Source organism: Perna viridis, chromosome 13 (genome assembly GCF_037379345.1).
Source record: "Perna viridis isolate PV_CMFRI_1.1 ecotype Kerala chromosome 13, ASM3737934v1, whole genome shotgun sequence".
Taxonomy (NCBI): Eukaryota; Metazoa; Mollusca; class Bivalvia; order Mytilida; family Mytilidae; genus Perna; species Perna viridis.
Window position 1 is genome coordinate 2,671,005 of NC_142457.1, and position 144,179 is coordinate 2,815,183.

General features: G+C 32.3%; 10 protein-coding genes and 1 long non-coding RNA gene across 17 annotated transcripts in view; 6 read left to right on the forward strand and 5 right to left on the reverse strand.

Annotated features, from left to right (window-relative positions):
- Positions 1-3,606, forward strand: part of LOC148599224 (uncharacterized) — a 9,572-nt gene extending 5,966 nt beyond the window's left edge. Inside the window, exons 9-12 of the mRNA XM_088558681.1 lie at positions 1,863-2,042; positions 2,309-2,476; positions 3,073-3,234; positions 3,506-3,606. Coding sequence (XP_088414807.1) covers positions 1,863-2,042; positions 2,309-2,476; positions 3,073-3,234; positions 3,506-3,549 — 554 coding nt within the window. The 3' untranslated portion in view covers positions 3,550-3,606. The remainder of the gene's footprint in view (positions 1-1,862; positions 2,043-2,308; positions 2,477-3,072; positions 3,235-3,505) is intronic.
- A 9,654-nt stretch (positions 3,607-13,260) lies between these two features.
- LOC148599225 (uncharacterized) lies at positions 13,261-16,921 on the forward strand. Its single transcript, XM_088557177.1, has 4 exons — positions 13,261-13,291; positions 14,205-14,353; positions 15,605-15,718; positions 16,562-16,921. Exons 1-4 carry the CDS (start codon positions 13,261-13,263, stop codon positions 16,919-16,921), a joined length of 654 nt encoding a protein of 217 aa, XP_088413303.1.
- A 3,290-nt stretch (positions 16,922-20,211) lies between these two features.
- On the reverse strand, positions 20,212-21,346 carry LOC148599226 (uncharacterized). The gene is made up of 2 exons (XR_015917986.1): positions 20,970-21,346; positions 20,212-20,721 (listed from the first exon to the last, which is right to left on the reverse strand). It is a non-coding gene; the product is annotated as an uncharacterized LOC148599226 (long non-coding RNA).
- Positions 21,347-22,791: 1,445 nt separating this feature from the next.
- LOC148599227 (uncharacterized) lies at positions 22,792-25,736 on the forward strand. The gene is made up of 4 exons (XM_088558569.1): positions 22,792-22,841; positions 23,632-23,807; positions 24,434-24,526; positions 24,943-25,736. Exons 1-4 carry the CDS (start codon positions 22,814-22,816, stop codon positions 25,291-25,293), a joined length of 648 nt encoding a protein of 215 aa, XP_088414695.1. The 5' UTR covers positions 22,792-22,813; the 3' UTR covers positions 25,294-25,736.
- Positions 25,737-27,924: 2,188 nt separating this feature from the next.
- LOC148599228 (neurotrypsin-like) lies at positions 27,925-36,004 on the reverse strand. 2 transcript variants are annotated; one of them, XM_088558843.1, is made up of 10 exons: positions 35,915-36,004; positions 35,653-35,757; positions 34,398-34,539; positions 33,961-34,151; positions 32,767-32,905; positions 32,225-32,391; positions 32,014-32,040; positions 31,400-31,544; positions 29,763-29,929; positions 27,925-27,971 (listed from the first exon to the last, which is right to left on the reverse strand). In XM_088558843.1, exons 2-9 carry the CDS (start codon positions 35,729-35,731, stop codon positions 29,785-29,787), a joined length of 1,035 nt encoding a protein of 344 aa, XP_088414969.1. In that variant the 5' UTR covers positions 35,732-35,757; positions 35,915-36,004; the 3' UTR covers positions 27,925-27,971; positions 29,763-29,784. The 2 variants fall into 2 exon arrangements, with proteins under 2 accessions (XP_088414969.1, XP_088414970.1); XM_088558844.1 differs by lacking the exons at positions 35,653-35,757; positions 35,915-36,004 and adding an exon at positions 35,500-35,613 and having other exon boundaries at positions 34,398-35,141.
- A 1,364-nt stretch (positions 36,005-37,368) lies between these two features.
- LOC148599229 (uncharacterized) lies at positions 37,369-68,976 on the reverse strand. 4 transcript variants are annotated; one of them, XM_088557511.1, is made up of 17 exons: positions 68,842-68,976; positions 65,455-65,642; positions 64,782-64,898; positions 62,681-62,809; positions 61,236-61,367; positions 59,735-59,795; positions 58,600-58,721; positions 57,623-57,742; positions 56,506-56,637; positions 48,743-48,874; positions 48,259-48,384; positions 47,344-47,422; positions 43,640-45,609; positions 42,899-43,024; positions 41,783-42,009; positions 41,168-41,263; positions 37,369-38,451 (listed from the first exon to the last, which is right to left on the reverse strand). In XM_088557511.1, the coding sequence occupies exons 2-17, from the start codon at positions 65,468-65,470 to the stop codon at positions 38,248-38,250; spliced, it is 3,789 nt and encodes a 1,262-aa protein (XP_088413637.1). In that variant the 5' UTR covers positions 65,471-65,642; positions 68,842-68,976; the 3' UTR covers positions 37,369-38,247. The 4 variants fall into 4 exon arrangements, with proteins under 4 accessions (XP_088413637.1, XP_088413635.1, XP_088413636.1 ...); XM_088557509.1 differs by having other exon boundaries at positions 41,039-41,263; XM_088557510.1 differs by lacking the exon at positions 68,842-68,976 and adding an exon at positions 67,529-67,900 and having other exon boundaries at positions 41,039-41,263.
- A 6,102-nt stretch (positions 68,977-75,078) lies between these two features.
- On the forward strand, positions 75,079-83,179 carry LOC148599230 (prohibitin 1-like). The gene is made up of 6 exons (XM_088558431.1): positions 75,079-75,303; positions 76,731-76,892; positions 78,364-78,506; positions 80,676-80,792; positions 81,673-81,768; positions 82,878-83,179. The coding sequence occupies exons 1-6, from the start codon at positions 75,222-75,224 to the stop codon at positions 83,088-83,090; spliced, it is 813 nt and encodes a 270-aa protein (XP_088414557.1). The 5' UTR covers positions 75,079-75,221; the 3' UTR covers positions 83,091-83,179.
- Positions 83,180-86,229: 3,050 nt separating this feature from the next.
- On the reverse strand, positions 86,230-94,666 carry LOC148599231 (uncharacterized). Its single transcript, XM_088558927.1, has 4 exons — positions 94,304-94,666; positions 90,498-90,589; positions 89,586-89,749; positions 86,230-86,967 (listed from the first exon to the last, which is right to left on the reverse strand). The coding sequence occupies exons 1-4, from the start codon at positions 94,544-94,546 to the stop codon at positions 86,720-86,722; spliced, it is 747 nt and encodes a 248-aa protein (XP_088415053.1). The 5' UTR covers positions 94,547-94,666; the 3' UTR covers positions 86,230-86,719.
- On the forward strand, positions 94,659-105,737 carry LOC148599232 (uncharacterized). The gene is made up of 4 exons (XM_088558928.1): positions 94,659-94,777; positions 96,990-97,130; positions 99,012-99,104; positions 100,980-105,737. Exons 1-4 carry the CDS (start codon positions 94,705-94,707, stop codon positions 101,306-101,308), a joined length of 636 nt encoding a protein of 211 aa, XP_088415054.1. The 5' UTR covers positions 94,659-94,704; the 3' UTR covers positions 101,309-105,737.
- Positions 105,738-118,557: 12,820 nt separating this feature from the next.
- On the forward strand, positions 118,558-130,556 carry LOC148599233 (uncharacterized). 3 transcript variants are annotated; one of them, XM_088558929.1, is made up of 12 exons: positions 118,558-118,697; positions 119,447-119,539; positions 120,048-120,308; positions 121,084-121,344; positions 121,562-121,849; positions 122,726-123,070; positions 123,506-123,604; positions 125,214-125,241; positions 125,958-125,992; positions 127,049-127,165; positions 127,345-127,379; positions 128,320-130,556. In XM_088558929.1, the coding sequence occupies exons 2-12, from the start codon at positions 119,452-119,454 to the stop codon at positions 128,458-128,460; spliced, it is 1,698 nt and encodes a 565-aa protein (XP_088415055.1). In that variant the 5' UTR covers positions 118,558-118,697; positions 119,447-119,451; the 3' UTR covers positions 128,461-130,556. The 3 variants fall into 3 exon arrangements, with proteins under 3 accessions (XP_088415055.1, XP_088415056.1, XP_088415057.1); XM_088558930.1 differs by lacking the exon at positions 127,049-127,165; XM_088558931.1 differs by lacking the exons at positions 127,345-127,379; positions 128,320-130,556 and having other exon boundaries at positions 125,958-126,058.
- An 8-nt stretch (positions 130,557-130,564) lies between these two features.
- Positions 130,565-137,720, reverse strand: LOC148599234 (uncharacterized). The gene is made up of 10 exons (XM_088557185.1): positions 137,471-137,720; positions 136,857-137,123; positions 136,427-136,696; positions 135,897-136,226; positions 133,716-133,823; positions 133,479-133,506; positions 132,457-132,497; positions 131,801-131,881; positions 131,257-131,306; positions 130,565-131,025 (listed from the first exon to the last, which is right to left on the reverse strand). Exons 1-10 carry the CDS (start codon positions 137,718-137,720, stop codon positions 130,801-130,803), a joined length of 1,650 nt encoding a protein of 549 aa, XP_088413311.1. The 3' UTR covers positions 130,565-130,800.
- Positions 137,721-144,179: the final 6,459 nt, after the last annotated feature.

The window sequence follows — 144,179 nt, forward strand, 5'->3', positions numbered from 1 at the left end:
AGTAACAAAAGTAAATGAGCAACTCGGACTCCATTAAAAACTGGGAGCATGGACCAGGTGCACCGGTAGGGTAAGCGTCCTCTGCATGAAGTAAAGGTTTGGAAAAAGAAGTAAATGAACTACACATACTTTGACGACGAAGCCCGATGGACAAGGAGTCAACAATGAACATAAAAGAAAATAACGAAGATTTATTCCATTGTTCAAACATTCCTTTTGTATCTTCTTTGAACAAAATTATTTACTTTTGCATCTTATTTTGTAAGAACGACACATTATATTTAACTTTAAAATGGTAATTTTATGACTGTCAATCTTATGACGAAAAATCTGTTAGAAACAAAATATTTTTAAACATAATTCCTTTAGTCTGGAAAAACAATGCTTGAATATACTTATTCCTAATCTTCAACGTACCATTATTAAATATTTTAAAAATGTTTTACTGGTTTTTTGTCTACCCCGGACTTGACGTTTTATGAGCAACTCGGCGGGTTTTTCTAGAAAAGCAGAGGACGCTTACCCTATGGTGCACCTGGTCCATGCTCCCAGTTTTTATTAGAGTCCGAGTTACTTATCTGGTTTTGTTACTTTGTATGTATGATTTTTCTTACTGTATGTTGTTTGTTGTGTATGTCTGTTTTCCATGTCTGGTCTTTATTCCTGGATTACATTCTTTTGATTACTGCTATAACCTTGGTTCCATTGATTACTCTTTGATTACCGCTATAACCTTGGTTCCATTGATTACTCTTTGATTACCGCTATAACCTTGGTTCCCTTGATTACTCTTTGATTACCGTTATAACCTTGGTCCACTTGATTAATATACCATTGACTCTTTTGTTGATAAATTCAATAAATACTAACTCTATCGCGTTTCGTCCTACCTCCTGCCATTACTTTTTATCTTGGAATTTGCACCTTGTTTTACTTGATATTTTATGATATATTTCCATTAAACCCCATCGGACGTATTTTTATTGATATTTTTGTCTTGAGAAGGTATGCTTATCAATTGGTTTTGGATTTTGAACTTACAGAAAAAGCGAGTATCATTTTAAGTTAGATATAGCTTTTTTTTGTCCTATAAGCTAAAGTGATAGTATTCTAAATTGATCTCAATAGTTAAATTCGAATTCAACATATTTTTATAGTTCTTTTTAATGTTATATTTTCCCATCACTGTCCAAGGTTAGTGGAGGGTTGAGCGCTCAAGTTTAACCCCGCTACATACTTATGTGCCTGTCACAAGCCAAGAGCCTGTAGTCCAGTGGTTGTCGTTTAAATTCACTATTATTCGTTTTATTTTGTTTTTAAGATAAGGTCAATTTTCGTTTTTCATGAATACATTTCCCCATTTAGTTTACAGCTTGCTTTATAGTATCGGTTTTGTCCATCATTCATTGAAGACCATGTGGTGACCTGTAGAAGTTAAAGTGTTTGTTGCATGACTCTTGATGGACGAGTGTCTCATTGGCAATCACACCACATCTCATATTTTTGTTTTTATATTCTATTCTCTGTCTTACGTTTCTTAGCCTTAATACAAAATTGCTTCCTCTTATCTTGGACCTGACCGTCAACAATCACCAGGTCTAATGTCATGGAAAAAGTAGGAATTGCTTATGCTCTTAGAGCATGTGAGTTTTGAGTTGGTGAATATTTTAGTTTGTAGCACGATTTACCATACATTTTTATTATTTTTGGTTTTCCCGGTAGTGTTTTGTTCATTGATTTTTGTTTTGTTTTTTTATCCTTAGCATTGCTTTCTCTATCAATAATGTGTAGGTGTAACAAAATTAGATAGGCTTAACTTTTAAATGCTTCAAAATCACCAACACGTGCATTTTAATTTGTAGATATAACGCCAATTGAAAATCACTGCGCAAGCTTACCATGTCAACATAACGGAGAATGTGTTAACACTGACGATGGTTTTACGTGTTTCTGTGAAAATTCTGCATTGTTTAATAGTACAGACTACATTTTCTACGCAGGGAGTACATGCGAACTGAAATTCCACTACAAATTTGGCAAGAGTAAACATCTCTTATTCGTTTCCAGTTGATATTGTGCTTTCTGCTTCTCTTGAATACCATTTTCTTCATTTTAATTTCTTCAATTTTGACAATACATATATATGGTGTTCGATTTTTGATTGATGTTTGTAGAAATTAAAAGAAAGCGATCTGTAATCTTAAACAAACCATCTTAAGATACATTTAAATTTCCGAAAACCATATGTTGTGCAAGTTCATACCATCTGAAATTGTTAATGTTCAATTTCTCACATTTCCTGTTAAAGATAGTGAAAGTATCACAACCATATCATCTTCTGTAACACCGACGACTGGTGTCACAACCAATTCGCCTAAGATTGTAAGATCGACGACAGAAACCAAAACCAATTCGTCGATGTCTATGTCACATACGTCAGCGTTAAAACCTTCCACAACACAGGACCCCTCTACGGGTATAGTGCATATACTGTGTAAACTTCTCATTCCTTGGTATATTTGGAGAGGAAAATTGTTATAATAGTTTGAAGGTTATATGCGGTTCTATTAGACAACGTTTCTTGTTTCCATTAGAAATTGGAAATGATTAATGGTGTAAATAGGACGTTTATACCATTCTTGAGATATAAAATTAGGTTTAAACAGGTTACGAAACTATCATGTTGACTTTTTATTAGTTTGTTTTTCAGTTTTCTGGTTTTATGTCATTTCGTTTTATATTTTTCCATATCTTTAGTCATCTATAAAGCGTTTGGATTTTTAGCATAGATTTTATCAAGATTACCCGGTAGTTCTTTGGCGATGTTTGTTTTATTTGTTATAGACGATGTTCAATTTTCAATTGCTGTTTGCAAAAATTCAAAAAAGGGATCTGTAATCTATACTATACTTCGGACATAATATGTTTGTGTCAAGCCTCAATACTATACTGGTTAAATAATACTTAATTGTAGCGATGAGATAGATTAGTGATTTCCTTTTAGGCGGATTTTACATAAATTCTCCTTTAAAACAGGATACACTGTTGTAAAGTATTGCATTCTATTTGTAGTTACACAAAATAATCCCTGTAGTAGTTCACCATGTTTAAATGGCGGACTGTGTGCAGTGAAGGACCAATCGTATGCCTGTTACTGTCCGAGTACTCCAGTGGGATCCTTAATTTTTGCCGGAAAGAGATGTGAATACCAAATTGATCTGTCAAAATCCCGAAGTAATGTTTTGCAGTTATTTGGCTCAGATCTGTATTGACTAGACTCAGTCTTGTTTCTTAAGAAATTCTTTGATTGTAACTTTTCATTATCGTTTATAATTTCCTTCTCTAATTTTAGGGAATGAAGCGAGATATTAATTAATGTTTAGATTCTAAATAAGTATTTTTATTGTTTGCCTTACTGACAAACTCAAGCGCGTGTACATGTTGTTGTTAAATAAAGTTTAAAAAAGGGATTTTGCTGTGAATATTTATCTTCGTTTTTTTTCAGCTTCAACATCGTCGCCTATCCACTGGATACAGATACACAATTGATATCGATCCAAAGATATTTTTAGAATTCTTTGAAAACAATAAAATTTAGAACTCGGATAGTGTTTTCACATTTTGTGCCCATATTCTGTAAAGAAAATAACAAAGATGTTTCTTAATTTATTAAAATTATCTAGACAAATAGCTTTAATTGTTACATAAATCGATACTTAGATAAAGTGGGTTTTTCTTTAATATTAAGCTTTCATTTTTGCTTGTACTCTAGAAAGTAAGCTACGGGTAAACTTACATGAATTTGGGAATTTTGAATTCTGAAAAATAATATACAACAATTAACTATAAATTGACATTGTCAATCTTCTGTATCCTTGTCATAATAAGTGGTTAAGTCAAGTGTGTGAACATTGTCCGTAAGTTATCGTAGTAATTCAACAATTTGAAGATGCTATTGACCCGTCTCGTAGAACTTCACAAGTACATGTTTGATAAGTTAGATAGCGTTAAACACATGGATGATGAACTTTCCACATTGATCATAGTTGATTTGTGGTGGAGTTAATTATGTCATTACTTATGTCTCAAATTCAAAATTTAAATTTACATTTTGTAACGGACACCTATGAGAACAAATGAAAAAAAGCGCAAAAATTGAGAGTATACATAAACACATTAAATAATTAGAAAAACATAGAAACACAACCTTTCCGGCCAATGTATACACTCGAAGAACAAGCTCAGTTACGATGCTATAGCTTTGTTATTTTTTAAGACATATTAAAACCTGTTTCAATCGTGGATGCACAGTAACAATATAAGACGAATTAAAATATAACAAATAACGAGTTAAACTTGTTGAAACATATGATTTGAATTAGTCATTACTTTTAAACGCTTTTTAGTTTAAGTTCATGTTCATGTATGTTATAATATGTTATGAAAAATTAAATCACTGACAAGGACAAAGAATTGATACAGTTCACCATTAAATATATCTTACAACCTCACATAACAGATAAACAAATAATCAAGTACGTTAAATTTAGTAAGAAAGTCCACTGTAATGTTAACAAAAATCTGTTAGTAGAAAGGAGTGCTGAAATCTGAATTAACAGACAGGTTTAATCTGAAATCATGAATAAAAACAAATTCTAATATGACGTGCTAAAAACTCCTTGGACCATTGCCATGGAACAAAAAAGTTATAAACACATGGCCAACATTTCGTGCAATACAAAGGCTGTATATATTAAAATATAAGAAGAAGCTAGTCATATCAGAATCGCAATAAATCACGGAAACTCCATTTTACCGTTGTTTTACCAATTGTGCTGTTACTTAACTCATCGCTATCGCTCGGGGTAAAACAATGCAACATAAATAGCCAGCCCGTGGTGAAACAATGATAAAATCTTTCGTGATTTATTTTCTTAATATTGTGAACAAAACAAATTTCAATAATAATTTTCGATGCACTTAGACCGTTTTTTACGGCAAGTTTTGACTTATCTCCTAGACAAATTGGCCTTTTTTGTGATAAATATTAGCATTTCAAAATAACGTCACAAAGCATTGTTCTGTACAAGTTTCATTATTTTTTTTCACGAAATCAGGATGTTTGCAGTTCCCGTTTATTAAGTCTGCTTCAGCAAATTAAAGTGTCAAACGTTGTCTTGATATAATGTACTAAGGATGAAAAATTTCAGTTGTTGATGCTTATGGCAAACTTCTCCACCGACAAAAATAATGAAAGAGTAATCAAAGGAACCAAGGTTATAGGGTAACCAAAAGAATGTAATCCAGGGACAAAGACCAGACATGGAAAACAGACATACACAACCAAGAACATAAAGTAATTAAAATCATACATACAAAGTAACAAAAGTAAATGAGCAACTCGGACTCCACTAAAAACTGGGAGCATGGACCAGGTGCACCGGTAGGGTAAGCGTCCTCTACTTTTCTAGAAACACCCGCCGAGTTGCTCATAAAAAGTCAAGTCCGGGGTAGAAAAACGAGGGAAGGAAAACTATGACCCGTTGAATAAATCAGTTTTCATGGTGCTGATGGATACACCATAACGATCCACGAGTTCATGATAACGGCCATAAAACTTCTGTAGTGATGTTTCCTTTATTGGCATTATTTCTGTGTCATAGTTTTTTAATCCTCTTTATTCCACCATGGACATATCATGAACAACCCGGTGGATTATTCTTGAACAACAGAGGTCGTTTCTTATACCGATGTACAAAGTCCTTGTTTCCAGTTTTTAGTGGAGTCTGAGTTTTGTTTCTTTTTACGTATCATATTGCTTATTTCATATTCTTTGTTTACTTTATTTTATTCCTTGTTATGTGTTTATGTTTTCCATGCGTAGTCGTTATTCCTGAGTAGCATCCTTTTAATATCCGCTAGAATCTTGATACCCTTGAATTCTTTTTGATCCATTTTGGGTCCATTTTGCAATCAGGTATTCTTGTTATGCAACAAAGGTTTTGTTGGAAAAGTAACATGAATTTTCACATAGCATTAAGCATAGTAAATAAATAAAGGAGAATATTATGTTAATATAACACAACCAAAGGCTTCACTCATACATTATTACCAAAATAACAAACCCATATACACCCCTTTAGAAAAGTACAGATTTAAATGGACAAGTAAACCTTGACAAATTTACTTTTTCATACGTAAGCAAATTTCAAATATATTTTTCACATAAATAATGTTTCGTAAAATGCAATAAAACACCATAAATATCTCACATTACTGAAAGAATACGCACAGAAAAAGTTGGTAAATGATAAGCAAGTGCTTTACTAAAACTTAGATTATTGTTTATCTATCCTAGAAACATCCCTTGATCAAATTCTATCAAAGTTGTTATAAAAATGCAATTCTAACATTAAAAGGATGCAAAGAACTATTTGAAATTGACCAAGATTCAGTTATTCTAATTTTGGAATTTTCGTTTTTTTCTCGGGCAACGGAAATGGTGACCTCACCCTAGAAACAACTTCTTTTTCAGCGAAAACATTTTTTAACATACTTTATCACAAATAAAAAAAATATGTCCTTTCTTAGCTGTAGACATAGTTTTCTGGAGTCAAACAACAAAAATTGAAATACTTTGCAGTTTAAATAAATGATGTATATTTGTAACATAATTGTGACGTCATTACAATTACCTAAAGCCACAAAATATCCTTTCTCCTTATTGCCATGTTTTGGGCAATTTTTCTGTTATTACAGCAAAGTAAATATTTTTAGACCATACACGTAGCCTAATGCTCACACATCGTCAATGTGGGAATGGTTAATTATAGAATTATATCTGATTTTTCATGTTTCGTCTAAAAAAAAAAACCAAATATAGTATAAATTTATCATGAAATTATTTGATTTATGACAACCTATTTTTTAGGAAGGCTAAATAAACTCACAAAATTAGGAAGTCATTCGCGTTTGCCACTTTCTTGTTTCTTTTGTGTGTGCATCGAAACAATATTTTATGCAATTATTTTGGCTGTATTTTTTTCTACTACATATATCTGCATCGTGCAATTTAAACTGCATTTATACATTAAACATTTCGCAAGATTTCTCCATACTAACCAAGTATTAAAATGTATCCTTAAAAACCGTCAAATAATGTATTAGAAGTTAAGGGAAAAATAAGGAAAAAAATGTTTTATGTATCTTTGTATAATTCTCTTGTCATTTTTCATTCCATTTAAACGTTTCCGGGTCAGATGATTGACCTTATAGCGCGTGCCATGTATCATTTTATGACGTACTTCCCATTTTGTAAGTTTTCTTGACCTATCAGGTTTATACACATTAGTAATCCAATCATCCATGTACCAGTATTGAAATTCCGGTGGATAGTAATACCCAAATATGTCCATATGTGTTCTGTGAACCATATCGTGAGTTAGGATGTGAGTATTTCCCTGATTACACTTTGGTCCAACCACGCCTATATTTGGAGGATTAAATTTGTTAAGAGCTGAAATACCGACTGTTGTCCAGTTTTTAGAGACAAACAGTGTATCATCATTTACACGAACAAAATACGTCATGTTGTCCTGATACGCCTGTTTAGCGATATTATTTACTGCTGAATTAAACGAACCATGTTTGACGATTACCACTTTGATAATTGTAGAAATTTCTCTTAAATTTGTCTGATGAGCTTCTAAAAAGTCTCCTTGGTCGATTCCTACGTACACTGTATAGTCATATGCTTCTTCCATTGTTTTGAAAAAGGATTTAATAAAAACTGAAAATAAAGATAAATTTTCAATTTTCGGGTTCTTCAAACTCCGCGTTGTTGATGGAACTAAAACTGCAATTTTAATTTTATTTTTCAGCATGTTGTTTTCAGTCATTTGGTTGATGGACACAAAGTTTGTTGATTTGTCTTCTTTATTTTCTACGACTGAAATGCCTTTCACTAAAATTTTAGACAGCCCGTCATTTATCAAACTTCGATTCGATTTATGAAACTCACTTAGCAAATTGTTATATAAATGTTTGTTCATTAACATATTTCTGGTCAGCGAGTTTATTTTCTGGTTTCCCTGCAACATTTTATTCACTACATTTTTCGTCGCTTCTTTGTTCAGAGTGTTTTCTGTTTGTGTATTATTCACTGAATTAAACGTTGAATTCTTTTCTACAAGAATATTTGATGAAATCACAATTGTTCGTACTCCACTAAGGCTGTTATTCTGATTTTTGATACGAAAATGAGTTTTGTAAAATAAAGTATACAGTGTTGTTACCAGATAAATTGTTGAAAATAAGAACATCGCTAATAAAGACGCTTTTTTGATAAATTTGATACCTCGTAACATTTTCAAAAGTCGTGAATTTGGCAATTGTATTAACTATGTCTAGTTCATCCTAAACTTTTATGAATCATTTAATTATTCATGCTACACTCATTACGACTTGATTTAAACGCAGTTGAATCCTAAGGATATATTTTAATTAAGTGATAGTAGCAATGGTTGTACTGAGGACAAATTTATACACATTCCCATTATCTAGCACTAAGATGCTTAAAATTTACATTATGTATATGTGATGAAACAAATTAGCACGACACTTACATCTATACAAACATGGTATCGTACACGATTCCATATAAACAGGCTATGACTATTTATTGAAATTCATTTCTTGTTTAAATTACCCTGAAGGTAAACTAATATATCCTGGCTTTATTTCCTTAAAGATTTTATGTAATAGGCATAGCCACTGAGTTCTTTGCTCCTGAATGAATCGATTTAATGGCGATTTAAACTAGTCCCGATCACGTGATCATTTATACTACAAGAAGATTTCATACTCAAATGGGTAAAAAGAACTTCAAGGCATCTTCTAATTTACTTTATTTGATAGAATGTCATCTCAAGTATGCAAGTTAAACTAACAATTTATGAACCGTATTTATTGTACACAGTTTATTTTTGTTGGAAACTTAAATCTCTGAAGAATTTATTAACAATATTTCAAACAATGACAGTAGTATTAAACATTCAAATTGGTAGATAAATCAAATTATATTTTACCAAAAAATTACAATAATAATAATAATAATATTAATATCTAAAATCTTTTGATATCCTTCAAAACACGTCCTCTTGCGTTAATTTAATACTTTCAGATATTTTTATGCTACTTTGTCCGTAAATAATTCAAATTATGAAAACCATTTCAAAATATGAACCCAAAAGAACTTTAGTTCACCACGCATAACAATAATAGTACTCGTACGGCTTTACTTGATTTAGGTATTACACTGACAAATGGCAGCCTTCATATTAAAATTGATGACAAATGGGATGGTAATGATTTTCGTATTGACAATTTTTCATTTCTAGATGATAATATACCTGAAGAACATTTCACAACTCATCTGTTTTGCTTATATTTTTTATAAAGTGTCAGATTTTAATGAATGCAACGGATTTTTCACCAAAAAGCTCTTGCTCCAGGGGTATCCGTATTGCAAACTTCGAAAATCATTTACTAAGTCTTATAACAGTTACAAACATTCGATATACAATATAATAGCACTTGCAAGTCCTTAATATATATGGTGTTGCCAACTCAGTTTTTGTAATATGGTTTAGAAATATGGTCTAAAAGCATATTAAAAACCCAATAGATTTGGCAACTGCTCTTAAAAGATTAATTTGTAAAGAATACGATTTTCAAATGATTGTCTATTCAATGACCCTTGTTTTCACAAATACAGATATTACACCCCTAATTACATTACTCCATACAAACTAAGTATTTATTTGGTATTGTACAATATTAAGTACTTGACTTTACTACTCCCAATACAGTAATTGTAAGCGTTATTTAAGTGGATATTTCATTTTATCTATACAGTTCATGTTAAGGTTTTCCATTGAGAGCATCAAAAGCATTATTTTAAAATTACTCCTAAATAAAAAAGCTATAACAAAGCAACGTGACATTTGTGTACTCCAAAAGTAAAAGAACGGTTGTAAACTACTTTTTTCGGAGAACTATTTTAAAGGTGTAAAGGGTAAGGAAACATGACAGGTCAAAGGTCAAAAGGATACATTTGTCTTTAGGTTGATAATCTTCGGCAAAATATGATATACACCTGGTCTTTTTTTTCACCTTATGCAGAATTGTTTTTATTGATTACCATTTAGTACTTTTGATTTCTTATTTCATTTGGATAGTGTTGACATTTTTACCGAGAGGAAAACTATATCGTTATTTTGAAGAAAAATTGCGTCGCCCATTTGGAAACGAACGGAAAATTGTTACCGATATTGTGGACGTTTTACAATTCATAGTCAACATTAGTAGGACAACAGCGATTAAATATGCAAGTTTAATTACATTTTATATGACTTTACAGACCTTTACTTTATTGCGATAGATATATAAGAAATTGGTCAATATTTAAGTGGATATCTCATTTTGTCTATATAGTTTATGTTAAGGTATTCCATTGAGATAACTAGGTCTGTTATTTATTGAATTTTATGATATGTTTGCTTGTTGATTCAGTTAAGTATTGACCTTACATGGGAAAGGTTATGGCCTTTCAAAAATTGTTAAACCCCACTGCATTCATTTGCATGTCTACGGAGATGTTTGTCATTAATAAGTCTTTATGTCGTTATTTCATTTTTTAGTTTTTTTTTGGAAGACGTGTTATCGCTTCGTTGTTTGTTACCCAGCGGTCCTTTTCACACAAAAAATCGTAAGTGTAAAATTAGTAAGTTATGATGTCATAATAGAGTTAAGTATTGTGACGTCACAACTGACGACTAAGTTTACTCTTACGATTTGTTTGTGAAAAGGGCTGCTGAATTGTATTACTTTTGTTGCCGAGCCCCCCAGCGCTTACTTATACTTGCTGACGACCTTTGGCGATCTCTAGAAGTATTTACCTTTGGTATTTAGGTTATACGCTGGTGTTTTTGTTGCGTTTCACCATATCCGTTTTTTTTTTCTAATGTTGTATAAACAAAGGAAATCCAATTGTGTTTGCATCAATAAAATTAAGTTTACAGGTATCATAAGAGGTAGCGACAAATCACTTGTTATTCTACTTATTGTGATCTTCCGGTTGTTTAAAAATCATCATGGGTTTCTTAAAGCGGAGTAATATGCATTAATAACCATTCTTTTTTATTGTGATGGTATCAAACATCAGCAATGCATAGAATTCCATAAATTGGACATTACAATAAATATCATTGAATGAAATCATCAAATATATAATCAAGCTTTAAGTTGCGCAAATTTCGCTTTTGTTCCTTTATATGTATGATTTTAGTTCCTTTATGTTCTTTGTTGTGTATGTCTGTTTTCCATGTCTTGTCTTTGTCCCTGAATTACATTCTTTTGATTACCGCTATAACCTTGGTTCTCTTGATTACTCTTTCAAAGACAGGTTTTGTGAATTTCAATTAAAACAAAAGCTTTGATACCTCTATATAAATGGGTAATGACCACTTTATCAATATTTAATTACCTCTATATCAATGGATAATAGATCGATCATAATTTATCTACATAAGTTGACCATATCTTAATTATTTAAACAAATATGCCCAAAGTGATATACAAACTTAGGTTATAGAATATTGATAACATGAATGAAATCTTTAATTTGTCAATATGATAAAGGATCTGTACAAAATTACATCATGTGAAAATTTTAGGGGTTTTGAACTTTTTCGCGAGAAATTACCACGAATTTTACGATAAGTGATTATCAGGAGAACAAGTATCCGAAAATATGAATATAAACGTTAAATATATACGATAGGTTGAATTATCCGACAATCTGAAAAAAAAATCCGCGAAAATACTTACAATTACATAAATTAATGCACACGCATAAATTGCTTATTGATGATGAATCCTTTTACCCTTCATATTTACGAAAAATTGTTTTACTAGTGTAGCAGTGGGATTGATGAGTTTTGGTCTCGTAATGTATAGATATTGCCACTGCTTAAAGTTTAGCCGTGCAAGGAAATATAATTTTATTCTGAAAGCACATATTATGATGCTGCATTTACAATACTGAAATGCAAATACATTCGAGCAAATTAGTAAACTTAAAAACATAGTTCGTAACCTGGGATATTCAATAACATGCAATGCGCGTAACATGCATAATCTATATAAAGTATTTCCTGTAAAATAAACTAAATTGGTAATTATGATTTATGCAAATGTTCGAATCACAGTTAAATTCAAGTTCCAAAGTTTAAAGCTTTCTATACATTTAGATTGTAGACGTTCTCGTCTCAATATACTAGAACCCAATCTATTAATTATCTCTCTAAATCAAAAACTTATTAACCAAAATGAAGTCAACACTAAATATACACACTAATGCGTTTGTGTTTTGTCCAAACCACTTATCCACACCACTTCAATAAATCTAAGGATTAAAATGGTATAATCAATCTGACATATAAACCCTTTAAATAATGTCTAAATTTAACTTTATATTTTCCATTACGTTGAAAATTCACCGGAAAGAAATTATTGTAATAATTTTGAAAAGTGATTTAACCAATGGCTTATCGAAGGCAGTTTTTTTACTATCAATTGAAAGATGTTAATAACTGACAGAACTTATTGAAAAAGTCCAAGCTTAATTGTTCGAGTATATAAAACTCGACAAAAGGTCAACTTTGTATTTATGAGGAACAATAGAATATATTAATCATGAGATTTATATCTATAATGATTGTCCCTGTGTTAGTTACGGGTTGGTATTGTATATGTTGTTGTGTTTTGGAAAGGCTATTGTGTTAACATTAAGCAATAACGGGCTATTTTATCAAGAAATAAATCACGGAAATTCCAATTTATCATTGTTTTACCACGAGCTGGCATTTATGTCGCATTGGTTTACCTCGGCCGATAGCTTGTGGTTAAATAACGACAAAAATGTCAACTCGTGATAGAACAATAACAAAATGCACTTTCCGTGATTTATTTCGACCCTAATACAACAAATTTCTTCATACATTTCAATAGACGCACCCTTTGTGTTGCACGAAATTTTAATCATGGTTTATCACTTTTTACAGTGGCTGTGGTCTAAAGAGCTTTAAAGCACATCATATTAATAAATATTTTTTTAAACTATAAATAGCCTCTCCATTTAATGCGCATGCAAGCTTCAACAGTGTTCCGGTTTATGCTCCATGGAGATTGATTAAGAATATGTATGGTATCGGATTTGATAGTTTCAAATGTTAGTTATTGCTCCAGTTTTATAGGAGAACTTTTACAGAGTAATGTTGAGTATAGTTTTCAAAATTATTTCATGCCAATCGCACTGTTCAAATAAATGGAATTTTGCAATAAATGATATTTCCAAATTGTTTTCCTTCGAAATCTTCCCAATGTCAAAACAGTTGTTACGTACGAATACTCGTGCTTTCAGATATATATATATATATATATATATATATATTACAGTTTAAAATGAAAATCATCAATAAAACAATAACTGAAAGGTAGACAAATTTAAAGATTAAAACTTGAATAAAACAGGTTAAAAATAACACGTTTATAATCACATTTAATATTTTTTTTCAATTGTTTTTATTTAGAATTTATCGGATTAAAGGGATCAAAATATAAATATAAAAAAAATATCCTAATGTTTGCATAGAAGATAGGGAATAGTTTAACCAAGTACGACACATTTCAAGTAATTAAGTTATAAAGTAATGATGACACTCATTCGAAATGAGAGCTTGTTTTCCGGATCAAGCTGACATAGAACTTATTTCTTGCTCTATGAATTATGACTATAAAATTTACGATTGGCGCCTCAAAAACATAATTTTAAAATTACGTCCAAATAAAAAAGCTATAACAAAGCAACGAGTAGAGATATTTATGTACTCCAAAAGTCAAAGAACGGTTGTAAACTACTTTTTAGGAGAATGTTGTTAAAGGTGGAAAGGGTGAAGAAACATGAAAGGACAAAGATCAAAAGGATACATTTGTACTTAGTGTATGAATAATGTACTAAATGTGCTTAGGTACAAAATCTTCGGCAAAATATGATATACACCTGGTCTTTTTGTCACCTTATGCAGAATTGTTTTTTATTGATTACCATTTAGTACTTTTGATTTTTTATTTCAATTGGATAGTGTTGACATTTTTACCGAGAGGTAAACTATATCGTTATGTTGAAGAAAAATGGCGTCGCCCATTTGGAGACGATCGAAAAATTGTTACCGATATTGTGGACATTTTAGAATTAACAGTTAACATTAGTAGGACAACAGCGATTAAATACGTAAGTTTAATTACATTTTATTTGACTTTACTGCCCTTAACTTTATTGCGATAGATAACATAACAACTTATTCAATACATAAGAGAATGCATAACATGAGAATATTATGATGACGCGTGTTCAGTTCAATGATACTATATCTCCACAGTTTTCTCGCAAAATAACCCCGGGTCACCAGTGACTTCTTCCGCCTTTTGATTGGCCGAGAACTTGTAAAGTTCTGTTTTTAAAATTTAATAAAAAAAACACGTTTCTGTTTAAAGTTACTTATATTGTCTTTCGATACAAATGTAACACAATCAAGTGTTTTTAGATAATTTCATTTTTTTTTGCTTTTTTACTTCATATTAATATGCAGTAAATTACACATATTGTTCTACAAATCCATTGATTGGAAACTTAATTGTCATGATCTTTAATATGAATTCATAGTGTTTCATATTACATCGACTAGATTTTGTCGAAAACTGACGAAATGTTTCCAATTCAAAGTGGTCGAATAAGACACAAAAATAACTCCAGTTCCAAAATATGCATTTAAAACAAGCTTCCGTGCATCTTAGTCAGACGTTATGACGTAAAAATGTCACAACGGGAACGATATGACAATTCAAATACATCAAAATACAAATACATATACGTGATCAGAATGTGACAACAGGAAACAGAGACGATCTACATACACAATGTGTAGCGAAACGAATAATCTAGATTACCCATAAAACTAAACGAAAAAAAGACGTAACACAAAATAATAATAATAATAATAATAATAATAATAAAAATAGAAATAAATAAATAAATAAATAAATAACGCACTGTCAATGTGCAATCTCTGGGAGTGACGTCCGGTGGTCTGGCGGGATAAACAAGTAAGCACAATCTGTTCCGCCAGTGGTGGCATCCGTCATATTGCAAGTAAAGGTAAACCGGTAATATTCTGGCAACAATAATGCAGTTCCCCAACTGGAGTCACAAAGGAGTCATATCGAAAGCAATAGCAATATCATTCAATTCAACAAAGTATCATTATGTTAATGAAGTAAATAAAAAAATCGCCATAAAACATGGGATAATATTGTTATGTTGAAATCAAAATTAACCAGGTCGTTTTCTCCTTTTTTGGTAATCCGAACCACGACCATTTCCGCCATTTCTATTCGAACCTCATGTGTACGGATTAAAGGATTATGTTTCTGCAAGACATTGTTAAGCACATATTTCAGCAGTTCTTTTACTTATTTTTTACAGGGACAAGGAAGGGTGAAAGATTTATTTTCTACGATTTGGCACCATAAATATCATTTAGACGGATTTCCCGATCCTGCCAGTGCCATATCTTCATCTCTTCGTGATTCAAATAATGTAAGTTATCTTCAGAGTTATCCAAAGTATGATCAAATGTATACAAACCGTATGACAAATTTTCTCTCATCTGCAGTCCTAGCAAGTATATGATAGCACAAGAGGTAAATGGTATGGAGGTTCATAAATATTAAAATATGCATAAAAACCTCTAATGTTGTAAGAATCATAAATAATATTTTGACAGTCGTTGATTTTCGTTTTTCATTTTATTTCGGTTTCCTGTTTTCTCACTTTATTGAATAAAATCGCACAGAAAGAGTAATACAAACATTACTTAACTTACCAATAGCTTACTTGACAGAGTTATGTTGCTACAATATTGAAGTCATATCATAAGACATCATCATAAGAGTCGATTTGTTCACTGTATTATGTTTTTCCTTTCCTATTTCGTCTAACCAAGACTTGACTTCTTAATGACAATTCGGCAGGTGTTTCTAGAATATAAATAAATATTATATTCACATATGTTTTTGACAGTTTGATCCACCGTATTGTATTTGAATATTTATCGTCGTCAATTTAGATTTAAATGTTGCAAATACTGGTTAACTGGATCCCCTTTTTGCCACTGTAAACTTAGTTTGCCATTGTTAGATAAATTGTATATGATAAACGCCTCCAAATCTTCAAAAACAATTCAGTTATCTCCTTATTCTATCTGCATTTCCAATACTCGTAAAGTAGGTTTTTAATGTTAAGATATTTTATTCTTATCATTCCTTTGCTTAAGTCTATGAAACAATAAACAATACAGGTATACAACCCATCATGAAATAAACATGTCTTCGTGGTTTTCCCTGTTAGTTTGACATAATTTGTTTTTTTGTTATCTTGCAGGTGTTAGCATGGCATTCAGAAGCATATGAGAGGCTGTCAATTGCGACTATTTTTCTAGAACAAGTAATAATCAACGAAACAATGTATTCCATAAATAACTCTGAACCTTTTGTTGAGGAATTTATCAAGATTGAAGAAAATATCCTATATGTTTTAAGGAATATTCTAGCATATCTAGCACAATCGCATCATTTACTTAATCCAAGTAAAATACCATCACGTGAAATAATGTCACCAACTTATAGATCAATGTCAAACATGGCGGATTCAGCTTTCCGCGATTTGGTTATTTTAAAAGGTGTGTACTCGTCTGTTAGATATTTTTTGTGTGTTTATAGACAGATTTTGTCAACATTGTAAACCATCCAAGCGTATGGAAATATATTACAGTAGGTTATATTAACCATAACGGCTTGACTCCTAATAAAAGTCTTTTGGTATCATAAAATTTATTTCTAAAAATTGGGTTTCTACTGTCACGTCTTTCGCCAAAAAATTTGCGGGTGCTTACTTGCTAATGTTTCTTGTGCTACTGTGTCAACACTATTCTACTTTGGTATGTATTATAAGGGTCAAACTATCCTTTCAATATAAGCATGTCCTACCATAGTTAGTGATACAAGAAAGGCAAAACAAAAGACTAAATAATAAAATAAGTAAAATGAAATAAAAAGAAATAAAAGATTAGTTGATAAATAAATTAATTAATAAACAAATAAATAAAATAGAACAATAAAAAAAGATGTAAAATTCCAAATTTTATGTTCTTCTGCAATAAGCTTGCAGTTTGAGATTTGAATTCCTATCTGAATTTCTTTCCAATACTAAAATCACCACTACAGACTCTTTAAACAAGTTTGTGTAAAAGTTCAAGATGAAGAAAAACGACCATTTTTTTCACTACCGTTTGTTAACAAAGGTATAGATGCAGTTAATTTGGCTAACATCCTCCATCACAAAAATGTCACGATCGAAGTTTCCACGTATTTCAATGACAAATCAATAACGATTATTTCGTATTCCTATACTTCACCTATTACATCCAAAATGTTCATTTATAAAAAGCTATTGCAGGACATCTAGATTGAGGACTTCAAGGCTAAACCTCCTGACCGTTCTTACAAAAACTCTCCATTCAGACACACACAACAAAGAAAACAAAGTAACTAAAATCATACATACAAAGTAAAAAAGCAAATGAGCAACTCGGACTCCACTAAAAACTGGGAGCATGGACCAGGTGCACCGGTAGGATAAGCGTCCTCCGCTTTTCTAGAAACACCCGCCGAGTTGCTCATAAAAAGTCAAGTCCGGGGTAAAACCTATGATTTTTCAACTCTTTATACTTTTATTCCCCATACTCAATTAAAATCCCGATTCAAAAACATTATACATCGTAGTTACTCCAAAAAGACGGTACACCTAGATACAAATATGTAGTTCTTGGTAGAGAATTCCTCATACGTTTTCATAAAATATTCCAAATCATCTTCCAAATATACCAAAGATGTTTTCAAAATGCTCGAATGTTGACAACATATTTTGCTTTTGTTATCCTCTATTTTATTTATATATGGATTACATTATTTTGATTTTCACATGAATGCTTGTTTCCATTGTTACTGTATCTTAAGTTTTACAATCGATATCAGGAACTCTTTCTTTGATCCTTGAGGCGAGTCCATCCCCATCATGAGAACATTTTTGTTTACTATGTCGTTGTTTTATTTTTAATTTTAATCTTTGTCATCGTGTCTATTTTTGATTATCCCTGATTTGATATAATATGACTATTATGGCGGGTAACCCTGAAAAAGCAGAGGCGCATACACTAACGATGCACCAGGACAATTTTCTGAATTTTGCAAATTCATTCTTCAAAGTTTTTGCATGTATCCTTTTACAATTACTTGTCTTGTTTATCCTTCGAAAAACTTTCGGCCATAATTCCTCTTCAGTTTCTTCAGTTATTTTTTGTCTTTCAAGTTGTGTTTCTGCAGTCAGTTGTTTTCAAATATATATATATATATTTTTCGTTCTGAATTTATGTTTGTTCAAAAATGTTTCATTAAGTTTATACGTTTTTTTTCTATCTTCCTTATATTGTTTTTGTTCTTAGATCATGAATATACTTTTTTTTAACTTTTATAGTTAAAATCCCGACTTAAAAAAATTATACGTCTTTGTTTCTTAAAAAAAGATGGTACACCTTGATACAAATATATGGTTTTGGTAGAAATTCCTGCGTATAGAGTTTTCATACCACAACTCATACGTTATGCCAGAGCTAGCCGTAACTACGCAGGCTTTTTGTATCGTGCTAGACTTCTTACAATTAGGCTTCTGGAACAGGGTTATGATGCTACAAGATTGAAGTCATCAATACAGAAGTTTTATGGTCGTCATCATGAACTCGTGGATCGTTATGGTGAATCCATCTGTACCATGAAAACTAATTTGTTCAACATGTCATAGTTTTTCTTTCCTCTTTCATCTACCCCGGACTTGATTTTTTATGAGCAACTCGGTGGGTGTTTCTAGAAAAGCAGAGGAGGCTTACCCTACCGTTGCACCTGTTCATGCTCCCAGTTTTTAGTAGACTCCGAGTTGCTCATTTGCTTTTGTTACTTTGTATGTATGATTTTAGTTACTTTGTGTTCTTTGTTGTGTGTGTCTGTTTTCCATGTCTGGTCTTTGTCCCTGGATTACATTCTTTTGATTATCACTATAACCTTGGTTCCCTTGATTACTCTTTCAATTTGATTAGTTGGAATATTACAACGGATATTAATAATGGTAAATCAAGGGTATTTAACTGAACCAAGATTCAAACAGAAATAAAAAGAATGTAATCCAGGAACAAAGACCAGGAAAAACAGGCACACACAACAAAGAATATAAAATTACCAAAATAATACGGACAAAACAAAAAAAAATAATTATCTTGAACTGCAATAAAAACTGGGAGCATGGACCAGATGCACTGGAATACCCGCCGTGATACGGGAGGGGGGCAATCTTAAAATACCTTTCAAATTAAACCAAACGGAAATCTACCAATTATTGTGACTATTCATTAAGTGCGTGACCTTAAAATGTCCCATAACTTTCATCGATAAAATTGTCTCCCAATCCAAACAACAAGAAGATGATTTTATTCCGAAAAATGTGTTGAAGTAAGAGTATGATTTAAACAGTGTAATCGAGGGAACCAATATTCTACCGGAAATCAAATGAATGTAATCCAGGGAAAAAGACAGACAATCACAACATAAGGGAACTAAAATGATAAATACAAAGTAACAAAAACTGAGAATAAGGTAAGAAAACTTGATTTTGATTTGGCATATCATTCAAATACAATCACAAGCTCTAAGGAGCTTCAGACCAAATATACAAACATACATTATGTAACAGAAATCAGACAAACTAGAATCAAAGGATGTGCACATAGAAAACACACAAAAAAGGAATCCAACATAACTATGCAAACCAATAATTTATTACACCTAGCAACCCTATTGTAATGCCTAAAACAAAAGAGCAGAATATAATTTCAATTGCACATTTTTATATCTGAAATGTGCTTTCAAAATTGTGTTATTTCAGGAACTTTGATCACCAGGACTAAAAGCTGCAGAAACACAAAACAAAATCTTCCATTTTATTCAAAAAGGATATTTAAGACTGATTAATGCAAATAAACCTACATGTTCTTGGTAAATCACAAAAACAACTGTTCTACAAGTCATCTAGTTGAATTGGTTAATAAAATTGTCAGTAAATATGTAATTTCATATTGGCCCTGTTATAGGTTTCGGGCAATCATATTGGCTTCGACACCCGTATTGGCATATAATAATTAAAATTTGTTGTCGACAATGCACCACTGTTCGCCAATTCCTGCCAATTCTACTGACTCACAGAAGTGGTTAAACTGGAAAGCTGTGGTCACGGAGAACCGGTGATAACTAGTTCTTACTCGTAATGGATGAAATTCACTTTCATGTGCTGTGATTAATCATTATCATATATAAGTAGGAATTGTACCAATACTATTTAAAAGCGATTTTACTTTTCTGCTTTGTCGCAACCGGAAAGAACGATAATAGTTCTCCTTTTGTTAGATTGACATAGCTAGCCTGTCACTGTTTTCTGCCCTTCAAAAACAAAAATAAACAGACAAATAAACAAAAGCAAAAAAACAAACAAAAACATTTTTTTTTACAGATTAGGGTGACTTGGAACAGAATGATTTCATTTGAAAGGTTATTTTTAAAATATTTTTTTTTCAAAATGGCCTTCTATTTATTCTATTTATTTTTGTCTTCAAAGACATAGACCAATCACAAAAAGGGCCACTTACATTAGTTGGGATGTACTGAAAAATGAAAAGAAATGTTCTTACCATCGATACTTAACTGCTGTCTTGTTACCAGAGTCATCACAATTGTATTTCTCTGATGTTAGTAATACAATATAATCTTAGACAAATCGCCTGTCAAAAGGAACAGTAAAAAGGTACATATAACAAACAGCTATATCAACACAAAAGCCGAAAAGTTGGAAACAACCAATATGGTCCTCGCTTTGATATAAATTTATGGATGGCGTTGGTGGGTTAGGCCAGTTTAATAGAGCCGTAAATCTCCCCCACCATCACAGTTAATTGTTACCTGTATAACGCAGCCGTAAACAGGGAGGGCAATAAACCTTTTGTTTATGTCTATCTACATTTCGTTGTTATGTAAACAATGTCATTTGATATTTCTCTTTATCAAATATGTTAAGATGACTTCCTGTTTGACAAGCATATTATATACTATCTGCGTACAGATAAATAAGATATGCCTCGGACATTAATATTGAATATGTTCTCTTATTTCGCTTGTCCACCATCTGTTCGTGCTAAACAATCATCGGACTTTCTTTAGATTCCTTTGATAGTATATATATTCAACATGAAAATCGATATTGATATTTTATCAAAATATAACAATTACAACAAGACACAATTTTTGAATTTTCATGAAATAAAGATACATTAACTTTGTAAATCTCACATTTCGATATCAATTCATGATACGAAAACAATTCAATAATATAAAACCAACAATAACATTAAGGATTTTTTTTTAACAAACCACTCGCTATCTTTTTAAAGGGATACATATTGTGTTAATGTTGATATATAAGGCATACCGTATCCTTCCAGATTTCAAAATCTCCTTCAAAATGAAATTATGTAAACACTCTTTTTGTGAAGGTGTAATTACGGATTTATTCGGAGCACCTCATAATTTCCGCCCACTACGAAGATGATATATGAATATGTTGTCTTATTATCTTGGTATAAAGACTTAACTTGTCAGCATTGACAAATGTATCCTTTACACGATTGTTGTCAAAATCCACGGTTTTACTTTTTATAAACAATCAACAATATCGACTCGTCATGTCGAGTCATAAACAGGACCATAATGTACTTTTATAATAAAATTATCAGTTCTAATAAATACCTGTGTAAAAATCCCCAAATATTATAGACTTCCACATTTAAAGGGACATTCTATGCCAGCAATGGTAACATCTACATGCATGGATAAATTTGGAATTATTTCATTAATGTTTAAAAATTGTGCATATTGATTGAGTTGTCTGCCTTGAGTCGTTCAATGATAAATACAGTAAATTCGAATGAAATTATCATTCACTTTGTTATTGGGGGTTCCATGCCTTGTGTTAAGTAAAGGGCTACAATATTGTAACTCCTATGGCATACTTTAGTATGAATACTGTGTAATCTATCTTACAGTTGTTATCAATTGGATTCCAACAAAAAGGATAAAGAAAAAATAGTGTGACTGAAGAAGTCCTAGATAATGGCCACATAAATACTGTAAAAGGGAAATTATATGCTTAAGGACAGACGTATATCACTTCCGACCGGAAAAAATCTTCCTGTGAAGAGTCAAATTTAGATTATATACAACTATTGCTTGATCAATGAAAATCACTTGTACTTATTTTTTCCTGGATTACTTGTCTTCCTGATTTTTTCTTACCTAAAGTTAAGCACCTTTACAAGATTGCACAACTTCTTTTACTTAAAACCACTGACCTAACATATACGGATTCGTCCACTTTGTAACTTTTCGCAGTAAAAAAGTTTTCTCAAGTAGATATATATATGCTGCATTGTCTTAACAGATATTTCATTCCATGAATAATACTTCAAGATACTTTGATAACATGCAGGTGTATAGTCTTGTGTCTATCGGTAAGAATAAAATGACGAAATAACCAAGTTTATATAGGTAATACACAGTGAATAGGCCGAAATTGCAAATAATGGAAACGGACCAACATGGCAATTCAATACATTGGATTTCAAGGCGCATGGAAACAATTGATTTCCAAAATCGTATGAAAACCGTGCTATTTTTATACATGGAGTCCTATGAAAAATATATAACTACCCCATTCTTCCTATTCAATTGCTTTTTTCAAAATACATTCATTTGTTTTCTGTGTACAGAATTGTCAAGCATTTCCATTAGGGGTGGGGTGGTGTAGGCGAAGAAAAATCTCAAACCTTGAATTAGGAGATATGCAATAAAAACAAAATTAAAAGATTAAATAATTGGTTTTGCACGCTCCGTGGTTATATGTATTTTTTTTAAAATAAACATAAGTGAATTAATGCAAATTCATTTTGATGATTAGTAGATTCGTGGTTATATGTAGTATTTTGAAATAAAAATAAAGTGAGCTAATGCAAATTCATTTCGATTACACAGAACAATAGCCGATTATTTCTGTTAAGAATTTCGTATTTCGCGTAATTGCAGTAAATAGCCTATTTGCCCACATCAATTTTATTGAAGTAAAATCAAACTTCGGTCATTCACCCCACTTACAGAGAAAAATAGCTAGATTTATATAATAGTTTTCTACTTGTTTAAGTGCTATTAAAAGCTATCGAGAGAATAACGGAAAACGTACTCATTCTTTAATCTGTATTGTCAATTAGGTAAATATATGATGTAGAATCCTTGTTTTGTTTTTAGCAATCATTTTGCACGTGACAATGGGAAACCCAATTACACAGGAAAGATGGAATGTTCCATGTGGGCCACGTGGTTCTGTTCGTCCACCTATGCCTCCACAGGGAGAAATTGTTAATGATCTGGTAATGAGACTCTTAGAACTCGAGGAGAACGTGGAGTATCTTAAACATAGATATGTGAGTTACCTTTCTATAAAATAAAAATCTAAAATCTAATGATATTCACATACCATGATAACATAAGCTTTTTGTAATTGCTGTTTATTTTTTTATTTTGTTTTTATGTTATATATTTTTATATTTTATATTGTTCTTGATTAGATTAGTGGTTATGACTATTACAATATGGATCAGCATGGTACATGTTATACTTACTTCTATAATTTGCAGGAAATTTAACCATTTCTCGACCGGTTGCGTTAATACTGATATTCTAACATATTGGGTTTTCGTTCTAGGCAGATGGTTGATTTGAATTACATTGTAATCTCACAAAAACAGTTTACTTTGCTTTATTATGTCATAGGCAAAAAGGTTACGGAAAGTTTAACTCAAACTGTAAATTTCTTTGTTATGTGAAAATGAAAAACAGTTTTTCACATAATTACTCGTTCCTTATCTGATTTTTCCAATTGTAAAATGACGGTATATCGATTCGAGATATCCGGTTGTCCATTTGTTACAACGTAATAAGCTTTATGTAATTAATTTATTGTAATTAATATATAATTTTATACGTTTAAATGGTAAGAAGGTAATTATCACTATGCTTGCAAATAATTACTTCATTTCTGTCTCTTCAGGAGGTAGAAAGGGTTCAAAGTGCTGCTTTAATATCTTTTCTTGATAAAACACATTTGGAGGGATTGAACGATGAAGTTCAGAATTCAACACTAGTTAGTATACATAACTACAAAACATTCTGTTTAAATGAATTCCATTTTTTCCTGCACAATGTATGTGCGATTAAAAATCTGTTTTGTTATCGTAAACGATGGGTGTAAAAGTTTAATAACAAATAAATGTATTTCACTTGAAACCAAATATTTGAAGATTTTGGCATCATTTGTTTTTTTGTCGTTCTATTTTTATCCGTCTGTATTCTTTTTATATGACACAATATCTTTTAATTAATTAGAAGGCGATTATTTCCTTTTCAATAGTTTATGTTTTGGGTACTTCTTGTATGCAATTATTATTTTGATTACGATCTTCTGATGTATTTAATTCAAATGTTGCTGATGAAAGTTTACTCTTTGAAAAATACGTGTACATCATGTTGCAATAAAATGATTGGTATTTTTATATTTAGATCGATGATATAAACGACGAATCCATCAGAACCCTCAGAGTGGTAGCAGTATTCTTAAGTCAGATGAAGACGGACGAACAACTCAAAGAACACGGGTTGTTTCTAAAGGATATTGATAATGTACAAAATAAACTTTATGATGTTTTATGTCATATTGAAATGTTAATTGAACAATCAGAAAATGTTTTACCACTAAATGTATCAAGTGACATTTTGCCAGCAGAAATCCGGCAACTAAAAGATAGGTCAACTCGACACCATAGAGACTACATAATTGTAAAAGACTTTGATAGATTATTACAGGAATACATTACATTATATAGATCAGCTAACAGAAATGTAGATCAGTAATATTTTGAGGTGCTGTCGAAAGATAATCCTTTCGAGTAACGAAACCCTATAGTAGATTATATTAATCATTTTGCGTCCGGTCTATTTAAATGATATATTGTAATGCTTTCTTCAACATGTTTTAATGCGGAAGTAATTTAATATAGTTTTGTATTATGTATGTACATAAATTGTGTATTTAATGTTTTTTTTTCAATTATGATTGATATCATAACTAGATCACTAATTGTATTTAACAAATGTTTTTCAAAGTTACAATAGATGATAAAACTTGAATTTTACACTTTGTATTAAACAAGAGGGAACTTACACATGAAAAGGAACATATTATCAATGTATTCGGCGATTTTACCTTTCTGATACCAAACAGTTGAAACCTTAAAGAAAACTAGTTTGATTTTCATATTAATGTTAATGTGGCATTGATGCTTGTCAAAATATGAGTACTGACATGACAATATATACTATGATCCTTTTAGTTGTCGTTTCTCCTGGATTATATATGAACAGAACTAATGTTCACAATGTGTAAGTCAGTCAGTTTAAAGAGAGTTCAGTAGTTGTTTGATTTACACAAAAGTGGCTAAATCTTTGAAGTTCTAAATCTTACTTACCTGGCAACAATTTCACAAAAAGTCGTAAGTGTAAAGTTGATCGTAAATGTGTCGTCATAACAGAAAATAGTATTGTTACGTCACAACTTACGGTCAATTTTGCACTTACGACTTTTTGTAAAATTGCTTCAATAGTAAAGACGAAAACCAAATACAATTATAATTACTACCTATTTCACAAGGCAGGATTGAATTTACGCTTCCAAAACTTTACAAGAAAGATTCAAACACCGTGACATACAATGTAAAAGTTAAGGTTGGGCAGATTTGCATAGACTATATACCCAGGCTATGGGGTGTTTGGCATCATCTATGTAAGAGTAGAACATTTTACTTTTCACCTGGCTGACAGCTGGTCAATTAACAGCCAGAAAAATGATCATAAAAGTGGCTTAAAGTGATGAGCTTAAAACAATAAATCATTTGTAAGTTATTTCATGTACCCAGGCTATGGAGTGTTTGGCATCATCTAAAATATTCACAGTGAACTAAATGCTAATTATACTTACTTATTTTAATTTGAAATGAGCATTCAAAGTAATTAATCATGAATTATAAAGCGTAATATTTCAATTTTAGTAAAAAACATCATGCAAAATAATTATGTTGCATCAAAGGTGTCAGTGTTTAAACAGCTGGACTAGGGAATGGTGAAAAGGCGTGCGATAATTTTATGATACAACATATCTTGGTTAAAATATCTTTGGAGAAATCTATTCTCCTACATGAAGTTGTCCATGGACTGGTTTTACTTATCAACTTTGATTATGAGATACTTTTATAACTCCCATTTACGATTTCAATTTGGTCTCGGAACGAGTGATTATATTTTAGTTATTCACGAAAACCAGTTGATCATCCTATTTATCACATAAATTTTCCCCTATAATGTTTTGCAATTTTCGACATAAAATTTACATTTCGTGATGAGCACATTGATATTCGTGTTGTAACAATTTGGCAGAAGAAAGTCCGTGACTGAAATTACCGAATTTTTGTCACCGTGTGAATTATTGACATTTTTACACAAAGAACATTAGCTAATCACTGCTTTCTATATAATAATCTATTTTACTCGATTTTCAGTTATGTCTCCACTCTCTCTGAATAATATTAAAATTCTAACATGCCAGCCGATGCCCGATTTCTTTAAAATGAGAAACTTTTCCATCTCAGATGATCTCTGAACTCCTACCTTGAGAACAATGTTGATTAGGATGACAATTGACTTTGTACTTTCTCTTTTTCATGTGTCTCATCACTACTCATACGTTTGACAGAGCTTGCCGAAACTTGTTGTTGTACTGCTTACAATTAGGCTTCTGGAACAAGGTTATGTTGCTACAAGTTTGAAGTCATCACTGCAGAAGTTTTATGGTCATCAACATGAGCTCGTGCATCGTTATGGTGTATCCATCTACACCATGAGAACCGATTTGTTCACCATATAATAATTTTTATTTTCTCGGCTGTCTACCCATGACTTGACATTTTATTAGCAACTTGGCAGGTTGTTTTAGAAAAGCAAAGGACATTTACCTGGTCATTGCTCCCTGTTCTTAATTGAGTCCGAGTTGTTCATTTACTTTTGTATTTTTGTACATGTTATTTTTATTATTTCATTTTTTTTTTGTTGTGTCTGTTTCCACTGTCTAGTCTTTATCTTTTGATCATATTATTTTGATTTCCGCTCGAATATTGGTTCTATTGGTTATTCCACAGTTTTTTAGTGGAGTCCGACTTGCTCATTTGATTTTGTTACTTTGTATGTATGATTTTAGTTACTTTATGTCCTTTGTTGTGTATGTCTGTTTTCCATGCCTAGTTTTTGTCCTTGGATTACATTCTTTTGATTACCGCTATAACCTTGGTTCCCTTGATTACTCTTTCAAAATAGATCGCTAGCTTGTATCAAAATTATACATGAATCTATATGTATTATCTACATGAAGATTTAGTATTCTTTTCTTCTGGTGTTGTTTAAACATTAAAATACAGTAAAAAGAGAAATACAAAATTATGTCACTTTTTTATATTATTCACTTTAGCCTACAATAACGTTCTCTGAAAATATATATATAAAAAAAATCATCTTGTTAGAACTAAAACTGTTCAAATGATGTTTTAAGAACACATTATATATCCATGTGGTTCCGTAATAGACTTATCCAGTAAAGTTAAAACAACAAATGGATTGCTTTTCAACTTACGAAAGTCCTCTCCTTTAGACACATTATATATGTACAATGACGTTACTACAAATATGCAGTAACGAAGTAATTTTAATGACTATAAATTCGTTCGAAAACGTTGTGAAACATTGGATTACTGTAATTAATACTGTAATTTAACCATATTTTCTTCAATTTTTTTAATAGAACTTCAGTATTCATAATCGTTAATGTTTTTTATATAAATACATAGAATGTCAATTTGAAACCTTTATCAATAATATGCATGTTCTGAATGGAATAAGCATATGATTCAAGAAATTAAATTGATTTCTTGAATCTTGATGTGTGATTCTTTTCTTTTCTGACTTAATTGGATTACAAGCAGAACGTTTCCATACATTGCGTTGATAAATGTTACAGTACATGTATGGGATGAACTTCCCATTTTAAGGGGCATGGGCTATGAGGAATGGCAATGGCGAAATGGGAATGGGGAATGGTGGATGGGGCAGTTGGGCATGGAATAGGGGGAATGGGCCTTGGGGAATTGGAAATGGGGCGAGGGAATAATTTTGATTGGCCTATCAAAATAAAAATGTATAATAATAATAGTAATAATAATGACAATAATGATAAATGTTCTGTGTTTTTCGGCAAGCAACGTACTTATCATAACTATATGACAGGAAATGAAAGAGTTTCAATTGGCGGAAATATATTTAATTTGTTGAGATAATAGTGTCCACACCACAAGCAAGATAGTAATATCGCCATTTTTGATATTTTAAACATTTATTTTGGACCATTATTGAAATTATAAATGTTTGCACCCATACAATTTGCAGAAATATGAATTTCTGTTGTTGCAAAAGTGGACTGAAATAAATGTATCACAGCCACATATATGATGCTTATTTTGACAATTTGTACATTTTAAACAATAATATCAGACCAATAAGGAAATTTCAAGTGTTCGTACACATTCAGTTTGAAAAAAAAATCTCATTTTTTAAACATTTTATCTGAAATATATTTATCACAGCTATCTACATAATACTGTATTGACAATTTTTAGATTTTAAACAAAAGGTTTAGGGATATAGGTGTATTAAAAGTGTTAACGCACATACACTGTCATTTTGAAGATTTTGGACTGAAATATGAGTTTTGCAACCACCAACTGGATACTAAAATTAACTGCCATTTTTTAATATTTTAAACAATAGATTTGGACCATTATTGAAATTAAAGCTGTTCGCATCCATACAATTTGCAGAAATATGTTAATTTGTAGATTTTGCATGATTATTTTCAGCCCGGAGTAGAATAATGCACAATGCAAGTATTGCGTCGTACTTTCGGTTATTCCCGAACCCGGCTGTGAGATTCTAAAATCGATATTGATTGCATAGAATTTTGCGCATCTCGTAATGCACCATAATGTTTATGATGAAACGTTTACTTTATTTTTTCTTTAGGGAATGGGGAAGGAGCATTGGACAACGGGAAATAAAGCCATGCAGTGGGGATTAGACAATGGGGAAAGGGACTTTGGGTAATGGAGTATAGGACAATCGGAAAAGGGATATGGGGTATGGAGCAAGTGGGAAGTTTATCCCATTCAAAGACAGTACTTATCATAATTTGGTCATGAGAACTGTTGATGCAAAATATCACTAACCCCCACAAGAAACTCCTACGTCTTAATTGTGATTACAGCTATGTGAAAACCAATGAACTGACGGACAATCGTCTAAATCCTGTTCACTTCCACTACAGTGTAGGTTGCTCACAAGAATCGGCCCTGTACCATGTCCAAAGTAGCTTGATGGTCTAACATGAATATTTCTGTAATACGAATGGTACTTTTTTGTTTTGTTTTATATGACTTATTGTCTACCTTCTTTAACTCCTTTCAATAGCTTGATCACAGCTAAGAGATATCAAAGGAACCAGGATGTCTCAAATGGAAATAAAAGAAATAGGAATAACAATCAATGATGATAGACACATACTACTAAGAATATGAAATAACCAAATTAAAAGCACATTGAATCAAACATATATTAGCAACCCAGGCTCCACTACAACTTCAAGCATTGATCAGGTGCTTCGGTAGGGTAAGCATCCTCTGTTTACTATAAATACCCGCCGACTTAAAATATAGCGTCCGTAGTAGATAAAAGAGGAAAACTATGACACGGCGACTTAATTGGTTGTTATTGTGCAAATTAAAACGCCATAGCGATCCACGAGTCTACGACCACAAAACTTCCCTAGTGAAAACTTGTATTAACATAACTTACATATGCCTAATCGTAAGAAATATATTAGGTTTAAAACGTCCGCTTTTTCCTGGAAAGCTGCCATAACGTATGAACAGTGATATAAAAACTCTGCACGAAGGTGGTAATGTGATGATTAAACCGATAGAAAGGATAGTTGATGGTACGAAAACACAAGTCATCGTATTTGTTATCATGAGTTTTATTCCCCTTTCCTTTCCATCGATCTCCTGACTTTATATTGGCTGTACCAGGACTGATTACAGGTACAACATTACCTATATAGCGGAAAAAGAGCTAGATCAAAAGATCTGGCTATACGACGTCCTTTTACTTGGATGAACTTACCCCGTGAAGGACCTGATCGCTTGGCGACACAGAGGAAATTAATTATAACCCAGTAAACTAAAATTAAAAAAAAAATCAATGGGGATTTTTTTTCATATTGATTTATTCGTTCTTGATTTCTGTAATCATGATTCAGAGATTAATAGAACTATACAGCAAGTACTTACAAGTGGATGATAAATATCACACGGCTAATAACACATAGATAACAAGAGAGTTACTAAGTAATGAAGTACCAGTCCACATCAAATTAAGACACTTCTAATGGTAAAGTGATTCATGGAGAAGAAAACCCCACCAAACAAAAGATGCTTTTTCAGTCTACATATGATGTACGTTCACATAACGATAATCGTTTCTGGATTAGAAAATTATACATTTATCTCCCACAACCAAATCAAATCAATTCAAGAACAATAACTCTTGCAAAATGCAAATTTCATGTGCAATCTATATAATTGTTATCTCAAATGCGCAACAAAATGAAAATTTAACACTGGTTATGTGATTAATAACTGTTTCTGAACATGAAATAAAACTGAGTTCGGTGGTTTTTTTTTTACATGCATGAATCGCCTTTTGTCTGATTTTAAGAAAGACTGTTACTTACTGTCTTAAAGGATGGGTTATGACCCCCCGCAGCAATTTTTTCATCGCAGTCATTTAAAAATTATCAAACAATTACCCTTGGGAGAAATATCCTGCCATTCGACAAATTACACTTGCGTCTCCTGAACCAAAATCGTCATCACAAACAGTACCCCAATGGTCGTTAACCTTCAGCTCTATTCGGCCTTCCCATGGACCAGCTCCACCGACCAATCGAATGTCTATTGTACATTAAAACGAAATATTTTTTACAATTCTTTTAGAATTTGTTTTTTCAAATACGTAATCCTTTAAAATATTTGAAAGCTTCAATAGATGAATCAGTATCTAGAAAACTTGTTTAGCACTTAAATAACCATAAAAACAAAACAAACACAAAAACAGAACAGAACAATGATAACAAATAATTGAAAGGTACATCACAATAGTTTCGTAATATTTACTCACATTTTCGTACTTGCACAAACTATTACTGTCATATCTTTAAGTGTAAAACAACGTTTAATGGGGAAATGTAACGAATGAATAATTTAAAAAATCCATCGAAATATGATATTTCATTCAATATCCAGACATTTGTTCATTGTTCCCGAATCATGAGTATCCTTTTCCTTATTTTAACTGTTTTTTCTTTGGCTTTACTGATAAAGATGCCATTTAAAGAGTTTTTTATTGAATCTATTAACGAACCTTGAACCGTCCTGCTTCTATTTGAATCTACAAAAAAGTTAATATAAACAGATTGAGCATTTAATTGATGCAGTTTTTAAAAGAAAAAATAAAGTGTTTTCTTAAGTTGTAATAAATAATTCTTGATACTTAATTCTTTTACTTTCACCAGAATGTAAGCATACTTTAACTGTATGTGCATTTATAACTGCCATGGAAATTTATATATTACTTAAGCAGATAATGCCAGCATCTTCTCCATGATTGCAGTCATGTCTGAACCATTGGCTACCACTGCAACTGTCAATATTTTTCTCATGCCCACTACAACCAAGGTCATCCTTCAAAATACGACCAGACCCTACTCCAAAAAATGACGACTTATACGAATGCAATGCCCTGTAAAAATTACAATGAATTAATTCTAAAAAGCATTTCATCGCGTTGAATGTGTGCAATTCAATTTATGAATTAACCACTCATTTTCCTCGTTCAGATATAATAAATATCAACATTTTCCTATGGTCTTCAAATTAGGAATGAATTTAGAACGACTCTTGAAACTTGTCAAATGAACGTTTGAATAAATTTGTATACTGAAAAAGAAATTTGTCGCAATTATTATCAAACAAAAATTTTATATTAAGCGGCATTTCCATTATATAAAGTCATTACGACATGCTTATCACATTATAGTATCCTGAAGGGGGTCTAACTATGAAGATGCACTTCTGACACATTTTGGTTACACCATACTCTACTGTTTACAGATACCTTTTATACCCAGCCATTCGACATAGTACATGAGCGTCATTTAGATCAAAGCTGTCATCGCAGATTGATCCCCATTGCCCATTTATGCTAAGTTCCACGGTTCCTTCAAAGGGGCCATTGCCTCCAATTAATCGTATGCCTAAACAAATCAGAATTGTTTTTGTAAGAACAGCTAGTGCCGTGAATATCAAAATGCAAGTCTATTAAGGAGGTAGACCTAGGGTAAGGGACACAACTCTTACAGATTATTGGAATGTTTGTATTCAGCAATTTACATCAAAGTCATGTCAGCATCAAAGAAACTTGGATTGATTTCATTTTGTGTCAAATGAAAGCTTAATAGGCTTTGGTGAAATTGAAAATGATACAAGCATATCACTGATTTCATGAGGTTTGTCCCTTACCCTAGGTCTACCTCCATAGAAATTACTCCAGATATAGTCCATCGGACGCAATTCCTGGTTGTATTGTGGATATTTGAAGCAGCTAAAATAATTTAAAATGTCGATTTAAGACAAAAGGAAGGACAGTGGACATTCAAAAAGGCTTCTAGTTTTCGGGTGTTGGGTTATAGTATTTCACACGACAGTTTCTAACCTAATCCGAATGGAAACTATGACAGTTATTTTTTTTATCTTCTCGTGTCGTTGTTTTCTACCGTGATCACTTTTTTTTTAATTATTAGATTTATAAGCTTCATTCTAATTTTACGTTTTAGCCAATTTGACTGAAATGATATTTTTCTAAAGTTTTACGGCCGACATCATGACCTTGATCATTAAGGCTTGACCATATCCACAGGAATAGTAGATTTGTTTTTCGTTAAGTGGTGATTTTTGTATTTCGTTTTGACCAGATATCAGCGCAGCGAGTGTATCTTAAAAAGAAAACAAGGTTAACCCTAACGGTGCACCTGGGACTTTTTCCAAACGTTTAGTAAAGTCAGGATTGCTGATTAATTCTTTAGTTTCTTCGTATTTAATTTAAATGTTTAGTTTATTTGTATTATTACGGACCCATAGCAATATCAGATAACGACCGTCCAATAAGGCGTCTTCAGCTCTTTCCAAAAGTGAATAATAAAAACAGATGATATACGACTACGGCTAATAGATCATACCCATACCCTTCAATTTTTTTTATATGACATAGTTGTTTCTCTTGAAGAGAGACATCAGTTATCCTATCACAAACCTTCCACAGGATCTGTACCATTACGAACACATGACAATCCAATATCTTCAGAATGACTGCAATCATTACTATACCATGGATTTGACGCACAGTGGGTTATGTCATCTTCATGCCCGGTGCAAACTACGTTATCAAGAACTATATAACCATTTCCTTCTCCGTATTCATTAGTAGAAAACACAGCTATTTCTCTATAGAAATTATAATATTTGTCTATAGACAGCAACAAACCAAACAAATGAAAGTTGCATCTTAGCCTTTTACAAAAATATATGTAATGATAATTTCGAATTTTTCATTTCTAAAGATAATATTCATTTAACAAAAAAAAAAACAAAAAACAAAAAAACAAAAAAAAAAAAAAAAAAAAAGGAAAGAAAAAAAGGGGGCTTTCAACAAAACATTAATATTGTATTGCTATTAAAGTCACTATATACCTTTTATATCCAAGCATCCGACAAACAACTTTGGCATCATTTAAACCAAAGCCATCATTGCAGACTGTACCCCAAGCACCGTCATGAAAAATCTCTAATCGCCCTTCCCATGGTCCTTGCCCCCCGGCAAGTCTCACGGTGTCTGAAATGTGCGATTACAGTAACAGAAAGTATCTGTTTTGTGATATAAAGTATTGTTATGAAATATCTGAGAGTATAATGAGAAAAAAGGTGAATCAAAATATTGATGATACTTAATTGAAATTTTGTGAGTGATGTATAATATGGTATAAAAATCGAAACCATTAAATACATTGAACTACTATAAGTATACAATACCTTAAACATCAGACAATGACTTAAACCATTTGATTAACCAATAAATTGACTCCAAGCAGCTTGGTATTGATAATACAAACATAGAAGTCGACGAAAAAGTCAAAGCTGCTGCATGTACAATACAAATATAAAAGTCGACGAAAAAGTACTGTTTTACATTTGCATATGAACACCATCGTCTGGTATTACAAATGACTTCTAGAAATGGAAGCTTTCATCTACAAACAATGTATGTCAAGTTGACGAACTATAATATTATTTTTTTAAAGAATTTTTCTTTGTAGCATAAATAGTATTCATTGTCAATAGGGTATGGAAGTCCCGTCCTAGTTTCATTTTCTTTACCGGAATTTCCGATGTACAACGTATCGAAAACCGAACACCGATCTGTATTTTATTGTTTACCTCCGGGTAATCGAAACGATGTATAACAATGCAAAATCTTCTAGTTTTCTGTTTTTTCTTACTACATTTATCATGTAGAAATAGTTATTTGTCATTTTTATCGGGATTTTTGCCCTTAAAACTGAACTCAACCCTCTTTAACGACAAATCTCCATGATTTTGAATGGTAGACTTGGACCCGTTCTCGTGAAATCACAGAGTCACATGACGAGACTTACATACCCTATGGCTAGTCATTATGTCAAATATGTATGCGCATTTAAGGTCTCTGTGCTTTTTAATGTATGTATCTGAAATCTTAAATCCCGCCATAAAAAAACCTGAAAGTAAACGGGAGAAACTAAAGAATGAATTTTACTTTAAGCTCTTTCTTGTTCACAAAGTAAATAAATTCCATCCTTTCAAGATTCATTTACGTCTGAAAGTCTAGATGTGACACGTTTTGGGTGTAAAAAGTAACATCTAATATTTAAATATTTCGACTAGGTGTATAGACATATAGGTGACTAGCCTTTGCCCATCGTTCCAAATGAAAAACTAAACAGGAGCGTCACACATGTTTGAGTATCCACTAATTTGGTCATTTGCATGTTCAGATGATGTGAAAGTTGGTTTCCTGTCGATGATATAAATAGTGAATTAGTATTGCAGTGTCAATAGTGCGTGCAAAATCAGGAACTGTTCTCTTTTAACTCGATACGTTTTTTTTTTTAAATTGATATTAGACTTTACCAGCCCAAGCTTTGTTTTACGTATACTTTACAAGCACTTACTTTATCTAGGGTTTGATTTCTTCTCAATAATGTGCGTAGGCAAACCCAACGCTTCCTGATAGATTAAATATGTGGGTTGAGTTCATTCCTGATAATAACTATAATAATGTCGTGGTTCACTTGAAACATTGCTGCAGTATCTGTTAGCTTATTAAAATGCTTAGAATTTATCTTTCATGGGGTATTGTCATATAACTATTGCAATAATCATGTGAATTAAATAGTAATAATGTTGACTAATTGTTTGCATTTACATTTCATTTAGCCAGTCAGTAATTCATTGAAAAAAAGGTAAAGAAGTTGATATCGATTTTTGCTGTCAATTGATGTCCTTATCGAAGACCTTACTGAAGACCATGCTTGGTTTTGATAATGAATTAACTTTGATGTACAATCTTGAATCTTTCTCGTTTTACTACATGCATGGTAGGACTGGCTATAAGAGCGAAAATGCAAAAATAATTCGGTGAAAAATAGGAAACGCGATAGTGCGATGAAAGGTTGACTTTGATTTTACTTACCTACCCACCCTATTTCTCCATCCAATGTAACCTTAAACAGACATATTATTTCTTGGCCTTACAATTTTTATCATTGAGAAGTGTAGATATTCTTTTCTGCCTTTTAATGTGTAATGAGGTTGCAATAAATTATATTTTACATTTATGCTATCAAAGGAACCACGATTCGAGCAGAAATCAAAAGAATATAATCCAGGGATAAAGGCCAAACAGGTAAAACAGACATACACAACAAAGAACATGAAATTACCAAAATAATACATACAAAGAAACAGAAGCAAATGAGCAACTCACATCCCCCCCCAAACTGAGAGCTTGGGCCAGGTGCACTGGTAGGGTAAGCATCCTCTGCTTTTCTAGAAACATATAAAATGTCAAGTCTGGGGCAGACGAAAGAGGAAAGGAAAACTTTGACAAAGAGAAGAAATCGTTCTCATGGTTGGACATACACGAGTTCTAGATCACGACTTTAAAACTTCTGTAGTGATTATTTTAATCTTGTAGTAACATAACCCTGTTGTAAAAGCCTAATTGTAAGAAGTCTAGCAGACTAGCACGGTTCAAAAAGTGTGTAGTTTCAGTAAGATCTGGTGTAACATATGAGCTGTGATATTGCCACAGATGAAAGTTCAACAAATTATGCAAAAAAGTGTGTACTGTACTATATTTAATTATCATAATACTGTGACCAATACAGTAGATATCTATGGATGATTGAAATTGTATTAATATATTTAAACATGTAACATATATTTGGTATGTAAAATTAAACTGACTTTATAAAACTGTCTAACAATAGAAAAAGCAGCTTCCTGTCTTTTTTATGAGCATGTTATCTAAATAAATCCAGCAGTATGTTGTAATAATGTCTGATAAATGAACAACAAAAAATATCAAGCCACAAGATGGATATATAAAAACAATAGTGAACTGTTTTAATATATCATTTAATAACCAAATCAAAGTAACAACTGATAACATGTGTAAATAAGTAATCTTAATATCACAAAAAGTTTTGCTGGCCTGAAGGTCTAATGCAACAAAGATATATAACAAATAAAACAACATTATATATATCATTACATTAAATGCACCAATAATGTCTTTCTCCAAACTGAAAACAGCGTCTAGTAATTCCTTTTTTTTTACAGATTTTACTCCTGTGACAAAAAAGAGAAGGAAAAATGCACAATTAGAAGTGTTGAATTATAGAATAAATTGTTGTAATGGTAAAATCCAGAATGGAAAAAAAATAAATAAAAAAATGGAATTCTGGTTTATAATAAAATGTCCCAATTATGAATTCGATAAAAATGTTAGCTTTATTTGGACAGATGTCTTACACAGGAAAAATGGCAACATGTTTCTCATATATTTAGGACCACCATGAAAAACATGTGTTTCTGATTGACTAATTTATTTGTGAACAAGGAAACAAAAACAATGTGGTAATTATATTCAATTAGACTCCATATATAAAGAGTTTGTTTTCATATAATTTTCAAAAGCATATAATTTCATGTATTTTATAATGATCAAAAACACACTGGTTCTTAACATATGTTGCACTTTTCATGTGTATTGCTCCTACTCTACTTTAATTTTTTTTATTTCGCTTCAGCTGTTTCAACATAGCCAGAAAAAAAACAAGTAGTCGAATTGTCTCATCTCATTCAAATGGCTGAAAAATGGTTAATGAAGCACACTCATGAGAGTCAAGGGGATCATAGAACAAATTGGAATTGCCTTGCAGAGATGTTCCTGTTTTGGTTTCCAGTTTGATTTTATATAAATGGCAGAATTATGTCCCCATTATTCTGTCTTTTTATGTAAAGTTCTCCATCTATTCCTAAGATCTTCTCTAGATCTCTCTCTAGAGAAGGTGAACATTTTCAAAATCATTTTCCAATTATATCCATGCTGTTTGACACCTCGTAGAAGTCTACGATCCTCACACATTGAAAAAGGTTTTCCTCTTGATACCTTTCTTGTGATGTGGGTCACTTTGGATAATTTCTGAAATGTAAAATAATATAGTTAGATAAATACAAACAACAAGCTAGTAATATTGTAAGCAAGCTCAAGTGTAAAGTCTTCAGATCAATTATCTCTCTTAGGAGTCCACTGGCAGTATTTCCATTCCCTCATGCATATCTACATTCCTAACAATTTCATTGAAAACACTTACGGGGTAAAGGAGGTGCTGGCAGTATTTCTATTTCCTCATGCATATACCCACATTTCCTAACAAAGGGATTTAGGAGGTGTTGCACTGACTTAGATTTTTAATATCTGAAACATTTAAGTTGGATTATCTCCCTTTAGAGTCCTCTTATATTCATGCATATTTACATATGATGCCAACTCTTCCCATAAAATTTTACGAGACTAGTTGTGCTGACAAGGTTTTAACATGTAAAACCCTTGAGTTGGTTATCTCCTTATGGATTCCAACCTAAGTTTCTTTTAATTCCTTGTGTGGTTTGGGAAGAGATGCGATAACAAACAAGAGACTCCCAGGAGCATGAATCACTCATCTGCTTAAATTTTTGCCTTTCAAGGGCAATAACCCTAACAAGGAGTTATATGACAATTTTGACTCAAAGAAAACTTTGGTAGGATTTATCATAAGGATCATTTCATCAATCAAAAGTTTCTTTTTATCTATTATAGTTTTCAAGATATTGACTAAAAACATCATTTTTGGCCTTTCAAGGGCAATAACTCTAACAAAGAGTTGTCTGACAATTTTGACTCAAAGAAGACTTCTGTAGGACTTGTCATAAGGATCATTTCATCAACTGAAAGTTTTTTTTTTTATCTATATCAGAGTTTTCAAGATATCTGCTGAAAACAGCTAAAAACATCATTTTTGGCCTTTCAAGGGCAATTACTCTAACAAGAAGTCATACAACAACTTTGATTTCCCCACACTTTTGTAGGTCTTATACATCGTAAGTATCATTTCAGCAATTGAAAGTTTCTTTCTATCTATCATAGTTTTCAAGATATTGGTTGAAAACTGTAAAAACGAACTTGTATTTTCTTCAGAGAAGAGTTTTGAAAAATTAATACTGACAACGACGACGGATGCCAAGTGATGCCAATAGATCACATGGCCTATGGCCAGGCGAGCTAAAAATGGGGATGGATTGGCAAAAAGACTGGCTGATTTCTATAACACTACATACCTCTACTTTGTTTACAGGGGATATGGTAGCTGATAAAGTTCCAAAGGGTCATTAAAATGAGATTTGTCTTCATTAATACATTGTACCTCCAAAGCTAGCCATTTCGAAAGTCATCTGCATTTATGAGTGGTTAAATACTCATTGGAAACATAAGTACACTATCATGAAACTAAATTTTAATTTCTCCACCCTTTACAGTGGAGTCATTATTTTTTTTCCCATTGTGACTCCATCATGTCTCCACTAAAGTAAAAAATGTAAAAAAAAACTACTTCATTTCAATACTTATCAACAACTTTTTTTCTGCAAATAACTGAAATGATATTAATGTGTGATTTTTCTATGTAGACATATTAAAGAAGTAAACTACAGACAAATTTTGAAATAGCAACTCCAGGGTGTTGGATGGTGACACTAAAACTCCGCTCAAAACATCTCCACATGTGGAGAGAGGCAAAAATAAAATTAATGTTGACAGTACTGTGGTAGTTTACAAAGATATTAGTGAGCCAAGGGGACCATTGATACAAATGACAAGCCATGTCCCCTTAGTGTATCGACAAAATATGAGAAAAGTCATCAGGGAAGTTACTGTTGCCCAGCCTAAGATTCAAATCTCAAGATGTAGTACACCTATATGGTTTGTCTTTTCAAGTGACCCTGAAAATTAATGGGAATGGGTCCCAAACTTCTATCTTTATACCCTACCAGTGCATCTGGTCCATGCTCCCAGTTTTTAGTGGAGTCCGAGTTGCTTATTTACTTTTGTTACTTTGTATGTATGATTTTAGTTACTTTATGTTCTTTGTTGTGTATGTCTGTTTTCCATGTCTGGTCTTTGTCCCTGGATTACATTCTTTTGATTACCGCTATAACCTTGGTTCCCTTGATTACTCTTAAACATTGGAAGTGTTTAGAGTTAACACTATGATAAACAAGTATATATAGAACAATAAAATAATGATGCTTAAATGTTTTTTTTTTTCACTACAATAAATTTTGTAATAACACAAAAAAGAAAATTCTGATAACAATACACCAGGACTGCCATAGGATGTTAAACCACAATCAATGTACATTGATAGTACCACATTGGTCATAGGTTTTAATGTAAATAAGTGACTTAAGGCACTCTGATGGGAGGTGCACAATGGCAAAATGTACCAAAGAATTTGTGAAAGTTTCATCAAATTCTATTACACATTTTCAGAGAAGTTGCAGATTAGAAGAGGGTCCCTACTTGGTCAACAAATAACTAAGTCCGTATTTTGCATCAGAAAACCCAAAAAATCATTCAGATGGAAAAAGAAAACAGGAGGTTCACAATGACATCAGGTAATAAAGAACCTTTGAAAGTTTCATCAAATTCTATTGAATGGGTTCCATTAAAGTGAAAATAAACAGCAATACACCTGAATTCCTCTGTATTTATCTTTAAGATCAACTGCTGTCCTTGTCTCATGGAATTTCAGGTTGGCCAGAATCAGGCTCCAACTTTTCCCAAATTTTTCTACACCAAACAATAGATTCTGTTTCTCTACCTCTGTAAATGGTACTCTCTTTCTCCGTTCCTTGGTTCCATTTGACTGGAGGATTCTAGTCAAGGTAAGACTCTCACTTCTATTTGGTGGAGTTATCTGCAGAAAAACAAGAAATCTGTGAGCAACGACTCACTAGTAATAACCCTGCTATTAATCAGGATATAAGGAAATAAAAGCATCCTTGGTAATCAGGAAGTTGAACAATTTTTCCAAAAATAGAACCCAACATATGGCATACCAACAGGATGAACTGTATCAAAATTTCAAGTCGATGTGATGAGTACTTGCTGACAAAACTGTGACAGAAAGAATTGTTAGGGATGAAAACACAGATACACTGACAAGGGTAAAACCTTTCTTCCGGATCGGTGGCATAACTAAAGTGTTAACCTCCTTCTTTGTAGGAATCAAGCACCATTAATTTGTTGCTAGAACTTGACTTGCATGTATTTCTGGTTCAAAGGTTTTTTTCTCTAAATGAACCTAAGAAATTATTTACAAATCAAATACAGCATCTCAAATAAACACAAGAATGAAGTTTAAAATAATGATAAAAAAAAATTTTACTAGTCCATACTTTCAGAATCCTATTGGAAAAGACAGATTCCATTTTACCTCTCCATTATCCGATTCACTGGTGAAATCGTAAACATCAGTCCCTGCACTGTTCCCACTTGCTGGCACAGGTTGTAGAAGTGGTTTCTTTGTTGATACTGTAGTTGGTAAGCTCTTTATAAACTGTCTCTCTAGTTCTCTGATGGTTCTGTGATGCTGACAGGTAAAAGCGTCACTCTCCAAGACTATGTTGTATGTACGACTATTTAGATTGGTGCCGTTGCAACCTGGTAATAAAATAAACAGATGACAGAAGGCGGCTGTTGGGTAACGATCCATTGGTGTATCCATGCATCACAATCTTCTAAGTTAAGATCCAAAAAATGATACCAGGACTGCAGTTTAAGATAATTCAAAAGTAAATTTGTAGGTTCTCAAACTGTTGTTTATAAAAACTAAGAGTTAATTATTTTTTTCTTCCACTCTAATACGGTGATTCAAAATGCACATGAGTATTAACAATATTAACTATTAACTATGTAATTTCTGTGACTTTTCTCACCATTTTACATTTTCCAAGGTGTCTATAGATTTCACGGAAGAAACCATTTCTATTTCAGCATATTCTTCATTTAAATTAGTTCTCCACTTTCTATGGTAAAACTATAATTTTCACTTGCTTGATAAAGCTGGCATGTTGAAAATCTTAAATTTACCATCTCAAGTGGAGAAATATTTTGTTTTATCACAGAATCAATGTAACATTATTTTTTTAGTTCACTGCATATAATGTGCCATAAAATTCCCAAACGCCTGCTGAATGATCTGAAAATTTTGTTTGCTTCTCTTCACTTAGCATTATATCAATATTTTGTGAACCTTGCCCTATCAAGCAAGTTGAAAATTCAACTTACCCAATTAAAAAAATAGTCTGTCCTTAGTTAATGAAAGTTTAAAAATACACAAAATTTGGTTGTCCTTTCGGCAAGTATAATTTAACTTTTCTAAATGTTAATTTTACTTGTTCCAGGCTATAGGACAGCCTTTGATGTCCAATCCTATTTATAGTACTTAACATCACCATCTTCTTGTGAATAGCGTATGTAAAAAAAGAGCAAAATCAGAGATTCGAAAAATTAATTGATATTTAGCCACGAGAGAACAACAGAATTTTACCAGCACATTTTCTCTTGGGAGGAGTTTCAGAAGACAAGCTGTCAGTATGGGTGACATCAGATCCTGGAGAGAAACAGACTGAAGATACACTACTACATGGCTTCACACTGTACTCACTTTTTTCACCTGTGAAAATTTTAATAAAAAACATTAAATAGAACAATAATCTAACAAAACAAACAAAACAGTACATACAATAAAATTGAGCATGAATGGCTTTTCACAAAAGTGATCATATTAAAGGGGAAATACTAACTAAATGTCAATCCAGTTAAAACTCAATTTTTTGCTAGTAGAAATTATCTGCCCTTTCCAAAATTTGCTTATATGGAATTTAATAGTACATAAATTATACATTAAGTTCAGAAAATTTATTAAGAAACATTTCTTAAATTCAATCTGAATCACAAAACAATTTAAATCTGAAGACAATTTAGTTACAGGTTAAGAAACTTGCAAAATTAAAATGTAGTTAATGGAGGTTCCGAACAGAAAAATGGAGTATTTCTTTAAAACAACATTGTCCTGTACATTTATGAAAGACAGATCTTAGGTTGTAATTTTTTGTACAAAAAGATGTATGATTTCAACATTTCTTACTGGTTTCAATATACATGCATAAAAAGATATCCTGGGCAGCATATGAAACTTTTATTGTTTTTGTTGATCAAAACTGAAATTATAATATGGTTGATGATGGTAGACAAGAAAACAGTCCCTAAAACATATCGTACAACATACTATAATTTCTGTATCTTTTTACTGGAGTAAGAGGAACAAAGTCTGACAGTCTGTTCTTGGCATTTAGCATTAGAGCCTGGTCAAACACTGATCCCTCGTCACAGGAACTCGTATCATCAAAATCAGAGTTATATATTGTAAAACAATGCTGCTTCCAGTATGGCTCTGCACGTCTCACTGAAGATCTTCTTGCAGAATAACGCAGTGGCACTCCTACAGGTCTTTTGAATTTACCTGAATTAGTGCATCCATCTCCTCCTTGAGGTTTGCAAGGAGCTATCTGGTTTTCTTTTTTTCTTTTATCTAGAATTCTGCAAGGAGATACAGATTTACCAACAAGATCTAACTTATCAGATGTCAAATCATTTTGTATTTTCCCTGAAAATGCTTTTTCAACTTCATTGCATAAGTCTGAATCAGAATTTTTTGGATCATTTTCATTAGAAAGAACATTTTTTCCATTCGAATATTTTGTCTTGCTTTCTACATGTCTTGTATTTCCATTATAAGTCATCATATCTCTCTTAGACTTATTACATAATTGCTTCTCTTTGGTTTCCTCTGTTGACTGTTTCTTATTTTTCTTGGTAGTCTCAATATTCTGCGTAGACTCTGTAGCAGGATATTGATCTTCACCACCAACAGGAATAAGTTTAATTTCATACTTTTTTGTTTTTAACTGAGGTTTACAATTTTCAATTTCACCACACAGAAAAAGAGAGTCATATGAATCATCCACATTCTGCTTATTACCATTCATATTCTCTCTACAGTTATCCATATTCTCCCTACAAGCAGCCAAAGTCTCCCTACAATCAGTAGGCACCTCAACATTGTTATTCCAATCAACCAGACATTTAGGTTCTTTGTCAACACATTCTGTCTTTGATTCATGAAGGTTTGTTAATACTTCAGCAATATAAGTCTTAGAATTATTCAAAGGTCTTGAACAATGTTTATCAGCGGGGCAATCTTCTTTGCATTCAAGAGCACTTTTTCCCAAGTTACTACACATATAATCATGTTCCTTGAACTTATCTATATGGTAATTACTGCCATTTTCATCAACCCAACTAAAACAAGACTGAGGTACATGTTGCACATCATTTTTAGAGTCCTTTACTGCATGCACTGGTTGGGGCACGGCATGATGTTGGTGGTCATAATCAAACACCTCTTTTGAATTACTATCCCCAATTGAGTTTTTGTCTTCCTCAATAAAACTTCTTCCCTTATCACATTGCCTAGATTGATAAACTTCGCAGTTCTCATTCATTTCAAATCTTCTGCAAACACCTACTTTTTCATCAACAGGACAAGATGTTCTAAAATGTTGGTTTTTACAATCATATACCAAGTATTTGTTGAAATCAGAAGGCTCCAAATGACCACCTATAGAAATTGTAGGGTTTATTTGATTCAATTCAACATCATTTAAATATGCTTCTTTGATATAAGCATTTTGGTTACATAAGGCTGTACACGCTGGATTTTGATAATTCAAACCCATGAGCCTTCCACCAGAGTTGAGATTTCTGTCTTGGTATATATCTACTGGTCCTGAGTATAAATCATTAAGACATGACGGTTTTCGTAACAATTCTTTTTCATTAAAACCTTGAGAAGTTTTAGGAAGATATTTGTTATTCATTGTGGAAAATTTTGACGGAGTTCCACTTTTTATCTGCTGAACTGGATGAGAATTATTATTGGGGGTTAGCAGACTTCTTGGAACATAATTCATCATTTCAAAACTCCTTTCTTTCATTGGGGTTGAAGATGGTATGAAGGACTCCCTACATACCGGATAACTATGATGGTTGGGGCAGTCAGAGTGACTCCTAGGTTCAAATGTCATACACTCTGACATGAATGATAAAGGTGACCATATTCTGGCACTGTCTTCTTCAAACTGCTTCAGTCTATCAGACAACTGGTTGATCTTATTCAGTAGGACAAATCCATTGCTCCTGAAAACACATAAATAACATATTCTTATAGTTTGAATGCAAACCATACTTAACAGAGATAGAGTTTAAGAAATTTTTCCACAAGTTAAATTAAGCTAGTACTGACTTTCCAAGTTTTTTGGGTTGTTTCTGAACCAAACTTACTATACACAGAGATAATTTTACGAGGTCAACAAACAGAGTGGAAATTGGCAAAATCAGAAGTAAATATACAATTAAAAAAAAAAATTGTAACGGTAAAATCCGGATTTGTAATAGCAGAATTCCACTAAAAAGCAGAAAAAAATCATGTCTGTATACATATAGAATTCCAAAAGCAAATTTTATTTAGTGGAAATAATTTCTACTTAAGTAGCTGTCTTTGTAAGTATCATGCAAAATCTGAAAAATGTGATACACCCCAAAAAAGGCTACATATTTTTATTTTTGTAATTAAGTTGTTTTATGGGTCTATACTATGAAATGTGTAATTATTCATTCAAATCTGCCTGCTCTTAGGTGATAATCGATATTGAACATACAGTAGATTCTATTATATTTGAGCGCCATTTACAGAGTTATCTCTCTTAATTTTGAAACCTACAGTGCATTCTATATAATTTTTATCTCCTAAGAGCACAGGTTACATGAAAAACCACATGTTTATTTCTGTTTACTATGACATTTCAAACAAAATATCAAAAATAAAAATATGTAGGCTTTTTACCCATGAATCACATTTTGCATGATCCTTAGCTGGAGTACTACTTAAATAGCAAAATTAAATATTAACTTTTATCAATAATAGTAATTTAAAGGTTACAGAGCCTGCTGTTCTGAAATGTGTGTAATATCAGGGTGATTATGTTTGCTCAAGCATTTAATGGAAATGATATCTCAGTAATTGAAAAACATAGTGTATTTAGTCTGATAGTATTTTCAACACCTCTGTTGTCTCTATTACTTCAGTATTGATCTAAGGCTCCATCCAAAACAATTTGAATAAAATAATCTAAGGTTATGAAGGGGATTTGTTATTTTACTTCAATAAAAGTAGCGAGCAGTTAATCTGTATTAAAAAAAAAAATGTGTCAAAGAAAGAAATGGTCGAATTTCGTTAAACAGGAAGTAGATGTCTGACAGGCCTGGTGTAAAATCGGACAATGACTTCACAAAACATTGTTTTCAATACTTTCTCAGTTTTTTGTTCATTCTCACGCTGTCTCACTCCTCAGTTTACATGATGGATGAAACTAACTCCTAATGGATAAAAAGGATCCAGACATTCACACAACTTCGAAATGTCATGACACAGAAATGAAGATGTCTGTTATAGGCAGGTTTCTGTGCTCCATTTTACAAAAATTCATCAGATTAAAATTAATTGTAATTTATATATTCATTATGGTGAATATTATTGTTATGTTGTAACTTATGACTATTTTTAACTTAGGAATTCATGTGAAGTCAAACACTGATATATTTAATCAAAACAAACTTCACCATATTTCTTAAACTTTATTGGCCCTATCCTTTCACATGTTTCTGAATATTCTTCAAAGAAGAGTATCTAATGAGCATTGTTAAGCACAAAATTTTCACACAAAAAATGAAAATAACAAAAATGGGGGGGGGGGGAATCATCTACTGCATTAAAACCACTTCCTGGTAAGGACCGGTATAAGGGTATCACAAAGTAATAATAGCCATATAGATTAATGTTAAAAACCTGTTGCCAAATGGATGTACACGTACCTGTGCATTTCTTCAGTTTTCTTTAAAATATCCAACATTTCATTTGTCTCATTTCTATGTTCATCTGGAGGGTTCTCTTCTGAAAGGTTAACCACATTAAACATTAAGTCGTTAATATGAATAAAAATTGAATGTAATACTTGTCTTCAATAAAAAAAAAACATAAATCATCTTATCTGTAAAGTTTGAACCAAGCCAAAAGCATTGAATGCAGTTTATAATGAATGAATATTCAGAGGTAATCCTTGAAATATAATGATAAAATTTTAGTCTGTTTTGTATAAATGTCCTGCCCATTTCCAAAATTCAAAGGCGTATAATTTCCACAAAATCCAGTGGATCATAAATTTCTGGTAATATGCATAACTACATAGTATGCATCATGTCTTAACTACCTACAAAGTTTAAGGAAATTTGATGCAGTAGTTTCTGAGGAGTTACACTTACAAAGTGTGTCAGACTAACAGACGGACAGAGCAAACAAAAAATGTCTTCCTACCAAAAAGATTGCAGGAGACATAATAATAATAATATAATAAACTATGATTATGTCACTGTCACATGGTATTGTTTGCACTATCAAAATTTGTCATTGAAGTTCTGGCTAAAGTTTTGATGAAAATTTTGTCAATGCTGTCTGTTTAAAATTTAATCAAATTTAAATAATTACACAACTGCTATACATATACATGTTTTATTTGCATATCAAAGACGCATTCAGATTTGTCATTTCCATCAAAGTCTGGCAGTCAAGTGAAAAAAAAGGTCTGCCAAAGTTTTTTATTATACAGATTTACATGGTAAGTTTTTTTGACAGGGATTTTGATAGTATACTTTTGAAGTTGTCATTGGACAGGGCTGTAAGCAAAATTTCCATCTAGAGGACTACCTATAAACCTTAAATAGAATACCTACTGGTACACAGCTGTAAGAGATACTTGACTGCTTTAAAGAGTTCATCATCACCAGATTCTATATCATTCAAACTCTTCATCAGGGCTAAAACACCTGATTCCCCCAACACTTGCTTCTTGTTTTCTTCTGAAAAAAAAAAAAAAAAAAAAAAAAAAAAAAAAAAAAAAAAAAAAAAAAAAAAGGCCATTTTTTTCAATTTATTTATTTTCTTTTTACATGGATGCTATAATAAATAAATTTCTTGTTCAAGGTCTGATGTTAAAGGTTGTCATATCATACCAACCTGGACAAGTAAGATTACCATTTAGAAAAGTAAAAGATAAATTATATGTGCTAATAAATGACAACCATATATATATTTTGTAAACGTGCAGAACTTTCTGAAGGGCAACAAAATTTACAATTTGGGCAAGTACATCTCCATAAACTTCCCTGATAGGAAAAGGTTCATAAACATCATACCATGCAGATTTTGGTAACTTACCAGACATTTCCACAGCATGAACTAAAGTTAATACAATCTGTAACTTATGTGGTTGTGTTGTATTTTCATCGTTCAGTAAACTCATAATTGTTTTAACTGTTTCCAGCTCTCCTATTTCTTCAGCATTATAGGCTGCAAATAGACAACTTTAGTCATATTGAAATCCTATACATGTATTACTAAGTATAAATACTGTGAGCAAGCTCACTCAGAGATTAACCCTTGCTACAAATGTTGTTTGATGTTATATAATGGAGGTGGGATTATCTCCCTTTGGTGACCTTTAGCAATAACTATAAAATTTCATAAAATCCCATGAATGATTGGGGAGAAGATATGCTTAAAAGAAATGTAAACAGCAGAACAGAGAGAGACAGAGTAATTTCTATATACATGTACCAGCAGGAGTTGTGCTAACGAGGTTTAAGCATGTAAAACCCCTGAGTAGGATTATCTCTACTTTGGAGACCTCCAACAATAATTTTATTTCTTCGTGTACATCTATATATATGATGTTCAGCCTCTTTATAAAATTGCATCCAATTCCCTTGAGCAGTTCAGGTGTGCATAAAAGTAAGGTAGACAGACGAACAGATGGATAGACAAACATTAACAAACAGACAGGGTGATTCCTACATATCCCGCCCCTCCCCCTCCCCCCCCAAAAAAACCCCCCAAAAAACAAACAAAAAACAAAAAAAAACAATTTTTGTGGAGGCATATTAAACAGCTTTGGTAAAGCGTAATTTCAACACTGTGTAAGTAAGCAAATTTCACAACCTGGGTTCTATTAATGCAAGTATTTTACTAATTTATCAGACAAGAAGAAAAATTTTAACTTGATCTGTAACTTCCCATGGTAAAGCCATGTACAGCATTTTCAAACGAGTATCTGCAAGCATGAAAAAACTTGGAGAACTGATTTGCAGGACTGACTGACTGATGGATAGAGTGTAAACCTAAAGTCTCCATCTAAAGTCACAGGTAAAGGACTAATAAACTTGACTAAATCAGAATAACAAAACAATGATAGAACATACATATGGTATATTTCATCACAAGGATTAGAGCAGGTACGAATCATTCAATATCAATTTCTTTAGTCAATTCATTTGTGCTCAGTGCTTTATTTTACACTTACCATTGACATACCAGTGCAAGGAATCTCATGGTGAGTCTCAACTTTACAGTGGCAGCCTCTAATAAGAAACAGTTCCGAACAGAGTAAACTCAATCAGACATCATTGCACAAATATGTTTTTTAATCAACTGACAGAAAATACATTGTAACACTTTAGCTCCACCAGTTTTCCTACCCTTGCATGAACTACCTGCTTATTGTATCATCACTAATAGGGGGCACTAATGGGAAAGAAATGTAATAATTGTGTCGTATAAAATTAAACTGGAGTTAAAAAAATTATTGGGATTGTGGTATAAAGAAAATAACCATATATTGACTAGAAATAAAAGCAATTAACTCATTTTCCATAAATCAGAAAAAATTATTTGATACACCTCATGTTTTTTCCCTATTCAGAACCTCATCCTCATATTGTTTAGTTCAAATCAATACACTGTTGTTGTGTACATATACATTGTATGTTTAGTTACCATGGAGAACCACTGTATAAAATCCAAATAAGGGACTCATCTGTAAAATGGCAGACTCAAAAAGAAAATTAATCTGAATCAAGCAGACATCATTGCACAATGTTTTTCTCACTATTTCTATTCATGAACTTAAATACCTGGTACATGAAGACCAATCTACGAGCTCATGAAAAGATGATATCAACATATCAGCTTAACTCTTAATATTTTTACTCTGTAAGAGATTTCTCCCTAAACATAAGCATCAACCAATTATTAGAGGCATAAATATGCACAAACAATGATCTATCTCAATAAAAGCCTCAGTATCTATGATTATTAGAGGCATAAATATGCACAAACAATGATCTATCTCAATAAAAGCCTCAGTATCTATGAAGTACATGTTTGTAGTCAGACTAAAAAAAAAATGACAGCTAGACAAAATGGTTCATATATCTTAATTACCCTTATATACCTATTATTTACTTAATTTCGATTGTATTTAGTTCCTTTTATTTTCACATCTTTTATACTGATTTTGACAGATCACAATTTTTTTCTGCCTGTTTGTGTTGAAATATACCTGGAATAAAGATTCATAATGGAAGTAAAAGGTTTTGCACATATGTACAATGTATTATGATTCAAGATATGGAACATTTCAAATGATTTCTATCAAAAAATGCCTGTACAAAGTCAGGACCATTGCAGTGGTTTCCAATTTTCCTGTTTTTACTAAGATATTGCCTTTTGTTCTACACTTCCCTTTGGACTATTCCTTTTCACTATTGCTTAAATTTTTAAAGTTTGGTAATTTTGTATTACCCTTCATATACCCTCCTAAAAGGACAGGGGCAAGTCAAAGCTTTCTTAAGTAATTAAGGTCTTTCTCCACAGGGGAAGGTCCTTACTGTAATTCTTATGATTATTATCATTTTTCTTCTGTAAATTCTTATATTTGATTTTGCAAGAAAAGTATGTGATACATTGTTACAACACTTTAGCATATAAAATGTAGTTCTGAATCACTAGGACTTGCGTGGAATTGACATGTTAACAGGCTTTGAGTTATCTCCCCTAAGACGGATTTGTCATTCTGGTTTCAATAGGAAAAGCCATAACAGATAAAGACAATCTGGAAAGTGCATAATGTCTGTCTTGTACTTAGGAAAAAAAATGTCCCGTCAGTCAATTCGGGTTAATAATTCCTTGCATGAATTATCTAACTTTAAATGAAATCAGTTTCCGCCAAATTTTTATTTAAAAAAAACTGTAAGGTGTAAAATATAAAACCTTCACCATTCATCCTAGATGACATATGGTGTTTTCAAAAATTTAACACTTGATGACCTACCTTTACCTTTATCAGTGACCTTGAGCCTTATAACCCTAACTCCTCAAAAACCGTAATTCATAGAAGCAAATGTAAATAGGGAAAATACTCACCTTATCAAGATCTACAATCATTTTATTGATCCCAAAACACTACAACTAACAACACATGAGATATTCCCCATTAATTGATTTTTTTTATTATAAAATCCATGTACAAAGCAAAAAACATACGAGATAGAGGTGTAATGTAAATGACAAAATTGTGCATAATAAAAAAGTTTACAACAAAAATATAGGGTGCCATTCAGTATTTTCAATGATGTAGGAGTTATTGTCTAAAAATTTAGTGTTTTTTCCATAGCAACGGCCAATTTTTAAGATGAAAAGTACCTAGCAACCATATATATTATTGCTAAGTACATGTATATTAATTGCTTCTTACAGATACCAAGGTCATTCCATAATTCAACCACAAAAATTTAGGCGAAAAACAGTGTGTAGAGATTTCTGCAAAAGTGGTAGAAGAAAGGTAATTCTAACTGCTCCCAATCGATTTGTCAGCCTTTTACGTATCATTTGATATGTCAATATGTATACTTATCTTGACAAATGGTTAATTGGTGAAAAAACACCAACTCACAACAATTCACAAATATTGCAAAATTACCTCCTATTTGGACATAGATAAAAAATTCTAAAACTTTATGACAGCAAAAGGAAATGGACAACAGTAGTAAGGAAAGACCTTCAAAATCATTTGTGACCAATTGCCTTTTAATATACTTTATAATTCTACACAAATAAGACAAGATTATAATAATATCAATATGAAGTTGAAAATCATGCTCAGTATACCATTAGAATGACCATTGACATATACAATGGCAAGAAATCTCCCAGAGAGACTCAACTGTACCAGTAATAGTCTTATCACCTGAATCACTCGACAGAATACCATGTTAGTCATCACTGCATGATTACTTTAGTAAAAGATACCAATTCTTTATGTGAGGATTTCCAATGAATGGTTTAGAAGGAGTTGAGCATTCACCATACATGGATGGACAGACAGAAGGGAATGATGATTCTTACATTTGTATAATTTATATTACACATATATAATTTAATTTGATTTGTAACAAACTTTCTGATTGGTAGGTTCCCCTTGAGCAAACTAGGTTATTTTGTATAACCTGGCTGGTAATATGATGTCATTAACATCAATTGGTCCGCACTCCCCTATTCAAATAATAATCAAGGAAAGCAAGGTTATAGCGGTAATCAAAAGAATGTAATCCAGGGACAAAGACCAGACATGGAAAACAGACACACACAACAAAGAACATGAAGTAACTAAAATCATACATACAAAGTAACAAAAGCAAATGAGCAACTCGGACTCCACTATAAACTGGGAGCATGGACCAGGTGCACCAGTAGGGTAAGTGATTCTTACAAACAAAATAACGTTCTGATTACGAATCAATTCTTAATATTTGGTCTGTCATACATCAGAAAATTAAATTAAAAGGAATATTTCGAATTTTTGAACAGGTTATATTCAATAACCTGGTTTGGACCAGTTTACACTTTTTTATAAACCGTGAAGTAAACTGATGCAAACCAGGTTATTGAATATAACCTGTTAAAAATTTGAACCATTCCTTAAGTATCCTCTAAACATTGTAAACAACCAGTAAGTATAATAACTGGAAAAGAAACATCTCATATTGCAGTCTACATTGTAAACTTTTTGATCCACAGCCCCAAACCAAACCAGAAAATTCAAAATTTTTTTAAGTAACCATCACTGGCATGTAGGTGGAACTTTTTACAGCATGTGTACAGGTCTACAAGAATTTTTTAACGAGCTTCTGGCTATTAATTCTGAATTTTTTCACGCTTAAAACACAGCCTTTTGAACTGATCATAGACAGACCTATTCAGAGTTATGAAATCTCACATAGAGACTCAACATAACAGACAGGTAACAGACTCAGAATGGAATGTAGCGCATCATTGCCCTACTTAAATTGGCACTACAGACTTGTGATATGTCAACACCTAACACAGGAAAAGTTTTACTTCTTTACTTATGGAATATGCCATATAAATGCATGTATCTAATTATGACATACATACATTAATGGCTTTAATTATAAAAAAAATTTACACAATACAATTCAATACAGCATACAAAACAAAAAAGAACACCAAACAAGAAAAATAGTATTAAATCTAAATTCAAATTGAAGCATCTGGAATAAATGAAAATTTGGAAAGACAGCCCTAGACTGACAACTTACTTTTACATCCAGTTTTATAAAATATGCAAAAATACATGTACTAAGATTTAATATGTGATAATCAAGCCATATATCATCCTGCTCGGCACAGTGTGCTCATTTACTCATTAACTTTATATTCTTTCTTGCTACCTAATATTGTCCTGCATCTAAAATCAGATTCTCAATCTGTTATGTGTTATTTGTAGTGATAAAATCCATGGAAGTTACCGAGAACCCTTAGAAGTAATACATGTACCTAAAAGAAAGATTAACTTATAAAAAAGCTGCATTGTAGGCTCAGAGATCATTGTTCCTGAGAAACCACTGACTGGCCTATTGTGGAATCTCACAAAGAAACTCGACACAGTATACAGGGAACAGAATCAGATCCGTATACAGCTCATCATTGCCTTACACTTTCTTGAATACAGAACAAGCAGAATTGTAGGCTCAGAGGACATTTTAAATGATCACTGACTGACTCTTCAAGGCTAAGGAATCTCACAAAGCGACTCGACATAGCTGAAAAGTACCTCAAAACGGATGCTGCTCATCACTGTCCTACACTTTAATGAATACAGAATAAGTAGGAAATACTACAAATGATTGATTGATTGTTGGGGGTTTAATGCCCGTGCAGCAATATTTCAGCTATATTCAGGCCATTACTACATATGAAAGATAAAATGACATAATGATACACAAACCAACACGTGAGAGACTGAATGATTGGAGAATATAACTGATGCTTTTGTAGGCTCAGAGGACTTTTTAAGTAATCACTGATTGACCTTTTCAAAGCTATGGAATCTCACAAAGAGACTCAACATAGCAGACAGGCAACAGACTCAAAACGGACAGATTTCATCATAGCCTAATATCCAAACATTTTTTTTTAATTCAAATAAAAAAGGGGCAAATAAATCACACATAGGAAAAGGAGAAATACACCTGCTGGTAAACAAGAACAGCTTTTAAATTCCTCCTCCAACCAGGTTTATTTTATTATTACAGCTAGAATAAGTGTATGGGAATTAAAATTCAAACTTGGCTTGTAAATAATAAATTTTAAGATCACTTTCAAGGAAAAATAAAAAAAAAAAAAATTCCCTTCATTTTCAATTTCTAGAAAAATATATTTGTAAAAAAAAATAATTCAGTACGTAACAAAAATATTGGACACATTTTATCATGTATGATCTACACCAATTTATTGTTATCAAAATAACAAGAGAACTTGCCCTTATTACAACTACATAGAACTACATGTAACCATGGCAACCATAGAGCCTAATGTTTGGCTAACTGCAAAATATGGATTAACCTACATGTATATTTCACTTTGAAATGCCTTTACCAAGTCAGGAACAAAGTGGTTAAAACCGTTCTTTCAGTTTATTCAAAATTTTGCTACTTTATTATCTACTAAATATTATGAATATGTATTTGATAATTTTATCCTTTCCTTTATTAACGCAAAGCTAAAAAAGTCACAAGGTTGAATGCTACATACATGACATATTCATGGTATCTCATTCAAAAGTCAAGTATTATAGTTTTGTCCATGCTCAGTGAATTTAATCAATACAAAGACTGCTACATTTTGAGTGGAATCTCACACAGAGACTCAACACAACAATACTTGTAATAGTCTCATCGACAAACAGCCATCATCACTGCATGGTTTAACTATAAAAAAAGTGTGAGCAAAGAATAACCCCCTCTCAACCCAAAAACCACATGGTCAAGATTGAAGATAACTGAAAGCATTGCCATATTCAACTTTTTATATCAATATGTATTTATAATCAAAATATTAAGGATACAAATTCAGCAACTTTAGTTGTCTGGATAAGAGGAAAACCTGGAAAAATTGTTAAAAATATCATGAATTTCTGTTTTATTCATTGTTGTTCCCTATATTTATGACTTTAATTTGGGTCATTAGTTGTACCAAAATTAGAATGAAAGAAAAAATGGCCATATAAAAACAATGCACATGGCTTGTCAAGAATTTAATTACTTACTACTATAAAAACAACTCTGCAGCCTTTGCACAAAAAATTGTGAGAGTAATATTAGTTGTAAGTTGTGACGTTACAGTACTTTGATCTATACTGACATCATAACTTAGGACTAGTTTGACACTTAAGATTTTTTGTGAAAAGAACCGCTGGCTTGTAATTATTTATGTCAATATTTATTGAAGTTATCAATGCAGCTATTATAAATCAGTCTGACTTATAAGTGGGTAAGGACTAGGTTCCAGAAATTTTGGACTGAAAAAGTCGGTCCCACTTATCATCAAGTATATACGAGTTACTGTCCATTGAGTGATTTCAGAGAAGATTTTTAAAGACAAGTCAACAATGGACAACAGACGACAATGACGCAGATAATGTACACCAAGTAATGACAAAACCTCACATGGCCTTTTAGGCCGGGTGAGCTAAAAAAGGACTTATACTGCATAAAATGAACTGACCAATCAAATTGTAGGTATATTTTACCTCAGTAGAGCATTAGTTGACCCACAGTACCTACCACTGTCAGCAATACAAGCATCAAGAGTACTTATAATAGGTATAGCAATGTCTGGATTACTGGAACAATTCTTCAGTTTATCTGATAGAACACCCAAACCTCCACATCTCTTCACTTGTTTCTGATTTTCCTCTACAAAAAAGAACAGACTGTTATTTTTACTAGATTAAATGACAATGTAATTCTTAATTATATATACATTATTCCAATATTGAACCCCTCAATCTTTTTGTCCAAAATCAAACCGGAGCAGCAGAGCACATTTGAATTTGTTCTTTTACTCATATATATATATGACATGTTTCCAAAGAAATTCAGTTTAAATTTGGTGTTTAAATAAATTAAACAGACATCATAAAAGTAATGAAAAGAAAACAAAATCAGCACCTGATTTATACTTAAAACAGTGGTAGTGATAAAAATTGTTCAACATATCATATTCTACATTATAAATGAAAATGTCCCATAAAAAAAAACAAAAAAAAACAAACAAAACAAAAAATGCAAAAGAATGATACTGTGATTTCATTTATTTTCATGGGTATCAATTTTCTTGGTTCAAGGATTGTTGTATAGTTCTTGGGTTGATAAATACAAAAAATAGAGGAATATTTCTGTACTCATCAGTAAATTATCACCGAAGCAGTGCTATTTTTGATCAACATTTGAAACAAGAATTGTGGACACATTTTTCACAACGATGACATTTTACCGGCTTTCATTCAAGTTATTTTAATTACAAATTAACTATGTATGATACATCAGTCAGAGAATTGAGACTCCCAGTTTTCATTTTCCGCATTATGAATAAAAGGCCCAGTAATTTAAAATTCTTGCAAATTAAGAATAAGATATAAGGCAGCATTGCTGGTTGTACTGTAAACTACAGGAGTCTAATTTTGATGTTCAACACTAACCACGAAAATCATGAAAACTACTACTCTATCTATATAAATGAAGTCACAGTACATTGAAATTCTGAAGAAGAAAAAAAATGCCTAGATGTCATAATTCTAATCCCAATTACAACTCCACCCTTTACTAAGTTAATTGCAGTTCACTTTTTATACATATTTTTTAACACGGGGAAAGAACAAATAAGACAATATCCCCTCACCATTATTAACAACAGTAAACCTGATAAAAGACAGGAGAGGTTTGACAACACTGTCTTCATGGTTATGTACAATGGAGAAAACAAATGGCAGGATGAATCCACAAACTTTCTGGTTCTCCTCTGAAATAGACAAAACAAAAGATAGGACAGTTCACAGACACTCTGCTTCTTTTCTGAAGTAAGAAAAACACAGGGTGGGCCAAATCTACAAGCTCTTTGGTTCTTCTCTGAAACATAGAAGGCACAAGGCAGGACAAATTAACAAACTTTCTGGTTACCTGAAATAGAGAAAAAATACAGAAAATCAAATCATTCCCCTTTCTGGTTTTCTGAAATAGAGAAGGACAGGGTAGGACAGAAAAATCCTATAAACTTTCTGGTTCTCCTCTGAAATACAATAAAAACCACAAAAAAAGGGGCAGGACTCTTGGATTCTACTCTGAAATAAAGAACAGATGAGGCAGGACAAATCCATAAATTCTCCGGTTCTCTTCTGTGATAAGCAACAGGATAAATCCATTAACTTTCTGGTTCTGAAATAGGGAAAAAGAACAATTGGACAACATTTAAACATACTGTCATAATGTCCAGATTTATCAGTCATGTTTTAAGGTTCTAAGGCCATAACAAAATATATGCTTGTTACTTTTTACAAAGACACCTCCAGGTAGGTAAGTACATTTATTATTAATGACAAACACGTAAATCAAGTGTACTAGTCTAGTTCCTGTGTTCATGCTACCACAACTAGAAGCAGCCATTATGTTGAAGAAGCTTACTATGATCAGAACTGAATATAAGCTTAACTAATTTTTGGAAGAAAGTCCAAACTGGAAACAATTTTTTTCCAGAATTTTGATCCGACCATTTCCTGATTGGTGATATTGATTCAAGGACTGTTGATAACAAAAAACTATGAAAGCTATCTTTTTGGCCATAAATTGTTTAGAGTTTTACAGTACTGGTGTTTTGTTTACCATTCTGTGGATTATTAACACACATACAGAGTGTGGCAGCTACACTGGACCATAGTTCTAGACCTGTAGTCCCAGCATCATCAAACCAACAGTCCTTAGTATTCACACTTGGTAATGAGATCCTGAAATATAGATAACATCTGGGTAAAACATACCATGGAAATATAAACCATTTAAAAATTTGGTTGGAAGATTTATTTTGCCTTGTCTACTTGTAAATATCATGTGGGAAAAAGTGTCTGAACATTTTATTATGCACCTAGGAAGCCTTAACTGACAGCACATATACATTATTCACATGTTAAGGACCACCATGAAAGGCATATGTTTCTAACTATTCATGAAAAATCATACGGTAATTAAATGTTTTCAATAGGATTTCACACAATAATACTTTCTCAGATATATGTTTTCATGTATTTCTATAAATGCAAAAAAGATTTCTACCATACTGGTTCTAAACATGTGTCGCCATATGTTTGGAAACAGTAAGTGGTACTTCGCCACGTACACTTGTATAGTGAAAAAAAAAAAAGGGATGATGTTCAAAATGGCTTAACTTGAAAACTACATTTTGGATTTTGCTGAAATTGAATGGGACCTGTACTTATGGTACAAAACAACCGTGCAAAGTTTATAACAAAATTCATTGATCAGTTCTCAAGTTATCCTCCGGAGCCATTAGAGGACAGAGAGACAGACACAGGATATTACATAATACCTTGCCACCTTGTGTGGTGGGGTACAAAACCTGCAAATAACATTATGTTATCCTGTTTGCTACCTGTGAGATATTGACTGACACAATTTATGCATCACAGTGTGTTGTACATCTCCCACAAATATTCATGTTCTCAGAAATTTGGACAAACAAATCAGCACTGATCCCAAGTCTGGCACCCCCATTTCTGAAGCAGGACCTTTGAAATATCATTTACATAGGTCCTGAACCTACCATATTTACATTTACTCTTACTGGCTTCCAGAAGATCTTTCATTCAAGATGAAAAAAAAAGTCCCAAGATCTAGCTTTTTCTCATAGAAGTAAATCTGAATCCCTGAACAACTATTTAAGCAGTTTATTGATAAAACATGTACGTTAGCTAAATATTGGATACTACTTGAATCAAAATACCTCAGTAAACTAAGCAAATCAGATAAACACAGGGTTTTCTTGGCCAAACACTGCCCTGTACCTTAAAAAAAAAAGAAAATGTATATTATCTTTCATAATTGATCACATCTAAAAAGTCCCATCAATTGTACAATGTGTGGAATTGGGCTGACATTTTCGTCCTGTTTTTTTTTTGTCTCTTTGATGTATTCACCATACCAATTCTCAATACATTTGTCTTTTGTACAAGGGTAATTAGGTGACTGTTAAAATATTGTTACAGTCTAACAATAAACTTCTAGTAAAGTGCTACTCTGTGTTGAAGACAAAAAAAAAGAAGCTCTTTTGTAAAGTGCTACTTAATGTTGTAGGCCAAACAAAAAAGCTCTTTTGTAATTCAGATAACGCATGAGCTCATGGGATATTACAACTATATTAGTCCCTTGGACATTTTCCAAACACCTTTGTTTTACTAGAAGTATTATCACTTTTAAAAATATGAAAAACTTTTCGTTTTTTATTTCCAACAAGCAAGATGCTTTAATGAGCTATTTGCCAAATGATGCAAATTGAGAAAGTATGATTTTTTTAAACTCAAATAGTGGGAAGGGGGAACAATTTATTACCTCAGTCTTTATTTGTCATTGTCCTCATGAATTCGATCAGTATGAATTAAATCTGTTACATTTGTATCAATAATCCTAATTATAGTCGTCATCATGAACTCGTGGATCGTTATGGTGTATCCATCAACACCATGAAAACTGATTTATTCAACCGGTCATAGTTTTCCTTTCCTCGTTTATCTACCCCGACTTGACTTTTTATGAGCAACTCGGCGGGTGTTTCTAGAAAAGCAGAGGACGCTTACCCTACCGGTGCACCTGGTTTTTAGTGGAGTCCGAGTTGCTCATTTACTTTTGTTACTTGTATGTATGATTTTAGTTACTTTATGTTCTTTGTTGTGTATGTCTGTTTTCCATGTCTGGTCTTTGTCCCTGGATTACATTCTTTTGATTACCGCTATAACCTTGGTTCCCTTGATTACTCTTCCATCTCCTGGAAAATGAATAAAGAATCCTTCACAATGTACATATGCAGAAGTTTTAAGAAACATTTGATATGGTGGGTCACCATTTCAATGTGGCTATGAGCCATTCTGTACATTTGTCATTTGTATATTTGAAGCATTAAGCTTCAAGTCCAGGTCACAGTGCCACAAAACTTAAAAAAAGTACTTAAGTCTGAGAATATTCTTAACATCCATAGTAACTCCAATCAAAGTATTTGAAATTGATGACATCACAAACAGTTAAGAATTTTCTCAGACTTAAATAATTTTTTCAAATTTTGTGATGCTGGCGCCTGGTAAAAATCAGAATTCTATTCAACTTAACTCTTATTAGAGATGGGAATAAAAGAAAATGAATTGCTTTGTATCATACTACATGTATATAAGAAAATAAACACAACAGTTATTTGTCTTTCTGGCTTATAACTTGCCTTATATTAATTTACTTACTATTTTTAGATACTAATGTTAACAATAAAAAGGATGCAGCATGTTTCAGTCTTGTTGTAGACTTTCCATCAGACAGGATTTTATGTATACTGGTGAACTGACCTACAGTTGTCAACTCTTTCTGTGAATACACTACAAAATTTTATTAACCTAAATGTTTTGCAAACAAATCAAAGATTTGTTTTAATCAATAACCTGAATTAGATTATGCTTATATCTAGCAGTAAATGATGTAAATTTATTAGCCAGCGTATATTGTACTCATCATTTTAATTTCTCCAATCTACATGGTGGAGGAAAATGGTGACTCAACCAAAAATAAAACAGGGGTAAAAATATTTCAATTAAACTTTTTGTCATTCTTATCTCTGTACATAATTGAAATCCCGATTAACACACAGAATTATTAAATTTGCCAAAGAAGAAAGTTAGATAGATTCATATGGAGACTCCTCTGTGTTGGGTGGAGACACCTAGACTCCGATCAATTTTAACACCACAGTGAAAAGTAGAGAAATTAAAATTTATGCTGACAGAAGCATACCCGTGGTACTTCAGTTTTTATTTTCTGACATTATAAAGAACTACATTTGATGTATGCGTCTGTTTCGCACCTTCAGTTGTCAAATTAAGACAAATTTCAAGTATCATGAACTTGAAATAGTTACAGTTTCAAAAAATTAGAGATTACTTTCACATAAGAAATAGTGTGATTTTTACTTCAATGTAACATTTCACTAAGTGCTTTTTGTGAAACATTTCTATTATTCTCCTCGTCACACTGGCGATGAACTTTCCTTTTAAACTCACCCAGATAAAATTTCACTACCAGATTGATTGAAGTATCAAACATAAACTTTGAACATGAAGTAGTAAATTTATCAAACATTTCACAAAGTCACCAACCTGAAGACATTTCTGTTGAAGAGAACATAATACAAACTTCATTGAAAATTTGTTAACAAAAATGTCTAGAAAACTTCAAGTCTGAATCAATTTTTTAAATCCAAAGGATCGCCTGAATTAGCTGAAATATTGCTGCTCGGGTGCTAACCCCAACAATCATTAAATCCAAGGGAAATAACTAAGCAAACAAAAAAATCAATGGACCAGAACAAAATTTGAACTCAAATTGTAACTTGACATGGTAAAGTGATATACCAAATAAAAAATAAATATATGCTAAAATGATTTGCTAGACTGACTGATGACTGGACAGGGTGCAAACCTAAATTACTGTTAGGGGACTAATATAACTGTATTCCATGGGGTCATTAATTTACTAGTCATTTGTTAGGTCTGAATATCTACCTGTTGCACTAGCTAAATGCAATTGTTATTTGCCATTGGCATGTTGGACAGTGGGGAGTTTCACACACTATGTAGTCATAGACAGCCTGAAGCTATTGAGATTAGGTTCTGATGAAAATACAAGTATACCTTACCATTATTTTCAACAGCACAGCCAAGACAATATAATGCAGACTCTATCACCTCGACATTTGTCACATTCTTGTTCAGTGTAGTGATGAAATCTAACCCTCCTTGGTCACGAAAAAAATCCTTAATTTCATCTAAAAAAAAAAAAAAACATAACAAGCTACTACATGTATCTTATTTAATACCAAATTAGTTTATATAAATATATATAAAATACCATATTGGAATGGAGAGGCTGAAATTAACAAGAGGATTGCTGATATTGAACAATTTAACCCTATGTCAGAATTGGACTAAACCTAACAGTTTTGGAGATGTATGCGAAAAGACTGCCATTCTTAAGGGAGGATTATACCTACTAAGATGTATTTGTGAATAGATTGTTTGTTTGTTCGGGTTTTATGTCCAAGCAGCAATATTTCAGCTATATTTAGGCGATGAACATGAACTGGATGATAAATTGAACATGAAATGATGATGAAATGAAAAATGGGATGGGACACAAGGACAATGGGGTCGAGAAATTTTGATTGTCACTGGAAATAGGGAGAGGTGGGTAGGGTCCGGCAATTTATGCTCCTGTGACGGAGCCCTATGGTTCCTACTCCGGGAGAATACCACAGTAGGATTTTACAACGTGCGAGGAATGTGGCATCTTTCCCAACACGGTGCACCACTATGGTTTGTGGTCAGGTTATCCGTATTATAGCCGGACAACCCCAGCATGTAACACACCAGGGGTACACCATTCCACCACCTGGGGCACACAATCCAGTTGCTCTGTGGGCAGAGCGCCCTAGCCCCTGGCTAGGGTTCTGAGCACTATTTAGTCACCTTTTACGACGAGCTTAGCACCGCTGCAGGCCTATTCTTTTGACAACCGGACCTGCATGGGGCATTTGTTAATAGATACATTCAGTACTAAATAATTGAATATAAAGACCCAGTCTAAACTCTTCAATAACCAGCTGAAGACTCTGGAGGCTTCACCTTAAGTTTCAGCTTCAACATGTGCTGTATGCACATTTGTACATGTGACTTTTGATTTCCAATGATATAATTGTATTTAAATCTTTTTTCTGATCTCACAGGATAGAGCTCAGCCTAAGCACCCTTATTCTGACAAACCAGGGTAGAAGCTTTGCTTGGAATTATACAGCTGCCAATTTTAACATGCCACAAAAAACAAGGAAATTCTTATAGTCCGATTTTATAGTTGATATACAATGTAACTATAAAAGGTTCTTGAATCTAAATATAGCAATGAATTTTTAATTTAACAAGTTAAATAAATGTAAAAAAAAAAACAAACAATCATTTCAGTGGTTTCTTTCTTATAGACAGTAATCTTCTTTCCAAAAAGTAATGAAAAGAAAAATAAACAGATTTAGAACATATCAGTAATCTGTACTTTTTTCCTTTGATCTTTCTCTATCTCTCATACATGACAAGATATTCGAAAACATTGGGAGTGATTGTTAAGTTAGTTCCTTAAGAGTTTTGAATGAAAATGACTTCACTCACCAACAGTGTATGATGTACTACTAGATTTTTTGCTAAAAGTATAAAATGATCAACAATGTAATCATTAGGTTACTGATAAACAGAATATTAGTTCCTTGTGCTTGTTAGATATTCCACAAGATATTGTCAGAATCATAATCAAAAGTAACTATTATTTATATAGCCTACAACTCGGTCATTATAGCTGTCGCAATAAATACCGCTGTCCTACGGGCAGTCTAAATATCACAATATTGACCAGTTTATCGACAACTATTATGTTTATTTCTAGAGGAACCATATGCAGGATTTATTTCAGAAAGCCATTCAAATCGTGTTTCTGCATATTTATATTGACAACTGATTGATCATGAATGCGTTTTAAGGGGGTGTAACTCTAAATTCGTAACCAGGCATTATCACATTATGGTATTGACAGGTAGAACTTTATACATTTACTGCAGGTTGATTTAATACCACGTGTAAAGGTTTTATCCTATTGAAATTACTGAATTTTTACTGATATGAAATAATCTTTATTTCTACATGTCTATGTAGTCTGGAAGCATTTTTATAATTTCTCATTCAACATGCAAAATTTACCTGGGGCTACAGTTGTAAAAATAGTTGCTAAGGTATGGAAGGCCTGTTTCATAGCATCAGGATTATCTATCTGACACTTCAGACAATCTAACAGCAAATGGACATCAGTCTTTACTTCTGATATATACAAATAAAATGTTTTAAGACACTACTTGCAGATTAAGACTTAATATGTTCCACAAATGTATATACTTTTTGTTCACGTTAATTCATAAATTGTGCAGAGTGTACATTTTGATATTTTCTGATTTTTTATATTTTTTTTTTTGGTTTTATTAACACTGTTGATTAAATCTTCAGCTTATCTATTTGTTAATTACAATAGATACTAAATTTACACACAAAAAAATGCAGTTTGTCCAATTTTGTAGATCACTATAAACACATATACATGTACATGCACATCTTAACTGAAACTAAACATAATTCCTATCCTGGCTACTATAAAAATCATAGCAGCAGGTGTTAAAATTAGCTTTCAAGAGTAAAAAGTTCTAAAACTTTTCTTCCATTTTCAAATCAAAGATCCACTGAGGCAAATGAAATGCCTTAAAATGATGTAAGAGATTGAATGTCTGGGATAAAAAAATATCAAAGATGTTGGTTCAGAAATAATGGGCCCCTAAACCACTAACTTGAACCCCTTGATGCAGTTATTGTAGACTGTTCCTACCACTAATTTTGTGCATCCTGACTGTATCTTTTACACCACCACAGGTTCATGTACAAATGTACGTTGTTATTTGTTGAATGACATTTATATCATGAAGTAATGTTTGGTTGTGAAATTAGACGGATCTTTTACAATATACTAATAAGCATCCTCCGTGTCTTGTAAGGTGTCAATTGTTGACTTTAAATCTGTAAAGAAAATATATAAATCCAACCTCATTTCTGCTCATGGGACCAGTGAATATCCCATACATCACACTGACAGAATGCAACCAATCAAAATCAGTGTACAGTATATATCTTTAAACTTTCTGATTTTTTAAGTATAATGTAGGCAGCTCTTTCACATTATTTTGTTTGTTTTGATCAATATTTTTGTGACTCTTCATACTTTACACACAGTACTTTATAATCATAATAATAATGCATTATTTGAAGTGAAAATCAATCAGATTTTGTTAATTAGGAAACTACATGGAGAAGGTATATCTAAGTTGTGAAACTTGTACCTCAACCATCCTTGTTTATGAACAATAAAATATGTTTCAACTTCATGCACTGACTCAACAAAAACATGTTTTGTCAATTCAAAATAATCTTCAGCTTTCAATATAAGAATGCAGTCAAAATATGATTTTGTTAAGGAGGAAAGTTGGGACAAAAACAGATTATACCTCAAGTATCTCATTTAAACAAATTGGAGATACATGTTTGTTTCCATGGTTTTCATTTTGTGTTTAAACAACAGATGGCAGGGGGTTAATTATATGTATCAACTACATTTAGGGGCAAATATATCTAAGGATTGTTTTTTTAATTGTTTCCAAGCTTGTCTGTGACATTTAATAGCATTTGAAGTATTTATATGAACACTTCCTTGAAAGAATTTCAAGTTATATGATGAAAAGTTGATATATCATATGTGCATGCGACACATCTCAGGTTGCCATTACATAGGGAAATAAAACATTTTTCCCTTTCTAAATTTTCAATTAAGTTACACTAAACAAAAACATCCATTTAAGTACATTACTTATCATCTAACACTTGAATTTGTTTACATTTCTTGTATGACATTTTTCAAAAAAGTGATAAATATTAGATCTTCTTTTCCATGATGTCATAGATATATTTTACTATTAGATTATTTAATGTTTTTTTCAATGAGAAAATATTTAATTATCTGTTAATCGCTGTTTTGATGAATTGTAAGGTATTAGTTTTCTTTTATTTTCAGTTTTCTTGACCTAAATATGAAAGTTTTATAAGCATTGCAAAATTTCCTTTCCGCACTTTTTTTCAGCGACGTGCTTTGTGACGTCACTTTAATATGTTGTGCAGCTGTGATACGCATTTTTTTAAAATAATCGTTAACTATGACGATCGCTTTTGAAATTTGTTACATAATTTTGGGTTTTATTCATTCTAATCAGGTAAGTTACTGTATTTAATCATTTTCCATTGTAGACTAGAAAATATTGCCACAAATTAGCTATTATTTCATACCCAGTAAACAAATAGATGGTTATTTGGGTCATCAAATATTCCTACGCTGTTGTTCGACTGGTGTGAAATTAAAAATTATCGTATAGCAAGATCAAAGGGTTTTTAAACACAATAGCAATAATCCATTTTATCATAGCAAGCACTCAGAAGCAGTGTGAGCTCTATGGTTATTACATGTACTATCTAAACTTCCCTTAAGGTTCCCAAATATACTAACGAATAAAAAGTCATGTCCCGGAAGTAACAAAAAGCGATTGTCCTTAGAGAAAAAATTCATCACTTCCTTAAACAAAACAAATAAAAATACATAGGTTAAGATTACGTTTCAGTAAAAATAAATTCATCTTTTCTGATGGTTTTCCAGTCTTTCTCTATTTTTTTTTACTTATTAAAAGAAGTGAATATAATGTTTTTAAAAAGTTTGGGAAAAATGTGGATGTACGTACGTGTATTTCCGCTGTTCCACTGTCGCTTTGTCAAGATCCTAACCCGCATTGGAAAAAAAATATAACTCCGATTATATTATCAAAATTGAAGCATAGCTTATCTTTGAGAGGAAAGGCAATTACTTTCTTGTTTGGAATTTGCAGCTGTCATCTGAATTTTGTTTACGTCGCATGATCTGTGTAAAATATCCCCAGCATCCGTGGAGAATTGTAATATTTCCGGTATCTGTACAGATTGATCTGACCGGCTAAAACTGAAATGGATGTTGCTAGCCTAGATATGCCCTTAAGGGATAAAAAATGTTAAGTATTGCAAAGTGCTATAAAATTATCGACCATTTTGAGAGCGAAATGAAAGAGGGGTATGGGGTTTGAATTTTGGAAAAAAAAAAATTCAAGTAACTCATTTATTGAAAAAAACTCTCCCATTAAATAACAATACAGATTTTCAAATAGAAATGTTGATTTTGCTTGCTGCTTAAATATAAATATACTGCACTTGTGAAGCAAAATTTTCATCTAGGTCGACCCCCCCCCCCCACCCACCTTTGTAATGTCCATTATTATTTTTACGAGTCTCCTACAGACCGTACATGTATGATTAAGCTCATGGTGCTCTCTGATTTAGGCAATGCCTACCCCATATTAATTTAACAGGCTGGCCAATTATGTTGTTTTTTAACCACTGGTTAATGCCCAGGATAAAATAATGTGATGTAAATGGCCAGCTGAGCCCGTGATAAAACAATGATAAAAATAGAGTTTCTGTGATTCTTTATTTATACATATAAATCGATAATTTCAAAGAATATTGCTTATTATCTACAGCTGACAATAATATACTACATATGTATTGTGTGATTACTGGAATTCACAAACTGCTGCGAGATTTCAAAATCAATTGATTGTTAAACTTTACAATAAATACTATAATGCGACCTCCTGTTCCATTCTTTATCCGTTTCATATCACAAATCTCAAACATTTGTGTGTTGAAAGCAAAATCTATGACATGACATGACAATGAAACTGTGACCGTCAGATCGATACATAGTTGCGAAACGTAGCTCAAACTATTTTTTTGTATTTTCTTAACGTTAGAGATCGCAAATCAAAAAAAAAAGATCAAGAGCTACGATTTCGCAGCTAATCGACACACGACATCGATGAAGTTGATGAGTTAAGAAGGTCTTTCTTCATTTCTAACACAAACGCTTGTTTCTGTCTATGTGGGGGAAATACTAGCAAACAGGGGTCGACTACCCATGCTACTTAGGCATTGGTAGTCGACCCCTGTTTGATAGTATTTCCACATAGACAGAAACAAGTGCTTGTGACTTCTAAACGACAGCAACCAGACCTACAATAAATTGTAGTATTATGGGTTCACTATCACTATCAGAATGAGCTTTTGTCGTAGAAAACGCATTCACAACCTGCAGTATGTGTAAACAGGACAGGGATTAGCCAAGGGGGTTTATGCACACTGTATTATGACACCATTCGAGTTAACTCCAGAGTTACAAGTGAAAACAGCCATGGTGTTTTGATTTTGCCGCCATGTTTTTCAAGCAGACGTGAGTAGATTGACCAAGAACCAACAAAAAAATAATATCGCAATGATAAACAACGTACAGAATTGGGCTATTTCCACGTATATATGTAGAAATGTGTTTTGTAGGAGTATCTCTCCTAAATGATAGCATAGACCCAGTAATTCATGGGATCTGGAGACAGTTACATTTGCAGATCAGTGTGGTTGTGTTGAGTTATACCTATTGATATTTAACTTTTTCACCATTAAAACTATTCTCATATGACTTAATTACCTTTCAATTGAATAATTAAAGTTTAGATATGATTAGTTAACGCTGTATTCCAATGAATTATTGTTCTACCCTACATAAGTCATTGTGGTTGTTCCGCGCTATAATTTCTGTTCATTGAAATCAATATATTTCATTTAATATATGTTATTAACTAATCGAATTCGAATAAATTAGGTCAGTGTGTATGTTCCGCGCTTTACCTATTGTTTCCCGTAATTCTTCTTAGATATCAGTCCTTGGTTGAAAAAGACTCAATTTCTTCTAAATTAATGAGTAACGATTGTTTTTGTTTTTGTTTTTTTTTTGTTTTTGTTTTGTTTTGTTTTGTTTTTTGTTTTTGTTTTTGTTTTTTGTTTTGTGTGTGTGAATTGTTCTTTGTGTTGATGAGTATGACCGCTGATTTCCCGATAATGACTCAATAACATGCAAATGTTAATTAATCATCATCAGTATATCCTACTCCAGCAATGCTAGAAGTTGTCTGGCAAGCCATTTTCTGACTTGGTGCCATCCTAACCTCTAGCATCTGACATGTTGAAAGCCACCGCAAATGTTAATTAGCTAAACATGTGTTTTAAAATACTTTATGTCTTCTATTTACATTAAAGAAGTTTAAAGAAGCAGTGAGGGAAAGAGAAATTATTCAGGATTCTAGTTGTATAAGTTATAAAATTGACAAATTGATAATGACAAAGTTATGATGAAATGAGGAAGGGTGTGTTTTTAAAGCACTAAAATATCGTGAAAATGTCAAAATTTACCTGTAAAAATCAATAATTAATTTCGTCGAATTCTAACTGTTAATTTAGTATTTCAAACTCATAATTATGTAATAAAAATATAGCATTTTAAAGAAGTTTCTTATTTTTTTTTAATTGGTAGTAAATTCGCATGTTTAAACAAGCAGAAAGATACAACGATGAACAGTTCACTAGGGCATAGTTTATGAAAACTATAAACTTTAAGACTGACTACTAGTTGGCCTTTCCCAGTTAATACATTTTCAAGTCGAAACTCATTTTATCGACCTCTAGGTCGAATCTGTCAGTCAAAGAGTAATCAAGAGAACAAAGATTCTAGCGGAAATCAAAATAATGCTATCCAAGGACAAATACCAGAAATGGAAAACAGACACACCAAAACAATACATACGAAGTTACAAAAGTAAAAGCGCAACTAGGACTCCACTAAAAACAGGGAGGATGGACCAGATGAACCGGTAGGGTAAGCGTCCACTGCTTTTCTAGAGACAACCGCCGATGTCACGAGGCGGTAACCGTAATAAAAATATAACGATACAATGGGAAATACATCAGGATAGTTTTGGGGCTTATACGACCCTTTTGTTAAAAGATTGGCAAAAAATGAGCGCCACATAATAGCCTGGAACAGGACGTGTATTCCCTGCCTGGAACCTCTTTCTTTATACGAGTTTCTTGATAGGAACCACTACCACATTTTTGTAAATACTTAGTGTATGGATCCACCAGAGCCTGCGTGAAACATCTGAAAACAGTTCTTCCAATTGGTACTCAGCATACCTCTTTATATTACATTTCTATGAACGATGACTATTTATAATCTCGCAGGGTTTCCATTTCTAGTTAAACATCAAAAGCTTTATTGGGCGTCTACTGGGATTTATATATTTAATACCTTGGCGTCTTTAACTAAGAATAAAGCATTTATAGGCAATTTGAATATATCGGCAGTGAACGATTGGTTTATTCGGGTAAACGCATAGAAATAAACAGGTACTAAGAGGTTAGATGTCAACTACTTTTAATTGAATCATTGTCAATTCAACCAAATTAGATTAGCATATTTAGTTCGCAGTAAAAGTTGTTTATTCGGTTTGTTTATTGGCGTAAATAACATCGAATTAATTATGATGTATTATAAATACCTATAAAGTGGACCTAACTATCTGCACTTGAACCTTAATGAGGTAAGCCAATGGGACTATTTTCCTGCGGTAGTGCAAGATAACTGCAGATGCTAACAGGCTTTACAAATCTAAAGGCTCTGGCGACTGCTATATCAATTCTGATCTTTGATCTAAATTGATAAAAAGAGAAAACTGAAAAAAGGAGAAAACAAACAAAAACAAACAAACAAACAAACAAACAAAATAGACAAAAGTGAAAAAGAATTAAAAAGAAAACAATCTTACCGAAAATTTGTGAAAGAAACTTCCGTAACTGAGCAAACTAAGTTCCAAAAACCGTTCCCAAATAAAATGAAAAGATGTCGCTATTTGAAAAAAAAAAATAAGGCAATCTTTGACATTAACGCCTAAAAGAAGAACCAATGTTTTGGCTTTTTAGTTGAGCAACAAAAAACACCGACAGTTTTTAATTTGAAAGAAAGCAATTAATTTTGTTGTAACGTACAACAAAGGATTAAAACGACAAACAAGTTGGAAAGGTCGTCATACATGATTTACTCGAAGTTGTGGACAAAACTAAATCATTAAAACAGATGATACAAGAACTGTAATCATCATTATCACTGCGTCAGCAAATGGACCAAATATTCAAAGTGGAAAGAAAAAAATCTTATTAGCAAAAAAAGGCCTTTTTGTAAAAAGAATATCTGCCGGATGATATGTAAGAGCAAAACAATTAAGTTCAGAAGAGTCTTGTTGGAAATACATTAAAAGGAAAACCAGAAAAGACGCAATATCCAATGAGAAAAAACAAACTTGCATATGACTTCTGGTTAGACCTCGATCAACAATTTCCGGCCGTTCTGGTTAGACCTCGATCGACAATTCTCGGCCGTCCCCAAATAAACATGATATTAAACGCGTAGGAATCGCACCAAAACAATTTTAAAACATACTGTACATATTAAGGAAATAAAGAAACACCAAGACTATCATCCACACAGACATTTAACTTGACGGCAAATGGACACAGACATTTAATTGCAATTGAAAGATTTCTTATAGTTGACGATAGCAACGCAAATAAAATACTCACACTTTCTACTACACGGAACCTCGCCAAACTTTTTTCTGCAGACATCATTTATGGAGACGAAACCTTATACACTTCAACAAACCCAGTAAAATATACTACAGTTGACGACATGATGTACCCACTTGTATTATCCCTTCTTCCTAGAAAGAGCGAACAGACATACGGCCGACTATTTACGTACTCAAGAGTGTATGCCCACAAAAAGGAATACCGAAATATCAATTGCTCAACCCACAGACGACAGTCCAAGATAATGCAGATCAAGAATCATTTTGTATATAAGCTCATTGTTTTAAATTAAATTGACTCTGTGCGATGCTTATATATGAAAGTGCTTCATATTTTTATTAATATTGCATTGTATTTTTTTTATCTCGTGTTCAATGCAATAACTGCGATATTTTTGTTATAAAATGTAAAACACAAAGAGAGAAAATATTCCATGGAGTTAAAATACTAACAAGAACAACAACACACCATCAATTATTTTATATTTATTCTTAAAAGAATTATATCTAGAACATTAGATATTGTGCAAAAGTGCATTTTGCAGATCCAGCAGAAAAGAGTGGTTTGTGTGAATTCTTGTGGAGTTTTGGCACCCAATACAATAACGGTAGATCACAATCATCGTCTTTAGTAGAGAGACCATAAAGAGAATATGACGGATTTATGGTCTTCCACTACCTCTTCTTTGTAAAGTGTGGTAGATGTATAGGTCTTAGTGCTATCATTTTCTACGTCTGCCTCCGATAATAAGCGGATGTAATGCGTCTTGCAAACAAAAAAAAAAAAAAAAAAAAAAATAAATAAAAATAAAAAAAAAAAAATAAAAAAAAAAACAATGTTGTTTTGGCTTTGTCTGCTGGTAAGGCAATTTATTTGTCAGATATACTTAGACAATGTCTTTGGTACACGGGGTCTTTCAAAACTGATGCAGCATAATTGACACTCATTGACCTACTTAAAACTTCCATACGTTTCAAAATTAAAGACCTCATGTACAGTCTTTACCCACTCTCACAGGGAATCAATTTTCTTTTACTTCTCATTTTATCCTTTCATTTTCTTACACAGTCCTCCACTGCATCTACAAGAATATTAAAAGTTATACATGTAATTCCAATTTATTGAGCGTGGTTCGCGGTACTTGATACGTTTGGAAAGGACCTTACTAATATTTTCGTTTTCTATGCTGTTTAATCTCCCATATGACGTGACAGGAAGGACCATATTTAATTGGAGACTTCTTACAAGAACAGTCAGGAGGGTTGGCTTTAAAGTCTTGAATATCGAGGTCCTGCAATAACTTTTTACAACTGAATTTTTTTAATGGGTTAGGAGTATAATTACTAGTATATGAAATAATCGGTATTGAGGTGTCTTTGAAATACGGCGGAATTTCTTTTTTTTTCGTTTTAGTATTGGAGGACATTATGCAAATTAATTGCATCTATACCTTAGTTGACAAACGGTATTGAAAAAAAACGAACGTTTTTCTTCATCTTGAAATTCAACACAAACTGGTTTAAAGAGTCTGTGGAAACTAATATCCAAAGCGATGGCCACAAACAGGGGCGTAGCTAGGCCTGTTTTATTTGTACGTAAAATTACGACGAGGGGTCTTTGGGAGGGGGTCGCTCAAGGGCCCCAGTGAGTCATTGCATAAAACCTTTATTTCATCTTTAAAATGTGTGTTTTTATTTTTGTTATTTTTTCCAAAAGTACGCAACTGCGTATTTGCGTATAGGCAGCTACGCCCCTGACAAATCTGTATAATGTTTAGTTAGGCTCAGATGCTATAAAGTATTAGGTATAGAGTAGAGTTCAACTATGATAACTTACAGCGGCAAATTAACTGCCCAAAAAGAAAATTGTCATGAATTGAACATATTGACGATCGAAATTTTAATTTTGGCTTAAGATGTAATTTGATGGTATAATGTCGCTTTAACGCTAATAGCTGATTTTATTCAAACTTCCAACAAAATATCTTGATATACCATTGATTTCCTTACTAAGTTTAATATAAAAAAATACGAACCCCACCCCCCCCCCCCCAAAAAAAAAGAACAATAACAACAATTAATGCTTCAGTCATGTGAGTGTTATCTATACAAAACATTGCCAATTATATTGTTTAAAGCCCATCCGTTCGAGACCCCAAAGGGTAGCCAAACGTTAAAAAAATCCATCAGTCAATTATATTATACCCATATATTTATATTGTTCTTATAAAACTGATTTGTGATTTTGTAAATCAAAAATTGTTTAGATCCGAATTTTTAACGATAAAGTCAAGGGTTAGATCAAGTGTTTATAAGTATCTTAGTTACTTTTATTGAGTTTTTTTTTCAGTTTTCATAGGATTATATGCCCTTTTCAATCCAGAAATTTTTTACGAAACCCTTATATATCGAACACTCTTTTTTATCAGAAAATTCAAAATAATAATTTGAATATTCAGAATAATAAGTTGAAAATTCAAGATAATTAATTGAATATTCAAGATAATACTCAACATGAAAATTAATTAACAATACAGATTTTCAAATAGAAATATTGATTTTGCTTGCTGCTTAAATATAAATAAAAATATTGCACTTGCGAAGCAAAAATTTTCATCCGGGTCGACCCCCTCTTTGTAATGTCCTTTATTATTTTTACGAGTCGTGCACAGACGGTACATGTATGGTAAAGCTCATGGTGCTCGCTGATATAGGCAATGCCTACCCCATATTACTTAGGCAAAATTAACAAGTGGGCACAACTGACTTTTTTATACGTCTCAGGAGCTATAGCTTCACCAACATTTCCCGGAACTTATATAGAAACGGGGATCGGTCAAGATATTACCTTGTATTTGAAATATCCGGTTGGATTGGACGCATGCCGCATGACCTTCTGAGCAAAATATTATTTTACCCAGTAATCTCTGTGCATGATTGTCAAAAGACGAACCGTATTTAAAAATTGTCTGCAAGCAAACTGTTAAGAAAACAAATGGCTTGGCTAAGTAGACTCGGTTATCTCGGTCTAGGTGTAGCGGTCACCGGCGGTGTGGTTCAAACAGCTTTATATAATGGTAATTTGTTATTTTTTACATCGTTTCATTGCGTTCTTTGTGAAAAATCTATGCTATAAGTTAAAACTTTATTTTTCTCTTATGTGACAATATTTTTCAACATGATAATGGGCAATATATCGGGCTTGGAATGATGTCTATAAGTATAGTGAATATTGCAATTTGATATTAATGTGATTGCATAAGCCATAATATTTTCTGATTCTTTTTGGGATTTGGCACTGGAGATATGTTTTGGGCTGTGGCTGTGCCCTAATACAATTTTTTTTGTGATTTCTTCATTATAACATATTATTTCCAGATGCAAATTAGTACACAGTTACAATATAAGATGGCTAGTATCAGTGATTTTAAAATGTTTTCTGTCATCAAAATATGGAATGATTTTACCTTATACTTTGTATTTAATATGAGGACAGCATTTGCTTAAGTGCAAGGGAAGCATTGCAGTCTTTCCGAAGGTTTGTCAAACCATTAGATTACACCGGTAAAAATTTGACAGGACTGGTAAGAAAAATCCACCAGACCGGAAGTCTGGAAATTTTCTGATATTAGTTGTTCTCGATTCAGGTCAAAAAGGATGTAAAAACTTGGTTCGGTCCTGAAAATAGTATGTCATCACAGGTCCGAATGTCCTTAAAAAAAAAAATGAACCTTTGGAAAGACTGGCATTGGGAAGGTTCCCTTTTTAATCAACCCTTGTGCAAGTACAGTTGAAAAAAAATAGGGCCACAGCTGAGTGAGAGCTAAGCTTGTTGTAAAAGACAATTTAATAGTATTCAGAACCCTGGCCAGGGCTAGGGCGCTCTGCCTACAGAAGAACTGGGTTGTGTGCCCTAGGTGATGGAATTGGGTACCCCTGGCATGCTACATGCTGGGGTCGTCATGCCGTTTTGCAGAAAACCTGACTGCAAACCATAGTGGTGCAATGTGTTTGAAATGATGGTACTTGAACACACTTAAAATAATCCTGCTGTAGTATTTGTTAGTAGGAAACTTTGCACTCTGCCACAGGAGACTAAATCGCCCAACGCTACCCCCCTCTTCCTATTTCAAGTGGAAATCAAAATTTGTCGACGCTATTATACTTGTGTCCCATCCCATTTTTCATTTCATTATCAAAAATTATGAAAAAAAATTTAGACGAATTTCAATATATTTATGAGTGAGCTTTGCTTACTTATAACCTACCTCCTTTTAGATTTAATCATGAAATGTGTGCTTATCTAATTTTTGTTTAAAACAAAGTATTATGAGCATTTTCTAAAGATACATTGTACTAATATTTATGTTTTATACTTAATTTTTTTTTTTGTAATAAACATGTATTTTGTATTCATTTATTTTATGAGGGCCTCAATGAAAATTAGACCTTTTCTGATTTATGAACTTACTTTGAAAAGTGACGTGTGTGTATTTATTTTTAGTTGATGGTGGACACAGAGCAGTAATATTTGACAGATTTCAAGGGGTACAACAGAAAGTCATTGGTGAAGGCACACACTTCTTAATTCCATGGGTACAGAAACCAGTTATCTTTGATATAAGATCAAGACCAAGAAGTGTTCCAGTCATTACAGGAAGCAAAGGTTTGTTATTTGGAGGATTTTATTGTTTTACAAACCTTAACTAAAAGTCCCAGGATGGAAATGAAGTATTGAAAATTGTGTAGGCAGCTGATAATTATATGCATTTATAAACACATAGCATTACATTACAGGTTTGTTATGAAATGTATTAATGGTTGAGTGAACAGGATTAACTTATTTTATTTCACATCCTCACAAAACCAAAATTTCTGAGAAATCACCCTGTCTGTATTTCTGTTTATCCACATTTCTTGTGAGTGCAATTCTTTTAAGTTTTACTGCTCTGTAGAATTTATTGAAACTTTGTTGAAAGATTATCTAAACATTATATGTAGATGTTATTTCAAGGGTGTATTATCAAACTTAAGGCTTTGACATGATTTTTGACTATTTCACCTTCTCTTTAGTTCCTTCTTTCTGTGTCTGGTGTTTCCTGTTGTATGTTAACTTTTTACCTTGAAATGAATGTTAAAACCGGGTGAGAAATTCTGGCTTGTTCAGTTTTTCATTTTTTTTTTGTGATGTAACATTCTTTCAATTTTTGTAAAGGTGAAAGGAGTTCTGACTGTTTTTCCAAAGGTATGAAATCACAATGAATTTCAAGCTTAAACTCTATTTCATGTATTCTCATTTTAATAATGAAACTAAGGGAAGTTCTGAGGTATTTTGAAAATTGTAAATATAATTTCCCATGTACATGATGTAAGTAAGGCATGAAATCTAGCACAAAAAGAAACATTCATTGTTTTCAGTGGTTTGATTGCATGCATTGGCACATGGATACACTATAGGGTTTTCACTTAAATTATTTGTATTTTAGTCCACTGTTTAAATTTGAGTAGTCTGGTGATAACTTAATAATGATACAGAACTCAGACAAATTTAAGGAGCGTTTAACTAGCATGGCTAGAGGGAGACTGAAACAACACCCTCCCCCCCCCCCCACAAAGTTTCAGGGGCATTTGGCTAATGGGAGACAATTTCATACCCTGCACAGCTGAGCAGTACATTTTGTACATGCTTGTTTTCAGTAAAAAATCATTGCATTAAATGGTCATCCAATCTATTTGTATCACTTTTACCTACATGTACATGAATGTATACATAGTAGGCTTACACGTTTCAATCTGTCAAACACATTTTCATGCTTTTCTCAGAAGGCTTGCCAATATTTAGAAACAGTAATTTATGGTATGTGTAATTTTTGGTGTGTCTTTGTGAGAAAACATTTATCCAAGTGAATACACAATTTGTGCCAAAACATTGGAGCCTTACACTTGATTAATTTCATAGTAATAATATCTTTACATACTATATAGAAAGCTTAAATATATTGACATGAATCTTCTCCTGATTGTATCATTGTTACTCTTTAAGTAATCTTGTCCTTTGAGTTGTATCTAGTATACTCTCACAATAATCTCATAATTAAGGTAACGATAGCTAATAAATATCTATCATTTTTTTTTAGATTTACAGAATGTCAATGTGACACTCAGAGTTTTGTTCAGACCTAAAGCAGATCAGTTACCTAACATTTATACCAACATTGGTTTAGATTATGATGAGAGAATTCTTCCTTCCATTACAAATGAAGTATTAAAAGCTGTAGTGGTAAGTATACCGTATTCTTCATTACATGCATCTGTGTATTCCGTGCACCCCCTTCTTGGCAAGGGAGATCAGCGAAAAAAGTTAGTTTCCGTGTAAAATGTGCACTGGGATTAGAGGAAAAATCACCAGCAGAAGACCACATTGAGATGAAAGGATTCCGGTAAATTCCCCAAAATGCGTATCCTTTCTTCATTAATCTTTCAAATAAAAGTATTTTCTATGTTTCCCTGCATTTGCAAGCCATTTATTAATTAAAATAGTCTATAAATAGCGATGTATTGGATCTGAGTCAGCTGAAATGATTACATTTCCTGTCAGGTAATTCACTAAAACAATGGCGTCAAGTCCGACCGTTTATAAAAAGATGTTTTAATTTGCCAAGATGTGTATTAATATCTGACATCTGGAAACAGTTCATCAAGCGGATTAAAGGATTAGTAATAATTGTTTCACCTTTTAAATTGATCTTTTGTTATTTGATAATTAAAAATTAAATGACAATGGGCCCGAGGACAGGTTGGCACTCCTGTATTGTGTAATTAAAGCTCCACTGCACACAGGTGAAGAAGTTATAATTAGACGACTTGATTTGAGAGAACAATAAGAAGCTAGTTGTGGTTTTTCGTACAAACTATGAAATTCAAGGAAACGGCATTGATGGATAAAACAACTATTAAATAGCAGTAAAACTTTATTGTTTATTTCACATAAAACTGTTCTCAAAAATACAATGGCTCAATGTTGTCTTTAGTTGACGACTTTGGTTCTGATTCCCGAAAATTACGGACCTGAAAACTATGTCTCTAGAAAAAAAAATCTAGAAACTCATTGTTTTGGTGTATACCACACATGCCTCTTTTGGAGCAAAGAAAAAAATTGAAAAAAAAATGCGCAGTATACACAGAAGAATACGGTAATGAATATGATGAAAAAATTTTTTTTCCTCCATCACAAATATTACATTTTTGTATTTTATTTTTCCATTTGAACAATGTATTTTTGACACATCCATATTTTGTGATAATGCATGCTTGGAAATTTGATTACAAGTGATATTGCACGGCTGACGTCATTCAATGTAAATTTGTTTTCTGGGGCATAATTGTCAGAATCAGGGTCACAGTTAATTTGCTAAGTATAGATATTTGCCTAAAATTTGTGTTTCAAAGACATCCAAAACATGCATATTAAAAAAAATGGTTTGTATGTACCTGACCTGACCAAATTAAATGTTTACCAAATATTAGTTCAAAACATCAAGATGAAAAGAAGTTCACCTGAACTGAGTGGGAAATTCTTAAAATTTCTTTAGAGCAATGTAATAAAACAATTATGGCAGCTGACTGCTTGCAATATCATGTTTTATAGAACACTTAAAAGAGATATAGACCTCGGCCATCAGCCTCAGGCGGTATCTCGTTTATGTTTTCCATTAAAAAGTTATATTACATGCACTGAGCTGCCATATTTGTATAAAGTCATAATGGCTGTAATGGTACAATGTAAATGTAATGATTTTGATGAGAGAATTCTTCTCACCTTAACAAAAAATCTTTAAGGCTGTACAATGAAAGTATAATGAGTTTGATGAGAGGATTCTTTCCGCCATAACAAAAAAAAGTCAGTACGGCTGTAGCTGTATTGAAGTTGAAATATTATGATAATTAGAATCCTTCAGTCCATCACAAACAAACTTGTTAAGGCTGTTGTAGTAAGTTTAAATATTATGATAACTAGAATCCTTCCTTCCATGATAAATGAAGTCGTTAAGGCTGTAGTGCCTGTGTTAAGTTGCCTTAAAATTAAAAGAAAATGGTATTATAAAAAAAGCAGGAAATATATATGTATTCAATTTTCCCTCTTATATCGGTATTATAATCATTGTTTTCAAAACTTAAGGCAATTGTGCTTTTATTGTAAGAGTATTCTTCCCTCTATTATGAATGAAGTCTTGAAGGATTAAGGTGGTAAGAAATGTCAGTAATTCATGTACAGTCCAATACTCTTTAGAATACCAACCAAATGTACAAGTAGCATTCCCTGTTCCAAATAAACATGTGATTTCCACTTTACAGTAGTTTTTGTATATGGATGAGGAATTTGGTCTGAAGAAATTGTTGCTATAAATAATGTCAGTATTAATGTGAGTTGCAACTTTGTGTATTTAAGGCTCAGTTTGATGCAGGAGAAATGATTACACAGAGAGAAATAGTATCACAGAGGGTCAACGAAGAATTAACAGAAAGAGCCGCTACATTTGGTATAATTCTGGATGATATTTCATTGGTAAGATAACAATAGGTTTAGTTTCTGCTTATTTGATCTGTTTATCTATGTCTACTGACAAAAAAATGGGTCTTTTTATAATGTTAGGCAACACCCAGTGTGTGAAATTTGCCTTTATTCTTCTGACCAAATCAGCAAGTAACTTTCCATTTTAATTCACCTCAGACATTGTCAATTTCACTAGCCAGCCTGGTTGAAGCTTTGGACATGAAGTGACAGGTTTGCAGAAATGCTTTGGGATGTCAAATTTGAATAATACCGAATTGTTAAGGACATACAAAATATTAAGTCTGGAAATTATCACTTGCCATAGCGAATGCTCAAAGATTAGCATGAGCCAAATGCAATTTTTATTTGCCTTCAGTGAGTTTGGCTAGTGGAGGTTTCACTTGTCATTTTGTTATGAATTACCTCAGAATTTTCACTGAGTGACCTTTTGACATAGACAAAAAATGCAATTTTGCTTTGTGACTACATCATTGATCTGTCAGTTGAAGGAGATCTCTGTTTGAAAATAATGAGAAATTATAATATTTTCTACAGTGATGCCCACAATTGTGATTCCCAATATAATTAATGAGTACTACACCTGTATGTAATTATAAGCTTATCGTTCCTAACCACTAAAGAAAGTTTAGGATTGATTATGGAAGTTGTGGATTTGAAATGAATTTTCAAAGGGCAAATGTGCATGCAAAAAATATGATTGTATGTTAGACTAATTTAGTGGGGTTGGTTTAATGTCTTTTTCACAGATCTGGATTTGAAATGTTCCCTGTAAATACTTAAGATTGTGTTTACAACTAGCAATTTAAGGGGCAGTAATTTGTTTTTCACCTCCTAGAACATTTTTAATGGTTCAAATGTTGTTTTTTTTCAGACACATTTAACTTTTGGAAAAGAGTTCACACAAGCTGTTGAAATGAAGCAAGTAGCACAGCAGGAGGCAGAGAGAGCTCGATATCTTGTAGAAAAGGTATGAATTTGTACATGAAAGTTTTAGTAACAGTCATATATCTTGTAAAGGTTGAATATTCTCATTAATTGAAATTTGATGAAAGGTAAGAGAAATTTATTTTATTCTATTTTTCTTACAAACTACTGAGGTTTCATTTTCATTCTTTGGGTACTTATTTTCATGGTTTGTGGGTGGAGTTGAACTCCAACGATTTCCATGAATGAATGTTTACTAAGTTTAAGATCTGTATCTGTCAGATGACACAAGGAAGAAGCCATAACAAGCAGTCAACATCCTGTCACCATTATATGTTTAATTAAACGGAATGTCAATTGTTTTATTCCCCCATAAGGCCTGTCTTATGTAATGTCAGTTAACCTAAAATAAATCGTGAAAGTGTTGTTTGATATTCTTGGTTTTTCTCTTCTTTCCACCAAGCTGTTGTTGTAAAACAGGGATAAATAAGCTACCAGCTTGCATTTACTAATTCTTACCCCTGTAAAAGTGTCATTGGGTAAACTAGGGGTTTAAACACTTTCTGTTTATCATACAACAAGCCTCAAGTTACATTCCCAAGAGTTTAATGCAGGAACTTTTACTCGTAATCTACAAAATTAAATCGTGAGTCTCAATTCCGTGACGGATGTTTCATCCATATTTCATTTGTAATTAAAATAACACAAAATAATTAAAATAATGCATCAAGCACCAATGCATTGCAATGCCAGTGTGGGAAAACCGATATTCATTAGTCTGTAACTTTTGCATTCAATGCTTACAGAATTTCTGTTTAAGTAGTATTTCTTCAATGATAATTTGCCAGAAATGCAAAGAAATTTGTTGACTTTTTTGGTATTTTTTTTTTACCCAGAAACCATGAATGCAAGTATCCATTGAAATGCCGTTTTTCCTCTAACCTCAAAAATTGATATATAGATGTATATGAATATGAAAGGAAGTAAATTATTGTCTGCGAAGGGAGATAATCCAGATTTTTATGAAATGTTTGTCTTTTTTATTTGCTAAGTACATTTATATTCCTTATTGCAGCTTTTCTGGAATCTGTTAATTTTGTTTATCTCTCTTGTTTGAACAGTGTACCACTTCTTAAATTATATATTTTGTAGGCTGAGATGATGAAGAAATCTGCTGTGATATCAGCAGAAGGAGACTCTGAAGGAGCGAAACTTTTGGCTAATGCTTTCAAAGATGCTGGAGAAGGTTTAGTTGAACTTAGAAAGTTAGAAGCTGCAGAAGACATTGCTTATCAACTGTCAATGTCACGGAATGTTACATATTTGCCACAAGGACAACAAACACTTTTGTCATTGCCACAATAGCTAAGCTAAATAGATATAGGAGGGGTGGAACTTTTGTATTGTTGTGTACAGTCATCATGTCTTATAGAAAAATAAAAGAACAAATGATATTTATGTGTGGCAGTTTCATCCTTTGAGTGATATGTTGTGATTTACCTTTTCTTGTCAGTGCACACATCATTCTAATGAAAAGCTTTACTGAGCAGAGCATAATACCTTTGCAGCATGTTGAACTTTGTTCACTTTGTGTAAGGATGGAAACAATACTAGTTTTTGACACACTTGTGCATAGGAACTTACTGTTCATTTTGGACACAACAACTGGTTCGAACACAATAAAGCACAAAATTTGAAATTCAATTAAAAATGTTCAAAATTAGACCAAAAATAAAAGAAGTTATTTTTTAGCTCACCTGGCCAAAGGCCAAGTAAGCTATTGCCCTCACTTGGCGTTCGTGGTCGTAGTTGTCATCTGTCATTATTAACAATTTTTTAGAACTCTTCTCCTCTGACACTACTTGACCACTTGGAACCAAACTTGGTATGATGCCTTTTGGGGTATCCTACATAGAACTGATATGGGGATTTTTTGGTGATCAGTAGAAAATATGTTCGCAAAAAATATAACTGAGGGGTGAGACAGTAGTTTTTTGCATATATCTTCAAAACCGTTTGGTTTAGGCGCATTCTGATCAGCATAATGAGATCTTTCTGTGGTCAAATTTTCGTTTTAAACTGTTATGCCATGTTGGAATTATTGCCCTTTTACAATGTTTTTTGCTATTTCTAATGTTATTTCTTTAAAAAAATCTCCTCTGACACTACTTTACCAAATGGAACCAAGCTTGGTATGAATGTTCCTTTTCATATCCTGCATAGAACTGATGTGGGGATTTTTGATCCATAAAAAAAGAACTTGCTGCTGTTACTAAAATAGAACATAGGGGTCAGACAGTAGTTTTTTGCATATTATATCTCTAAAACCGTTAGGTTTAGCCAAATTCTTTCAATTGCTGAAATGATCCTTGTTATAAGGCCTACAAAAGTCTCCAGGGATCAAACTTGTCAGGTGACTCCTTGTAAGAGTTATTGCCCTTGAAAGGTTAAAAATGACATTTAATTTTTTTTGTTTTGGTTTGAGCCAATATCTTGAAAACTTAGATAGATAGAAAGAATCTTTCAATTGCTGAAATGATCCTTATGATAAGTCCTACCAAAGTCTTCTTGAGTAAAAATTGTTGGACAACTCCTTGGCAAATTGATTGCCCTTAAAAGGCAAACTTTAACCAGGTGAGCAATTCAAGCCCCTGGGAGCCTCTTGTTTAGGGTGCAACTCCTTCAACCCCTTATAACTGGAAAATCATTAGAGATATCTGAAATCTGTTTGAAATACACAGGCAAGAATTTTTATAATCAACCAGATGAGCAATTCAAGCCCCTCAGGTAGGCTCTTGTTTGGGTGCGACTCCTTCAATCCCTTACAACTGGAACATCATTAGAGATATCTGAAATCTGTTTGAAATACACAGGCAAGAATTAAGAAGAAGTAATCCAATAAAAAAATATTTCGAAATTGGACCAACCATAAAATTAGACTTTTTTTATGTGGCTTCTTTGACGCCTTATAACTCTAAAACAGAAAGATGTATATGAAATGATTGAAAAATGCAGGCAGAAATTCTCAGAGCAAACCTAATTTTTAAAATAAATTTGAAATTCAGACAAAAAATATGAAAAGGTCGTTCTATAGGGTGTGGCCCCTTTGATCCCTAAGTATGGAAAACCATAAAGAGGTATCTGAAATCCCTCCACTATGTCCCTGGATATAACTCAATTTAAAAAAAAAATCTGATTTGTTTTAATCATAAATGAACTAAAGTTAACAAACAACACTGACAGTGATACCATTTTTGGGGTATATAGATTTATTATGGTTTACATCCTACAGCAGTTAGTATTTTAGGACAAGAACATTTGATCAATCAAGTAGATTCTGCTTTATTATAACTAAAAACTGAGCTGAATTTTTAATGTACCAGCTGACAGAAACAACAGCCTAAGGTAGGCTTGTCACCACACTGAGACATATTAACCTATAAGTGGTTTTTTTTTTTTGTGTGTGGAAAATTTCATATTTATCTTCAAAAACTGGATGTTTTTAGCTCACTTGGCCATAGGCCATGTGATCTATTGCTATCACTTGGTGTTTGTCATCGTCTTTAACATTTCTTCATACATCTTTTCCTCTGAAACTACTGAATGGATTTGGATGAAACTTAATATAATTGTTCTTTAGCGTATCCTGCACAAGTGACCATTCAGATTTTTGATCTGTTTAAGAACATATACCGTTACATAGGGGTCAGACAGCAGATTTTTGTAAGTATCTCCTAAACTGTTAGATTTAAACAAATTCTGACATGGGGATAAAAGTGTTAAGCATGATAAGATCTATCTGGTCAAATTTTGGTGAAAATCTGTTGGCCCATGCAGAGTTGTCCTTTTTGGATGTTTTTTGCTGTTTTTGATGTTACCACTTTCATAAAAAATCTCAGAATCTACTGTACAGAATTCAACAAAAGTTGGTATTACTGTTTTTATGGTATCCTGCACAAAATGATCTTTTGGATTTTCGAATGTCGTAAAAACTAGCAGCTGTTACTAAAAATAGAACATAGGGGTCAAAATACAGTTTTTTGCAAATAATTCAAAAAAACTGTTGAATTTCACTATATTCTAATGGATAGTAATAGTGTTCATCATCAGAAGACTGACCTTCCCCAAAATTTTCAAAATGATTGTTGCCTGTTGTATGTACTATGGTCCCCGAAACAGGTTTTTTTTTGTTTTTCACATGTACAACTCTCTAAAACCATTTGCAACAAAATTTAATCAAAGTTGGCATAATTTTTTTTTAGGGTTTCCTACACAAACTGATTATCTAAAATTTTTCATCGGTCAAAATCATGGCTGTCCTTACTAAAAATAGCACATAGGGGTCAAAATGGTTTTTTTTGCTTACTTTTCCTCACCTATAGAAGGATAATGAAAATGAAAGCTACTAAATAGATAAACATGATATTCTGAGTTGACTGGAAGAAGTCCCAGATTTTAGTTATAAGGTCTGTCATATGTTTGGATAAATAATAGACAAATAAAATAGTACTGCTAGTGTATTATTATATCAGTTAATATGAAAAAAAAGTGAAAATGTTATAAAAATACACATATTACTATAAAAAAAGTAAACATTAACATATAATAGCAAATCAACAATAACAGATTTTACCCTGTCTCTATGAACATGATTATAAAGTGATATGTAAATACAGTTTTTTTGAAAGGGAAAAAGTTTTTGCATATAGTATATTTTACAGTGAGTAAACTAGTTAACTTCACTGAATAGATTTGTCTACTTCTGAGTGAAAGATCATTACCTGAGAAACTTCCTTTACGTTAAATAGTTAACTAGACAATTATCAAAGATATCAAAACTTTCGATTACTCCACAAGACATTTGAATTTATGTATATAAGAAAGTTTATATCCACTGAGGCATTTCATCAGGTAATGTTCATTCCAACAAGTGATTACCAACTATATAACCTGAAAAGAAATGTATAGCTACATGTATTCATAATACCTAATGTTCATAATTCATCATGAACTTTATTATTAAACCAAGTATCAAGTTCCTCTACATTTTCCCAATCTACTAACATCCACCAATCTTTAATGTAACTATTTCTCTTATTTTGGTGCTTTAGATAGTATGCATGCTCCCAAACATCCAGTGTTAGAAGTGGGTGGAGTCCTTCAGATAATGGACAGTCCTGATTGGCTGTAGTTGAAATAACCAATGAACTGTCTTTTGGTTGTCTTGATAAATAAACATATCCTGAAATAATCACCAAACAACTACTAAACAACTTTCTCTGTTTGTCTTTATCAGTTCTAATTTTTCTTGTAAAAAAAATCTGTAAATGTCTTATGAAATCATTTTTCATTGTTCACACATAGATTTTCATCCTATATATACTTTAAGATATAAATCAGAGCAAAAGTTAATCACATACATGATAACTCCACAGAATGAAAAAGAGACTCGTTTTTCAAGGATTTCAATAATTTTTATTTCAACAAGAGGATCTACGATTTGAAGAGAAAAAATCAGAATTTTTTCTGTTAAAGTTGTACAAGTGTAATCAAGGGAACCAAGGTTAAAGCAGTAATCAAAAGAATATAATCCAAGGACAGAGACCAGACATGGAAAACAGACATACACAACAAAGAACATAAAGTAACTAAAATCATACATACAAAGTAACAAAAGCACGGACTCGGACTCCACTAAAAACTGTGAGCACGGACCAGGTGCACCGGTAGGGTAAGCGTCCTCTGTTTTTCTAGAAACACCCGCCAAATTGCTCATAAAAAGACAAGTCCGGGGTAGACAAACGAGGAAAGGAAAACTATGACCCGTTGAATAAATCAGGTTTCATGGTGCAGATGGATACACCATAATGATCCACGAGTTCATGATGACGACCATGAAACTTCTGTAGTGATGACTTCAATCTTGTAGCAACATAACCCTGTTCCAGAAGCCTATTTGTTAGAGTTCTAGCACGATACAAAAAGTCTATAAGACAGGGTATGACATTAACATTTTATGAACCTCTACATGCCCAAATTGAAATCTAGATTGTCTTTAAGTAAATGAATGTTAAAAAATGAATATCATTTGGTTGCCCTCTAAGCAAGTACAATTTTAACTTTACTCATTCAAGTGTAGTTTGTCCTGGGCAATAGGACAACCTGTAACAACATACCCTGTAACAAAATTCACATTCTAACAGGTGATTACATTGAAGTGAACAGTGGAATTCGTCTGGACCCTGAGTATCTTAATTAAACCATAAAAGTTCTGATCTAATTTTTTTCTATATAAAGCCACATAATTGATTTGAAATCAGTCCATACATTGGGAATCAAGATAACTGTGATGACATACAAACAAGTTAATTCCAGGTAAAAATAAAAAAAAATATCCTAGATTATCATCGTCTCATGACCCAATTTTTTTCATAATCCCAAAAATTGTTTTATCAATTTTTCCCTTAAATTGATAAATAAAAAATTAGCCTGCCCACCCCCAATTTTGAAAAAAATGAGAATCTCAGATTTTTTTTTATGATAGCCTAACATCGAGTAGGGATTTAATAACATCAATACAAATAACAGATTGAAATCATCATATGTTCACACAAATCTAATACAACTGCAAAATTAATAAAATGCTTTGCTAGGTGCAGATGTTGAACCCAGAACAGTTGGGGCAAGTATGGACACATCATTCAAGCTTGATACAGCTATGAATTTTGATAGCAGTTTTGATACTTGAAACAGGAAAAAAATCCAACCAGAATGGAAGTGGTCCTTTTATGGTCCCACATTCTTCAATATGCATAACCCCTAAAATCAATCCCAGCCTTCTCTTTGTCGATGAAACCTATTTACATTAACTTAAGTTATTGTCCAAGCTGATTTCTGGCCCCTCATTCCTTAAAAGTACATGTCACTATCCCCAAAATTAATCGATGCCTTCCTTTTGGTTGTATGAAACCTTGTGGTGCAATATTTAATAGATCCATTCAATTACATGTATATGTCAAGATATCATGAAACTACTTGTTTCTGGCCCCTAATTCCTTAGCAGTTCAAGTCACAACCCCTAAAATCAATTCTAAGTTATGCCACCTTTCGGTACTATTTAAAGTCCATTCAATACATATAATCAAGTTCTTATCTGAAGTTCTGAACATAATGAAAATACTTAATTCTTCTTTCTTTTTGGCCCCTTTTTCCTAATGGTTCAAGTCACAATTCCAAAAGTACTGTAAACCAACTTATTTTCGCGATTACATTCTTTCGCATTTTGCTGTCGTTGACTAATTTTGCGAGGATTTATTTTCGCATTTTTAATCAAATAATTGCTTGAAGATAGGATCTAAGTATGCTTTTTCGCGACTATTTATTGTCGTGATAAGTCTATGTCCGAAAAAGTCGTGAAAATTAGTTTAAAGTAAATCCCAGGCCTTCTGGTACTAAAATGGGGTACAATTTCATAAAGATCCATAAACTAATACTTAAGTTATCATCCTGATATGAGATGTCTACATATGACAACATCCAGTGGGAGCTAGATATTAGGAACAAAGTTTTCTTTATCATTGAATACACGTTTACAGTGAAAAATAGAAAAGTCCTGTGAAACAGAAAGTTGATATTGGATGGCAACCAAAATTGCTCGCAAAGTTTGACCTTTTCATATAAAGCCATATATCAAATTTAAAATTAATCTATCTACAGAGATAAAGATAGTCAAGATGAAATTATGATAGACAGATAGATGGATAAGGTGGTTCCTATATACCTCTCACTTGTGGAGTGGAGGTATACCTAAACAATTGATTGTCCCAGAGACAGTTTTCAAGTCAACAACTTTATATTTACCTGATCCAAACAACGATAATGCTTTCATAGTAAATGCTTCCTTAAACTTTTTGTAACTACCAAAATTTGACTCTATATCCTTCATCAGATCTGATGAAGGTAGTCTCTCTTTCCCATCTGGGTTAGGGGACATAACTGACCAGTATAAGTTGTGGTTGACAAACCTAAGAGAAAAAGTTAAAAAAACTATTATATTAAAGGTAAGTTCAACAAATACAGTAACTGATGACCCAAAATGAGTCCTTGTATGAACATAAAACATGGCATAAATAAAAAAAAAAAACAAACAACCAAAGCATGCTCTATTTATAATTATCTTGAAACTTATCAATAAATACAGTCAAACTTGCTGCAATCACTGTTATTTGGTAATAACCTGTCTAAACCGTCTATGGTTGAAATATTCCTAAATAGTGCATTCTATTTTGTCTACAGCGTTTTGTATGTAAAATAATTAAACCTGCATAGATGATAAAACAATGTTCTAGGATTTTTCCAAATTTTAGGTTTTCATTGAAAATCTATAAATGAAGATTAACTTGCCCACACTTGAAGGTTGCTTTCCAAACTTAACAAATCTTTTAAAAGATTCAAACTTTCTGTTTGCAAAAGGGAAAATGGGGCATAATAATCAACTTTACCACACAAATGGCACCACTCTGTGTGACGGGAAAGTGGAATCCTAGAACACTGTAAAAAACACCTGTCTAATGAGAACATGGTTTTGCTCATCCCTGGAAGGTATTTCTGTAATGCTAGAGGTTGTCTGGCAACCTATTTTCCGACTTCGTGCCATCCTAAGGGTATTGGGTATGGAGGAACGGAATTCCAACCTTTTCCACTGTAGGAGTTCTTTGGAAGGTTGTTAAAGACAGATTTATACATATATATCTTTTTAATAACACAACTCACCCTCCACCATTGTTGATAATAGCAGTTTTGTACTGGCCAGGAATCTTGTCTGTGTTCTGGAGAATTTTCTGTATAGACTCCTCAGCAGGCCACTATAAGGTTTAGATAACATGTTACATGGTTACATCTATTATTGATAATCAGATGCATAAAAAGCACATACATAATTAATACACTTCCCCTCTTAAATCAATCACAGCTTTTTTTTAATTATGGTACATGTATCACATATCACATTTTGGTTGGTAAAATGGACTGACAGACAAATAATTCTGGTACAATGTAAATTATAGTGTGTTCAGCTAAAGATCAATATTGATCATTAAAGGATTAATTTGACCACTAGCCACAATGCAGTAAACAAAGTTATTTTAAGTAAACAATTTACTTTTCCTTATTTCAAAAGCAAGAAAAAATCGCAGGATTAAATAGCAATATATATGTCCTATCATTTTGGTCTACATGTGAAATGGTCCCAGTGTGAGTTGGGAAAATAAATACATGTAGAAGTAGCAAACATTTGTCATAGCAGTCACCTGAGCGGAGAATTTGTTTGCACCCTCAGAGGAAAATAGTTCTAATGACTTTTACAAGTTTGAGCAATGAAGTCCATGAGGTAAATAGAGGAAAAGTCCTTCTTATGGTTATCAATATGATTTAACCTTTGACCTTAGAATCACTGAGTGTCTGATTACAGTCTGAAAGGAAATTAACCTTTAATGAAAACAATATGCTTATCTGTTCAAGTTCTAATCTTAAATTAAAAAAAGAGAAAAATAAATCCTTTTTATGTAAAACTGTGAAAGGCATGATATATATATTTTTTAAAATATCAATATTCAATCTACCTCTTCTACCAGGTTAAATGTGCAACTGCCTGATATAAATTTTGTTCAATCTTTCAAAAAAGAAATTATACATCAGAAACTTTGTGTTATTAGACTTACCAACATGAACATATTATATACATACATTACATTGTCTTCTGATCTAATCAGAATCTTTGATTTTCAATATTCAAGTATGGCTTCCAAATACATTTTGTATTTATAAAATTTACTAAATCATAAATTGCAGGGGTAATTAAATTCTACTGAAAGGCATTATAGCCGGAATTTAAAAAAAAAAATAGCATTAGTGCTTGAGACAATTGTTGTCACTGACAAGTCATCTCATTTCTAATGGGAACCTGTAAGGACTAGCATATTTTGCACAGCTATTCATTATCCAAATGTTGTATATGATATTTTAAGAACATTGATTTCAAATTTTGGTATCTACCTATCAGTAAATACTTTTATTCAAACATTATCAGTTCAAATTTTGTTAATTTGGTTCCAATAAAACGCCACAATTGTGATAATAGAGCATGTACATGTAGAAACATATTAAATAGATTGAAATGGCTGCATACCAACATCAGTATAGCTATATGTAGCTAGATCACATGTAGAAGTCCAGATAAACATGACATTTGCTGAGACAATTATTCTCTGTCAATTATCCTTGGAGGCAACCAAGCAAATGAAAACTAGCCTCTCAAGAGGGCATAATTATTTGGACCAGTGTAGAAGATGTTTGGTACAAGTCCTTGCAAGAATCAAGCAAAATCATCATAAATGGTACTAATAATCTGAAACACAACAACATGTAACATTTCACCTAAATATAAGACAATATATATACTGTTACTCAATGGAAAAAAGAACAGACATGGTGAAACTCAACAGATGCATCAGCTGAGTATAACTAAAATCCAATGCATAAAAAATAAATGACGAGAAAGTTTTCTGTATTTAAAATAATATCTATTGAATCTGTGCATCACTGGAGATGAAAATAATTGCATTGGAGAATTTTAAAATAATAAATAAAGAAAGCCCTGCCTCAGTCACTACATAACGTAGTAATAATTTAAAAGGAAATTACATATAATTTTAGATATACAAATGTAGTAAAACAGCTGATGTCCCTCAACAAAAAAACGACAATGGTAAGTCATCCTTCAGGTACGAGGCAGCAAGGCTCTGGAATATGAGCTTTTAATTTATTTAGGTCCTACATTGTACATTTCTAGATGGTGTGGTGAGGAAAAATATTTATGTAGCTCTTGTAAATAGAAGGCCTTCATCCCAAATGGTATGCTTTCTGTTATTTTATGCTTTCGTGCTTTAGTATGCAAGCTTATTTTACTTTTATTTGCTTTATATGTGCTACCCTTGCTATTTCATTTTGCTGCTTATTTAGTTATGCATATAATGATGTATGCCATATTATATTTGTAAAGCATGATTTAATTTTATGTACGTCTTGTGATATGTTTATATAACGTATGTATTTCTTGTATGTTGGTTGAAGAGCTTAGTTATGCTCATGTTTATTGTTACAATACATGTTGACTTTAAATAAAAAGTCCCCTAAAAGTTTTTAAATTTGCACTGCATTTTACTGAAATTTAATTAATCTTATAAAAGTAATAAGGCAAACATTGTTTCTATTTCTTGATTCTGATAGTACAAATATTAATGGTCATAATAGATTATGTCATTATCATCACCCCTGCCTGAATATCATCATATATAGCCTATCGGTTTACAGATTTAGATTTATCCTGCAATGAGGTTATTTGTTATACGCAAAAAGGTATACAGTTATTTTGTTGCTGTATCCGTACATTAGCAGGTTATCGACTTTCTGGCTCCTCCAACTCTCGTCATCGGCGGAACTACTTTTTTCTGGTATGCATAAATTAATCATGGCCACCACCATAGATATGATATAAACAAATTGCGATTGCGTGTTCGGTTAATCTTTTTTCGTGTTTTGTTTCGTTTTCACTTTTTTAGCTGAATGAAATAAAAGATTTTATGTAAACCAAATAATGATTTTGTTTGTATTTTTTTTCACCGTCATATATATGGCAAATCCCAAATCTTGTTCAGATTTGATTCATTATCAGTTTGCAGACGACTTCCCCTGTCATTTCAGTCATGTTGGACTCGGGGGCCAGAGTGTCCGTCATATTTAACATAAACTGGTCCCCACTCAAAGAAATTGAAGCATTACAATATGATAAAACTTTTGAAGAGACAAAAAAAGGAAATTACAGGAAACTGTAATGCTCTTGGATTAATTACTGCCTAAACCCCAAGAAAATGAATCAGAGGAACACGACATTATAGATCTGCCCATACAACTGCCTCCTCTTCTTCAAAAATCTCAAACAAATATTTCAAATCCCAAAGAAACTAGTGCACTAATTTCACCCCTGAAATCTACTGCAAATACCAAACAGAAACGAGTCAGCTTCCACCTTCCTTGCGAAATTCAAAACTTTAATGTTCTTAAAATCGACTTTACAACATTTAAAATATTTGTATTTATTGTTCATTTTACTCATTTGTCCCTTGGAATTAAATAAATTTTGATACATTGCTCATTTTCTTCAAACAGCTTTGACAGATTATATTGTGCAGATTAAATTTCAATGTTTACTGAGTCATGCGCCATGCATATTAATTTTTTTCTTCCAGTTGAACAATTGGGTCTCCACAGGGGATATGCATTTTAAAATTTTATTTTAAAAATGTACACACGCACAAAACTATTAATGCAACAGGATAAAAACAATATAAGTACATTGTCAAAATTTATTGAAGATATGTGTATTCAGCTTGGAACGAGGGAAATAGCTCGGCGGAGTCTCGCATTTCCTACCCATTCCGTCGCCTCATCAGTGACATCACATATCTTCAATAATTTTCGACAATGTACCTATATTGTATATATAACTACATGTGTCTTACTGAATCTTCTAGCTTTCTCCAGGACTCCAATGCAGCATTCAATTTCTTAGAGTACGCCAAGTGATGACCTTGATGATGAACTCGTAATGTTGCTTCATCAATATAGGGCTCCAACTCGTCATAACCGTACGGCAAGTCTGGTAGCTGGTATTCTGATAATATCTGGTCATTTATAAGGTAGATTGCAGTTGTTTCTGTGGCCAAAAACATTGGAAGAATCATAGCCACTGTTAATGGTCTCATTGTATAGTCTTCTAGATACTTAATTTGATGAAGTGTTTTACCTAAAAAAGTTTAAAAAAGGGAAAATCTTGCACAGGGGAGTGAAACAGGGTGTAAATGCCGTCTTGTTGTTGGAGAGCTCAGTAACGATAACTCCGTTTAACCAAACAATCAGGAAGATGAGAACAACATTGGTTTTAGTTTTTGTTTCTGCAATTTTGACATGTCAGTCTAAAACATTCAGTCTGAGAGGTTTGTTGAGTTAAACAGCTCTATGGAACGTTTAACTGCTTTGTGTCCGAAAATCCATTTGATTTCTAAAGCGAGGATTTTCTGAGTTTTCTAGTCATCTCGATCATAGAACGTTTCGGTCACAGTACATTTCGGCCATAGTACATCTCGGCCGTAGTCGTTTCGGCCATGGTTTTCAATATGTATTCAGTTGATATATCATAAGTAAATTAACATTTAGTTGGTTTTATAATGTAATACATTTATGATTGTCATCTTTTTTTTTGGTGGTGAAGTAGTTTTATTAGAGTAAAAAAGGTGTTTGATGTTATATGGAATCGATGATTTACAAACCGCAATGATATGTGGAGCAAAATAATATATCTCTTGCACATACTTCAGAGGACTCTGTATCTTTCAGTTGTAATTTTAAGTCAAAAGGATTTCAGATACACATGTTTCGGTGCATTTAATGAACTGTATAATATTCAATTACATATCTATGCTATAGTGTAACCAATGTGTTTTAGTGACCAAAGGATTAATATACAAGTTATACAAGCAAAAGTATTCAAATTGTCTTGTATATTAATCATCATAGTGTAGAAACAGCAATTTTCTCATCTTCCCTCCCTTTTTTTCATCTAGATGTCAGCTTGGGTACACAACTTGGGTATTTATTGTTCCATAAATTTTCTGTGTTGTTTCATTTATATAATTGATGTCTCCTCATTAGTTTATAACAATTCATTAATTATTTGTTAATTGATAATCAAAGACATAAATGATAATTAGTGATAATCAATCTGCTCATTATCAATTATTATCAGTTTTCTTTTAATCAATTTATATTTTATACCCATCTTCAATGAGTTGATATATACAAATTGGTTTTATATTTACAACAAAATACAATATTTTTAAATATGTCAACGAAATATATACTGTGGTAAAGATAACTATGGCCGAAGTGACTACATGTATGGCCGAGATGGTAGTATGGCCGGAACGACTTGTATCATTTTCTGATGATTTCTAATATTACAGCTGTATTAGCTGTCATTTTCGTAAATTTTTGTTTCTGTTGAAATATGCCGTAACTTTGAATTATGCTTACCTGTGTATCTGTTATTGTTATTTTTTTTATCAAGGTTAAAGTATATGTATTTTTAACCCTGGTGAATGTCCTGATGGCAATCTTCAGAAGTAATGGCAAAAAATGATTAGATCAGACCTATCGATCTTCCCTGATAAAAAAAACGTTGTTTTTGCAATATTCTGTTGGTATTATCAACATTTATTGCTTCAACTGCATTACTACAAACTTATTTCATTGATTTAGCAAAATTCAGCAGAACCAAAACTGAACAAATTCGGCAGCTAATGCAGCTTTAACAAATCAATTTCTAATATTAAAAAATCAGTTTCAAATATTAAAAAAATCAGTTTCAAATATTAAAAAATCAGTTTCAAATATTAAAAAAATCAGTTTCAAATATTAAAAAAATCATTTTTTAATATTAATAAATTTGACTTTTTGTCCACTTAGGCTTGCCATAAGGATGTTTATTATACTTAACTATATCTATATGTTATTTAAAATAAAATAGAATAAGTGTAAAAAAACAGACATTCAGAATAGTAAGAACACATATGTGTCTATAATTTTTCAAATATAATAGTTTGTCCTTCATTAAATAAATAAATTTCTTTGTTTTAATATATGTACATATTGGGCAGTTTTCGTCCACACAAAGAAATGCACAGGGATTGGGTAAAGAAAGGAATTCTACATTCTAGACTATGTTTTGGTCAATTTTTATGTGTAGTTTTTGGTAGGAAAACATAGTATTAAGGCACATCGGAATATCCTTACTTTTTGCACCTAATTGGTGTGTTTTGGTAATAATTACATTCAGGTGGGGTCTGTCCCTGTGATTGCTGGTTCATGTTACTTAATAGTTTACATGAGATTTGGTAATTAGTTGTGTTTCTTCAATTCTATGTGATTAGCAGGAATATACAAATAACAGGTATGTGAATAAGTGAATCCACTGTACTACTATCAGTATGAATCTATTCTTTATTGTATAAAATCAAATTAATATGTCTTTAGCTATATCTCTGTGTTCACTCAAACAGAAGCAAAATAGTTTGGAAAGTGAAAAAAAAAAACAACAAAAAAAAAAAAACTACATTATTATGATTATACCATATTTTGTTTTTTCTTTAGAACTCCAGACAATCATACAAAGCACTGTTGGTAATGAAGTTGAACTACGTAACCATGGAAACGGAGCATGTTCTGTGATTGGATACAATGCAGGTTGTTGTCAGCATATAGAATTGGACCAAGTACATTTAAATTCTACTGGTAAGCTGTTATGACAATCAAGCTCTTGTGATTGTTCTGAATCAGAGTCTTGAGATTTTTTCAAAAAGATTCACATTATATGCCAATGCAAACAAAGTCTGTGTGTACACAATACTTGGTAGTGCATCTCCTTCCTAACTCTTCAAGGGAGATTAATGAACTTTTATAAGAAGGTTGGCATAGATTGAGCAGGACATGCTTAGTCTTCCAGAGCATTTAATGTCAGTCTGTTTTTAAGTGGCTAATATTGTTAGCAAATTCTTGCACTCATAATATCAGTACTTTACATTTGCGTATTATTTGCATGATTATCATGATTATATATTACTACACCTCCTAATGCTGCAGATACAGTGAGTTAGTGACCCAGAACCATCATGTACCAAAATGTACCTTTTTGTACCATGTTTTTTTTTACTTGTATGAAAACTAGAAGTTTACATTTAAAGATGAAATAATCGGTTAGCATTGAACTTTCTTTAATATTAATTAGAAATACCTAGTCTCCCATTCCGAGGTTGCCAGTTGTTTAATGTGGTTCCTAATCTGGTTCCCTGGTCATAAGCAACCCAAAGATCACTAAAGATTTGAGAGAAACTCTTGGTTACCAGTTGTTTTAATTGAGAAGCATTCGGGTTGTCACGGTTACAAAAGAGTAATCAAGGGAACCAAGATTCTAGTGGATGACACCAGATTTTAGAGCATATTACAACTTCACTTGAGCTCATGCCTTTTTGGATGTTGAAAGCAAGCCTAAATCAGTGGCATAGAATGTTTGATGATTAGCGACTTTGAAGATATCAGTCTTTGATTTTTTGTGGTAGATCATATTGCTAGTGCTTTATTCTTGTTTCCCTTATCTTCAGATTTTCTGTGTTATCTTTTTTATTTGGTTTGCTACATTGTGTTTCTGGATAGTCTATATTTCATGTGTTCATGTTTAGGTCATAGTTTTTTTCCTCCTAAACTGCTAGAGGGGTTTTGATAAAATTTTATTGGAAGGTTGGGTATCATATGCAGATGTACATGAAGGAATATAATTACTGATGGGGGACTTCTAAGGGAGATAATAAAAATTAATGGTTTTACATGTTTAAACCTTTTAAGCATAACCTCTTCTAAACTGCTGAGGGGATTTTCATGTAAATTTATAGGAAGGTTGGATATTATATGAGGAATTGAATTCGAAAATTAAGAATACTTTCTTCTTGGGCCAAAAAATAATTGTCTTATTTCCTGCTATCATCAAGAAAATAATAGGGTAGTTACTAAGGTAGGGAAATTATTTTATTTTTCAACTTTTTAGAACATTTTACACTGTTCCATAATTAACATAATTAACTCAGTCTTGACTTTAAGAGTGCTTGAGCCAAAATGGCCATTAAATTATTAGGGTAGGCACAAGAAAATAGGGTAGGTATATAGGGTAGTGGGAAACAGACATATCATATTTTTTTGCCTTACTGTTTAACAGCCATTCTCTGTAACCATTTAACATGATGTGCCACGCATGGTGACCGATTTCTTTTATATTTACAGGACTAGCCTTATACCACCAAAAAGTGAAAAATAACTTGCAGTTTCATCTTTCTGACTGTCTGTTGTCATGGTAATGAGGTGCTAAATTTTCCCGCCAAAATTAGGGGTTCTTTGGTTTGAAAAGTAGCAATGTTTACTCTACTATAAATGCTACAAGGTGTGTTTCAGCAAAAACATGAAGTAAAAACTATTAAATACAACTAAAATCGATAGAGTGATCCTTTAAAATTTTAATCCTCCTGCTAAGTTTTTGTTTGAATGCCAATATTGTGCCTTTTACTGTCTCAAATGTTTGAGTCGTCTGTTTATTTCTATTTGAGGTCTTTTTTCTTTGTTTTTTAGTTTGTGTCAATGTAAGCTACCTACCAGAGGACTATGGTGTTTCTCTTACTCTCACAATTGATCGCAAGACCATCATTAATGAAACGGTCTCAGGTAAGTTCATCATTTTATATTTGCCATTGCTGACTGCTAAAGGAAATAATTATTTAACTTTCTATTGATCAGCATGATTTTCTTCGAGGTATACAATACCTCTAAGTTACTTATAAGGCAGGAAAATAATAATGTTGTGTTTCAGATCACCCCTTAAAAATTTTGTAGGGTTGGTAGGTAAGGATTATTAAGTCACCGACCAAGAAGTGACGATGATTTAATTATTTTTACTCTGTTTTTTATTATTATCATTATTTTTCTGTCATCTTCCATCTTCTAATCAATGAACTATCATGAGAAATTCTCAGAAACCATATGGCCAACTCTTACACAACTTCGCACAAATATCCAGTACCATCTGAAGTTGTACCTTAAGTTTTCAAAACTGTGAAAAAGATGGCCGTTTTAAAATGGCTGCCAAATTAGGAAAAAAGGTCAAAATATAGGACATTGTAATATCTCAGAAACCTAGGTGCCTATATGGAATTTGAAATTTGGTACAGTGAATGATTATGCAAAAAAAACCACAAAAAACAGAAACAATATGTTGCCTCTTGCCATGGTAACAAATTTTTCCTCCAAAGTTTCAAAATTCTCTGATTTGGATGAAATATGGTACTTATTGCGAAGATGACAGTTTAAATTTTGACAATTCAAGAAGATTCGAAAGTTGATGTTACCATGGCAACCAATTTTCCTGCCAGAATTTAAAATTGGTACAATATAGACATGTTGGATGAAATTTAGTTTCTGGGGTGAAAAGGACATGCTGAATCAAAATTTTGGGATCTCAAGACCATGTGAAAGTTGCTGTTGGCATGGTGACTGATTTTCCAGCCAAACTTCAAAATGCTTTGATTTTGGTATAATTTCATTTATTGGGCAAAAATAATGTGCTACATATTTATTTTGAGGTTTTGAGGCAATGGTGTGTTAAACGTAAACTTTAATTATTTTTCTGATTTTTTTATTTTTTTTATTTTTTTTTATTTTATTTTTTATTTTTTCTAATTTTGAAATGAAATAAGTGTGACACCGAACTCCTCAGAATACAATAAAAACCAAATCAGTTTTGGCCTGAACCCCCTACCAGGACCATGCCCTGGATCAAATGCTGAAAATTGTTGTCTTCCCATCTATATTTCTTCCAAACTTTCCTTCTTAATAACTTCCTGTCTGTCCTTCAAACTTCATGTCTCTCTGTCCGTCTTTCTTTACATATTTCTGTCTGTCCTTTTATATATCTCCCTGTCTGTCCTTCTTTATATCTCCTTGTGTGTCTTTCTGTATGTCTTAGTGTCTGTCCTTCTATATATCTCTTTGTTTTTCCTTCTGTGTGTCTCCCTGTCTCTCCTTTTGTCTGTCCTTCTGTATGTTTCTCTGTATGTCCTTTCATATGGCCCCTGTCTGTCCTGTCTATCCCCTGTCTCTCCTTTTGTCCTTCCTTCTATATGTCTGCCTGTCTGTTTTCCTATATATCTCCCTGTGTGTCCTGTCTGACATTCTATATATTTCATAGTCTGTTCTTCTATTATATCTCCCAGTCTGACCTGTATATCTCCCTGTCTGACCTTCTGTATATCTTCCTGTCTATCCCTCTATTTATCTCCTGTCTGCCCTTCTATCTATCTCCCAGTCTCTCCTCCTGTCTGTCCGTTATATCTCCTAGTTAATGAAAATATCAGAATTGATTTTTTTTAAATTTACAGTATGTGGATATTACAGAAATGTCAATTTACATTACTTTGTTCTAAAGATCGAGATAGAATTTTTTTTTCTTTTCATTCTAAGCACAGTTATTGCATAGAACCATAGTAACATTACAATATATAAAACATGCTATTTCATTGATGTCCTGTGTCTTTTTTTATTCAGCAAGAAGCCCTCCAGCTGTGTGTGCTGAGTTGCCATATACAAAAGAGATAGCCAGTATTTGTATTAAATTCCATGACCTTGATATTTCAAAGTCAGCATTTAAAGGATGTGTTAAGATTATTATTGACTTGGCATATGTCAGTATTGCTGATGTTGAACTTGGGTGTTTTACCATCCCACTAAAAGGTCAAGAGTCAAGGTTCAATAATGGAGTTGAAAGATACAGTGTTCTGAGAGGCCAAAAGGAAAAAATAGGTCAAGGTTACAGTACTAGCCTGAATTCTTTGATTTCAAGGTTAAGAAAGAAATATCAGAAAATAAATTTTTAGATATGGTCAAGCAGAAACAAATGCACAGCTGAAATCACTTGTCATGAATATTTGTTAGGCATGCAGTCAGACTGCAAATTTATATTCCTTACTTTTTGTTTTGCAGTCTGATTATACATGCATGAATGGTGATGACAAAATTCTCAAGTTAACTTTTCAAGCATATATATATGTAAAGAATGTTCACAGTAAGTCAGAAGTGATTAATTGACTAGACATATAGGTAAACTTTTCAGGATTTTTTTTAGGGATCATCTCTGACTTTGGTACATTGTTTTATTAAACCTTCTTAATGTTGTTTCCCTCCTAATTAAATCGGTTCCATTACAGACCATACAAGTATAATACTGATAATGTTAGTGATAAAATTAAAGTGGAAATATTTTCTAAATACCAGTTAAATTTCAACTTTTCAAGTAGGAATTGTTTCCGCTTTTAAAATTTTGCTTGTGGGAATCTTCAAAAATTATGAAGGAATTATGCAGCTAATTTTTTTGGTACTTACTGAATTTAGTAACTGGAAATATTTCTTAAATTCAGTCTCTGATTTTCAGTTCCTGCAGGTTAAAGTTAAGATTATATAATTCCACTATGACAGGAATTATTCGGATAAATTTTGATGCCTTTTTCTTCTTATTTTTTTTCATAACTTTTTGATATTTTGCATAATTTTATATATCTTCATAAATACAGATGTATTTTGCTTATACATTCATAGATGTGTTTTTAGACTGAAATGTTAATATATATTTTGTATTGTTTGGTAAGACTTAACGGAACATTTTTGCATGAAAATTGATATTGCAGTATCTGAACCAATTCTTACAACTATTGCGTCTGGTCATTGATCACTGATCAATTATCAATTCATCAAACCGATACAGTAAATATGTGAATGCTGATCGGAAAATATATATTATAAATTCCATTTTTTAGGTTTTCCATTTTTCCTCGTATATAAAGTTGGAAATAAATTTAAATACTTTTTTATACATTTGTTTTTTGTTTTTTGTTTTGGATAAAATACAAATTGTGGATTTAATACTTAAAATTCATGTTGTGGCATGATCTTGGATTCTTTCCAATGAAAGTTCTGAAATCATCCATAACAAAACAACAATCAGATTGGTCACCAGTCATTGGCTATCTATCTGTCAGCAATCATTTAATCGTGAGTCTTTGATACGTCAAACAGTTGCACAGATCAGTTCAGGAACTGTAACCATGGTAACTATGATTGTATTATTAATGAGTTTTGTATTTTGAAACTTAAACCAATTTTTTCTATGTTATTTTTGTTGTTGACATTGTTACCATTTTGTTTTATTTTTTAAGTCCAACATATATATACATATTACAATTACAAGTTACATAATAATTACCAATATTAATGTATTATTGTTAATAAATATGAATACTTGAAAATTCTAGAACACTAGTTTAAATTATTAAAATTTGATATTATTAATGCAATAAGAATCTCAGTTATTTCTGAATTTTTAATAAATCTTAGTATGATGGGCTTTCACGTTTGAAATATCCTAGTTGTTGATGGTAGTAGCCAATTAGTCTGATATAGAATAGTACATCAATAATCATTTATATATTGTTTATTGTAAAAATCTTTCACTTTAAAGCTTTATTTTCTTTTCTTGTATGTGTGTTATGCTTACATTAACTTCAAAGACTGGTTTTGTAAATGTAGTACATTTTGTAGATACTCTGTTATGATTTTTTTTTATAGATACTCTATCATGAAACTTTCAAATTAATTTGATGAAATTTGTTTTCAGGATGGAACATACATATTTATTGTGTAACCTAAATTTATAAGTATTGTGGACAAAATATTGAGATAACAGTTTCAGTTTTTGTCCTGATTAAACTCCCTAATTTTTTGTTATAAAAATTTCAAAACCTTCCAAAAAAGTGATGTTGACAATGAAATTACCTACAGTACTGACTATATACACATCCCATGGATGTATTCATTGATTAAAAAAAATTACCCTTTTTGAAAAATCTATTTCCAAAAAAAATAACTATATGAATGACAACATGTCATGTCTGCTGTTTTGTGCAGTCCTGTTGCTTTGATGTTGTAAAGGTTGATGGAGCTAAGAGTGAGAGAAAGGAATGGTGTATAGGTTGACAGAACTAAGAGTGAGAGACTGGAATGGTGTATAGATTGACGGAGCTAAGAGTGAGTGACTGATATGATGTCTAGGGTGACGGAGCTAAGAGTGAGTGACTGATATGATGTCTAGGATGACGGAGCTAAGAGTGAGTGACTGGTATGGTGTCTAGGTTGATGGAGAAACTGGAATAGGGTATTCCTGTTTAATGCAATTTTCGATGGATTGAACTCAGATATGGATGAATTGAGAGCTGTTTTCCCTTGATATTTTTGTTAATGTATTTTTATAGAATTTATACATGTATTAGACATAGGACATTCTAAAACAAATTGATTTTTGTATGATGAATTTTCTATGCTTTTGTTCATAAATATTGTTTTACATTGTAGTATAGTAAAATTGTCCAATGCTTTTCAAGTCAATTTAAGCCCCATGTACTTTAAGGATGTGTGTGTTGCTCATGTTTAGGGGACAAATATTAGATTTTTGGGGGGGGGAGGGGGTAGCTGACAAATCCTTTTCCAGCCAAAATTTCATACACGTATATCTAATAAACAAGAAGTTGGGCTCTGTATTCTACTCCATTTGAAGCTGGAGGGGTTTTCTCTTTGTGGGGAATTATGAAATTGGACCACAAAATGTCATACTACTAAAATAATGCCTAGACTGGAAATAGAGGTGTTTATGAAAAAGGGACCACTTTGATTTGATATAAATTATTAATCTGTTTGAAATACTTACTCGGAACCAAAATTCAGAGCTGTATCAAGCTTGAATGGTGAGTCCATGCACTTCGACCTCTCAATGCCAAAGACATATTTGATTTTAAACTCATCTGGCCAAAGGCCAAGTGAGTTATTGCCATCACTTGGCGTCCGCCGTCGTCATCAATGTCGTCGTCCGTCACTGTTAACAATTATACAAAACTTTTCTCCTCTGAAACTACTTGACCAATTCCAACCAAACTTGGTATGAATGTATCCTTAATAGAACTGATGTCGGGATTCTTGATTCGTCGAAAAACATTGTCTGCTAAAAAATAGAATGTAGGGTCAGGCAGTAGTTTTTTGCATGTTCATACAAATTCATACATGGGTAAAAGTGTTCTGCATGGTAAGATCTATCTGTGGTCAAATTTTCGTTTTAATTTGTTTAGCCATGTTGGAGTAATATTGCCTTTTTCGACGTTTTTTGCTTTTTTTTTAATGTTGTTTCTTTCCAAAATCTTCTCCTCTGACACTACTCAACCAATTCGAACCAAATTTGGTATGAATGTTCCTTGTGGTATTCTGCATACAATTGATGAGAAGATTTCCGATACGTCGAAAAACATGGCTACTGTTTCTAAAAATGGAACAGGAGTCAAAAAGTATTTTTTCGCATGTATCTCCAAAATTGTAAAGTTAACTACATTTTGACTGGGTTAAAGTGTTCAGACTGTTAGGATCTGTCTGTGGTGGTTCAATTTTTGTTTTAATCTGGTAAGCCATGTAGAAGTTGTTGCCTTTTTCGACGTTTTTTCGCTATTTTGAATGTTGTTTCTTTCAAAAATCTTCATTCATATTACTAGATCAACTGGAACCAAACTTGGTGTGAAGGTTCCTTGTGAAATCCTGCATAGAACTGTTGTGGAAATGTTTGATTCGTTGAAAATTTTTTTAAAGCCTGAAATGATCCTTATTATAAGACCTACAAAAGTCTCCAGGGATCAAAGTTGTCAGACGTTTCCTTCTAAGAGTTATTGCCATTGAAAGGTGAAAAGTTATGTTTTTTTACAGTTTTTAATCAATATCTTGAAAACTATGATAAATAGAATAAAACCTTATCATGTTGAAATGATCGTTATGACCTTCAAATGTTTTGGGGATCAAACTCGTTGGACGACTCCTTGTTAGAGTTATTGCCCTTAAAAAAATATGTTTTTAGCAGTTTTCAGCTAATATCTTGAAAACTATAGTCGATAGAATGAAACTTTCAATTGATGAAATGACCCCTCTGATAAGTCCTACCAAAGTATTCATTGAGTCAAAATTGTTGGACAGCTCCTTGTTAGAGTTGTCCTTGAAAGACAAAAAAAAAGTAACCAGGTGAGCGATTCAGGCTCCTGGGAACCTCTTGTTTTCAGTAAAATTGAAGAAAAAACATAAACATGTCTTTGGCGTTGACCGAATCTCCCGAATTAGAGTTTACATCAGAGAAACCATTCTTTAAAATATTACTCATGTCTTTCAATTAAGATTTTTGTTTGCATTATGTATTTGCTTGCATCAATAAAGAAAAGAAGAAACGAGTTTTATCAGTGATTTTACCAAACCCATTCCACCAAAGCCGTATACAGTATAAAATTGCCTAGATGGTCTTATAGTAGCAAGCTTGCCTTGAGAGTGGAAGACCGTCGAGGGCTTGAATAATACTGGTTGATATATACAATGTAGATATAGTCACTGCTTCTCCACTTACAACCAGTAAAAAGGAGATTGAGACTGAGAACTGGTTGGTAAAGAATTGTGTTCTAGTGGCGTGAGCTGGCGGGCGACCCACGAAAACCATGAAAATGGGTACCTCACGAACACTTATACTGCAACTAAAATGCCTACCTTCTTCATATATCACTACTCATAAAAAGTAGACTGATATGGGCGCTCATCTGTACCTACCCATTTAAGATTTAAGTTAAGTTGACCTCACCCCGTGGCTTCTATCAGCTAGCACACAAAAATCTGGTTCAACATGTCAGAAAAGTACAAAGCAGGATCTGTTTGATATATCTGCAAAAAAAAATAAATACATAAAAACAAAACAAAAAAAAAAGACCTACAAATACAATACAAAACAAAAACAAAAAACAAAAAACAAACAAACAAACAAACAAACAAAAAAAAACGGGCCGCAAAACAACCCCGAGACATCAGAATCCAAGTACATGGCCTAGAGGTATAACCAGGTAACAGAAAATCTGCCTCAGAATTAATTAAATACAATTATACATCTAAAAACTGAAGATATGTTTTGACTTTTTGGTTTATCTGTCTTAAAATGCATGAAATATACCCCATGCAACATGGAAATACAATTGATGTACATAAATCAATCAACCGTACAATCACAGATAGGAATACAGATATACCTATATTATCACTGTTAGCTTACAACCAACAGGCAATGATTCTAGACTTAGCAGAAAAGACACACAAGTGTCATCAGTTATAAGACTAGATTGGGGCAGGCAAATTTTTTTATCATAGTTCTTGACGTTATAGAAATCAAAGTCTTGCAAATGGCACTGCTATCTGTCGTTATGTATCTCTATCAGCAAAAACATACCGAAACATCAACAGTTGGATGATTCAAATTACGTCTAAATAGAAATTAAAAACATGACCTAATCGTTAACACATAAAATAAAAACGATCTACATACACAATGTAGCAAACAGAACAAAAAAGATTACACATTTAAACTGAAGGTAAGGGAAACAAGACGTCACATTGAATGAACTTCCACAAAAATCGGGAGTGATATCAGGCACCTCGGAAGGGTAAACATGTCCGGCGCCGTCAGCGACATCCATCATATTGCAAGTGAATTCGGCAATGATCATCGTAACATGAATTGAGATTTTTCCTTGGTTCTTTTTCTAAAATAAATATGAGAGGAAGACCAAGTGTGCTCTAATTATACAATAGTTGTCGCTAAAATGGTCAATATCGTGATATTTAGACTGTTTAGACTGCCCACAGGACAGCGGTATTGACTAATACCGTGATAACGACCGAGCCGTAGGGTCGGCCATTATCACTGTCGCAGTCAATACCACTGTTCATCTCAAATCATTATAAATGAAAAGTTTATTTGAAAATCTTCATTTTTACGTTAATTATGGGAGAAATATTGAATTGATCAAAGTTGTTTCGTCAATGGCTGAGTAAAAAAAGGTTCTTACTAAAACATGTAATTAGTTTAACTTTACTTTAAAACACACACACACACACACACACACACACACACACACACACACACACACACACACACACACACAGCCCTTAGCTAATTAAATTGTTTAATTAGTGCTTTACTATAGCTTTCAACTAGCTGATTACTGCTTCCTATTGAGAATCTGATTCTTTTTTTAAAATCATTTGGATAAATTGTAGCTAAACCATTCAAATGATAATGAAAAAGTAAAAAATAAGACTACTAAACATTACAACGAACAAAGAAGCAAATTTCAAATGAGGGGAGAAACAAGTTGTCCCAACTGAGCACTATTTAGTCGCCCTTTACGACAAGCTTAGCGCTGCTGCAGGCCTATTCTTTTAACACCCGGACCTGCATGATGCGGGTATATTTGAAGAGGACATTTTCAAACAACACAAAATAAACACTATGCAGGACATGACACATGAACACATTTCTACTTTCCTCGTGTTTTCGGAAGGTTGCTAAGATAAAAATTATGAAAAATTATTAATTTGTGATCGAATTTTATCGAAACCCGTGGTATTTATTTTAATGGTTCCTGTGTGTGAATATTCGTGTATTTCGAATATAAGTCTTATTTTCACAACGTATTACTTCATTCTGCGTAGAGTAAAGCTAGAAGTAAAACAGGTTTTGAAAATAAAAAGCAAAGGCCCATAACACTACAGCATTTAAAAATTGAAAAAAAATATATTTCGGTAAAGGACAAAAATAAATCTTATTAAACTCAAAAATGAAACAGTTAAAGCGCTAGGATTTAGGCTAACGTCTGTAGAGATAGCATGGACTAAGAAAAACAACTCCAAAGTTTGAAACCAAACAGTGATCAATTAAGAGCTATTTTACTGCTTTTGCTTGCTTCCTAGTATGCGAAAAATCTATTTGATCGGGGTTTTATCTGCCGTTGAGTTAAATATGTTTATGCTAAATTTTAGACTAAAAACAATTATGAGTAAGGGCTAACATTGCTTCGAAAAACGACGAGAATAAAAAATTGCGACCAGTTAATGCATCTATGATTTTATTTGTATTACAAATACACCTTACAAAGTATGTCTGTAAAATATTATGTTTCTAGAACAATTACAACATATGTTGCTAAGCATTTGAAAACAATGCACGTCTGAAATTGAAATTTTTTCCGCGTCAAATTTGAGCGCAACCGACTATCTTATATTCAAAGGTTAAGCACCAAAGCATGCTTTATCTAACGCAGGTGCTTTGTAAGTTCCATTTTTGATTTGAATTGCTCATGTATAGAGCAATTAAACTCAAATATGAAACTGTTAGAGCTCTATGATTTTAGCTAACGTCTGTAAAGATAGCATGGACTAAAAAAACAACTCCAAAGTTTGCGAACAAAGTGAACTTTTTTTGTCAAATTTACACCGTAACGAAGTAAAGTTTGAAAGAATACAACGGCAAAATCTATTTGATAGGGGTTTTATCTGCCGTTGACTTAAATATATTTATGCTAAATTTTAGACTAAAAATAATTATGAGTAAAGGCTAACATTGCTTCGAAAAACGACGAGAATAAAAAATTGCGAAACCAAGTTTGAAACCAAGCAGTGGCCAATTGATAGCTATTTTACTGCTTTTGCTTGCTTACTAGTATGCTTGTAGACATAAGAGTTCATAAAAAGTGAACTTTGTGTTTTCAATTTTACACCCTAAAGAAGTAAATTTTCAAAGAATGCAACGGCAAAATCTATTCGATCGGTGTTTTATCTGCCGTTGAGTTAAATATGTTTATGCTAAATTTTAGACTAAAAACAATTATGAGAAAGGGCTAACATTGCTTCGAAAAACGACGAGAATAAAATATTGCGACCAGTTCATGCATCAATGATTATATTTTGATTAAAAATACACCTTACAAAGTATGTCTGTAAAATATTATGTTTCTAGAACAATTACAACATATGTTGCTAAGCATTTGAAAACAATGCACGTCTCAAATCGAAATTTTGTTCGCGTCAAATTTGAGCGCGACTGACTATCTTATATTCAAAGGTTAAGCACCAAAGCATGCTTTATTTAATGCAGTTGCTTTGTAAGTTCCATTTCTGACTTTAATTGCTCCTTTATGGAGCAATTAAACTCAAATATGAATTTGTTAGAGCTCTATGATTTTAGCTAACGTCTGTAGAGATAGCATGGACTAAGACAAACAACTCCAAAGTTTGCACACAAAATGAACTTTTTTTTGTCAATTTTACAATTTTACACGCTAAAGAAGTAAAGTTTGAAAGAATGCAACGGCAAAATCTATTTGATCGGGGCTTTATCTGCCGTTGAGTTAAATGTGTTTATGCTAAATTTTAGACTAAAAATAATCATGAGTAAGGGCTAACATTGCTTCGAAAAACGACGAGAATAAAAAAATGCGAAACCAAGTTTGAAACCAAGCAGTGGCCAATTGACAGCTATTTTACTGCTTTTGCTTGCTTACTAGTATGCTTGTAGACATAAGAGTTCATAAAAAGTGAACTTTGTGTTTTCAATTTTACACCCTAAAGAAGTAAATTTTCAAAGAATGCAACGGCAAAATCTATTCGATCGGTGTATTATCTGCCGTTGAGTTAAATATGTTTATGCTAAATTTTAGACTAAAAACAATTATGAGTAAGGGCTAACATTGCTTCGAAAAACGACGAGAATAAAATATTGCGACCAGTTCATGCATCAATGATTATATTTTGATTAAAAATACACCTTACAAAGTATGTCTGTAAAATATTATGTTTCTAGAACAATTACAACATATGTTGCTAAGCATTTGAAAACAATGCAATTCTCAAATCGAAATTTTGTTCGCGTCAAATTTGAGCGCGACTGACTATCTTATATTCAAAGGTTAAGCACCAAAGCATGCTTTATTTAATGCAGTTGCTTTGTAAGTTCCATTTCTGACTTTAATTGCTCCTTTATGGAGCAATTAAACTCAAATATGAATTTGTTAGAGCTCTATGATTTTAGCTAACGTCTGTAGAGATAGCATGGACTAAGACAAACAACTCCAAAGTTTGCACACAAAATGAACTTTTTTTTGTCAATTTTACAATTTTACACGCTAAAGAAGTAAAGTTTGAAAAAATGCAACGGCAAAATCTATTTGATCGGGGCTTTATCTGCCGTTGAGTTAAATGTGTTTATGCTAAATTTTAGACTAAAAATAATCATGAGTAAGGGCTAACATTGCTTCGAAAAACGACGAGAATAAAAAAATGCGAAACCAAGTTTGAAACCAAGCAGTGGCCAATTGACAGCTATTTTACTGCTTTTGCTTGCTTACTAGTATGCTTGTAGAAATAAGATTTCACAAAAAATGAACTTTGTGTTGTCAATTTTACACCCTAAAGAAGTAAATTTTCAAAGAATGCAACGGCAAAATCTATTCGATCGGTGTTTTATCTGCCGTTGAGTTAAATATGTTTATGCTAAATTTTAGACTAAAAACAATTATGAGAAAGGGCTAACATTGCTTCGAAAAACGACGAGAATAAAATATTGCGACCAGTTAATGCATCTATGATTATATTTTGATTAAAAATACACCTTACAAAGTATGTCTGTACAATTTTATGTTTCGAGAACAATTACAACATATGTTGCTAAGCATTTGAAAATAATGCACGTCTCAAATCGAAATTTTGTTCGCGTCAAATTTAAGCGCAACTGACTCTTATATTCAAAGGTTAAGCACCAAAGCATGCTTTATTTAACGCAGTTGCTTTGTACGTTTTATTTTTGACTTTAATTGCTCGTGTACGGAGCAATTAAACTCAAAAATGAAACTGTTAGAGCGCTAGGATTTAAGCTAACGTCTGTAGAGATAGCGTGGACTAAAAAAAAAAAAAACTCCAAAGTTTGAAACCAAACAGTGGTCAATTGACAGCTATTTTACTGCTTTTGCTTGCATCCTAGTATGATTGTAACCATACGAGTGGACAGAAAGTGAACTTTTTTTTGTCAATTTTACACCCTAGAGAAGTAAATTTTCAAAGAATGCAACGACAAAATCTATTTGATAGGGGTTTTATCTGCCGTTGAGTTAAATGTGTTTATGCTAAATTTTAGACTAAAAAAATATGGGTAAGTTTGAAATATAGAAAAAGTTTAAAAAAGTAGTATGAATCAATATCCCAGTATCTTTTTACGTCCGTGGGAGACCCGACAGGGTAGCCAAGAACGTTAACTCCCTCCACTCATGATTCGATATCGGAGAGATATTTTGCTTGATGGCTAGATGTATATAGATAAAACTATTTAGACTAACGTCGGAATGAGCACAAATGTTTTGGTTTTCTGGTCCATGCTCCCAGTTTTTAGTGGAGTGTCCGAGTTGCTCATTTGCTTTTGTTATTTGTATGTATGATTTTAGTTACTTTATGTTCTTTGTTGTGTATGTCTGTTTTCCATGTCTGGCCTTTTTCCCTGGATTACATTCTTTTGATTACCGCTATAACCTTGGTTCCCTTGATTACTCTTTCAATGAATTGTCCAAGATCAGAAATCCACGTTGTCAGATAAATCTACTTTTGATAAATTATTTATAATACAGTTGATCTTGAACTTGCTAATCGGAACTGTAAATTATTCTTTTCCTCAATTCTACGTTATACGCTTGATCTTGAACTTTTAATCGGAAATGTACATTCTTCTTTTCTTAAATTCTGCATTATACACTCAATCTTGAACTTATTAACAGGAACTGTAATTTTTCTATGGTAATTTGATTTTTCTTAACATCATTTGTAGAACAAATGTAACTTTTTGTGCTTTTTATCAGTATAACATGAGAGCACTATTACATGTATATATGTGCACTCTTCCTTATCCTTTTTTGAAGTTTAACACAGTTGGATATGCAAAATTACATAAAAAAGAAGTAAAAGTTGAAAGCAAGGGAAAGACCTCAGCAATTATTTTGCAACAATTGTCCTTTCTATTTGTATTTACTTTTTTTTCTTTTTTTTTTTTTTGGGGGGGGGGTAATTGTAAAGAACAGGTTCAGATTATTGTATATTTACAACCGCTATGATTAAACAATACGAAAAATAGTAAATAATAAGAAATAAAATCTGGCTGGATTACAGTTTTGAACCGTGTCCAAGCAAACCAGACTTGGAACAAAAATCAGCGCCATTTAAAGAAGTTGTATAAAATCATACATATTGTGAAATTCAACAGTTTCCCAAAACGAAATGATGGGAAAACATATTCTATTTTGTCGGTTTTGTCTTTTTATTATTGTTACAAGTATTCAGTCACCCAAAACATTTTGCCATGCCAAGAGAAACTTCAAAATTTTTTGGTCTGCCCCTACAGACTTGTACTATATTTATCTTTACGATAGTACAGATGAGGTCATTGATGTATTTATTTTCTCAGCAAGGTCTAAATTCGGATTCCGGAGCGGTTTGTCTTGGCATGTTTCAAAAATGTGAAATCATGATATCTATTTGCCCGTTTTAACTTACCAAGCCCAGCATGTATAGTTTAGACACACCAGACATACTAACACAAACCGATACTGATTGTGAACTAAAACAATTTCCAGTATGACAATAAGTAGTGCATAGACCAAGGTTACTTTACCATAGATATTATTACATAAACAATGTTCTCTCGTCCAAGCATATAATAGAAATGTGAAGGATGAGGGGCATAATCATTACGTGCTTGAGGCTCAAGAAGGGTATAATAGAGCATATTAATTGAGCTGTGTCGCAAGACAAACTATATCAGTCTCGTTTAAGGAGGTCAAAATCATATACCATGAGAGTGACCTTTGGTCCATAAATAAGCCATGTTCCACGTGTTATCTTAACTTTTTAAAGAGAGTTTGTTCCTACAGTGCAAAGACAGGGTGGGAATTAATGTGACAAGAATAAAGAACTTAACTTAGCAGATATTAAAATACACAGTGTACTGATATTGGTAGCAATCACATTGCAAGATACCAGATGGTCACAATAAATATGACAAACACATGAGGAGGGTATATTATACCCTTCTTGAGCCTCAGGTGCAAAACCGTCTCAGAAAAATGTCACAAAATAAAAGATTACATTTTTGTAGTGAAGACCAGTCTTGCTTATCAAGCTGACCAAAAAACTATGAACTATCCATTACATGGTAAGAAAGTAGAAAGATTTCATATCAACTCTTTGACAAACATGTCATTTAGACAGTCTCTTCAGACGATAGATATCTTCCTCAATGAGGTTTCAACTTTAAACCAGATGTCCATATGTATAAAATCAACATATTTAAGCAATTTTCCTTATAAATTGTATTGGAGATTACCAGAAATTTTAATAGATTCATCCAATTGAAATCTTTAAACTTATTCAAAAGCACAAATAAGTGAATTATTAATCAAAAAGTAATATACAGAATCATCCAAAACTTACTAATAAAAATACTAATGAAGAACTTAATAGATAAGTATGTTTGAATCGTTTCTCATTTTAGCTTGCATGTTGACAATACGAATTCTGTGTATTTATGGATATGGAAAAAATATCCATTTTGTAAAATATAAGCATGAATTAAACACATGCAGAAATCAAATCTAAATGAATCAAGAGAACAAAATCAACATTCTAGGATAAACCAAAGTCCTTACAATATTTCTAGAAGTTTAAGTCTGAGCCAAAAAAACATTGCTCGTACTAGTCAGAATTATGAATTCCAACAATTTTCTTTTTTCAAATAAATTAAAATCTACTGGCCTGAACCAATCTTACTAAATTCAGGCATATAAGGTTATTGGCTTTAAGCACAAACTGAGGTGAATGCAAGTGTTCACAAGTACATAACATAACCTGGAACAGTTTCAAACTGATCATGTAAAAAACCATTGACTAACCTATAACAACATTCTTCAAAATATATTGTACAACAGATAAACCATAAATTGGTTTGTAAAAATTCATTGATTGATTGAATATGGTTAACTGTATTTGGGGTTTAGTAACGCATCTTCATGAAAGGATGTTTTGATAAATGCACATGTATTATTAGCTCCGAGGAGCTAAACCATGACTTATCATATACTACAAATTACACAGTTAATTAGGTCAGTTTGGACATGAACAAGCAATATTTAGTGCCAAAAGGTCCATTAATGATGCTTGTAAATATAGAAATGATGGCTAATTTCTAAAAAAAATCTTCAAATTGAACAGTTTCCAAACTTGATACTTTAGTTAAACACCTACAGCAGTTTCATTCATATGATTGTTTTCCAAACAAATACTGTAAAATCATATGCTGATTGAAGCTGCTTCCACACACATAACATATAAAAATAAACACACTAGAAAGGCTAAAATGAGATAGATATATTTCTACTAAAATCAACACTTCTAACGTATTCAAAAATAAGATTTTTGTAATGTTAAAATACAGAGTGCTCTGAAACGATTACTCACAGTCTCAAACTTTGGCAGTTATAAAATGAGATATAAAAACTCTTTGAAAGATTTATATGATATTAATGTCTACCCATATCTAGTTTTATCAGAACAGCTGAAATATACATAGAATAATCATAACAAAATATTACTGCAGAAAAGGCATAAACTATTTAATAGTAAATTGAAGTTTGAATTTTTTCAATATTGATCCTACAATTGCATATGTAAATATGTATAATATAATTCATGCAAATAACTACTCACTAACCAAATTCTAGGTTAAGATAATGAAAATCAGTATAATTACAAATAATCTAGATCTGATTGTAAGAGATCTAACTGTAGACCTCTCTTGATGAAGCAGGAACAAAAATTAACAGTAATTTTATTTCATCCTAAAGTACTCGATGGTTGAAAATTTAAAATAGAATCCATCAAACTTGTTGGATTCAACTTTCTGGATTAAATAAGAAATCAAATACTTGAAACCTCAGTCCAACTGTACCAGTTGATTTAGTGAATGCATTAACAGATGGAAGTTATGTTTTATACTTTGTTTTTCAAATTAGAATGTCTGATTCTAATATCAAATAAATAATATATCCTCCAGCTACTAAAACATCAGAAAGTGAATTTGTTAATTAACATATTATGTTTGGACTCATTTAATGGAACAATGTCACAAAAATATTACTGACATAATGTAAAATGATGGGATATACATCTGTAAAATATCCTGTTCAAAAGAACTATCAGATACCAATTGCTTCAGCAGTATAGAATATAATTGAATCTATGAAAAAACAGACATGGGACAAAAACCTAAAAATGGAAAAATAGATTGCAGAGAAGGAAAACTGTCCTATATACTGGCTTGGGAACATATGATTACTTCAAAAACGAGGAATTCAAAATAGAAAATTCTTGATTATTTTAGTTTCAACAACTATCCACAAAACCATGTGACAATCAAGTGTTCACACTTGTTAAATTTGTTAAGTCCTAACAAAACTAACAAAAATCGTGTCGGGATTAATCTAAGTAAAAATCCAAAGTAAAATATATACACGTTTTATGCCAACAGCTTCTCATTAATCATTCCCACCGAACAATTAGGAAAAGTTATTCTATCGGCCTTTAACAGTTCAAAAAATAGAACAAATTATGTGGTGTATTTATAGACCTCACAAAAAAGTCATTGCAAAAGCTACATTGTGTGTAGCAATAGATGGATATATTAAAACTACAATTATATTTACTTATAGAAAATTCTTAACTTCTAGACTACGTCTAGACAACTGTAAACATAAAATCAAATTAATGTAATAAAATAATACAGAAGTCCTAGACTACTTCTAGAAAAAGTGAATGTTCGTTAAGTTAACATGTTAAATTTCAATACAAAATACAGTAAATGTAAAATTTTAGGAAGAAGAAGAAGAAGAAGAAGAAGAAGAAGAAAAAATATCAAAACGGCGATCACTGTGAAGATAACACATGGAACAGGGCTTATATACGGGCCTAAGGTCACTGTCATGGTATATAATTTTGACCTCTTTAAACGAGACTGATATGGCTTGTCTTGCGACACAGCTAAATTAATATGCTATATTATATCCTTCTTTAAAGAAGGCAAATGTAAGATAATTAGTGCCACCAAGAAATGTTTCTTCCATGGACTATGATAAATAAGCACGTCCGGGAATCTTTGTTTTGTTTTTTGTTTGTTTTTTTATTGGATAGCGTCTCTCTCTATTAACACAAACTGCTCATAAAGCTTTGATGAATGATAAGTCAGTGGCAGACACTTTTCACTGAACAAATATCATTTTTACATGTACAATTGATAAAATAATGACAAATAATATCCTAGCACCCCCTTTTTTCCGAGAAACCTCGGCTGCCACCCTCCTTTTCAAAGTGTCTGGCTCCAGCACTGTTACATGTAGTACATGTACAACCTAGAAGAGCTTGGATTTGTTATTTACACTTCAAACTTTGTTTCTCACTGTATTTATCTTTCTTACTTTTTTTGTCTGTTTGCTTATTTGTGCGTCAATCTTTTTTCCTCTACAACTGTACATTAATATTGTAAAATATGCATGTTTATCTGTATACCAATGTTTCTACATAGGTTAACATTGTAGCAGAATAAAGTATATGTAATTGGATTGAATTTCATAAAAAAACTATTTCTTGCATTCTAATTAATCATGTTTAAGAAGGGTACACTTGTTTCGCTTCATCAAATCTCTTCTTTTTTTCTACAACTGCAGTAGAATGATTGTAGAGATGTCTTCAGTGCTGATATTGAATATTAATGACTGGACTTTCAAAACATGCAGGTTTACCTTTCGATGGACAAGTTGCACTTTAAACACTTGGATTTGTTTTTTTTTCGCTTTATGTTTTTGTTTTCTTTTTTTTTGTATTTTGTTTGTTTTGTTTGTTTGTATTTTTTTTGGTAGTATAAGGAGTTTTTTTTCTTAATTGTTGATACAAGGACAAGTGGGGATTCACTGAGCATGACTAAGTTTAAAATTAGAGACAGGCATATGTATACAGATTTAATTTCAAGTAATCTTATTTACAATATTTTTTTTCTATCTTTATGAACTCCACAGCTTCCCTCCTCGCTGTATTTGAGTTACATGTACTGTTCATGTACTTTTATTCATGAGTACCAATTATCGTGGTTTAGGGATTAACACATCAGATCATAGATGTTTGAACTCGTAATACAAATGAATAAGAAATTTTCCTTTCGTTTGGAATTAAATTTCGTGGTTTACCGAATCCACGAAAGCCATGACGTTTTGTGCCATCGGATAATGATATTTTCACAGTATGACATGTAAGGAAATGCACACCCAATACGTACAGCAATTTTTTGCGTAGTTTACAGGAAAAAAAATTTATAAAGAGTAAGCATTCTCTGTTTAACGAAAAACACGAAAAATGGCGCTGCCTTGGTATACGTAACAGGAAAGGGAAAAAACTAAGACGTGTCAATAGATAGGTTCTCTTGGTGAAGATTAATATACAAATTAACCAGACACGACAGCCATGAAACTTTTGAAGTGATGGCTTTAATGTTGTAGCAATACAACCCTTTTCTAGAAGACTAATCGTTCATATATGAAGTAAAGAAGGGTATACAAAAAGTGAGCGTAGTTCTACAAGATTTTGCCTAACGTATGAGTTGTGACATGAAAACTTCATTCGCAGGTGCTAAACGGGTTTTTGCACAGATTAAAGAAAAAATGTTGATACAAAAACATAAGTCACCGCGTTTCTCGTTTGTCATACAGTTCCCTTTCCATCGATCTTTGATTGCAGGTATGAGATAAGATATGAGGCAAACTTTATAGTGTCTGTATTATCTTATTAATTATTTTTGTATAAAGTCAGTTCACAACAAGGGAAGAATAGGTCAATGAATAGAACAACAAGTCAAGTTCCATGACCATATAATAAACCATGACTTATTCAATGAAATGATATTTTGTAAGAAAACAAATATGAATTTCTATTGAAATTTAAAAAAAAAACATTAAAAAAGTTAGAGAGGTAGTAATGATTTTTTTTTAGTAATTTGAAGAGCCGACTTTCTAAGTACTGGCTCTATACCAACTTCAAAGGTCAAATTTAGATGATTTATTTAAATATTTCCTCATACGTGGCTATAATGAGTTTTAATGGTATACATTTCCGTCACAAGTGACATATTGTTTACATTTGAGGAAAAATTTCATTTTATCAAAACTGGACTTTCTGATAATGATTGATTTGTTCTATGCAAACTCTATTTAAAGTTGTTAATACAACAACTCGAACAAGGTAAGTGTGTGCATAGAAAGCATATTTGTATCCCACACTACACAGTCTGTAACCGATTTAAAAAAAAATACGTAAAAGTTGTGAAAATGTAAATTCGGGCGGTAGTGAACAAAAGAATAAACTCAAAGGATAAGAATTAAACGGGGAAAACAGATACACACAACAAAGAACATGAAAATACCACTTACAAAGAAACAAAAGTAAATGTGAAACATGGACTTCACTAAAAACCTGAAGTAGGTCCGGGTGTACAGGTAGGGTAAGCTTCTGCAGTGATGACTTCAATCTTGTAGCAACATAATTCGCGGTTTCTGAAGCCTACTTAAATAAGATACGATACCGGATTTAATTCTTTCTATATTTTCACTATATTGTATATAACCAAAAGGTATATACACAAGATTCATGCAGCTATTTCACTATTGCTGCTGTTGTCTCACATTTAATTATTGAAATAATCTTGGTCTAACTCAATTCTATCGGTTTTATAGTGTGGCATTATATATACATACCTTTGTTGAACACATTTTGATTAATTCAATTCAGCTTTGATAGGAGACAGTGGCCACTATAATCATATAGTATATGTATCTTTATAAAAGTTAATTTGTGAAAAAAAAATTCAAGATACATTGGAATAAAGTAAATATAAGGTTATAATACCGCATCAACGCTTTAACTTAAGCGTTGTTATATTCAATATTTTTTTTGTTTTTTTTTATTCTCTTGAATGTTTTGATTCGTTGTAGAAGATATGCAGCTGACATTTAAACACTTTTATCGGACAAAGATGTCTTTACAGCTATGTGTTTTACTTGAATTGTTAAGCTTAAGCTTTGGACGTATGTAACCATATATCTCAGTGTTAATTTCCCATTTCAACTCTGCTATTTTGCAGTACTGGTGACTCCATATTTACTCAATATATCCGGTCATTAAATTTAAACAATCAAACGAATTAACGAAAGAAGATGTGATCTTCAAATTTCTAAATATGAAAAAAACATACATTATTATGATTACAAAAAATGCAAGATTGAAATTTATCAAAATTATCATATTTTCATTTAAATCCAACAGTTCCGAAAACTACATGCATATGTTAATTACCTAAACCAAGAAAATCGTTAGGTTTTTTTCCCATATTTGTTATATTTATATAATTAATATCAGTTTATTCAGCTTAACAAAAAAGTAATGCTGTTTATTAAGTTTGTAGTAAAAACACACAGAACATATTAGAATATGAGTACAAAGGTTAACGTAGTGTACCATGCATGTATGTTATTAACATTTATTACACGCATAAGGTTGTTATTGTTGTTTCCATTTATTTTTTTCCAATACTAGAAAACGTAATCAAGAATGATATGTATTTGAATGGTCGGGAACACATACCAATGACCTTGACATGCAAAAATATCAGCGGGAATACATCAAATACGGTACACTGGTATAATGAATCAACACTTATCAGTACTGGAGCTACCAGTAATTTAGATTTACACATTACTCCCACTCATGAGGACAATAACAGGACATTCAAATGTCGCATAAAGAACCATAGACTGAATTTGACGATTGAAAAAAACATACATCTCAACATTAAATGCAAGTATTACTAAATATACTAGTTCCATTTAATATACTCATGAAAAAAAATGTGCGTTTAAATTCAATAATATAACTTCAAATGCGAATAAAATGGTTTAAAAAATCTTGAAACAATGCCAAGGTTATAGTGTTGGTATTTGTTTCAGATTTCAGATTTCAGATTAAGGTATTTCAGATTTTATTATACACTCATGCAAACAGTACAGGACTGTAACAAGAGGCAGTCAACTATAACATATGATGTTATGGTGAACATGACAGAGGTGTAACGAACATATATATATATATATATATATATACAAGTAACATTCTAATACCATCAATACTGGCTGCAATACATGTACAAGGTATACTCGATGTGCACAGGGGATAATTGACTCAATAATTTGGACTCAAGTAAAAAAGTTTGCTTGTGTATTCAATCAAACTAAACGCAATGTTATTTAGAAAGGTGACATTACATAATATCAACATGCCTTGCATCTTCAAAAGAGATGAATTGTTATGGTAGTAGGTCGGTATAAGTCTCACATGCAGTTGGTGTACAACGTCGTTTGTACATACAAATAGGTACATGTAGTGAAACTCATCGCCAACCAATCTATCATTACAAAAATGACAGAAACGCTCTTCACGAAGAATGTTATTCCATTGTCCAGTTTCTATAGTTTGCTTTTATTTTCGATCCTGAATTTATTTTGAATCTCTTTATTATTATTGTTTTTGGCTTTTTATTGTAAAAAGATCCTTTCGTATATGTTTGTGGTTTTAGATGCACCAGTTATTACATTCCTGATCCACGAGAACAAAATAATAGACGGTTCAAATTACTCGCTTGGATGCACATCAGATAGCAATCCACCGACAGCAGTCATGGCAATTGAGGTGAACAGCAAATTAATAAAACGTTGTAATGGTTCTAGTTGTGGTGTTCATCTTCAGGCTAACAGAACAAACAACGGAGAGTATTTTTGTCGTGCGAGAAATAACGACAGTGAAGACAAGTTCAAGACTACAAATATTTCCATATTATGTAAGTTATCGATATTTCCTTTGATTCAAGAATAATATTAGTGTATAATATTTTGTGTGAACAAACATTTGATTTGGCTGATTGAAAATCTGAAAGTGGTGATTTGTATTAATTCAAGATCAACCATATGAAACAAATAATGAAGGAAAGGTCAAAGTTCAATGTTTAAGGCAATTAGACAAAAAAATATATATATATTTCATTTTCTTTTTTTCAGATCCTCCGCACCCTACTGTGTTTCTTAACAATTTTACCCTGACATGTGTGGCGAATGGAAATCCGAATAATCTGACCTTCCACGATTGGATTCATAAATCTGAATACGGGGATATTATACGGTCCTTACCGAACTCATACAGAGTTCTTGGCTTATCATATCTGCACCTTGAGGACATAAAATACAGTTATACGCTAAACGGATACTACGAATGCAATGTTGAAAATGGGATTCCGGATACCGATGGTTTATTTATACAAACCACAGAAATATTTGTGCAGTTACCAGGTAACTTGTTTTTAAGAAGCAGACGGTTTTTATCCAACATTATGCAATTTAAACAGCATAGAAGGAAACTATTAATTGATATATTGATCCTTGTCATCGGTCGTACAAAAGATTAACCTATATCGTGACAAAAGTCACCTATGATACTCAAATTCACCTCAGCCTGTTTACAAAATTTTTTATTATTTTTTTCATTACACATAAGTTCCTTAAAAAATAAACTTTCATTTCAATCATATAATTGCGTACTACAACTCTCATATATCTATTTCGCATAAGATGTCACGGTGACTCAGTTGTAAATCGACGAACTATTTCTACGGATTAGAATGCAACATATGCGATATAGTATATGTCGGTGAGAAGCTTAAGAATTTTTTATATAAAATTTGTCGGTAAATGGGCATCATGCATTTTGAAATATTCACTTTTTTATTTGCACCAAAATGTTGTGCTTTTGTGCCAAGACTGATTATTTCATTTACAATAAAGTGTACTGATACAAAACTCTAAACCTTGATTTAGAAATTGTATATGTTCTCAAATATTCAATTTGTCAAGATAGATATATAACCCAATCAATGAAAAACGGGGAATTATTCCGTGATATTTGACATTATGTCTGACAAGTGTTTTTGTATATTAATTTGTTAGAAATTAAATTTTCAGTTTTAATAGTTCGACAAATAATGAAAATTTCCTATACATTCACGATAACGTGTTATAAGTTTGCCTAGCTTAAGGACCATTTATCTTGAAATCAAGTTCGGGACCATTGCTTTATTCCGAAAATATTAGTTATCAAATGTAAAAAAAAAATGCATTTGGATCATTTTAAAGTTTATTTTTCATTATATTGCATTTTTCCTCCTGAAGGTCCGCCAAGAATATTATATCCAAGCAGAACAGTTCAGTTTGGAAAGCGTGGGAGACAAGGATTTATTAAGCTTTACATTTACAGCATCCCAGAAATTAAAGAAGTTCAAGTTAAGAGAAACGGTTCAACAGTGAAAGATATGTTTACAACACTTCAAAGTAATATATCAGTCTTTGTCCCACAATCTGAAAAACAATTTAAATACAGAGGATTAATGTTAACTTTCCGGATTTACAATGTAACGGAAAAGGACTTTGGAAGTTACTGTTTTAATATTTCTAATGGACATGGATTCGATCAATTCACAGTAAATTTCAAAAAGACCTTGTACAAAGAAATACATTGTAAGTTTTACTACGTATTTTCATATTGTCAATTCAGGGTTGTTTACCAAACAAATATATATGAAAGGCACAAATCTTGAAAATATATATCCCCTGTGATGACATAGTTAAATGTGTCAATGATGACAGATATAAATCTGAATTGTACTCGGAATATAAATTATTAACTTATACGATGTTGAATTAAAGTGTCTGAATAAGAAAATGTAGATTTTGCAACTTTTATATTTTTGAAAACGTAAAAAACATTGTCACTGTTAATGTAAAACTAAATAAATAAAAGAATAGCTGTTCAAGGTAAAATAACAAAGTGGTACAACGAGTGATCAGACATCTAAATTTTAATGTTGTTTTTAGTCTATTCACTGTAGAGTACACTAGATTGCAAAGATACATTCCTACCCACTGTCGTATTTGAACTGTTTTATATTTCAGCAAAGAACAGTGGACATATAATGAAGGGCTTCATAGGAGCAGGAATTGTTGCCTTTACGTTGACCTTAGCATTTGGCTTATATTGTGTTGTGAGAAAAGGTAGATTTGTTTTATTTTTGTCTTCTTTTGTTTTATGTATTTTGTTTTTGTTTTTTGTTTTTGTTTTTGTTTTTTTGTTTTTTTTTTGTTTTTATTTTGGTTTTACATTATGTATCGTTTATTATTATAAAAGGCTATTACAAAATAGAGGGAGCAGGATATATTACATGAACTAAACAACCGAAAGCAGTTTGTGTTATATATCTGTTAAACATATATGCGAAGGAAAAGACATACTTGAGAAATTCTGTTCGTTTGTTTTTTCTCCACATTTTGCCTCAGACTTTAATTTTACAAAATAAAAACACACAACGTCAGGTACTTGTTTATATTTAAAGTAAAATTCCAATGAACAGTTGAGATCTATTCTAACCTTTCCATTGTCGTAACCTTTGAATGTTTATGAAAGCTTTCGTTAGAGCATTGGTCTTATTGCCGGGATGATTTTACGGTAAAATTTACGATCGCCAAAAAATATACTGATATTACAAAATGTTTGTCGTTATAAAAATCGTAGGACCAAAGTTTAGAATATACGTTAGATGAATGATCGTCGTTCGGGATACATATGTGCCATTTCTTCCATAGTTCATGTGCCTTTAATTCAAATTTAGACATTTTTTATATCATTCTACTTCATTGTGACTTAGTACCAATACATTAGGGAAGAACACGACTTAATAGTATATTACCTAATAAATGTTGATTAAAACTTCTTTAGATTTAAAAACTATCAGCGATTTCAAAATAGAATAAAGGTTAGAACAAATTCTTACCATATATTTTAATTTGATGAAGTGGTTTGCCTATGGTGATAAAGAGTAATCAAGGAAACCAAGGTTATAGCGGTAATCAAAATAATGTAATCCAGGGACAAAGACCAGACATGGAAAACAGACATACACAACAAAGAACATAAAGTAACTAAAATCATACATACACAGTAACAAAAGTAACTGAGCAACTCGGACTCCACTAAAAACTGGGAGCATGGACCAGGTGCACCGGTAGGGTAAGCGTCCTCTGCTTTTCTAGAAACAGCCGCCGATATGCTCATAAAAAGTCAAGTCCGGGGTAGACAAACGAGGAAAGGAAAACCATGACCCGTTGAATAAATCAGTTTTCATGGTGCTGATGGATACACCATAACGATCCACGAGTTCATGATTACGACCATAAAACTTCTGTATTGATGACTTCAATCTTGTAGCAACATAACCCTATTCCAGAAGCCTATTTGTTAGAGTTCTAGCGCAATACAAAAAGTCTGCGTAGTTCCGGCAAGCTCTGGCATAACGTATGAGTTGTGATCTGAGCACTCCACAAAGACGTCATAGATATTTGACAGACTTATTCCCTTACGCACATATTTTGATACACCAAATAGTATCAACGTCACAGTGGATTTTTGCTCTACTACGGACGCCACTCCGCGCAACACACAGGCTATGGCTTTTCATAAATATCCAACACACAACTCCTATCAGAGTCAGCATATATCACGGAGTCTCTATTTTATCATTTGTTTTTACCCCTGAATTGTCAATTATGTCGTTATTTTACCCCAAGCGATGTTATGTTTTTAAAGTTAGTGTTTTTTATGGTACAGGTGTCTTCAACGTAAAATGCTTGATAAGGTGAGTAAAAACTGTGTCGTAGACTTGGTGTACTATTTAGCATTGATATAACTCCAAGACGTCTGTCGTATTTGACTGTATATTGGAACTATAAAAGTGCTGCACAGAATCATGACGTAACAATACAGAGCAGAGCGTTAAATTGCTGTTGAACTTCACTCGATCAAAGTCTGATGGCTCAAAAACCCAGAATTTCTCAACACAGTTCAAAGTTCAAAACTTTTCTCCGATATAATCAATATAATTAATATGATTTCTCGAACACTCAAACTGACTAGTCGGTCCGTTCTGTAATACATCGTAGAGATTACCCATCACGAACTCGTACTAGGCAGCCATTTTGTCATTTTTTCTAACGATAAAGTCAAACGCCGATCGGCAACGAAAACAATTCCAAAAATCCTCGAACTTCAATTACTCAAACACATTTCAATTGTACCTTGTAGTTCGAGCTACCGAGGATTGACTGGACATGCGTTATTAAGTGATGTTTATTTATTTGTTTTATTTTCAGTACTGCATATGTTATAGTTTTTTTTCATTCGACAGCACATTCTACAAAAGTAGCACAACCACATTAATAAAAATACCACATTAACATAAATACAATTATATAGTAAAATGCAACCACACTTCGGATATTACTAAAGCACCAACAGATTTCTTTAACTTCTGTAAAAGGTCAAAGGTAGTTCAGGATTGTCTTTTTGTTTCAGGAATGTTGAAAATAACGACGATCAGGAACTTCATGGTCAGTTTCTCACTTTGATGACTACAAGAATTTCACTTCTATTCTTGCAATTGGGCAGAACGTAATGTAATCAAATGAGTTTCCAATTGATCAAATGTTGTACTTGTATGGATAAAACTTCTCATACTATGGTATGTGGGAACGGGGAAGGGGAATGGGGATTGGGTATGGTGTATAGGGGATGGGGATTATGAATGGAGAGAATGTGGGTCTTATTTGTAGAATATTTATAGATATGAAACAACATACTAAATTCATTTAATAGCTACAATGTTGTAGAATTAAACATGTAACATTTGATCTGTTGATGTAAACATTTGATAAAACAAATATGCAATGGATTTTCTATGGGGGGATGGGGTCATAGGGGATAGAATATGGTGTAAGTGGGAAGTATTAAATTTTAAAACTTAGTGCAGGCGGTGTTGCCATAGATGTCACAACGGCACGAGTTTGAGTCCGGCGGAGGGAATAATATTGATTTGTTGTGACATGCATCATTAGTTTGATCCTCTATCCTACATAATAACATCTAAAATGAAGTGTCCCGTACTACCATACATCGTGTACTAAGTTACAGCCCTAGATTAATCCTACGAGGAGGAATGATCCGCCAGCGAAAGCTATATTTTTATATAGCCTAGCTGGCCGAGTGGTTTAGGGCGCTGGACTTAGTGCAGGCGGTGTTGCCATAGTTGTCACAAAGGTACGAGTTCCAGTCCCGCGGAGGGAGCAACCAAAACTTTGCATCGCAAATTTGACAGTTCTAACATCGTTGGGAATTTTTCAGACCTTTCTATACGTTTATGTATTTTCCATGTATCAATTTGATCCGATGGAGCAGTGTAGCGAATAGAGTCGTCACATTCTGAGACGTATATATATATATATATATATATATATATAAAGTCAGTTTATTTAAGGCAATAAAGAAGGTCATTTGTGGACTGAAAATTTTGCTCATTATATATTTAATTATAGTGTATAACCATCTTTATCGGTATCGTTGTACAATCCTTTAGACTTATATGTATATATATATATTTTATATATTAGATTTTACGGGTGACCTAACGGTTGCAAATCAAATGTATCAGTCTTATGGATATGGTTTGAACAGTTCTCGACAACAAGAACAAGAAACAAACTTTGTCACTTCGATGGAACAAAACGGTAACTTGAAGTATATCCTTTATACATGTTATACTTTTGTTTGGCTTAATTTAAACGTGTGTTCGACAACATTATACAATCTAAAATTCATTTTCACATTAAAAGTTTAGGCTTAACATGCTTTACCTAAAAGTTGTTTAAGAATTCGCTCTACATATCTTTTTTATCTATTGTTTCAGAAAACAATTCGGATGGATTAGAGGCGGCATCACATGTAATTGTTTATTTAACTATTTGTTAGGTTATTCATATCAGTGATAATACTATATCGTGAACATTATGTTTCAATACTGCTAATAAAATCATTAATGATCGAAGTAAAAGAGGGTGTAAAACTAAGACTCTAAATAGACACAAAACTAACAAAAGACAAACTGCAATCATAAAACAAATACAAGTACTAAGTAATGTTTTCGTTCGTAAATACTCAAGCAGCTTGAAACTAATAACAAATAGTAGGAATGATCAGGACAATATTGGAATATGAATGTTACTTGCAACCAACCGGGATATTTCGCGAACATTTAATTTCAAATGTAACCCACTTTCTGATTGGATACAACACTGGAACCATAGACCAAATTTTGTTATGTGATTATGATGTCATCAAATTTTACTGATATACTCGTGAAATATTGATACTAAAATAAATTATACGGAATGACTTTTATATTAAATCTGTCTTTTTGAAATAATCTAAATGCTCGCGTTGACACTTCAATATAACCTGCTACGCATGTTGTTTATTGTGCACCACGTTATTGAAGTTGTTTACTCATAGCCCGAAAAATATAGTAATTCCTTATAAACCACAAATATAGCGTCTGCATGTTAGCTGATATTCGTCACAATTAAGGAGATTTCACATCTTTACAATCTGTTTTAAGATCTTATTTTTTTAATATAGAACGTAAAAATAGCACATGCTATTCTGGCTAAAATTAGATTTATACCACATATAAATACCATGATAATTGAATTACTGATTCTGAATATTTAGTGTAACACCTAGATGGCTCTCGTTTGTTTTGTTGTGTTAGTTTCTTTTCCTTTTCCTGGTTAAGTTGTTGCCAGTGTAGTTCAAATACCGCGCTAGATTGTAACATAGCATAATTCAGAAACTAAATGTCAATTTATTTGTTCCTTTTGTACAGGACAATCATTCCGTGAATTACGTTGATCTTGAATTCGGTGCATCAACCAATGCTCATCTCAATGTGACTCGAAATGACGAGACGACTATTTATTCTGAGATCGATCATTCATTGCCAGCTTCAAAACTCACTTCTCAATAACATTCTGATCATTTACACTAAGTATTGCAAATGAGTATGGCGACGGTGTTTTGTGACAATACCTGAAGCTGTATTGGGAAACATGGCATGTACCAATCTGTCTTTCTGTTATCCCTGCCTGCTACGGAGCATAATACATATTATTATTATACATGTAGTGGTATATTCATCAAATGATCTCGTTTTGTTTCACCATTTTTATATATTTATGAAACGTCACTCATGACCACTGACTTAATAAATCTTATCAGTAAATTAAACAGAAATTGACTAGAACATTGAAAAAGATATTCATAATCCCGGAACTAAGAGACTACCAATAGAATAGATAAAAACTACCTATACAATTGCACCAAAAGTATATAATAAATGTAAACTGTACTCCTTTGACAAAACTTGAATTATAGTCCAGATGCAATGGTAGGGTTAGCGTTCTCTACTTTTCTAGAAACACAAACAAGTTAGTACTATTCTACTAAATGAAAAAAAGTTGAATTTTGGATCCGCTCTCACTTATTTATTGTTAATTCAAGTATTCTTATTTATGCCACCATTATAGATTTGTAACTGAAGTTTAAGAAGTCAAAGTATAATCATCGTCTATGGGGGATGTTGGATATCATGGATATCTGGCAGAATGTTTTTAACTGTTATGGAAACTATTTTTCACGCCGTTTCATTCAACCCTACCGGTGCACCTGGTCCATGCTCCCAGTTTTTAGTGGAGTCCGAGTTGCTTATTTGCTTTTGTTACTTTGTATGTATGATTTTAGTTACTTTATGTTCTTTGTTGTGAATGTCTGTTTTCCATGCATGGATTACATTCTTTTGATTACCGCTATAACCTTGGTTCCCTTGATTACTCATTCAAACGAAAAAAAAATCCCCTTTCATTGACTTTGTCTATTTTTTTTCACGATAGACATGGAATGCCTACTTTGATGACCCAAGGAAAAAAACATTTTTAGTATGTTAAGCCAGAGTTTTACGTTTGTTTCTACTTGTCGTAGCTTATTGGGATCCCTATCTGTGATTTTAATTAGATTTGAAATATTACTTTTTGTACACCAGGTATTCAGAAACAAATTAATAAAAAACGGGAAACGTATTTGTTTGTGAGTGGTATTAGACAAAGCAAACACTTCAATATAGTTAAAATTACATTCCGGATTTATTAGTGGTAATAGAAACGTTCAAACAATGGTGAAAAATTACGTTTTTATTAGTAAAATCGTTGGGTGTGGATTGGTAAACGCAATTTTGTATAGTTCATTTTTGGGACAATGATTCATGGAAATTTCGAAGGCAATTTAAATTTGGTCCAGTTCGTGTGTTTAGAAATGTGTGGGTGTATTCCAAAATAAATACAAAGAACGTGGTTCTTTCACACGACAATAGTTACTGAACATGATTCAACCCATTTGTTTTACAAGGTCTTAATGTCTTAGCATTGTCAAATCACTTGATAATATATAACTATTCTTTTAAGCGTTTTTTTCACAAATGATGTTCATCCACTACTTGCTTCACTGCATAAAAAAATTGGTTTTCGGCGAATTCCAAAGTAAAAGAATACGCTTTAGCATTTTTTTTTATTTATCCGTAGCCGTTTAATTGTATGGTAGTTAGACGTTTTGAGTCGCCCTAATAATTATTGTAAACATAATAAAAAGAGCTGTCTAGAATATAGTCTATATTCTCTCCTTCAAACCCTTGCCATCACTCATTCATATTTAGCAAGTATCGTCAAGCAATTCCGATTGGTTACTTCGGTTACGGAGCACCATTGAAAATGGATATAACATATAACGACAGAGGACAGATAAACAATGACACGAGTTAGTGGACGGTCCGATATAGATGTAAGATGTCACAAATGATATAATATGAGCAAAAACGATAACTGTAGATTATATTTAGAGTCTTTACAATAATAATAGTCGTTATGTGAAGCCACTTTGTTTAATTTAGGTGACTCACGACAGGGTTCTGGACGATAACCGCTAAATATGCATAGGTGATGTCAGGGTTTTGAGGGAGTGAAGGTAGACTCCAAATCCTGACTTGGGGGGATGGTAAGTCATGTAAAAATAAAATCGAGAAATGTGTTTTAAACAAATATTTTGAAGAGATGAGTTTTGGAAAACATATAACTAACTGCAATCAAATATATACATAACTATTTACAGGTGCAGTGTTTGTGATAATAATAACAGTTAGATTTTCTACCAAAAATAGCATTGATTTCATGATTATTATATGTAAAGTTTTCTAAAGCCAACATTCACATTGGAAAATATTGTATGGAGGGCATTGTTTTCTTTTGTCATTATGGTTGATTTAACCACGGTCTTCCGTCATTTCGGCGATTTCATCAAGAGTCATGAAATCATCATTGCCATTTCCATTGCCATCGTCTTCATCTTCAGAACTGGATGACAATGGCGGTGGTCCAACTATTGAGTGATCGATTTCAGAGTAGATGGTTCTATCCTCCTGTCGAATCTCAAATCGCCGGTTATTTTCGCTAAAATCTAACTCAACATAAATCAGATTTTGTCCCGGCTGAAATGGACATAAAATGTGAAAAAGAATGTTTCGAGGTTGGATGTAATACGAAACATATTTCAAGTTAATGGCTTATTACTTTTTCGATCTTACTGTCTTACATGTGCGACTGGAGTTCAAGTAACAATAAAGACTTATGTACAAAATAAGAATAGGAAATGTAGCATTTAACATCATGAAAGTAGTAAGCATGATAGACAATTGATAACAAAAATATAAAAACTATACCCTTTGAAGCTCATCCTGAATATGGTCGTTTCCAGATGAAATATGGTTTCCTGTATTAAACAATTTATTTTGAAATATTAAAAATATCTCAATTGTAGCACAACACTATTTCAAACTATTTACCGAATAATTATTAAAAGTCTTTTGAAAAGACTACAATCGGAGGTACCTTGTTACAGACAACGAGAAACAGTGTTTGAGCAAAACAAATACAAGACGTAACCTGTGACTTTTTTTTAAAGAAACGCCTTTGAACAGTTGTAGTTAATTTTTTTTATTATACAATATGAATCCGTATGGTCACACATGTTGCACCTTATCTGGCTCATGCATACTTTGATAAAAATCTACTACAACAAAAATAACGCTACTACTACTTTTTTCTGGAAAATTTTATTAAATGTTTCTATATATGTCTAAATATAGTTTAGTCCAAACTCTTTTTTTACTACAGGACGTCATATAAAGCTCTTTTTTCTAAAGAGATGCATTGAAAGTACATCACTAATGTTTTAACAGGTTAAAGAAATGTATTTGAACATACCTTCTTGAATCAGAACTCTGTGCATAGAAGAGTGTGACTGATACAGATGATTTTCTACTGCCTCTCCACTGAACTGTCCTTCTGATGAAAATCAAATAATCAATTATTTTATATTAGTTGCGTAATTTCGTTTCATAATGTCGTTGACTCAGATTATGAAGAAATAGTTATCAAGTATTTGTTACCTGTCAATATACCTGTTCCTGGCAATACACAAGGAAATAAGACCAATATTCAAATAATTCATTGATAAAAGTTATATGTTAAATGTCAGTCCCTGTAAGAATAAGGCAGTAGGCGAAACATTATCTGAACAAATTCATCCTTTTGGTAGTGTAATTTGACTATTTGCACCATCAGAATCGAAGAAAACACAAGATTTTTCATATAATTGAGTTACAATTTTATTGAAATGCATTGGAAATGACCATTTCAAGGACAGACAACTCTGTAAAAAACCTCATTTTTCTAAGATTCTATTGAAAAAAATTCTGAGCAAAGCCAGTGATGCAGAGATCAAATAATGGTCTTTTTTAATAGAGAAATTATCCTTGAATGATATTACATTGTCAGATCGGTGGGTTTGTTACATGCATTTTTTTTTTATTTTTGCAATCTTGCCTGAAACTTACAACTACTTACACTTAAATACTTACCTTGTATTTCCACGGCGGAAACATCTTTAAAGAAAAAAATCCTGCCAAAAAAAATGAGGTAACTGATGTGTAATAATGATTCAATTTAGGTATTAATTAATATGAATACGACAAAGTGTTTACCAGAGGGTGTACCCTCCGTCCATTTACATTGCTTGAATATATATTAAAACATTCACAATTACTGGAGTGAGACACGGACAAATGGACACATTTGTACCCATAGAATTGAGAAAATATCAGTTTTGAATCGCTAATAGTAATTTTTACGGAAATGTTTTTGTAAATTTTCAAATCAACGTTTTGTTCAAGAAAAAAAAACTAATTTTTAATGCAGAGAACAGTTTGATTCAACATTGTGATATAATAATAGGTTTTAAGAGGAATTTGTAAAGATTGTTGAAAGAAGGTTGATTAGTGATTTTGCATGAACATTTTGTTACCTTGTATGTATTTTTGTTTATTCCATGTTCTTTGTTGTATTCGTCTGTTTTCCATGTCTTGTCTTTGTCCCTGGATTTCCGCTAGAATCTCTTGAATTTCTCTTTAATTGACCTTAATTTCAATTATTTATCATACTCTGAATAGAGTTTCGTTTTGTTCGTAACTATGTTTGTATTCGTATAGCTGGATAACTGCTGTTTAACTCATACATTTAAGATATTCGTATAGCTGGATAACTGCTGTTTAACTCATACATTTAAGACAGTATAGCAACCATTTACTATTGTATCAACTCATTTCTTTTTTTTTAAATGACAAGATTTCTAGTTGAAGAATATAACTATATGTTAAGAGCATATTGTTCATTGACACAAACACCAATCTTATGACCTGCGCCCCATTATTACGGCATGCAAAATCACGTATGAATGTAAATATGTTTTTTGCAAACTTTTCAAATGAAAAACATTCTCTAGGCTGTGTGTACAGATTATAATGCCCAAAATCAATTTGCGCGGAGGTCTATGTGTCAACAAACTATCCGTAAATCTAAGTATCTTAACAAAAATAACATGTACCTTACAAACCAACTCCGTAATTGCCTTCCTGAAATAGACGTATAGATTTCAATGTAAATGTCGAAGTGCTCTTACTTGAATACATACATAACTTTCAACAAAATATTACTCTGGTTAGATAACAATTCTTTAACATTATCGTGAAATTAAAATGATATTTTTAGAGTGTTAGGAAACATCTTCATTACTTCTCACTTAGAATCGATGTGTTAAGTTTAAAAATTATAAAAAACTAACCTTTTCTATACGACATTGTAATGCAAACCAGAACTAACATTGTACCAACTGCTATCACGATATATGAAAACATTCCTTTATTATTAGCTGTATTTAATGTTATATGTCCTGTATATAAAGAAATGATTTGTAAAAGAAACTTTTTTTTACTATTGACAGAAAAAAAACAACAACAAAAAAAAAAAAGAAAAAAAAAAGAAAAAGAAAAAACTAATTGTTAGTTCAATAACGGCATCACCTTTGGGAAACGGTTCCATTTGTTTTATTGCATTAAAAGTTGACAACTAAACACAGGTGCAGAACGTGTGTTCTAGGACATTAGAACATATTTTCTTTAATAAACACTACCCACGCCAAATCAGCAAACCGTTAAATATGTAAAATTGCTCCGCCCCACATATACTCCTCAAGACGTTTAGGTTCCCCGCACGCACGATACCAAAAACGCACACTAAACGCTCACCAAACGCATGATAAACGAACGCTTTTATCGTGCTTTTAACGAACGCTCCCAACATGCGTTTAAACACACGATAGGCGAACGACGAAAAATAATGATATTGACATATAATGAAGACAGAAAAAAATAGTAAATAAAATTAATGAAATTATAAAAAAAATATTTATAGCAAAAAATATTAAAATAACAGTTAAATCAAGGAAATAATCAAAGTACAAAAAATACGAAAGCTTCTACCATGCATTTTAAACGAACACTCGCATCGTGCGTTTAAAAAAACTATGCTGGCGTGCGTTTAAACAATGTGTAAACGCACGATAAACAATGCACGAACGCTAAAATCATGGGAATCGTGAACGTCTCATGGAGTGTATGAAAAGCCTTAAATCATATCAACATTTACATGTTTAAATTCTGTTAATTATGCGAATGCAATATTGTAATATTGACGAAAATCAATACAAAAAGACCATATGGCATAGGAAAATATGAAAATGTGCAAACAAAACTTACGAACTTAAACTCACTAATATAAGAAGTTAATATATGTTAGATATACTGTTGCATTTTTTGAAATTTGTCCATTAATATCTTAAAATGTTAACACATCCAACTTACCTGATAAATCTGTAATTATTGAACACTTTTCTGTAATATTACTTCTGCAGATAGAGTTTACGGAATGTAATCGAACACAATATTTTGTGTCATATTCGAGACCAACTATTCTGTATGAATATGAGTCTTTTAATGTGTCATTCAGAATGGAGGCCTGGGTCCAATTTTGAGCGCTGTCTTTTCTATATTCTATTACAAATTGTTGATGCATTCCGCCATTAAAGTTTCGCTTAAAAAAGACATTGAAAGCTCTTCCTTCCACGACAGTGCTCTCAATTGTAGGGACGTAAGGACTTCTCAATACGATGGGTGTCGATTACGGAGAAGGATATGCTTATCCTGCCGAAGTTCCTGACGTAACTTCCGTATCTTTTTATTATTTTTTTTTGGTGGTGGGGGGGGGGTGGTGGTGGTGGTGGGGTGAGTTATATTGCTAGTGCTCTAGGTTCTGACATGAAGTGTTATCTATTTTAGTCGGTGTTTCATATGATCGCCAGCGAGTAACTTGAAATAAGAAAAATGTCTTCGTTTTCTGATCACATACTTTTGCCATCTGTCCGATTAATTTTTGTTATATTGCCTAGATAGTATCTATTAGAACACTAACCTAGTGATTACTATGTATATAGAAGGGTCTGACAAATTCCCAACGATGTTAGAACTGTCAAATTTGCAATACAAATTTTTGGTCGTTCCCTTCGCGGGACTCGAACTCGTACCACTGTGACATCTGACGTTCAGCGCCCTAGACCACTAGGCCCTCTTGGCTATATAAAATATAGCTTTTGCTGACCGGGTTATTCCTCCTCGTAGGATTAGTCTAGGGCTATAATTTAGTAAAACGAGGTATGGTAGTACAGGACAGTCCATCTATTATGTAGGATAGAGGATAAAATTAATGATGCATGCCACAGCCAATCAATATTATACAAACGTCTCAGAATGTGACGACTCTATTCGCTACACTGCTCCATCGGATCATATTGATACAGATACAGATATAGCCAGACCTTTCTATACGTTTACATTATCTTCCCTGTATCAATTTTATCCGATGGAGCAGTGTAGCAAATACAAAAAAAATATTAGGCTGTTAACCTTACCCCAGGCCTTTAAACTTATGTTACATGTTGTGTATCCTTTGTCATTGCCGATCAGTAAAGTATAATAGGTAAATTCTTCTTCTTCTAACCGGTTTATCTGCAAACTTATCCTGTATCCTTTGACAAAAACATTCTTCCCGTAGACGTTTATTTTTTCAGCGGTAAATATTTCATTTATTTGCCACTTCGTCTGCTCAACATTAGTATCAGTCCTATAGACGGCTGTCTGGAGTATGGGGGAAATGCTATAAATAAAGACATCTATTCTTGTTGACTCATTGTACCTTCCAAACTGCGTTACTTTGCTGTTTAGCAGTATTTCCGGGATACCTGAAAAGTAAAAAAAAAAAAAAAAAAAAAAAAAAAGAAATAAAAAGACTGAGTTTGGCTCTGATACGTATTAATTGTTAATCTTATAACAATGTCTAATATATCAGATAAACGAAGGTTTTATATTTATTTTAAACTAAATGCATTTGTCATAGTGTAAACGCAGATATATTATGAAGTTGTGAAAATGAACGTCTTACCGTATAACTGTACGGATACATTTCCCGTTTTAATGGAATTTCCTGTAGAATCCAATATTCCATTAGTTGCTTCACACTTATAAATGCCATTAAGCATGTATCGTTTGTACGACGAATTTAGAATGAGTGACTCTGAACTTTTGAATGATCTTATAAATTCTCCTTGTTCAGTGTAGTGTTCCCACGACAAGATGGTCGAGTTATTTGGTTCTCCTTTAGCAATACAATGTAATGAAAAATTATCCTGTGTAACAACTACAACTGGAGGATCTGAAAAAAAAATATAATAAAAAAAAAAGACAAGAATGATTTATATTTGTTTGTTTTTGTTTATTGCGCTACAATTAAATAACTGTCGACTCCTAAAATATATCCTTAAGACATGTAATACGTCTCATTCAATTTTGATAATACAATGAAGTTTACATACATAGAACTTTGACTGTTGTGTTTACTTTCGCTTCTCCTCCTTCATTCTGAGCTATACATGTGTATGTTCCCCTATCTTGGCGTATACCACTTAATCTCAATCTACAGTTTGGCATATCTTCACAAGATGCCTGAACAGTCCCGTTGCCAACTTTATAGATGTAAAGTAGTTTTACGGGCGGGTTACCGTCAGCCAAACAGTTAAGTACGGAGTCGTGTCCTTCTATTACTACTGTACTAGTGTTGGCAAAGTGTACAACAAGACTATCTATAGAAATAGAAAAAAAAGGAAAGTAGGAAAACATAGTGAGATAACGTGATTGTTTCTTGAAAAGGTTACATAGGCAAATATTTATATTTGTTAATTTGGAAGCTTTTACTTTTTTTTTAAAATACAGCTTTTGACAATGAGTAACTTAATTGCGTTGGTTTGTCTTTACTGATTAGGAAAATTGTAAAGGGAAAATAATTCTTAGTACAAAAATGGTAAAATTATATTGTATTAACATTTCAGCTAAAATATATATTATTTATCACAATACAAAAAGAATCTAAAAAATATTTTTTCACAAGTGGTTTTAACTGATATAACATTCAAGACTTGAACATACTAACATTTGATATCAAGAGTCACCGCTTTCACAAAGGGTACATCTACATCTTCAACCTGAACTACACATGTGAAAGTCTTGTTATGATCTTCTCGCCCTGCCACAAATGGGTACTGTAGTTCTCTTATCTTCCCTGTTTTGATGACTGAACCATTTATGCACCAGGACATGTTGCATATCACAACACCTGGAATGACTGTACACACAAGTTCTAACGATTCATTGCTGGCTCCATATATTTTACCATCTACCATATTATTTATACAAAGAATGGATGGATTTTCTTCAAAAAAGAAACCAAGTTCCAAAAGACATTTATTATGGACATCATATGACAAGTAGCATACAATTAAAATAATTAAAATTAGAACAAAGGATGTTATTTATTAGTATTGGTGTGTAGGTTGTTGTGATTTGACTTATTAAATTAACTTATTTCAGCGTTCTACAATATTATTTTCAATCAACATTTTTTTTAACATGTCTTAGGCCATTTTTTGTATTTTCGTTCTAAATACTCTTAAAGCAATGATGAGTAATCTCTCAAAGGATGCAAATAGGACTGTGCATGCGGAAGATTGAGCTTTGAATTAGGATGACCAACAGTTGACAATAACTTAATAACTAAGAAAAGGGCTTTTGTCATTCACTTACTAAGTGGCTTGCCATCTTGCAAACACATTTTGTTCCTTCATTGAATAACAAATAGATAGGGAATAAATTGAACAAACATTTCCTTTAGTGTTGAGGATGTACAATGTCTAACAATATATACTTAAAATATTCCAACAGGTTACAACCTAAATAAAGATACATGTATAAGACAGTGACAAAGTAATAAATACAAATAGTTGTGTAATTTGAAACAATACTAAGTATACTGTCAGCCTGCTGATTTTTCTCAGGTCATAGCTATCGTTATTGAAAACATCCGAAAAAAAACTTCTTCAACACAAAATGAAAATTTAGAGTTCAAAGCCAAGGAACTTGCAATATTTACTCCTACAAAAACTGGTAATGACATCATTGGTATGAGTTTTGCCTAGACAATCATGTAGTGGTCTTAAGAAGTTATATCTGTCTTTGCTTGTCTATTTGGGGGATGGCTGTCTCACTGGCTATCATACCATATCGGCTTTTTTTTATATTTGGTGCTCTGTAAAGGTAAGCATGCACTTCGCCGCCAACGACACCCATCAAATTGGGCGTCAGGTTCAGAGTGTTGTCAATCTGGTAATCTTACTGAAGATAGTTGTTTGATTTTTAGTTAGAAATTTCACATCGTTTGGTCAATCACATAGTGATGACTTGTGTAGTGATAGTAATCAGAGGCTTAATATACCCCTTGCTTAGAAGATTATTTGATAGTATCAAATAATCTTATAAGCAAGGGGTGCATATGTTAAGAAAAAAATCAGTGTATACATCACATGCACTACAAAAATGGGTCAACTGTGATATGTATACACTACAGACTACAAATGGTATCTTTTATCATCAAAAAGGGAGAGTTCAGGACATTTCGATTGTAAACTTCCTATATCATATATGTATTGAATGAGATTTAAATACAGATATGTAGAGAACAAGTTGCATCCTTTTCTTTCCTTACTATCTAGTTTATTTGGGTAAATCAAATGTGAGTACATGTACCAAAGAGATTCTAACTGTCCTTAACCGACCGTTCAAAATATTTGTCATTTATGTCATGAAAAATTTTGGCGTATACAATGAGTTGTTCACTTTAGATGTTGTTTTTAACTTGTTTAAAACATACCTTTAAATATAATTTGATACATTTTGTACGTTTTACCTCCGTGGCATTTATAAACCCCTTCGTTCTGTATTGCCGCATTGTATATTTGTAAATCATAACGGTTTATTCCTTGTGTGATGTCTTTATCATACTTTAGTCTAATTAGCCTTGTTAGATTTGGATTCCTCCTTAAACCATTAAAATAACGCATGGAAATTTTATTTCCTCTGGTGCTCAGACTTGGTCCATCCCATACAGCGCTGGAGATGTAGTGAAATGAACAAGGCAGCGTTATGTTTTCACCAACATCAACGTATACTGATCGAGGATATCCGCAGGTGTTCACTAGAATTTGAATAAAAACACGTTTATCATAACACAAGAAAACGCTAAAGATAGGATTTTTCTATTAGTTTTAGTGCAATAAATCAAATATATATAGCATCTAAAAATGTTACCACATCTTTATCAGTAATTTGCAATACTTGGAAATGTAAAATGAACTGTTTACAAATTTTGACAATATGAATATTACAAGTATTTTAAGAACAGTACTGTTGACAATAACTTTATTTAAAATGGTTTCTTTTAAGTCTAAGCTTGGTTTATTTTATTTATCGTTATGTCTATTTTATTAAAAGATTAATATTGTAAAATGTTTTATGTACTTACAATAGATAATGCTGGCAATTAATAGAAAACTGAACCGTTTAAACAGAAAATAAACAAATGAAACACACATTCTAAAACAAAGTACATCATTCATGCCGTATGGGAAAGTTAGAACAACATATATATTGGTTCCGGCGGAAATTATATTTTCCTTGTTTTTTATTGTCAATATTTTAAGCATTTATAGAAAACGGGAAGTTCATGACTTAATATAAATTCTCATCATATATGACGTTAAAATAGGACAACAAATGTAGAAAGGTTAAAAGAAAGTACTACATATTCTTGAAGGCCATAAGAATAAAATAGTATTTACAAAATTATAACTCATCAACTTCAATTTCTTGATTAGGGGGTATGTTCGAAAGTTCAAGGCATAACATCTCTGCTACAGTTGGTGATAGACCTTATTAATCTATGCAAATCAGTACAGTATACCGAGAACAACTTCGTAGTTTGTTAATGAGTTGTGATCTTGTGCTAATTTGTTTACCTCCTCTATAGAAGAGACGATATTTCAGCGGAATGATACACAGCAAATCAGGAAGAGGTTATAAGGTTTTTCAGGAGATAATATCAATTGTGACTTTGTTAGCTTTGACAATAGAGTGGTTCTGGCAGTATCATGAAATAAGACAACAGTCAAAATAACTATGATATCCTGAAAAGCCATCATTTTATGAGCAACTTGACGGGTGTTTCCAAAAATGCAGAAAATGCTCACCTAATCGATTCACCGGATCTTTGCTCTCAATAGTTGATGGAGTCCAACTTGTTCATTTGCTTTTGTTCCCGTGTACGTGTATTGTTGTGTGTGTATTGCTGTTTTCCCTGTCTGGTGTTTGTTCTTAGATATTTATTTTGATTTTTGCTCGAAACTTTCCCTGAATATTCGATTACTGTTCCCCTTCAAATGGGTAGTGCAGGAAATCGTGATATTTGAATTCAATGCTATCCATGCACCATTTTGATTATTCTTGTCATTATTCTCCTTTGAAATAAGGTCCTTCTGATCATGTCGCTACAGGAGATTTAGACATCAGAAAAAAATCATTTATCTGTAAAACCCTTGCCCATTATCCAAAATACCGTGAACAACGCCCCGTAAGTTTACATTTTAATCTTTAAACTTGTATTGTTCTTGCAGAGCGTTATGCTAGAAAATTGTTGCATTCAGATCAATAAGACTCGTATTTATTCTCAGGGGATTTTGAAGTTATAATATTGAAAAATGTGAAAATTTTTGAGTAGTTCAAGGTGTTTGTCTATGCTACATCGATTGTCATAGATCCCAATTTAAACAAATAATCTTCTAATATACATGACAAGTGTGCAGTTGTGCGATCTGCCAAAACTCCAAACAACATTGTTTTTGTCTAGATAACGTTGACGCTAAATGTGTATTATTGGAGAAGTATGTACAATAATCTAATAGCAATATTCTAACAAAAGCAAACGGAGATACCAAAGTGCTACATTGTTTTAAAAGACAACATATTTGCCCTGTGTGTTTGACTTGTTTTTAACAAACGATTAACATTACGATGGGTATATAATTGTGCTCAGCCACTGGATGATATGTTCCATTACTGTTAAGATGATGTTTTTATTGTTCTTTTGAGTTGTTTGTTTGTTTGTTTGTTTGTTTTTATTTGTTTTGTTTTTCTAATCCAAAACAAGGAATATTGTTAAACCAGATCCAACCTTATTCCTTCAGTTGGCTATTTATCAAAACGTTTTGTTTTTAAATAATCTAGGTGTGGAGATTTTATACGTCCCATCTATATCCACAGAACATGATGTAAAGGATATTACAAAAATTATAAAATTAGTCTCATATTTTTACATATTGTAAGAGATCGATGGAAAGCTATGGGAGAATTCTAGTCAAAACAGTACGACAATCGCGATGATTTCTATAACATCATTTCATCACCTGCGAATGGAATATACAATATATATTGATTTCTGTAGAAAATAAAGTCAACCCTATTTGTTCTTTGGACCATGCTCTCACTTTTTGACTATTTACAACTTCCTTTTTTTTTCGTGCTACTTCGGTAATTTCAAGAATTTCAAGTTAGTTGTTGTTTTTGTCAATTTTCTCTGTCTAGTCTTTATCATTGAAATTCATTTGACATCTGCTCGAGTCTTAGATCACTTGATTACTCTTGACCGTCTTCCCACAAATTTGGTTCTTTATCTGTGCAGTGAGAATTTAACTCACCAGTAAACCGTCATACTAATTCACTTTCGGTAGATATATCCTGTTGTAGGACAAGATCTGTCCCTTGCATCTTTGAAAGTGACATCCACAAAGAATACAATTTTATGTTATGTTTTAACCAATACATTGGCATTTTGTTTACAAAGGTTTTGCTTTGGGACCAAAAAGAAAGTGTGCTCTTTTCCTGCTATCCTACCTATACAATTTGAACACTCCAGCCTTATAGATTTTATGGTATAAATATTACAAAATCAGCATTAAAACTGGATAACAGATAAAGGTTTCACATATATGACTCACGGAAATAATATTTTCCTGGTTTTTGTTTCAATTATCAATATTTTTAGCTCTTATAGAAAACAGGAAATTTGTGACTGTATATCAAATCCAAGTGTTTTGTTTACATTAAGGAGAACAATTTCATCAAGTTTAATAGAAAAATACCATGGCAAATTTAATATCATTTTAATAACATAAGAAAAACAACAATCTCATGAAAAAGGGTGCATTTTCTAACTCAATGCTTTATATCTTTGTCACACTAAGTGATAAGCCTAATCTCTGTATGCAATTAGTACAGTAGTACCCATGCTATGTGATTTCCCCCATACAGTATAGGAGAACCTATATTCTATCGCGAGGTGCATAGTGAACAAGAAGCCGTTTTAGGTCCGTTGAAAAGATTGCATTAACTCAAAGATGAAAGCAGCAGTATCTTATTACGTTGAATACAACTTAAAATATACATTGACATGCAAAATATACAGATCGACTATATTAAAATAAAACGCCTCGATTAATCAGTCATACGGACAACTATAAAAATGGTACATGCAGTCATTTCATCTCCAAAAATATATGTAATACAGGACATCAAGTCAATTCCCGATTGGTAGGAGAAAAGATAATGTGTTCCAATGAGATGACATACAGACCTGCAGACTAGTGCGTCTGTGAGATAGCACGATAGATATTCTGTTTTTGTGTATGACTAGCATACAACAGGGTTTGTTCGATTCATCACACGTTCCTGGTCTGGTATCAATTCTCGAACAATGAACGCACATTCCTTTGTTAAATCGTTCTTGATGTCAATTTTGATTTAGGTGAATGATTTGTCATCGTAGTAGTTAAATATATCATTTAAAGAGTTAGTTTGTACTAGAATACACATTCAGCAGACTAATCATGCGATTCCGCAGACTTAAACATATAAATCTAAAAATTTACCTCCAAGTGCTTTCGAAATATTTCAGTTAAAAAACAGTTATGCACAACTTGCTTTCTTTCAACTTCATAAAAAATGTATGTACTTCTGATCGTAAAAGAACATTATTGTTTTTATTTTGTTTTATTCAACTGACTATTTTGTTTCCAGTTTCAGAGTCAAAGTCACCACTGTTGAGACTTATGACCATTGTTCTTGATATAGATTATTACAGACTCTTAGAATGTTGATAAACGTCACGAGGACAAAAAAGGTTCTACCACTCCCAATTGTCAGCATAGTGAAGATGTCATTAATTGTAGCTAACTATAAAAGGGTAAACCAGGACCTTATAATAAAGGATTCAAAAGCTAAACCACTTGGCTGTTTTTTCACAACTCTCCATTCAAATATGTTCCTCCTGAATGAATCATTATTAAGCCAAACATCGTATATCATTGTTATTTTCTAAAAGACGTTTACATCCAATGTTTATCATTGCAGATGGATGTAGAATTATGAACTTATAGTAGCTAACATGAGTGTGGTTTTTACATTTAGGCTTCTGTAATGGGACTTTTCGCTATAAGAATACAATCATCACAACAAAGTGTTTTTTGTCGTCTTCATGAATTCCCGCTAGAACTCTAACAAATAGGCTTCAGGAAAGGGTTATGTTGCTGCAAGATTGAAGTCATCACCACAGAAGTTTTATGGTCGTCATCATGAACTCGTGGATCTTTATGGTGTATCCATCAGCACCATGAAAACTGATTTATTCAACGGGTCATTGTTCACCTTTCCTCGTTTGTCTACCCCGGACTTGACTTTTTATATGCAACTCGGCGGGT

Bases quoted from the DNA above. Each gene is read 5' to 3' on its own strand.
- LOC148599225 (XM_088557177.1), top strand. From the start codon at position 13,261: ATGTATGGTATCGGATTTGATAGTTTCAAAT. The intron at 14,354-15,604 runs GTAAGTTTAATT...TATTTTTTACAG, and splicing joins GGACAACAGCGATTAAATAC to GGACAAGGAAGGGTGAAAGA. The intron at 15,719-16,561 runs GTAAGTTATCTT...GTTATCTTGCAG, and splicing joins CTCTTCGTGATTCAAATAAT to GTGTTAGCATGGCATTCAGA.
- LOC148599227 (XM_088558569.1), top strand. From the start codon at position 22,814: ATGCAGGTGTATAGTCTTGTGTCTATCG. The intron at 22,842-23,631 runs GTAAGAATAAAA...TTTTGTTTTTAG, and splicing joins GTATAGTCTTGTGTCTATCG to CAATCATTTTGCACGTGACA. The intron at 23,808-24,433 runs GTGAGTTACCTT...CTGTCTCTTCAG, and splicing joins AGTATCTTAAACATAGATAT to GAGGTAGAAAGGGTTCAAAG.
- LOC148599228 (XM_088558843.1), bottom strand. From the start codon at position 35,731: ATGCAAATGACCAAATTAGTGGATACTCAAACATGTGTGACGCTCCTG. The intron at 32,041-32,224 runs GTAATATATAAA...ACTTTTTTGTAG, and splicing joins TGCTGGCATTATCTGCTTAA to ATTCAAATAGAAGCAGGACG. The intron at 29,930-31,399 runs GTAATTGTTTGA...TTCGTATTACAG, and splicing joins GCAGGATATTTCTCCCAAGG to AAATATTCATGTTAGACCAT.
- LOC148599229 (XM_088557509.1), bottom strand. The intron at 58,722-59,734 runs GTATTTTGATTC...TCTATATTTCAG, and splicing joins GATTTGCTTAGTTTACTGAG to GATCTCATTACCAAGTGTGA. The intron at 45,610-47,343 runs GTACGTGTACAT...ATGTGTTTTCAG, and splicing joins AAAACTGAAGAAATGCACAG to GAGCAATGGATTTGTCCTAC.
- LOC148599230 (XM_088558431.1), top strand. From the start codon at position 75,222: ATGGCTTGGCTAAGTAGACTCGGTTATCTCGGTCTAGGTGTAGCGGTC. The intron at 76,893-78,363 runs GTTTGTTATTTG...ATTTTTTTTTAG, and splicing joins AGTCATTACAGGAAGCAAAG to ATTTACAGAATGTCAATGTG. The intron at 78,507-80,675 runs GTAAGTATACCG...TGTGTATTTAAG, and splicing joins AAGTATTAAAAGCTGTAGTG to GCTCAGTTTGATGCAGGAGA.
- LOC148599231 (XM_088558927.1), bottom strand. From the start codon at position 94,546: ATGAGACCATTAACAGTGGCTATGATTCTTCCAATGTTTTTGGCCACA. The intron at 90,590-94,303 runs GTAAGACACATG...TAAACCTTATAG, and splicing joins GGAGAAAGCTAGAAGATTCA to TGGCCTGCTGAGGAGTCTAT. The intron at 86,968-89,585 runs GTAAATATAAAG...TGATTATTTCAG, and splicing joins ATTATCGTTGTTTGGATCAG to GATATGTTTATTTATCAAGA.
- LOC148599232 (XM_088558928.1), top strand. From the start codon at position 94,705: ATGAGAACAACATTGGTTTTAGTTTTTGTTTCTGCAATTTTGACATGT. The intron at 94,778-96,989 runs GTTTGTTGAGTT...TTTTTTCTTTAG, and splicing joins TAAAACATTCAGTCTGAGAG to AACTCCAGACAATCATACAA. The intron at 97,131-99,011 runs GTAAGCTGTTAT...TTTGTTTTTTAG, and splicing joins AGTACATTTAAATTCTACTG to TTTGTGTCAATGTAAGCTAC.
- LOC148599233 (XM_088558929.1), top strand. From the start codon at position 119,452: ATGCAGCTGACATTTAAACACTTTTATCGGACAAAGATGTCTTTACAG. The intron at 121,345-121,561 runs GTAAGTTATCGA...TCTTTTTTTCAG, and splicing joins TACAAATATTTCCATATTAT to ATCCTCCGCACCCTACTGTG. The intron at 121,850-122,725 runs GTAACTTGTTTT...TTCCTCCTGAAG, and splicing joins AATATTTGTGCAGTTACCAG to GTCCGCCAAGAATATTATAT.
- LOC148599234 (XM_088557185.1), bottom strand. From the start codon at position 137,720: ATGGTAGATGGTAAAATATATGGAGCCAGCAATGAATCGTTAGAACTT. The intron at 137,124-137,470 runs GTTAGTATGTTC...CTATTTCTATAG, and splicing joins GGTGACTCTTGATATCAAAT to ATAGTCTTGTTGTACACTTT. The intron at 131,026-131,256 runs GTATAGTTTTTA...TGTCCATTTCAG, and splicing joins TTCAGGATGAGCTTCAAAGG to CCGGGACAAAATCTGATTTA.